The sequence below is a fragment of the Strix uralensis genome, chromosome 2 (assembly GCF_047716275.1).
Source record: "Strix uralensis isolate ZFMK-TIS-50842 chromosome 2, bStrUra1, whole genome shotgun sequence".
Taxonomy (NCBI): Eukaryota; Metazoa; Chordata; class Aves; order Strigiformes; family Strigidae; genus Strix; species Strix uralensis.
In genome coordinates this window covers 38,973,936-39,112,353 of record NC_133973.1, presented here as the reverse complement: position 1 = coordinate 39,112,353, position 138,418 = coordinate 38,973,936, and the positions used below count along the sequence as shown (strand labels likewise).

Here is a 138,418-nt window from a genome sequence, read left to right as displayed (position 1 = left end):
GGATAATGTCTGAACAGTTGTACTGTAAAGTCACCAAAGATGAGCAAAGCTAGAATTTCCTTGAGAAAATGGACATCAGATTTGCTCACAGCTGCAATATAAAGAGGGTGAGGGATGGTACCCTGAGCATACCCTGATACCACAAATCCATCCCACTAACTGCCACATTTGCTTGCCTGCTTGCAAATGCCTCATCTCTGTGATTTTCAAATGTCTGGCACAGAAGTGGGTTTACTCCGTAGCTCTTCTTTAAGACAGAGAAATATTATTCCCTCTCTACAGACACAGAAGCAAGGAGACACAGAGATGACATTGACTACCTAAGATCACACAAATGTTTCCATCACAAAACCACCAGACTAGGACATGTCTCTTTTTGTTTGGGAAAAGAGGAGGAGGATGCTGAAGAGCCTCCCATTGCACCTGGGATGCTGTGTGGTAGCTTGCAGGGCAGCTGTGCACCTCTGGTAACACCATTCAGCTGTGCACCAGCCGCTGGGCACCTGGGGAAGGGTGAGCCAAGGAGAGAGGAGACTGTGGTCTGAGTGCTAGGTCAAGATGTGGTGGAAGAGGGAGAAGAGTCAACAGAAACATGGAAGACAGCTGAAAAAAGAAAAGGTGGAAAGATACAGAAGGGATAAAATAAGGAAGAAAAGAAGTAGGAGGTGGGGGGCAGGTGAGGGAGCTTCATCCAAAACTTGACATCCAAAACCTACTGCTTCAGGCTGCGGTTGCAAGTAAGCTGGGGCTGCTCCTGCAGAACAAAAGCACAAGTCACTGAATTAGTCATTACTAGTAAACATCAAATAAGCATCTGTCACTTATAAATAAGTTAATAAAAGTTTTAAAAAGCAGGTTTCTTTTATGAGGAAGCTTTAAAATCCTTGCTTCTGTGAGGGGAGCTGGCAGGTCCATGCTCCCACGCCAGGCTCAGCTCAGACTCAGACCCTGCAGACACACATACGTGCTTCGCTTGATGGCGGGGAAGAGCCATTAACAGGGGAAAATTCACCAGCTTCAGTTCATGTTTTTGTAAGACTTTGGAAGGGAAGAGAGAAAGGGTAAGTGGGAATGACCTGGACTTGCCATTTTTACCATGTAAGGAAAAACCCCCCCATCCCCACCCTGCCCAGGAGGGCTGCTCAGCGGGGGCTGGCAGTGGCACTGCCTGACTGAGGTGGCACGGCCTGACTGAGGTGTTTCCAGCCCTGGTGCAAGCTACCATGACAGACCGGGAAAATGCAAACTAACTCCTCTGCTACATTTTCCAAAGCCATTAAACACACCACAATAGAGGTAATTTTCTTTTGAACACTTGGAAAAAATGCTCAGACTTTTTTTTTTCTTTTAAAACAGCCTTTTGTTTTTTCCTTTGGGTTGTTTTTGTTTTTTCCTCCATTGCATTTTTGTCTGGTTGACACTGTGGAGATTTTCTTTTATATTTCCAGTGCACCATGCCCCTGTTTCAACGGGTCATTCCCATCCACCTCCAAAAACTCTGGGTTTCCAGGTAGGCACCTCTTGGGGTTATCCAGAACTCTCCATCTCAGGCAACGAGGAGCACCCCTTGCCTCAGGGAGGGGTGGTGCTGAGCAGCCCAGTATTTGGGGGCTCCCGGAGGTCTCTGAGAAGGAGAGAGCAGAGAGGGAGAAGCTCTCCAGGCTCTGCCTGGGGCACCGGGACCAAACCAGAGAACCCATTGGCCTGCTGGCTGCCTTGCAGGGGCTGGTTAGGCCAGGTTTGGCAACCATCAGAGCACTTCACCGTGGCAAAGGTCAAGTCAAACATTTCCTATTTAGGTAATAAATCAGCAGCTGCATTATTTCTTAGCTATTGCATCATTATTATTTCATGCCTTGCTCTGCTCTGCAGGAAGCCATTTAACAGGCAATAAAACAGTCCCTGGGGAGTGTGGGGGTAAGTCAGCTCCACCCAGGCTCTCTCACAATATTCCCCAAAGGCAGGGCCTGGGGACAAGTCACCTCCCTCCTCCAGGGTCACCCCAAAATCACCATGTTCTTAATCCCAAGGGAAAGGCAGGAACAACCCACTTCTTAACCCCATTTATCTGCCTGTACAAAGCGAGGGTTTCACTATCTGTCTTTACATGAAATGTCAGGATTACTGCAGAAAGGGCCTTTATGCTGAGAGTTGACACCCTCCCCATAGCCTCCCAGAGCTCAGCCAGGTGTTGAAATAGTTTTTATACACCTAAATCTAAGGTGAGCCTGCTTGGGCACAGCCTGAGAAATGCCAGCTACTTTGGGGAGCAGACTGTCTGCTGCTAAGGCTGTGCTGGAGGAAGGACTTTGTGGAAGCTCTGCTTCGTACACCAGAGCAAGCAGCTGGAGAGTGAGGGGCAGGCTCTCGACTGGGTGTCCTCCTAGACACCTCCCAGGAAAGTGTGTGACAGCTCCTCAGCTTGCTCCAGAGGAGGAAAACAAGCCTCTCAGAGATGTTTTGAGGATAAGGTCCCAAACAATTTCTTAAATTTCTGTAATGGATTTGTTTAAAGATCTTTGTAACAAACTTCTCTCTTTCCTCCCGGTGCGAGGGCGATTTCTGATAAATTTTCCAGCTTTAAAGCACATCATGTCTAGATGCCCATTTTCACACATGCTGCTCATCAGCGTGGCTTGATTTCAGCCTCGGTGATGAAGGGAGCAAGGAGGTTCAAGGGTCTTTGGTGAGCAAAAGCCAGAAAAGGGCTCTGGCATGAGGTCCAGGTAGCAGGTTGCAAAGCTCAGTAGCACCGCGCTGGCTGAAGCCAGGGGCACCTGGTGTGATGTGTTGGTCCCACCAGTGCCAGGATGCTGTGGTCAGTCCCTCCTTGCTCTCCTGCCACCCCCTTGCCCCTGCCCTTTCATGCCTGCACTGCTTGGCTGCATGGCAGCATAGGGAACTGACCCAGCTGAAAAGCAATCCCATTTTTCAGTAGTTGTGGTTTCCAGCACGATCAGCTTCTTGAAATAGCTCACCATGGGCTTTCTTGACAGCTGAAGGTAGGGCTCTGGGAGTGACAGGCAGGGGTCTGTGGGGCCACAGCAGCCCTGCACTGGATCCACCTTTGTTGCCACATAGCTGCATCCTCAGCTGCTTTGAACCATATGCATTGAACTAGCAGAGCACTTGGAAAATTCACCACACACCTGAAAACCTCACCTCTACCTGCCCATGCCATGCCTGCCCCTCTGAGGAACATACAGACTGTTGCAGCCAGGGCTGCTGAACCTGCTGCTTGCTCAGAAGCTGCAAGAGCCTGAATTGTGCAAGTGGGGTAAAAAAGCCAAAGCCTCAAGAATTATTCAATCCCAGGCAATAACATAGGTGACCTCTAAAAGTGGGCCTTTAGGTTATTTTGGCATGTTTGCTCTTACTGACAAGGGCACTTGTTCTTTTGTAGTACTAATTTAACAAAAGTTGTTTAAATATTAAACACAAAACTTAACCTTTACTAGCATTAGTAATATTTTTTTGCGCTCAGGCAGGCTTGTTGGCTCCTACAGCACAGCTTAATATCCCCAGCTGCAGGAGCCCAGGCTGAAGATAACCGAGTGGGTTAGTGCTGTATCATCACCCTCAGCACCTGTGACCCAGCCATGAAACACTGGAAGCTGGGTACTGGTGAAGGGGAGTGTTGAATTCCTCTCCAGCTTCCCTGCAGTTAAGGTATTGCTGAAAGTAGATTTAATTGCCTTTGTCTTAGCAGGCGCAGCTAACAAGCATTATGAATAACACCATGGCTTTCCAGCCCTCCTGAAGCCATCCACCGGACCTGACTCATAATTCAGCTCAATTCAAGAGGCTTCCAATGTTGTGTATTACCCTTGTGTTCATTTTTCACACATCTTCACTTATTATTCAAGCTAGCCTTTGGAATAAAAGGGGGGGGCAAGGGGGTGTGGAGATGATGGCAGCTTTTATTATTTCCTTAAAATTCCTCTTATGTGGCCTGCAACAATCTTCTGTTGTGTCTGAAACTAACCTTACTTACCAGAGGAAAACAGGAAAAAAAATCCACCATGTTTCTACGACACAGCTAACCAATCTGCTCCCTGGAGGCGGCTTGGCTTTGGGCAGCCACAGTCCGTGGCTGGGACAGGAACGTGAGGACTCCAGCTCCCTTCATCCACAGCAGCACTCCTGGGGAACAAATAGGGTGAGCAGACCTCAAAGGCAGAACGTGGCCTTTTGTAGGAGTTTAACTCCCTGTTAGGAAGTTGAGTTACATCCAGAAGTACTGAAGTACTCCCCAGAGTGACACCTACCTCCTATGTCTTTTCCTCCTTTCATTTCTTTTCCGCTCACTGCCTGGTCCTGTCACAGCTCCCGTGTCCTGCCAGTTTCACTGCCTCCCCCAAACTTAGATGATGAGCAATGCGATGGCTCAGTCTCTACGCCATGACAGCAGCATTCACACCCGCAAAGGAGGCAGCAAGAACAGCATTTGTCACCCGACTGTCAGCTCTTCAGGCTGTCGGCTGGCTCATGGAAAGACTTGACTGCCATGGTGACCTCCTGCACATTCATGAGATGCTCCTTTTCTCAGGAGACACTCCTTTTTTTGGGACATGTGAGAGCCGTGTGTCTCCTGTCAGCCACATGGATCCCCCGGAGGCTGGCAAGCCCCCACGGACTCCCCAGATCACATTGCTAGCATGTGGGGCGGGTGGGACTGGGTGGTGGGAGAGAGCACATGGCAGCCCCCACTGCTGCAGAGGGACCTGCTGGAGGCTCTGCTAGATTTTCCCAGGAGGAGGTACTACTCTTCCGAAGTCTGTCCTTACTTTGCACACACTCCAGTGCTTCTCCTAAGCAAATTGCAAAGAAGGACAAGAAGAATATGAAAGGGCCACTGCTCATGACACGAGAGAGCCCCAGCTGGTGCAGTGCCCATCTTTGAGGACAACAGAGCTATGAAGAGGACAGGACCTTCAGCACTTTCTCCTAAAACATTCAAATTGCCTTTTCAGCCCCCTCCCCTGGTTCCCTGTCTCTGTTCCCCAGAGCCAACAGCTGCCAGGGCAAATAGGGCCGTGCTCCCTTTCCTTCCACACTCACTCCAGCCGTCAGCTGGAGAAGCCAGCCAGGCTGGTGTCACGGATGAAAGTATTGACACGGTAATGATTTAGTAAGAAATCTAGATTTATTGATAACTAACAGAAATTTATTATTACAAAATAATTCAGAAATGCTGAAAGAAAGAAAAGCGACTTATTCACAGATTCTATAATGACAAGATTCACACTAACTTACTTAACGGTACTTTAATTTATACATATATACATGCGCATACACAAAACGGGCAAACACACACACAGAAACAAGGGTACATACCCATACCCACACCCACACCCACACACCCCAATAAACAGAGAAAGAACAGGTGAAAGAGAAGCTAGCTCAAAGAAAAATTTCCCTCTCGAGTTTAGAGCAAATACAATGCCTTGGCATTCCTCAACGGGCGATAATTGAGACTCCAGTGGGTGGACTTCGCCCTGGCCTTCCATCTGGAGCAGAAGACACCTTAAGGGTTTGGTACCTGAGAGGCATCACAGCTCAGGGGAGTTGCTGGTCACAGGCCCTCTGCGATCCAGAGGAGCTCAGAGGGTCTCCCTCGTGGTCGCAGTTTATAGGGTCCAAGATAATTGACTTTTGTCAGATACCTTCTGGTGCCTTCCAGCAGTTGTACAAGAACTTGATGAATGTACAACTCTGTTATTGTTCCCATTTGACCACATCCCAGGCACAGGTGTGCCAGGCCATTAGGAGATGATAGGCCGTTATAGCTGTTTCCAAGCAATCGGGAGGGGCAGGAGCCAGGCTCGTTAAGGGGGCGCCTTAACGTTATCAGTCCTTATCTCCACAGATTGGTGTATAGCTCAGGGGATGTGGGTGGAACTACACCTAGCACCAAGCAGCCCAACAAGGAGGGGCAGGGAGGGGTGAGAATTGCACCACCACAGCTGGCTGAACACACATCTTCTCCAAAGGCTGTGGTGACAGGCTGCTGCCATAAATCAGGCACAGGCTAGAGCGTGGGCTGGTAGTGAAGGGCACTGTCACCGTGCTGTCAGGCAGTCCCGACAGCAGCACCTGCAGAGGCAGCACCTGCTTTGGAGAGGAAGCGTTTCAGGAGGACCCTGGGGTTAGGAATTTTCTGGCTGGGTTAGGCTGGTGATAGTATCCCCGAAGAACACATAGGAAGCAACTTCCTAATACATATGTATGAGAAGTGAGAAGTATAAGAAACAAACAGGATGAACTGGAAGCATTGGTCAGCTCCCAGAGCGACGATATTGGTGATAGTGAGACTTGGTGGAACGAATCCCACGATTGGAGTGCTGGGATGGAGGGCTACAGGCTGTTTAGGAGGGATAGGCAGGGCAGGTGAGGTGAAGGTGTTGCACTGTATATAAGGGAGAGGTTTGATTGGTACAGCCATTACAATTAGTGATGATGTGGTTGAGAGCCTCTGGATGAGGATTAGGAGGATGGAAAACAAAGGAGGTGTTGTAGTGGGTGTCTACTACTGATTGCCCAGCCAGGATGTAAGCACTGATGAGTTATTCTACAGACAATTAGGAGAAACTCCTGGATCGGTAGTCCTTGTCATTATGGAAGATTTCAACTTCCCAGATAGCAACTGGGAATATCATACCTCTGGGAGGAGCAGGTCTTGGAAATTCTTGAATTTTATAGGAGATAACTTCTTGTGACAGGTACGCCATGACCCAACCAGGAAAGATGCCCTCCTAGACTTGCTGTTTGTGGGTAGAGAAGGACCCGTGGGGGATATGATGGTAGGTGGTTGTCTTGGCCACAGTGATCATGAAATAGTTGACTTCAAAATTTTCAGTGTAATGAGAAAAAAGGACAGCAGCGTTGCTACCCCAGACTTCAGGGGAGAAAACTTATTCAGGGATATTTAAGGAGCTATTTAGCAGAGTACCCTGGGAATCTGCTTTTGACGGCTTAGGAGTCCATGAGTGCTGGTCAGTCTTCAAGAATCACTTTATAGAAGCACAGGAGCAGGCAATTCCACTGTGTCATAAGTCAAGCAAGTGGGGCAGAAGACCAGCTTGGCTGAACAGGCAACCCCTCATGGAGCACAAGAGGAAGAAGAAATTGTATGATCTCTGAAAGCAAGGTCAGGCTTCACAGGAAGATTACAGAGATGTGGTTCATATATGCAGGGAGAAGACATGAAAGGCCAAAGCTCAATTAGAGTCGAAACTGGCCAGTGTTGTTTCAGATAGTAAGAAGGGCTTTTCTAAGTACATTAATAGCAAGAGGGGGTCTAAAGAAAACATTGGACTGATACTTGTAGAAGATGGTCATTTGACTAATAGGGATGAAGTAAAAGTAGAGGCATTCAGTGTATCTTTTGCCTCAGTCTTTAATAATATTGACAGACCTTGGGCTGAGTCAGAGGACCACGAATGCGAGAACAGTGACTTTCCATTTGTGGACACTGAAGTTCTAAGGGACCAGCTGTATCAGCTGAATGTGCACAAGTCCATGAGGCCTGATGGGATTCATCCCAGAGTACTGAAGGAGCTGGCAGGACCCCTCTCAATCATCTACCAAAGTTCTTGGGAGTCTGGGGTGGTCCTTGCTGACTGGAAGCTGGCCAATGTTATTACCTACAAAATGGGCGTGAGGGAAGACCCAGGGAACTACAGACCTGTTAGTCTAACCTCAGTTCCTGGAAAAATTGTGGAGAAGATCATACTGGGTACTACTGAAAGGCATTTAAAGAACAATGCAATCATCAGAGACAGTCAATATGGGTTCACAAAGGGAAAGTCCTGTTTAACTAATTTGATATCCTTCTATGATAAGGTCACTTGCCTAGTGGGTGAAGGGAAGGCAGTGGATGCAGTTTTTCTGGGTTTTAGTAAGGTTTTTATACTGTCCTGATACTGATCTTTCTGGACAAGTTGTCCAACTGTGGGATGAGCAGGTTCTGTGCTGTGTGAAGAACTGGCTGAAGGGCAGGGATCAAAGGGTTGTAGTGAATGGGGCTACATCTGGCTGGCAACCAGTTCCTCAGGGTTCAATTCTAGGGCCAGTTCTTTTCAATACCTTTATCAACAATCTGGATGAAGAGGTTGAATGCAGCATTATCAAGTTTGATGATGATACCAAACTGGGAGGTGCTGCTGACTCTCTTGAGGGACAAGAAGCCTTGCAGAGGGATCTAGATAGATTTGAGCATTGGGCAGTGATTAATGGGATGAAATATAACAAGTCCTATACCTAGGACAGAGCAACACTGGGCACAACTATAAAGTGGGAGAGGAGTAGCTGGAGGGCAGTCCTGCATCAAAGGATCTGCAGGAGCTGGTCAACAGCAGGCTCAGTAGGAGCCAGCAGTGTGCCCTGGCAGACATGAGGGCAAACTGCATCCTGGGGTGCATCAAACACAGTGTAACCAGCTGGTCAAAAGAGGTGATTATCCCACTGTATTCAGCGCTGGTGAGGCCTCACCTGGAGTACTGTGTGCAGTTCTGGGCCCCACAGTTCAACTTGGTCAGCCCTGAAGTGGTCAGGCAGTTGGACCAGATGACTGTTGTAGGTCCCTTCCAACTGAAATAGTCTAGTCTAGTCTCCTATTTTGTTCTGTCCTGTGATGATGGATGTACTCAGATCATTAGCAGGGGGACACTTTGATCATCCAAGAGCACACCTACACCTCGAATTCGCATTCACAAAGTGTCTGGATTAGCCATGTAAATATCATTGAATAAATCAAGGCTCACAACACATGATCAGGAAGGCATGTAGCTGCCATCATCTCTCTCCTCTTGGCCTGCTGTTCAACAGACCATTCAGGAGACCTAACTCAGTAGCAGCCGGCAGGCTGGTCCCCCTTCTGACACTGGCCTGAGATTTACTCCCCATTCTTACCACATAATTTACAAACAGTGAAACCTCAGTAACTGCAAACAGAGTCTATTTAAATATCTCAAATCCCCAGAGGAATCCAGCATGTTTTGCCTAACCTTATTCCTTGGTAAGGTTTTGAAATGTCCTGGCACAAGCAGGATTAAATACTTTCCTTCAGGGTTTTAGGCATACTTGACAATAATTATCTGAAATTACCCAGAGTTGCAGGAACTGGGGGGCAACTGACAGTTAATAGCCCATTAAGGCACTGCATCAGGGAGTGAGATTTCCTTGTGCGGGATTCCCAGGAGGAAAGCTCCAGCCAGGTGGCTACAGAGGCCACTGCCCCCTGCCACAGCTCCTGGAGATGGAAGGCAAGCAGAGGAGAGGTAACACGCAGCAGGTCGGGCACAAGGCTCAGCTCTGGGTAACTCACAGGAGGCATTTGTGAGAGGGGGCAAATGCCAGCATGCAAATGCCACAGTTATCACCTCTGGTAAAGCTGGGCTCTCCCATTTAACTGGGGAAAGAGAAACATCACCAAAGGAAAACCAAACCAAACCAAACCAAACCAAACCAAACCATTTAGGAAAGGAAATGTATTTTATTGAGAAAGAAAATTACATTTCACTTACACACCATGAAAATACTGAGTTGTGTGTTATTTTCATAAGAAGAGGTTAAGACTTTCACAAGAAAACCACATTCCTTATTACAGCGTTACTCCACGAGATGAGGCTCTGGTGGCATCTGCACTGGGCGTTTTCACTAAACAGTAGAGCAGGACTAAATGTGCTTTGGGAAAAAACCCTAAATATTGGCCTCTTCCAGATGCTACTCCCTGTTGAAGACATGGCACTCATTTTGTCAATATTGAATTATTTCTGAATTAGAGACAAATCTCAAATTTTCTCTGCTCACTTAGATCTTAGGCAAACTCATGGCTGCCCCCCCCCTCCACTTTTAACAATCTTGATTTGTATTTCCCATTCAGCCAGCTAAAAGCATATTAAAATGGCACACAGGCTGTCACACTCCCATCTTCCAGAAAGAAAACAATACTGAAAGGGAGACATTGCACTAACAATCACTAACAGCAAATGACAAGATCACTGGATGGTGGTAAATTCTCCCGCATTTCCTTCCATCGTCACATCTCCAGTTTTCTTCCCTAGCAAGGGAATTCACATATCGTGCATACTGCACATGTGAATATATGTGCTCTACTAAATGTAGGCCACGGGGCAGGAGTACTCATCCGATGGTGGTATCCCAACACCATGTGTCACAGGCATATCACAAGAAGCGTGCTGTGCTCCAAGCCAGCTGTGACAGGCTGTATCACATTGCTTGGCAAGGCATCTTCTGAAAATCCCTTGTGAACTAGAGACCTTTGGTATGGTAAAATTTAAAAATCTGTAGGCAAAAATAAATACTAATGCCACTTAAATTCCCAGATAACTTCCCTTATTTATTTATTTATTTACTTACTTATTTATGTGATTTCTTCCTTACTTAGAGGGGACAGGAAGGGAAAGAGCCAGATCTGGACAATTCCGACACCATGCAAGTGCTGTGAAAGCGGAGTTGAAACTTTCTCCAACTGGATCTTCCTACTATGTTCCCTAGTGAGGCAACTGCTTTATTCTATCCTATTTTCTACTCTGATAGGCACAAACATCACATAGATCATTAAGAACAGTCACATAAATCTTTTAGTACTATAATGTTTTTGTGATACAGGGGATGGGCTGGATTAGTAGCAAACTCGGATTACTAAATCTGCAGCTCTTCTTTCAAGTACTTAGCTGACAAAGGCTTATTTTCTTTACCACTAACAGTGCAGCTTTGCAGTTAGGTTCTGCTTACCCAGCATCTCACTGCCAGGAAAAGAGGCAACCCCATCCTCAACCATTTTGTCCAGCTGCATCTTCCCAACGCCTCCCTAGCAGCAGCACAACTGCCTGCCTGTTCCCAGGATGAGATGGTTAAGGCAACTAAAGAGGATGAAAACATGAGGGGTTTTGTCTGGATAAATTTCCCATTGGTTTTAGATCCTTCACTTCACTTATTATGGGGACAGGCAAGTACCAGGGCCAGCACAAGTGATGGGGGAGGAAGGTTAGGGCACAGTTTTATGGTGTCGCTGAGCTGGATAAGTTAGATCTATCATAGCAGCTGATAATTCTCTACCTTTCTTTTCCAAAGAACAAGAGCCTAGACTAAATCATCTCCATAATTCACTTTTAGAGTCTCTTGTTCTCCCTGGCCTACAGATGAAGTCTAGGGAAATTGCATGGCTAAACCAGGTTCCTAAAACAGGAATACCCCTGCTGCCTTACACCACAGCCAGGAAAGCAGCGTGCTGTTCATCATGCACTTTAAAGCTCTTACAGAGTTGTGCTAAACCAAAGCTTTGGCTTGGAACAACTCCTCCGCGTTTCCCCCAAGGGAGGGTGCAGGCAAAACAGTCACTCTGCCACCACAATGGGTATATTGCACCCACAGATCCCCAGGGGAGGAAAAGCCAGGCACAGTGAAGCATGCAAAACATAGCTGTTCCCTTCCGGAGCCTCTCTCCTCAACAATGCATTATTAATCTCGGTGATATTTTTCTTGCTAACTCAGCAAAGCAGAAGTACTTCTCTTTTAACAATACCCAGAACTCAGAAACTCTTGATAGAAAAACTTCTGATAAATTCCCCTCTACTTTTTGCAGTAGTGATTTATTCAGAAGCGTGGTGAGGATGCTGCCATGTTTCTTAAAAGAGACATAATAAATGATGTTCAGTTTTTCCAGATCACCAACTGCTGTGGTAGGAGCACAACATTCAGCAGAGGACCATAGTCCACAAACTGATTTATGTTGCACTTTATAGAAAACCCCAAAATGACAATCAAAAAAATAAATATATATATATATGGATGGTTGTGCTTTAGCCCTTGTCACCATAAGAAACAGACACTCAAGTAAGCATAGCAAGATGGAGAAATGATTTTCAAATATGCTAACAGCTTGCCTGTTGACTGAATGGGATTTTGTTGGTAACCCAACTCTTCTGAAAGCTAATATATTTATGAATTTAAATTCAGACCACCCTACTAAAATTCTTCACATTATTACAACTGACAAACTACACAGAAAAAAGATCTTTACTTTCTCCCATTTAGCCTATTCATCTATCTGTTGCATGCATCCAGCACAAGCTTATGAAGTTAGGTCGGCCAGGTTCATAAAACATGAATGTGCTAGTTTCGTTCCAGTCTCTTGGCTTGTCTGTTTATATGTTGCTGTTAAGCACCTGTAAGATTCCCCAGTCTTAATTAATTGAATCAACAAATCCCTCACTTATTTTTAACCTGCCCTAGATGTATTTCCTATTTCATTCCAATGCAAAATCTAAACTTCAGGCTTATGCCATAACTTACCTGATTTTATAATGGATAAGGTAGCAATATTTAGGGTTTTCTTTTTAAACAATGGTATCTACCATCCTATTGCCTCTCTCTACAATCAAGCGTACAAGCCTTACTGCAGAACGAATACAACTCGTGACCACCAACCAGAAAAATACACAAACACTACAAAAGCCTACAATGTCATTAGAAATTAAATAGCTTGCTATTACACAGAACTTCATTGTTTTTCTGGCATAAAAGTCAGTGAATTACTACATACGCCTGAAGGACAATCATTGAGATGTGTAAACATATAACAAGTCCACCTAATCAGTACAAAGCACCACACAAAGTTTAAGTACATAGAAAGTTTGCTCATAAATATTTCTTTGTTAACAATTCAGCACTAAAAAAATATTACTTAGAAAGGCATCTTTTATTAAGTTATTCAGTTTGTCCAGGGCTGGTGGGGTTGTACTATCCCTACTATATTACAGCCACCTGACTCTCTTTCCAAACCATTTTACTTTTCTGGAAGAAAAGGCTATGTGTGGCTGGGACCCAAAGCTTCAGCACAATCTATAAAAATATAATTCTTTAAGACCTTCTGCTCACATCCTGAAGGCCTACACAGCCAGCCCCCAAATTCTGTTTCCCATCCCCACCACATTGCAAATAAAGCTTCAACATACACACACACAGAGTACATATATTACACTCTTCTACACACAGATTTTTCTAAATAGCAATGCAACCACAAGGGCAATAGGTAAGGAGTACATGTGATTTCAGTGGTAACATATGGCACAGCCTTCTCATATTGCTGGTTTTCTCTATCTGAATAATGTGCTGCCTTATTCACTGCTCTGCAAATTGTGGTTTTATTACTATTATCTGCACTGTGGAGGCACTGAGTCAGGAATGCTTGCTTATTTAGGACCATACTTAGGAGCATCCCATCTGCCTCGAGGTCCATTGCTGCTGGAGCAGTAAAAGCACCAAACTGGTGGCTGGTGGCACTGGTTCGGTGGCACTGGTCACCTGGTCCTGGTTTCCTGGTGAAGCAGACGGGAGCATTCCTAGGCTGCTGAAAGCCAAATTGCGTTCTTCCCTTTTGGAAAATGTGAGAACTAGCTCGGGCTCTCCTGAAAAAGTGTGCTGACAATATCAGCTCCCTTGCATTCTGCATTCAACGCCCTTTGCCAGGAGCTTAGGGCACACTCCTCCAATTTCTGATTGAACCTCATGGATTTACCTTAAATCTGCTCCTGCATGCATGTATAAAGTCACTGCTTTACTTGTTTATTTAAAAGAGAAGAGCTATTTTTGGGGCTGCGATTGAACATCTCAAAGCTTAGTTTCCATGGTTGACATGTCTTTAACGGACGTGTTTTAGAAAGCTACAAAACTGTTCAGCAGTAGGCTCTCATTTACCAGAAGCCAATGCGTTTCATGAAGAACAGCTCTCCGAATAATCATATCCTGTGATTCTAAGAGGAGTTGAATGACTAGTCAATGAGGCAATAAGGCTGCAATGGGATATAAAAAAGGGGTTGTGTTTCCATTTATGAAGAAATAGTTTGGTTTCAGCGTGACCAAAATTTCTAACTTGTCTCAGCTTCTAAATGTACTCTTTAAATGGGCAAGGACCTTTACTCAGGACAGGTGGTTTTCTGTAGCATAAATATAAGCTAAACTTCTCCCATGGGCGTAACCATAATGATGTAGCACCTTCTCCAATAACCAGTGCTCCCATTAAACTGGATACCTGCTCCCTCCCTCTCGCAAAACACTGCCGTAAGCAGAGACGCTGTAGAGCACCAACAGAAGCACTTGTTCTGACATGCAGGAACAATTGTTTCCTACTGTATAGTCTTGTATGCTCTAACCTACACAGCAAGATAAAAATTCTGTGAAGGAAAGTGCAGCTAGATGGTGTACAAGAAAGAGACCCCAAAATGAGCTGTGGTTCTTATTCCAAGCCCTTCTTCCCACTGTGTATGCAGAAATAAAGAGCACAAGACAGAGAGGTCCTACGCATGCAAGTAAGAGGCATACAAGAGAAGTGGTGCAGAATGCCAGCAGTTGTCTTCCCATGAAACTTCTTAAAAAAAAAAAGACAAGGATGTTACTCACTTCCACACACCTACTATCTTACAAGGAGATGACTACAGTGCACAAATGTGCGCTCATCTATTTAACTACCCTTTCTCTATACTAGGATATAACTAAGGAAACCTTTAATTACATCCACTTTATTCAGCAAGACTATCAAACTGTTCCTGTTCTGTTTAATTCTGAAATGATTAACATATTCAAAAATAGGATCTAACAATATGTATGTGCACAGTATATTAAATGTAGATATTTTTATTACAATCTTCCTTGCCACATATTTTAAAATAAAATAAATCAATACAATCACCATAACAGTCTCAGACAACAAATGAACACCATCCAATCAAGACACAGTTTAAGATACTCAAAAAGGCAGTATAAGTAGCTGGAAACCTTGGTCCTCCGATTCTTTTGTATAACACATTGATTATAGATTTCTCCCGCTTATGATAATAATCAGCAAACAAACAGTAACATTAACAATTCATACTGCAGATTTCTTAAACGTTTATATTGAGCGTGAACAGCATTGGTTTTAGCACAATGTCTTTATGCATGTCTCCCAAAGAGGTACGTGAGAATTTTAAGCATGTAGAGAGACTAATCCAAGCTCAGAATAGAGTAGAACATTTGTAAACAACTTTTAGTCTCTCCTGCACGATGGCTCCGCAAATGAGTGCGCTTGCAGTAATCAAAATGGCTGACCACGTACACTGCAAAGATCATTCTAGAAAAAAGGGATTCAATACAAATTACTTCCAGTAAGCAGAAAGAAAGAATAGTGGGGAAGTTGACCGGACACAAACACAAAGCATTTACCGCTTCCATGAGTACACGTACTTAAACATTAGAAGTGTCCTCTGCTGCTAACTCCACACGTACACTCGGGAGTATGCGTGGCAGTGAAGTTAGCAGTCCCCAGCTGGACTGGGGGGTTACAGACACCTTTCATGCTGTTAGGATGGTCATGGAAGATTATCCATTAGTTATTGACTCTACTCTCTGAGCTAAAGTGCTTGTTCTTCTGTAATCATTTGGGACCTAAACTAGTTTAGACTAACCATTTTTCTTTACCTAAGGATCTGCAAGTGGATCAGGCAACCCTGATAAGTCTCCTCCAAGCCCTTAAATAAATAGTGGGCAACTGTCTAATACTGAGACACTTTCCAACTGCACCAGAAAGATAGTAGGAACTCAGAAATAGATATAGATATTATATGCAGGAGCAGAGGAGGAGATAAAAGATTGAACAGGACTGTGCTGAGTCTTTAATTTTATTCTGCAAACATTATGAAAAAGCACTGTGTAACTCTGAACAAATAAAAATGCATCCAAGTATTAAGTATGTATACCCTGACATTTAAAAATACCTGTTAGCCTGCTGTGACTACAAAATGTTAGCTACAGAATATATTTACAGATTATTTCTGATGTTTGTTCCTAGCAAGAGATGTTAAGCCCAATTCTTCACTGAAGACATAAACCTGACCTAATTTGTATCAGGCCAGTGGGAGTTTAAAACCGATATCACAGGAGCAGCTCCCAGGGCTTCAGCAGAAGCTAGCAGCCCATTGCTACAAAATCCAGAAAAATATGAACTTTTGCAAATTGAGCACATTAGTTTTTTGGGTTTTGTTTTTTTTTAATGTGGATATGTCACAGATTCTAAGGAATGTGTGAATTACTGAACTAATCTATTCTTTGAAGCAGTGAGAAAACATCACACCTGACAGGTATAAGCTGCTCCAAACATACCACTTTCTCTTTTACTGCAAGATCACAGTTGATTATGGTTTACAGATAAAACCTTGTTTGCAAGGTAGCTTTAAGTTTCATAAATTCCATGCTTCTTTATTTCAGAAAAAAACAGCCCTTGCCTTTCTCTCGTTCCCTTATGAAAGTCTATTTTTTTAAGTGGCAAAAAATTTGTGCTGTCTCACACTTACTAAAAGGGCTTTTCTGTAGTACATGCTTACAAGTAGGGCTTCTTCAACAGCAAATTTTGACAGTGTATACTTATTGCTGCTTAAAAAAAATTTAAAGGCCAATTTTGAGCTTCCTCTCCAGTTCTTCACATCGGGGGATCAACAGAACCACCTCAATTTTGCACTGCACTAGTGCAGGGATCGCCACCCTTAATTTGGCCCCAGGCAGCTCCCAAGCCAGGCCATGTCATGTGACTGGCGATGAAGCTAATGCTGGTGCAGAGGGTGCGGGGTAAGCCACAGCCCTGGCTAGAGGACACAGCGCACCAGGAGCCACCTCCCGACCCAGCTGAGATCTGTGCTGGAGCCATGGGACTGTAGACATCACATATCATTTACTGCATGTGAACTGCTCCTGGGATTCATCTAATTCTTGCCAATCTGAGGGACACAGTAGAGGTCTCAAAGCTTGTCCATCTGAAGATTTTTGTATATGACCCACAGGAGCTGCAAAACTGGATACAGCTGGGTGAGGGTGTCAAGCATAATGTCACAAAGTTGACCATGGTATCTACAGGCAGGGAAGTTCAGTATGTTGATTCAATCTTCCCAAGAGGATGGTAGGGATTATAAAATTCACGTGGAAGTTTAAAAGATAAACTCATGTTTGGACTATGGCACGCAATACTTATTTAATCAATGCCAACTGTCTCAAAAAAGGCAACTGTATTCCTGGCACAACTGCCCAAGCAAAAAGCAGCTTATCTAAAAAGGGGGCAAATTATTAATACTGAGCTATTTCCTAGCTAGAAGTTTCTGTTTTAGGAAGAAAAAAAAATATTTGCATCAATCTGTAGATTTCTTTCTTGCAAAGAAAGGCAATTCATTGTACTTCACAGAATCACAGAATGGTCGAGGTTAGAAGGGACCTCTGGAGATTATCTAGTCCAACCCCACTGGGCAAGCAGGGTCAAGTACAGCAGGCTGCTCAGGACCATGTTCAGTCAGGTTTTGAATATCTCCAAGGATGGAGACCCCAGAACCTGTCTGGGCAACCCATGCCAGTGTTTGATCACCCTCACAGTGACTTATATTTTTTTAATGTTTAAATGGAATTTCATGTATCTCAGTTTGTGCCTATTGCCTGTTATCTCTTCATTGGGCACCACTGAGAAGAGCCTGGCTCCTTGTTCTTCACTGCTTCCCATCAGATATTTATACACACTGTTAAGATAGTTCATGTCTTTTTACATGTTGGATATCAGCCATGAGCTCATCTCTGTTACTGACTGCTAATTTTAGCAACTGTTCACATCACCAAAATTATTATTGCTAGAAATTTATTTCATGGCAGTGGTTACTAAAAACTGTGGCAGTAGAGTCACGTTTTGTAGGTCATTTCTGTGTATTTTTTCCCCCTTAAAATTCAAGTCATATGATTTTTTTTTTCCATTTTTAACGTCAAATACATGAGAGGAAATTAAATTAGTATTAGTTGTTGAGAGTGAAAGTCTGAAGTTTGCCTCACATTTACCGCAAAACGTGTTCATCTCTTAAATTTGATCTGCTTCGGAGATACTGAAAATGAGGGATTCCACAAACATACTAATTATGAAATCTTACTCTATGAAAAAAAGTCTATTCAGCTAAAAATTCACTTTAAGGATAAATTTCTCTTCTACTAGGTGAAACCAATTAACTTTTATAATGGAAGAAAATCCACAAAACTGGTGGGATAAGTGAAGACTTAGGTGGCCAAAGCACTCTCCAAACCAGCTCTTCTGGGGGCTCCCAATTTATGCAAGTGACACTATCAGTTAGGCAGGTGTGATAAGAAACATGCAGGAAAGGTATCTGGGAGATATCCAAGAGTGAGTTTCCTGAGCATACTCAGGTAATAATGAAAAACTCAGCCCTTTCCTCTAATGCAAACTGGCTTCATGCACTGCAAGCAGAAATGCAATTTTAACCTCCCTATGCCGTCTGAGACAAGTGAAGCTCATCAACTGAATTTGGATTTAACAACACACTAGACCTCATCTTGGGAAAGGCAAGAACCTCAGTCCCATACAGAAATCATACAGAAGTATGAGTGGTCACTCACTACCTGTCAGCATATCTGTCCTACTGGTATAATATGTGGCTGTGATGTATAGGATACCGAAATTATTAAGGATCCCATTTTGAAGCCTCATGAAGCAGAATTTTGAAAAAAGATGCATTAATAATAATGCATTTCTGTTACCTCTAATCAGCATAGGCTGCAGGGACTTACATTATGAACAAATTAATTTTGTGTGCTTCACTGCATTTGGTAAACATATGTAACTTACTAAACCTTACTAAACTAAAAATATTACTTTTACCACATTGTTTCATTGATAAGCCTGCCAATAGTGCTCACTAGTGTTAAGTGGAAGTACCCCATGTGGTTTGTAAATACCTCCACCCATGAAGTACAAACTAGGGTGGCCAGCTTTTAGGGTAAGAGCTGCTTTCTCTTTTGTCCTTACAGAATATTTGTCCTTAGTTAAAAACTAAACAAAGAATCAAACCCGGCCTTGGAGGTAGAACTATAAACTTCTAATCAGTGCTACTGAATAAAGATATTATTTTATTAATGAAGATGTTTCTGAAGCAGCTTTTGGAAGAAAATCATGTGGGTACCCACAGACATTAGAAATAAGCAGTCAGTACCTGCAAAAACTGAAACTGTGCAGCTGTTCATAGACAAGAAACAGGAGCAGTTATCAGTAACATGAATGACACCTCAAGGTCACTTAAACACCAAACATCTTCAAAGTACTCCTACACACAACCAGAACTTTGTGTGTAGTTTTAACCCTGCTTAGTTTCATACAGCTGAGATACTGAATACCAGAGTAGGTAACCAGATATCTCCAGGAAAAGGGAGTATGGAGCGAACTCCATTGGCACTAGATGCCATCTTGAAATATATTTTCCAGTCAGTCAAGCATTCCATTAGCAAATTCACATCTTTGGCAAGGCAGGAACATTGTACTCTCTTGCCCTGGGTAATTACACAGACCAAGTGAATTTGACAGCCATTTTGATACCTGGTAATATGCTTCAATGCACACTAACTGTTTTGTTTTTAAAACTGAGTAAGGCCAGCACATATGTTTGAGAGTGGATATCTGCCTATGCTGGGCACTATTTCATGAAAGTCAGGTTTCTGTCACAGATCTAAGGCAAATATTACAATTTACAGGAAAGAAATGAGGACATCAATACATTGTGCGTTATTGGAGACGTACAGCCTTTATAACACAGTGGCTTTCACTATGATCTCTGGGTTTTCTATGTCCTTTTTGCTTTGGACCATTCTCAGTTCCAGCTGGGCTGAGTTTGGTTTGTTTCCTTCTCCAGCTTGTGCTAAAAAAATGACATCAGAATGTCATTAAAAACAGCAGTATAAAAAGAAACAAGTTACATTGTTCTGTCACCCCACTGTTTTTTCTACCCTCCTCCTCCCACCAGTCTCCCTTACTAGCCCCTGCTAAGGCTTCCAAGGTGAAAGATCCAGGTCAGCAGTGTGATTTCTTATCACACCTGTTCTGCACCTCTCTTCAGGAAAGAAACACAGCTCTACTGTTATTAGAAAGTGACACAGACATGCTCCGAGAACCCACAGATTCCATCTGGACCTCCTTAGGAATTGAAAGATGTGGGAACTCCAAGGGGAGAGAAGTTGAAAAAAATTGCTCTTCACATGGCCAACACAGTCAACAGACAGTTTATTATTAGTTGATAAACCCCTCTCAGTACTAAAAACATGCATTCAAAGGGAAAGTGAGTGAGCTACACTTGAAACAGAAGCTCTCTTGCAAGTCAAACTCAGCATTTCCTCAAGTTCTTCCACCACTCTTTCAGCATGACTGCAGTCCCACTACAAGCTGAACAGTGACATCTTCAGTTGGGTGTTGTCAAAAATAGGCTTGGAGGACACAGTAAGGAACATGCACTGACAAGACTACCAAAGCTCTCATTCCGTAAATTCTCTAGCTGCTTCTGCACCAAGGGCTGCCTGTAGTCAGGAAACCCAGAAAGCTCTTTGAATGTTTCTTCTGATGCAAATCCAGACAGAACAGGGGAACAAGGTTTGAATGAATTACCTTTTGCACTCTTAATGGTCCTTTGCAGAACATGCTGCATGGCTGACACAGTCTTTTCACATGCCACCTGTATTAACATAATATATTCAGATTTTAGTAAAATTTCAGCTGACTAGTTTAATATTATTTCAAAACCGCTGCTATTAAGAGAAAAACATGACTGACAAGATGCAAACAAGATGACAACTATGTAATGTAGAGTTTGGGAAAAAAAATTTTAGACTCTCTTAATTCTCCCAAAACCGGTATCAGACACCATACACCCATATCAAGGACTGTATGTGCTTAAAGGAAAGAAACAGAAAAATAGATCCAATAAATGATTTTCAGTGCTTATTATGAAGTGAGGGTAAAAAAATATAATTACAAGCATGCATGCAGTCTCACTCTCACTAGAGAGAACATTATCTTATTTGGCAAAATTACAAAATCCATGTAACTGAAATGTGATCATCCAAAGTTGTACAAGCTAAAATGTTTTGGCAAAAGGGGAATTCTGCTTTTTTATCTCTGAGGCAAGGGAAAAAAAACAGAACAGAAGAGTCTTTAAATAATGTCATAGATTAAAAGTAACTAAAAAAAGAAACATAATCTACACTTGCAGAGAGACGAATAACTTCTCCCACACCTTCAAATTGTTTGGATGCTTATGTGTCCATGCCAAAAGCATAGCGGCAAACAAGTCTCCCGTTCCAACAAAGACAGCATCCACTTTAGGAGACTCCACTCGAATTCTTTGTGTCATCTTGGTACCATCTGCTTTAGCTACAACACAGATAGACAGTTAAGTAACAAATGCAGCAATGAATACAACAGCATTTACTATAATTTAAAAGTGAACACTAGATTTGAATTCCTTTCTTGTTTGGAACGTAAAGATACGAAGGTGTAGTGTAAACTTTGTACCAGCTCTTTTAAAAGGTGCAGCCTTTCAAAACTTTGCCAAGTTGGGATAGCATTTACAATTTATATACTGTACGTACTTCACTTTAGAGGGAGCAGGTTGCTAGCACCTTCGTTTTCATGAAGGATTGATAACCACCTATTTCCATTTAGACAGCAGCAGCAGCTTGCTCAGGAAACTGCATCTTTATGGAGACTGCTGAATCCTAGATGGGGCATCCCAAACCATAACCCAGGGTATCTCTGGGTTGTATGGAGGCACAAGAGCAGCTGTAAACATCAGCAGAGCATATCTGATCCATGTACCATATTGTAATCACCACTGGAATGACCAGACTTATTCCAGACCTGGCATGTACTGAGTGCTAAGACCCAACTGATTCTTAGTGGAATCTGTTTTAAATATCAGACTTTTTCAGTCTCTCAGCACTCCAGAATGTGATGCGCACATTTAGATCCCTTAGATGAACAAGAAAATGAGTTCATATACCATCCCACATAACTATGCGCTTCTTATCCTGCAACAGTCCAAACACACAGTGAATCCTGGTGACGGTATAGAAGGGGATATAAAGAAGCAGCAGAAGGACATTTTACAACCTATCAGGGGAGGAACAATCTGCTAACAGGACAGCATAACTTTTAAAAAAAGCATTCAAAACATTCAGAGTTCCTGCTTTATACCACTATTGCATGTCAGGACCACTACTAGGGGCTTTAACGGCCCTGATCCACCTCACCTAGGACATCATCCACCCGTGCACCTTCTGTCCACTTGCCCAAGAGCTGCATGGAAGCTCAGGCCCGGGCACAAGCATCCTTGCCTGAGCTATGTTGTCAGTGTACCTGTGTACAGCCCTGCCGTCCTGACTTACTGACTGGATCCTCCAGATAAATCTTGGATCTCTCTGTCTCACCTTTCTCCGATGATCACTGGACTGTCAGTGGGACCTGTCCTCCATCACCACCCCTGTTCTGCTCACCTTACTCAGATACTGTGCCCTGTTGGGGAGGGCACTGCTCTGCCTGTGCTATGATCACACTCACCTCCCAGCTTGTCTCCCCTCATGGAGCAGCCCCATTCTTACCACTCTCTGATATTACTGTAGGAGAAGTTCACTTAAGAGTCTAAGCTCCTTCCATGCACTACAGATGGCTCGGATGAAACTACTTCTAAAAGTAACTGAAAGCACAGGACAGGTTAAAAGAAAGCACAGTTTAACGAAAGAGTTCATGACTTACTTTTTCTGTGGCTTCCCAGAGCAATTAAGTAGTCATTTCCTAGAGGTGCCTGTAGATCTGAGCTTGTGATCACCACAGTCTCTGGTCCCATGGCATGGAGCATGTCCATTACCTTTCCATGTGCAAAAAGGCAGGAATCAGTGACTGCAATGTGTGTTGATTAAACCTTGCATCATTCACAGTACTGAGGATTTTTGACAAACACCTTATTTTGCCATCTTTTGTAAAGAGAAAAAACAGTTTCCGCTCAAAGAATTCACTTGAATTAGGGGAATTAATTTGAAATAGGGGAATCAAAACATCCGTATTTAAACGTACACACTTGTTAAAATATACAAACATCTCTGGCTGTATTATCTTTGGATGCTCCTCTGAAAAGAATACTCTGTTTCAGCTGTGATCAGAATTTTTGTCTGCATCATGTTTTCAGAACATATTATGAAAAGAACAAGAGAACAAATATACAGGCACATGCACCTGAGCTGGCACCTTGAAACACTTGCTAGAAAGCCAAAAAATCTAGGTTGTGAGGTCTCATTTAGCTAGTACTTTAAGAGTTAGCAAAAATGAAGAGGTAAAGAGCTAAATCAGAGGTACAAGTGTGTCTCTCCCCATCATCTTTTCTCATTCTGTTTCAAACCCCACATTACACCTGTAAATTATGTACTTTTGCAGGTGTATTTCCACTCTGTGGGTTCCTCACAAACTCATTAATATTCTACTTCTGACATCACAACTGGTTGCTACAGAAGTGATTTTGATTTCACAGAAGAAAGAATGTTTTCAATAATGAATTTAGCATTAAAAAAAAGATAAAATATTAATTCTTCCAGAAAAGTTTAACTAAAAATCCTCTCAGGCTAGCTATGACTCATGAGCAGCTGAATGATAAGGATTTATTTCTGCTATTTTTTAATTGTCTACTGCTTTTATTTCTTGTCTAAGCCTCCAAGTTTCTTCAACTGTCAGAATTCTTTGCACAGATATTGGCTGTGTCTGTGATTTCTTATCTCAGTTTAAAACTGAGTTTTAAAGAAGCAGTAAATCTACCAGCATACGCTGACATAATCAACCTGTGAAGTAATATTAAACTCAATTTCACTTCTCAGACACAATTCACCAAGACCTAATCACCAGTATTTCTAGTTGTAGGACAGCCCTTTCTACACTAATATTACATCATATTTATCTATGTTAGAAGACTATACTGTTGTCACTAGTCTTGCTAAAGAAATGAATGAAAGCATGTCACTGTGGAAATCGATGCCAGAATTCCGACTGTCTCCCAAGGGGACAAATTCCAGCATGGATTATTACTCAGACGGATAGACCTATACATGACATGTAGCCAGGGACACAGACAGATTAAAATATAATAACCTGCAAGCAACTATTTTTAAAATGTTTCCCTTCCTAAATATAATTCCATCTCTATAGAAGAGGTTTTTTTTAAAACCCATCACAAATAAGAGCTATCACACGAATCAGACAGACTATCAGAAAACTAACTTGTAAAATTGTTCAGCACATGCAACTTGTGTTTGCAGCTGAAATATGCAAACCTAAAACTAATGGCTGCTCAGCTAATAGTGTCATTCTCAAGACTGTGGTTCAAGACTGGTGAGGATGAGAGTAGAAGAACTGAGTTGTAGTTAGCAGCTAGTGGCATGAAGTACAGTTCATCACCCTTGTCCAGCACAGTGGGGTAATGTAAAACTGGGGTGTGGGGGGAAATTAAAAGAGCTGAGATCTTTGGAGCTGCTTCCTGCTGTGAAGAAATGGTAATCAACCCATGTTGCATGACGTTGCTGGACGGAAAAAACAACAAACACTTGGGCTGACAGACCCCAGCTACTCTCCAGGGTGCCACTACAGCTGCTGTTTGTTTAAAGATTTTGGGTTCCTTTGAAGTTCAAAGCCAAACTGGAAGAAATAACATCAGTCCATTATCAAAGCACTTGACTAGTCAACAAAACAAATTGCTCAGCCCTTCTCAAGACACCAGTAAAACCATATTCCTATTTTGTCCTTCATCACCAAGCCCTGCAGTTTTTTATTTTCTTCAGGTTGTGTAAAAGGGTAAATCTTTATCCCTCAATGCAGTATATTTGTGGACCATCTATCATCTCTGTATGGTGATGACAGCAGCTATCAATGCTGTGGATTTGTCTGTCTTTCACCAGGAAGTACCCGAAGGCCATCACTCCCAGTCTGGTTTCTCATCTATGCAATCTGTCCTTTTGCAACCAAGGTCTCATCCCCTTTGAATCAATTTAAGGAAGAGAAACAGAGCACCAGCAAACGCTGTCAGGAAGAGATTCAGAGTGTATTCAAGCAATGTTTGCAAGAGTTTGCTAGCAAGCTCTCTTCCTTGAAAACAGTCTGTGGGAGAACGAGAAACGGCTATCCTAACACTCAGCATAGCTGCTGCACGACTCATATGTGGACAGCAGAGGGAGCGACTCATGCAGGTTTCTAATGCCCAGGGTCACCCAGGGTTTTCAGCCCAAACAAGTGCATTTCCACAGCGCTGACAGCGTGTGGTTACGTGTGTGCTGCTGCTACCCTTCTTACACTGCAGGAAACCAAGCTCACAGAGATCTACTCATTACCACTGTAATGCCTTTATCTGTAGTTCTTTCGGGAAGTTTCTTCAGAAGTCTGACATTAGAACAGAAAGTGTTTTGTGTCTGGAGTGAACAAGCTTTAATGATTAATGGAGAGAAAGGATAGAGGCCAAAGTGACTTCAAGGTTAAAGGCAAACGGCAAACTGCAGAACTGCAGGCAGAAATACAGAAAGAGATCTTCCACATCTTACCCCTTGCCTACTTACCTCTAAAGCTTCTTTTTCTGTGTGAATCTTCCTGCCTGTAAGTAACCTGAGAATGAAACAGAAATCTTAAAAGAGCACAAGTTCTCCATGCAATGACTGCTTTGTTTATACTTTGAAAGGAGGAAAGCTCGGACTGCACCATACAGGCCTAAACGGTTTGTAGCTACATGGTCTGCCATACCAGACTGCTGACTTTAAAAGTTACACAGATACACAGTGCTTCTGAAGCACACTCACACCAGTCCTAACCTGCCTCCTGTAAAGATCTCTGTATCATAAAATTCTCTCACAAGTCTCTATCTCCCACGTAGCTGCTCCCTCCCCTTAGGGGTACAGCCTGCGATGTATCACAACAGGTAATGTCCTGACCAAAGAGTCACAGCTATGTAGACAGGATGGGCAGGAGGCATTTAAATTCTTAACTCCTATGAGATGTTTCCATGGTGGTATTTCTGAATTTAATTTTGGGGGGTTGAGTCAAACTATTTCAGTTTTGCTATTCTGACATATAATAAAAATTTTCCTAGGAATGGGTAAGGACAGGGAAGGGAAGAGAGGTATTTTTTCAACCTGTCCTAGATACAGGCCTCTGGAGATAAGAAGATATAATCCTGAAAATGAGAGACTGGAGAAAAGAAGAGAAATCTCTTCCTCACGTAACTCCCATATTTTTTATTGGTTTCAATATGGAACAGTTGGAGGTTTGCTGAAAAACACCACTTGAAAGTAACAGCTAAAAACCAAAACCCAACACACACATAATATGGCAATGTACTGAGACAAATATAAGAATGGGTATCAGTCTCCCCTGCTTTTATCCCCAAGTTTATTTGGCTATAAAAGGAAATAAGTACTTACTCAGCTTCAAACTGGTTAGGAGTAATTATATCAGCAACAGGTACAACTTTGTCCCTGTAGACTGGGAGGAGATCCTTGGGCACATACTACAGGAGAAGAAACAGTATCAAATGTTGTCAACAGCATCTGAGCTGTGGGACTGCAACTCTCCTTCCCTCAACCACCATTCATGCTGTCACCAAGTAACCTGACAGCCCCCAGTGTACTGCTCTGCAGCAGAAACTGAAGTGGCAGTGCACCCTCCAGCTGCTGCCAGTACACCCAACAGCCCTTCCTTCACTGGAGGCGTCAGGAAGCACCACCAAGCAGACAGGCCTAAACTGGCAGCATTAAAAGGAAGTGGTGCCTGGATGACAAACTTTGGGGTTCCCTCTCACCAAGGTGACTCAGCAGCATGAGGAAATACAGTGTCCCAACATGGAGAAGACATTCTCATGTCCTTACCTCCAAAATGAACTACTTTGTTCTTGTACTGACAGTACAGAGACCCTTTGCTACGGCAGTGTCATATTGTAGTGCCCACATTGATTGTGTTGCATTGTGGGGCTTAGGAACAAGCAACATCTGTGCTATGCATTATTTCACCCCCTTCTTTCAGTGCAGTACTTCTAGAGTGTGCTGTACATCAGTATGTGTGAACAGGAATCAGATTTGTAATTTGTTCAGTACAACTTAATTTATAAAGTACTTCTGATAAAGACATTAAAAATATTTTGCTTGTGTTGCACCCAGGTCTAGCAAAACACCAGCATACTTTGCTGCCTGCAGAATCAGTTCTTCAAGTAATAAGGGCCAATGCTTCCCTTTCTGCCTGTCTATTCCGTCTCTACCCCATCTTCATTAGCTAAATACGGCCCATCAGCAAAGGGAGATTGGTTGTCTAAGCAGGTGACATACACTAAGACATAACAGGAGCCCACCAGCCTGTATGTTCTTCAGACTCAAAGCTGAAAAGCATCAGCTGTTTTGGCACACACTGGAACTCAGCCAGGAGTGCAGGTTAGATGGGTACAGGGGTCACCTCACCTTCTCCAGTCCTGCTGTAACTCAGCTTAACAAAATCTTTAATAAGAGTTCATTGTTTACCAGTGTCGATATTCTTTGGCAGATCCCCATTTACTAAATCAGGATTAACACCCCCTTTTGTCCATGTTTTATCTTCTCAGTCTCATATGCTATGCAAGGGCAGTGTGCATATATACATGTGCCAATGTGTCACTGTCTCCCATTCCAACTGTATCAACCACAGGTACAACCCCACCACAGCGTTGACCACTAGGTGCTACCAGAACACCCGTCATACTGATACTGAGCTTACTCATGCAGCCACCGTGCAGAGGTGATGTCACAGGGACCCTGCCTTTAGACAGAAATGCAAGACTAGGTCACATCTAAACCAAAGCATTTTAAATAATGACTTCATTACTTCTTATGACAGGAATGAGTTGGTGGGTTTCATGTTAAATATTCTCCTCTTCCTCCATCTACCTTATCTTCCACCCAGAAGACATAAGATAGGCCCATGGTTTATGCCCTCTCCCAAGAGCTAAAGCTTTGCAAGGTGACTCTAGATCTGCTAGATCTCTGCCTCGTTAGAAAACGCCAAGGACAATAAATATTGCAATAGACATAAAATGAAAGAACAGAACACAAAAGCAATGGCAAATTTATTATTAAGTGCCACTTCATGTGATACTCTATGAGCAGGTAAACTGTAATAAGGTACAAGGACAAAGAGGAATACATAGTGCATGACTAGCTAGGGCAGAAGAACACATAAAATATATTATTGCTGTTGTCTTCCCACATTGTATTTTTACTGAAATTATTTTTTAGTTTTGATCAAAAAGGAATGTTTCTTTGTCAGTATGCAGTCTTGCATTGGCACACAGACCTTTCTGTCACTGATCCAATGCCTAACAGCTGTTGGATCTCACACGAAATAAGTTATCTTCATTTAGGTTCAAGTGGTATGTCAATTCACACAATCACTGACAATGCCAGCCAGGCTACCAGCCAAAACAGAGCTCTTCACAGAAGATGAGGGAACTCCAGCAAGACAAGGAGGGGGAGCAGGGGAATATTTTCCTGCGGACAGGGTCTGTATTCCACCTGTTGTCTCAGCAGAGAGTTAGAAATAATCCCAGGGCTATGCAGCCATCATTCTTCCAGATACTAAACGTACTCAAATACAGGAAATTAAAGTACAAACTTGATGCTGGGATCCAAAGCAATGCTTAGGTAAAGTAGCTTAGTTCTGGTGTTTAAATAAAAATTAATAAATCTTTATACATGTTTATACAGCAAATATTCACTACACAGAGAGTTCAAACAGGTAAATACTAACCATAGAACCTTCTCCATTCCATTTGTCACCCATCACTGGATCACATACTGTAACAGAATAAATCTAGCTTTAGAAATGGGGTACAGTTATAGAGACCCTGTTGGGAGGGAAAAGTTTTAGGTAACAGTAGTGGCTATGTAACAGCACTGAGCACCTAATAGCTTATATACTCACAGCTCTTGCAGCACACTCAACCTGAAATTTATAACTGGTGGCTGCCAATTCTGAAACACCTTAAACAATTGCCAGAGGGTTGTAGTCACCCTCTCCTACCTGCTTCCACGTTGTTATGTCTGAAGGTGATGAGGATGAGAGGGTCTGACTGCTGGGAGTAAAGGGGCTTTTGTTATGGAAAATGCAGAGAGCCCTCCCCTTCACTCCCCAACCCAAAACTCTGGAATAGTAGTATGGTGGGGAAGAAACACAGGAGAAGCTAATAGCTGTGAAAAGAGTCCTATTTTTAATTTAGCATAAAAAGATATATGCCAAACGTACACATCGAAATGCTGTGTGTACACATTAAAAAAATTATGTGTATTATAATGAAACAAGAGGAATATCCATGCCAAAGTACACAAACTCATACTTGGTGTAATAATATTAACACACATTTGGCACAGGTTCTGAATCATCAGCAGTATTGCCAACATATTCCAAGTGCCCTCAGCTAGTTTCAAAGCGACGATGGAAACAGCCTAGCCTTGTACTTTAAAAAGGAACGTTGCTCATTGTATTAGAAGAGCTTTTAGCAAGACAAAAAAGAAATACAAATCCAAAGGTATCAAATCAAAGTCCAATCACTATTTAAGGAAGTTTCTATGAGTAAAAAAAGGGTAATTTGATTTACATTTTAAAAGTATTTTCCTTACATTATAATGTATTTATTAAATATAAAGGATCTTAGAAGACTAGCTGTGTTCTCACCATCTGACCACTTCCTTCCTGTTCTGTACAGCTAGATGTTTCTTTCTGCTCCTACTCCAAGAGTTCTTAGCTTTCACCTACTAGTACAAGGCTCTGGAGATCCTGACAATGCAACAGTGTTAATAAAAGCTAAAAAGCAACAAAACCTGAGCTCATGACGACATCTCTGCTCTATTTTTCTAAATGAGAACTGTGCTTTGTTAATTTTAAGTCCGATATCACGCTCTGCAGTATTACACCTTGCAAATCCTGTGAACCATTCCAGATGTTTCCTGACCACACAGTTTACTGAACCTGAAGATGACAGGCTCAAACCATCATTCACAGTTTTTTATCCCACTAAATCCCCACTGATTTTGCCCTGTCACTCTAAATGTTTTGCTGAATTCAAGCCTACACTGGTTATGTTCAAAAGTCCTGAAACACTCCAAGTCAGGAAAGAAAGAAGAGAATCTTTTCTCACAGATTTAAGCCTGACATAGCACATTAATGACAGCAGTTGCTAGAGTCTGTTGCTCTTTCAGTGCTCCTAGGTAATCTTAGCAGAGGGCACCAGAGTTAAAAAAGCCTTGGAGTTTAAGCTAAATTGTGAAGCTTGTAAGGCACAGTAAGACACTTCTGGGATGTAATACAAAACCATGGCAGGGCAACATGGAGAGTCTATCATGCTTTTGACCGACCTGGAAATCAAGGAGAGGCTTCTGCTATCAGCACTTCCAGCCTATGTCTCTCAACTACGAACAGCAGCAGCCAGCTGGGATTTTACAAAGCTTTCTTTGATACAGAGAATCAGTCCTCAAGGTACATTCTCCTTTGCATAGCATAAGACAAGAAACATACTGAAAGGCATAACATCAGAAAAGTAAAAAACCAACTCCCTCAACACTTAAGAAATGCTGAAATGAAACTACACTGGAGCCTCAGCTGGTTCAGGCCAGATCAGAGCACAAAGTGGTTGTGAAATGCTGGGTAACATCAGAATTGCATTTTTATTCTGAAACGTGAAAATGAAGGGCGTATACAGTGATAAAGCAGAAAGAATTATAATACACATCCTTACCATACACTAGGTTAGAATTCTGTTGCTTCAACTCCTGAACAATATCCACCACCATTGCAAGAAATGATGTGTCTCTTGTATACCCTTTGGGAAAAAAAAAAAGCCACTTTTGATGTCTTATTTTCATGAACACCTTTTTTTTTTTTTTTGATAGGAAGGCAACATACTTCTCGTTCTTTGGAACAATGCATTTTTAGAAAAGGCATTTTAGTATTTCATTCAGGAATAATAGGTGGAAGACGTATTCAGACAGTGCTTGCACAACAACAAATATAACCTTAAAAATCCATTTACTAAGTATGTTATACATGAAGGGCTCATACAACTTCAAAATGTTTGAACACAGATATAAAAAAAAAAAATCAGGCTGAAAGGAAAAAACATTCCTTTTCTTCAAAAGAGCAGTTTGAATCAGTACTATTATTCATGTAGTAAATCAGAAATTTTAAATTCCATATACTTTTCTTGTACTCTGGTTTGAAGCAGGTTTTTTTGTTATCATTAATGTTGGTGCTGATATAGTCCAACACATTACTGCAATGGAAAATTAATCTTGAATATTTTAAAGCAATGGCCAATATGCCAACAAAATTCCTATTTTTAGGCTTAGCAGTGAAATAAGCTGGAAATAAGTTTTATTATCTCTCAAGGTCCTAATCACAATGTTAACACCACAATATTCTTATTCAATTGTTAATTTCTTTATTTTATCAAAGAATATGTTCCTTTATATATTTATTCTATGTATTAACTTTATTTACAACATTTATTAATTAATAATTTGATTTTCAATTATTTTAGTTAATTTAATAGTATTATTTTTAGCAAGGTAGCTTCTTCAAACCTTCAGCTTGGAAATGACCACTCTACTAAAATGTTTAAAAATACATTTTGGAGATTTTTTTTTTAAACTCACGAAATTGATCAATTCTTAAATGTTGCAGAAAAATGGAAAAAGCTTCCAAGATTTTTGGCCAAAAAATGCTTTGTCTTATGTCTATGAAATGCTGCTAATCAGTCAAAAAAGTCAAATATTTTTGTTTAAAATGACCTGTGAAGGTAGACTGGCTGAAAAAAAAAATACAGAGTATGATTAACTTTATTGACAGAGGTATTTCAAAAAAACTTACACTGAACTGGAGTTTATCTTTTACCTTGAGTGTTTACTGTAAATGAAAAAAGTATACGGAGATCTACAAGTAACTACCATTCACAAAAGTTAACGGTTATTTTGTATAATCAGCCTAAAGATAATCACTTCCACCTCAGCCAAGATATCTACAGTCATCAAACATACAATTACAGTCAAATCCCATCTGCTGACAAATCAATTTGTTTTCAGTGTTTGAATCTATCCAGGTTGTTGGAGGTACAAAGTAAAGTTGTGCACTATAGCGGATCGCTGTTTCTGTTTGAAGATAAAAATCCGTCTTTTGGCCCTGAATGAAAAAACCTGAATTTTAGGTTCAGCCACAACACAACTGAACACTGAAACACTGAGAGTATTATTAGATCTTAAGAAACTAGTGACGTTTCTACCCATGCCTTCTTTTTGTCCATACTGAAAATGGCTACACTGAAACATATTTTTAAACAAACATGACCACACTGTCCCATCTACCCACAAATCCTATTTTAAAATTCGTATTAATAGATATTGCTTTTTTTTCTCCAAAATTTCTTTTTGCTGAAGATTTCTATTTTTCCTTCTACCATTTTTAATGTCTTACGTCCATTTTGCCAGTACAAGACAGTGATGGGAAAGGAGTTGGGGTCTCTTCCAAGAGTCAAAAGTAAATAAAAAAGGAACATTTCAGCTAAAAGACTACTCAAATATTATTTACAAATTTGCATACTAACATCTCCTAAAAACTCCTACAATACAGCGTGTTTTTCCTGGAAATGTCCTCTCTGTGAGTTCTTTCAAAGAAAGAAAGGGTGTTTGTCTATTTCTCAATCACAAAGAATCCATTTATGCTGAAATTAATTTCTTAACCTTAGTTCGGTCTATTTTCTATTTAGTCTCCTTTACGTTGGAGATATTCCCTGAAAAAGAACTGACAGCAACTCTTCAGACATGCCGCACCCTTCAAGCCAGAATGACTGCTTTGGGGTTATAATCCATACCCTTAAAGTCTCCAGTTTTCCCTGTGTATAAAGCACTTTCCTACATGTGGAAACCATGAAATCAGTCAAATCTGGCGATATATCTCTGTTTACCTTTAAAAAATGACTGCTCACTGCTATAAAAAATTGATAATGAAATCTAAACCAGATGCATAGCTCTTACAGAGGTGAAACCCAACTGGTAATCTACATTTGAGAAGCAGGAATTGGATGAGAAGTCGCTTTTAACAAAAATTGCACATAGCATCTATCCTTTCTATAAAGCACTATAAAGCATTCTACAAGAAGTTCTCTTTGCTTATATTTATAAACACTTTGCACCTAGTGGCAAGCAAAGGAAAACACTGCACAGTCATTATGTCCTGCAGAACTGTATCACTCAGAGGACCTACATAGTAACAAAGAGAGTGAAAAATCAAGAGAGATGACAGAGTCAAAACCAAAATCCAACCCTGCTTATACTTTGCTCTGTATCCCAAGCACTATCCCTTAAAGATCAATTAGGAGAAACAATGACTGATAACTGTATATCAAATCATGCTATAGTACTGCAGTGTCAGTAGTGGAAATTTAGGAGAAAGGGTTAAACTCATGTCTTCATAATAAATTTAAAAATAATACTCAGACATGCCTCATGTTTTTTTCAGTAGAGGCACTCCCAAACATTAATTAAGACTGTACAAGACTGGCCTATACAAGTCTGTAAACTATACAAGAGGATCAATTTACTCACCCAATTAAAACTTTCAGGCTGGAGAACACTGGCTGTTTCAAACTAAACAGCGTGAGCAGTTGAGACTATAATATACAGATGTTATTGCAGGAGGAATCAAAGGATGGAAAATGTTTGGTTTGCAATAAGGAAGGACATGGTTTTTACTTCTTTACATCTCATGGGAACTCCAAGGAACAAGTTCTTACCTGTGAGTACATAATCATACCGGTTGACCTTGTTCAGCTTAAGTCCTTCATACAGTTCATGAAGTTCATCTGAATTTAACACCTGACCCTTCCAGTGGGCATAACCTGCAAAGTAAATACCAGACAATTTTTCAAGAGCTAGATTTTTTTTATTCAGGATCACACAGATTATACACTTGGAGGGACTGTATCAGGTATAAGCACCAGAAAGCATTTCCACCTTCTCTTCTGCAAAACACTGTTGCCGAATTAAAGCTGCTGTCAGCAGAACAGTTAACATGCCCAACAACTTCTTAGCACCTCTGTTTCCCAAAGGAACTAGAGTGACTACACAGGAGTCTGAGACTGTCCATGTATCAGCAAATTGAGCAGAGCACACACAAGCTCCTGCAAGTTTTCCCATGGAGCCTATACAACCATCCCTTTCCTGTGCGGAGGGGGACAAACGTGTTTTAGACTTCACTGGAAGAGGGAGTCAGTATAATCTATTTTTGTTATTTTATACTATAAAAAAAAAGAAAAAGAGAAGGATTGACAGCTAGATGACAAGCTTAAACAGGCTTGCGGATCTGTCTAGACACAGGCATGCAGCACTGCTGCACCCATCAGATACAGCGTTCACTGAGACATGCATGTAACAAAGAGTGAGCATAGCAGAACATTGTCATGGATTCTCTTTAAACATACAACATCATCTGACAGATTTTCTTCCAAAAATAGCACAGTTTTAACGCTGAGGATCCTGGAGGAGGCAAATGAGTATCAGAAAGACACTATAAACAGACAAATAAAATCCATACACTCTTATCCTTGAATGATCTCTAAGAACTACAAGCCAATATTCTTATTCTGAGAGGCGGATGGAAGGTGAAGTTACTTGGGAGAAGTTGAACTGATTTCAGCAAACAGTGGACCAAGCTTCATGGCAGCCAATTCCAAGGGGGCAAAAAAAAAAATTTAAAATAATCTTCCTTGACAGACTCAAAACATTTGTTCAAAAATGTAAATGCACTTTGCACCTTTGACATCAAAGCCTGCCCATCTAGATGACAGCCATCACTCCCTTGTATGTAAGAATGGGGCTTCCTCCAGGATATTAGATGAAGCACACACAATTTAACTCTTCCAACCTCCATGAATTCAGAGTTTGTTAAAAAGCTTCTTTTTATTAACTGGAATTAGGAAAAGCAAAAAGTTAAATGAGGAATCTTCTTCCACACCACTCCCATGTCAAGACAATGGTATTTTGTTTGTTTTAACTCCTGCTCTTGGAGTTAGAAAATTCTGTGATAAAAGCTGTTGGTTTGATTATCACTCTAAACTGTGTTATTGGAGTAACTGCCAAAAGGTGCCTAGAGCCTAGGATAAGCACATTTTTCAGTTTTCCTTTTTATGAATGCAAATACACCCACAGTAGGGTGAGCAGATGGATCATTTTGTTCTCTTCAGCTCACAAAGGCCTAGCCTCTAAAACACAACTCGCTGCCAGCTGGCTGGGGGACTGACTCATATCAGGCACTACAATTCTCTCCCTAGCAAATGCTTTTTAAGAAGTGTCTGTGAAGAAACGGACAAAGTGAGGGATTCCCGCATGTTAGGGCTGTTCCATTGCAGAACATAGAGATATTCAAAATGGCAATGCCTAACACATGGGCATACGTCTAGCCCCAAATATACAAGAAACCCTCGACTACAAGCAGTCGGCTTATTTAACACATAGGCAGATGTTTGTTCTGTCACATCTGCAGCTTCAGAGAGAAATAATCTGCCCTCTTCTCTTCCCCAAATCTCTACTTCTATTAGCACTGTAAAGCCAGCCCATACAGCGACACAACTGAGTCCTTTTTATGCCATTGTGTCCATCAATGAAACAGTGCAGTTTTCATCCAGAATCAAGGTCAGGTGGCAAAAGAGCAGTCATTCACCTTACGCACTGCCATAAAAATAACTATGAGAGATTGTCCAAGCACTCTAGATACTCTCAGAAGCAATTCCTCCAGAGGGACCCTGCACATTCACTGTTTAACTGTGCGTTCACCTTTCTATGTCAAACAGTCAATGTGCAGGGTCTGTGTCACACTGACCCTCCAACTGAGGGAGGGAAGTAAGTACAGAAACAAAACGTTAGGTAGCAGCCCAGCTTAGCTCAGGAATTGATAAATTACCCACATGGGGCAGGGGCATTGTCTGAACTCTGTAGCAGTTACTTCCAAGCATATCTAGAGTATCCTTTTTTGCTACCTGTTAATACATGTAATATAACCTAAAGTCTAATCACACTGGAATAAATGCTGGAGGAAAAACAAAGCCCTAGGGAAGCTCTCGGGGAAGCCCCAGCTATTCAGGCAGAAGAAAAAGGGCAATGCTTTCACTGGATCTGCAGAGAACTGTGATTTCACTAGGAGTTGAATTATGTTCAAGTAAGAAGAAACAAACAAAATCAAAACTGGCAGCAAGATGGAAACCACCCTAAGCTCTCTCCCCAGGGTAACTTCGTGTAACATGATGAACACGGAGCAAATCCCATGACCCTGCATTTATCCTACTCTTCTGGTAGAATATACAACCAAAAAGCAGCTTCTGTAGAGGGACAGGAGAAAAAGCCAGTTACTCGTGTTCAAAAGGGGTTTCACTAACTGAAGGATGGACACCTTGGGGTCCCAGGAAGAGGGAGGGGAACTACTTTGAATGGTAAAAGACAAAAAATCCAGATAGATACTGTGTGGTCAAAACACCGCTGAATAGCCCTCATCCCAAAGCTGGTTAGCAGGGAGTGCCAACAAGCAAACTTAAACATGTGAGGTCCAATTGGCTTTAGGGAAAAGCATGAGTGGCATGGAGTTAAGGATGATAACAGGGAATCCCTGTCTTCCTTGGCTAGACCTAAGAACTCAGCTGGCAATGAGCACATTTGAAGGCCCAGAGCTGCCTTGCAAGACCTAAAAGAAAGTCAGCTTCTAGAAATGTTATCCCTATGCCTACACCACTAAATACGAATATCTGAAAAACAGCAAGAAAAAACTTAAAAACTTCTGTTTAACTGTCCACTTACTATAATTCCTACTCTGCAGTATTATTTCCACTGTGGCACTCAACAATACAGAAGTTCAAAGTCTCACTGTACGTGGCTGTTTGCACACATTATACAAGAACCACAGCCAAGAAAACTAAAGAATGAGTTTCAAGTTTGTACTTGGCAAACAACTGCATCCCATTTGGAGAGCTGGTTCAGCATAGCAGCTGTATCAAATTATTACTCTTTTATCTCGGATATTAAGATGAGATCTTGGCTTGTATCTTCCACAGAGGAAGAAAGGTGAGTCCTCCTTGTTTTGGTTACAAAACCACCAAATAATTCCACTCAGTGCTCGACTGAGAGAGCAGAGAACACACTGCAAATCATGATACAGCTCTCAAACTGCACTTTGCTCAGAATGACTGCATTAGTCTCCCATATTAGTAATAATTTTAAACACACAGATGAACATAAACATTTACACATCTTTATATCCCTTCTGCTTATCTGTGTTACGGCCTTTCATTGCAAATAAATTTTACATATTTGCTTTTAGCAGATAAGGGAATGAAAAACAGGTAAAATATGATGTCTCTTGTCACTTATCCCTCTAAAATGATAAAAGTATTCATCAGTCTCCAAGGAAATGTCTTGGTTCATGTGTATGAAAAAGAAACAAACCACAACAAGAGAGACAGCTAATACTGCACCCAAGATGAATTTACATTCTCTTCTTTCTTGCCTTCCTTCACTGGTACATTTTTTTTCTCCTTTGGAATGTATTTATAAGCCTCTTAATTACTTTCAAAAACAAGGAAAAAAAAAGAATAAAAATCCCAGGCATACCAGAAAAGAGAAAACAAAACCAAAACAAAAAACAAACTACCATTTAAGCATAGCAAGGCATGTAAGACTTCTTTGCTTTCCAACCCAGAACATTCTGTTCTGAGGTCTGAGTTCCTCCTGTGGTGCTCCCTGCAAAACTATTCCAGGTGGCTTCAGTAACCAAGTATTTTACATGGGAAAAAGGAAGAAAGATCTAGTGTTTAAGGCACATGATGGCAGGCAATCTGGTACCAGATGTGTCACAAAATTCTGGCAGACAACCTGGTCTAAACACATGACTTCTTAATCTTCAGCTACCAGGAGGCCTTCAACAAAACCAGAAATACAGTACCAAATTCTCCACTGGATTTTTTACAGCTGGTCAGTGTGGGAGTAAAATACTACCAGCGTTAGCCACAAGGGGAGATCTTTTTGTCCCACACTGCACAGGTGTGAATGACTGCATATGGGCAGTAGACTGTGAAGAATCACATCAACGAGACAATTATAATTTCTCATGTATCAGACCTACCAGACAACCCAGCTACCCACTACACACCCACTAAGTGGAAGTCAAAAGTGCTTTACTTAAAAATAAAAAGGAACAGGAAAAAAAAAACAGGCTATTTGTCCCAGAGCAGTTTCAGAGGTAGAAGTTGGATGGCAAAGTATGCTTACCATTAACCTACCATTTAAAAACAAAAATGCAAATCACAAAAGAATTAAAAATGCACCCCAAAAACTCGATACAAAAAAAAATAATCTAGATTTTTATTTTTGCACATCAGACAATTAAATGCTTCTGCAGTAAAACAGAATAAAAAGCACAGAGTCTTTGTAGGTTGCATGACAGCTTCTTTTATTTGTACATGGAGCATGATGCCATTCAAGGGTGAGTCACTCTAATCATAAAAGTTCTTCACCGAGCAACATGACAAACTGTTCTCCCCAGGGGACTGATTTAAAGCACATTTTCCAAATTTCAGCATTATCAGAGACTAAAAAACGCTGAATTTTCTGAGCAGGAGTCAGCAGAAATAGGCCTGTGGTATCTTACTAATTTAAAGACAGAGCAAAAAAACACAATAACAATTCACCAAAGAAAGTCTGTTAGTCATAAATTCTCTCTGCATTTTATCTTTGGCTGACAAGACCAGTTGTAAAGCTGGGGAAAGAAAGAACGCCATGTCCAAAACTTCACACACTTTGCTATCTGTGCCCCTCTGGTATGTGGCATTCTTTTAGAAACTGAAATTCACAGCTAGATTTTGAAACAGAAATTTGCCCTTCAGCTTTAATGATGACCATGGAAAGGGTCCTCCTAAGATCTTGTTCTTGTAGGAAACCCATTCATCCAGCACACAATTCCTGTGTATCGCGGCATTGCTCCAGACACAAACCACAGCTGAGCATGGCAGTTTGTGTTCATTAATCCCTGCAGTGGTACACTGATTTTCAGGTACTAGTGCAAGTTGGCGTGCAGGCACGTGTAAATGTTTAAGCTTGGAAAAGTCTTTGTGTGAGGACACCGCATGTTCCTACATGCCTCTCTCAAAGAGGAGGTGCAAAGCCACTAGGCTTAGAATTTATCCTTCAATTTAAGAAAGGGTAGAAAGGATTTAATGGAAAAACTGCAGTGCTAGAAAACTAGACCTGCCATAAGAGGGGATACGTGCCCTTCCTCTCTTTTCCATTCCTTCCTCTTTCAGCTAAGTGACCAACACTTCTAAATATAATCTTCTTTTACTCATGCTTGGCAAGTGCCAAACACTTACTGTATTGTGATTTTTTATGAAAGCTCTGCTTCCCAAAGTCATGTGCAGCAATTTTTTGGGATTTTTAATACACTAAGACAATCAAGATTACAGAAAAAAAAAAAAAAGTGACTCCTAAACAGCAGGAGACAAAATAAAAGTTCCAAATATTTTAAAGACTTGTGATCTTTGAGACATTTTTGGTTTTGGGATGTTCATTTAGGACTGGGGAGGGGGGGGGAAGGAAAGAATCACTAATTTGTTGTTCTTTCTACTATCTTCATTGTCTAACAAACCTTGAACAAAGCACTGGTAACCCTTGTCCAGCTGTGATACTATTTAAAAAAAAAAAAATCTTCCTTCTTTTCTGTTTTAAGAAACTGGTCATCCTATCGGTAATGCAGTTTTCCTACCTTCAGACACATTCAGTTTATGGTCCAATAAAACCTCTATTAAGCTCTTTTAACGCCCTATAAAGCTGATTTAATCTTGAAACTGAAAGCCAACAAATGACAGGTGCTCATCCATTTTGAGCGCCAAGCTATTTCATGTGAAAAAATTGCTTTGTTTCTGGAAGATTACAACAATTTTACCCAGCTAACAAAAACTAAACAACAAAAAATCCCAAACTCAAAAACTAAATACATTAAAGAAACATAAGTCACATCTAAGTATCTCTTAAAAACATGAGAGAACCTTTGTACTGTGCCAAAGGGTACAACAAAATAAGCAGCTTTTTGCCTGGGCCAGGAAAGACCCCCGCCCCTTGTTTAATTATTACCTCTTTCATGCTTTTCCTCAGCAAACAGAGATGGCTTTCTAACTACCTTTGAAACATTCTCTTCTTCTTCCCAGGGTGACACCAGATTCCTTGTATGATAGGAATATCTTTAACCTTTTGAGGCTTCCTGGTCTGCTCTCTGTTCCGAAAATTAGCAGTTTATTCATAGAGCTGTATCTGTGAGATATTAGGAAACTATCTCAGATTTTTTTTTTTTTTTCCTCCTTTGCCAGTAACAATTTTTGCTCTTTTACAGAATTTGTTCCTGGATTGTTTTTTTAAGACACCCTTAGAATTTCTTTATCTAGAGTAGATCACCCCTCAAACAACCTGCCACCGCCATGACAGCAGATGTGTGTCCCTTGATCCAAAAACACCAAGTCACTTGAGCTCCTTTATGGGTAAAAGGTTCTGCTAAACTACACAAAAATTTCAGCTTTCTTCTCAAAAATGAAGTCCTCTAGCACAGTGAGTGTTAGGAAGTCTGAAAGTATTATGTGAGTGCATCACATTCAGACTTAGAACCTGAGTAAAAATACACCCAAATGTATTAACACCCCACTCCCTCCTTCCAGAATGTAATTTTAGAATACTTGCTAGCCATCTGGGTGGGCACACAGAGGAAACTGTGTGTCTAGCTCAGTATTCTTCTGATGTTTGGGTTGGTAATATGCTTGAGTGTCAAATGGCCGTAACACACAGAAAACAGTACTGAAGATTCCCCTGTTCACAGGCCTGCCTGCATAGATGGCTGTATTTGTGTTATTTCACAGTCCGAGTTAATTAGATTACTGCCTAACAAAAGAAACTCACACTCTGAAGTAGCAGAACAGGACATTACCATGTTATATCATGCCCTAATCCCAAATCCAGACTTCTGTGACTTAAAATATAAACATTACATTTCTGTCCTATATTCTGAAAATGTGAGTGAAAACATAAGTCCGATGTCCTTCCACTGTCATGTGATGAGGTGAGCCACGTGTTCAGTAATGCTGAGTGACTGTGGAGTGGTATCTGAAGACACATGTAAAATTTTACCTGTGTGGTTTGAAAACTGGACAGAGTTCACAGTATCAACTTCAAATCCCAAAACCTGTAACAGAACACAGGAATATTTCTTTTACTAACACAGCTTTGTTCATACATCATCAGTATCACAAAACACAGAAAGGATTCTTGTTTCCCAGTGCATATTTGAAAGTCTTGAGCACTGTTTTAAAGTGAAAGCTCAGTAAACATACATGCAACATAAACAAACAATGCAGTGCTTTACTACAGCAGTGGACATGGAACAAAAGTGACACTGGCAACAGCACCAGAAAAACAGAGCTCTGGATCCTCAGGCTAGAGTTCATCTGGGGATAAGGACAGAGAGGCTGGTCCACCAGCAATCACTGAAGCCCTGAAGAAAGCTTTGGCTAGTCTTTCTTGGCAGGAAAAGCAGTCTAAATTTCAAGGTACTAAATTAATGCAAAATACAGAGGGAAGATGCTGTTAGTATTCCAGAAAGCAAATCTTTCTAAAAGGAGGACAGGAGAATCTTAAAAGGGATTAACATTATGAGCCATGCTTGAATGTCACTAGCAGTTTCTTTACAACTAAAAAAGAATAGAAAGAAATCACAGAGAACTAATTTGGGGCATGATTAGGCAATCAAAGGGAGAGAGCTCTTAAAAACAAAGTAAAAAAAGCCTAAAGCATGCTCCAAAAGCCACCTGCTACCTTGCATTACCAGCAATCCAAATATTGAAATATCCAAGAATGTGCTAGTGCAATCAACAAACACAGTCTTGTTGCCCAAAAAGAGATAAATGTTAGGAAAATAAGAGCATCGAATCAGGAGAAAACCAATGAGGATTTTTACCTTGACAATACCTGCTTGATACAGACAGGCATTGCTGTTCAAGCCATTTTTAGACATTTTTCTCCGCCACGAAAGAAATTTTAATGCAACAGTGACATAACAGTCTGACATTTAATATTTGTTTCCACATCCTACTTGCTCTGAGTAAGAATTCTACTCAAAAGACAAGCTGCTATATATGGCTCAGTGAGTCACACCAGGAGATAATAGTAATGATGCATCGCTGTTTATGATCCACTTTCAGGCAAATTGCTGGGGAGGGGGGCGTGAACAAAGGAAGCTTTTGCTAGTCACGTTTTTCCACCGAGACGCATGCAACTCCCTTTTTATCACGAAGGCAATCCCTTCATATATATTAAAAATATCTGGGTGTATGATGCCAGACATTGGATTTTCCCTGTGCATGTACTTTCTCTCACACACATGAAAGCCATTAAGCGATAAGGCCTTTATTTCAGACCCCGGGCCGTTACAAGATGGACGTATATGCTGCAACAGGTAGTTCCTTCTGCCTGCAGGTACTGCATTTCTGTCATTTCACAGCTCAGAGTCCACACAAGTATTCACAGAATAAGTTGCTTCTTTCAATATATAATAAAGGTTTCTGTTCATCCCTAACCAGAAAGCAAAGTAATCTTACATTAATGATAGACAGAATGCTGGGTTGTCTCAACCTAGTCAAGTTAAAATTAACCTCAGCTTCTACTCTCACCCCAGTTTCTTGTTTCACCTTGGTGGATTTTATTTTAAAGACCCAGGAATTAAAGGGGTGAGAACACAGCAATACTGTTATGACCTTGATGTTTGCACATGCTCTTCAAAGAAATAAATGAGAATACTTCCTCTAACCAGACTGTCATCCCATATTCCATTCCCCTCCCTGCAATGAACAGACCTAAGAAGTTCTTATTTCCCCTCAAACATCTTAGCAAAATTGTGAATTAATCCATTTCTGTCCAATATTTAGATCACGTCTCTCCAACAGTTTAACACCTGGCACTACAGAATACACTTACTGTGATTTATGAACGAATCAGGTTTACACTTAGTGCTTTAGAGAAGAAGAGCACACACAACTGCTTGTAGGGAGGGCTGTTCTACAACACAGATAAGCACTGTACCAGCTGATGGTCACCAGAAAGTGCAGTCCTCCTTTGCTGTCTCCACCAGTACTAGCTATCATTTGATTTCTCAACAAGCTTTTCTGTAGGATTAGGGATTTTTGGTTTGTTTTGGCCAGTTAATCTGCTTCAACCAGCAGAAGGGAAAATACAAGGGAAGCGACCTCTCGAAGACAACTAGATGTCAGGTTAGCTTAGCTGGACACTTGGTAAAAGAGAGTTAAAGAAAGTGCTTTTGAATAGTTGAGGAAAAGTCACCGACAGCTCAAATTCAGCATGGGAACTTGATATTCACACTTTTCTCACCAGTGCAAAACAGACTAAAAAGCCTTTAGAGGTCTCCATAACAATCACTTACTTGGTGTTAGTCTACTCTGTCACAATTACTAATTTGCCATAAAGTTTTGTTTTGAATAAACATACATGACTACTCTAACACACCTAATTATGCGATTCTCTATTTCTGATACAACCCTAAAAATAAGTCACAGTTTTCTTCAAAGAATTTCCCTCTACAAAGATTCTTATCAAAACAGAGTAATTAAAATACATAAAATGTCATTTAAAAAACAAAGTATAATTAGAAAATATAACTAGTTCTACCTTTGAAATGAGAGCTACAAATGTTGAGGTCTAGGCTTAGCATAAATTAATTATTAAACTAATTAAAAAGAATGATGAAGTTAAGTTCAACCAGTATGAATTGAAAAGTCTCGTGAAATTTAGTCATCAGAAAATAACCTGAAAACTGTGTATATTTAAGTGCTAAAAGCAGCTTTTGACAGCAATCATCTCTTCTATGGCTACAGAGAAAATTGTGTCTTAGAAAGAGCTACACAAACCAAAATTAACAATTTGATCATTTAAAGTGGATAAGGAAATATTATCTTCCTCCTTCAACCAACGATTAAAAAACCAGTACTAGTAACTATCATCCTTGCATATCTAAAGGTCCACACATATCAGAAACAGCTTCTGAGTCATTGTATGATGAATACTTTCCCTGACTACAAAGGGAGCTGTATTCAAAAGATGTCTTGTTAACTCTTTTTAATATATACAAATATCTTTAATTTCTTGGGCAGAGCTAACAAAAAGCACTGATTATGAGGTTTTTTTAATTTAACAGTTCTACCCAAACCAGAGGTTAAATATATCTTAAGTGAAAGTTAACCACCTAATTAGAAATTATTTTCCTATCTATGGACCTATAAAACTGAGATCAGAGAAAACATATTGAATCAGATAAATCATACAAAATAAAGTCTATCTCTCCTATTTGTAAACAAAAGTACCAAATATCACCCAAAATGATGCACTTAGCTGGATATCAACAACTTTTTCAATGTTATAAACCAGTAAGAATCAACCTTTCCTTTGGAATGATGAGAAAGTACAAATTCAACTCAAAACTAAACCCAATTATTTATATCAAGTTTTTTGCTTGTTAATATGAAACACATTCAAATTACTTATTTTAATTCATAGATTTAAAATCAATCCACTCCAGTTACTTATGTTTTTTCCACATACAGAAACAAACCTCTTCATGTTTCTTAAACAAATACATATATATGTGTGCCAGTCCAATTGTCACCTCAACACCTTTCCTTATTTCATGAGAAAAATGCTGTAATTCACCAAAGACTGCACATGAAATGGTAAAGTGAGATCTATAGGGTAGTTTTGTGCTGTTCAGTCACCAGTGAACAAATTCAAGCCAATAATGGTTTATCATAGTCCACTGAAGCGCGCAGTTGTCTCTACGCTTTGCTAAAAAATACAGCAGAAGCCACAAGTAGCACTTTGCCAGGTCCACCTGTGTGACAAATGCCTCTATTGAGATACTGACAGTTTCACCTTATATTCCCTGATGCACCTCTTTGCCTTTTCTTCCTGAATTCCTTTGCATATCAGCCTGCTACATTTGCAAGATGACCCAACTTTGGGTGTTGAGCCTGACATTTTTCTGTGTGTGTACACACTTACATGTTCCTTGCACCTCTGTGTAAATAAACTGAAGGAACTCATTCCCCTTGGATTTTGCCTATGTCAGAACTAACGCCTTCAGACAGTATTTGATTAGTGTGAGGACTGAGCTTACTAAGAAATGCACAATAATGCTTAATTTATTGCTTCTTTATACCAGCTTGTAAATAGTTTATACCTGCATTACTTCCCCTGCTTCCTATAGAAAAGAGTCCTGTGGTGTTACTCCTGCCTCTGATTTTGGAAATGTATTACAGCAGATACTCTGCAAGTGTCCGGGTCTCCAACTGCTAGGGACACACATCATCTACATTACCCTGTTTTGGATGATCTGGTCTTTTACAGGCCCTCCAGTAGAGAACAATTCCTGGTTTCCATGCTCTCCCTCTGCTGTCATTCTGTGTAAGTATCATTTGCCCACAGAACTGCAAATTCTGGGCAAATCTAAACCCATAGCCAGTTTGGGTGAGGACGATAAGTGCTCTTCAAAGGAAAAAGATAACTGCGTTCACCTTAAATGTTCTTTGTAAGACCCAAACTAAGGTTGCCTATATCAAATCACATCACATAGTGACATTTACTGTGATTGAAATATCAGAAAAATGAGCATTTCCAACGTATTTTTTAAGCATCTTCAAGCAAAGGAGGCAGAACCATTACATTACTAAAAATAAATCACAAAACATCAAAAATGGAGTAGTTTTGTATTTGGAAGGCATGGTTGGCAGATCTGAATGACACATTTCAGAAAAATATTTGGAAGATTAAATCGAAATACACTGGAGCAAAACGCATTTGAAGAAACAGCTAGCATGAAACACATACTTCAACATTATGCATGAGATCAAATCGGGCTTAGTTCTTCCTCACAAATAACTGAAGGAAAGGGACAAACCTTTCCTTCATCATGCAGTTCTTCCCACAGTGCAGAAAGCGCTATCCCAGCCTTGCAAAGAGAAGGTGCATCGCCCATGCAGGCGCCTAGTCTACAGAACTATCAGAAAGCACATCCTCAAACTAGCAAGGGAAAAAATCCACACACAAGAAAGAGACTTCAAAATACATGGACAATCTCTAAAGGTGTTGACTCTTTTTGGAAAACTGCTTAGTCTTCCTAAAAGCACGGAAGTAATTTAAGCTTATATCCAGTCACCAAGCCACAACTAAAAAGCAAAAAAATTGTTCTCCTTCAAGATTCAAATTTTACAAGTGATACCACTTTTTTTACTAGTAGAACAACCTAAAGACCTAGAGAGACAGACAATGTTTGAGTTATATACATTATATATATAGACAGAGAGAGCTAGATCTCAGTTCTGGTTCACCTCTAAAAATGCAACGTTTTGGACTTTGCTACTGTGTTAACACATGAGCTCTGTTTAAAATTTACAGTCTCTCTTCCACTCCCTTCCAGAAAACATTTCAATCGTACATACACTGAAAAATGCTATTTCTTTACCACAAAGAACTAGAACCTAAGATTGTTAGAAATGAAAGATTACAAACATATATTTCCTTCAAGAGGACAGCCCAAGTTGTGTCTGTTATGTAAAAGGGGAAGATTGTAAAACAAGAGAAAGAAAACTAGTCCACATTAAGGAAAATTGTGAGTGTAGCAACAGAGAAAATAACAGAAAGATTTTGAAGCAGATGCAGCATCTCAAATTCAGTTTTAATGATTGCTAAGCTTTATGTTTATGTTTGTGTAATCCACATTATGTACCAATGCTCTGGAGACAAATAAAAGTACTCATTTTTACCTCCTAATCCTATGTGGTATTTCATTCTTAACACCACTTGAGATGGAAAACTGTTAACTTCAAAGATTAGCTCTGCCCCAGAGTAAATATTAATACGAATTCTCATTTAATAATTTTATTTACTCTGAGAAATGCTTAGAGAAATGTGAAAAGCTATTACTGAACTGCTTATGTTTAAAATTTATATTGCAGCTTTACTATGTTTCTGCAGGGGAAAAAAGTAAATTTTCAAAAGTATTACACTCTTTATAGTACTCAAGAAGTTATTTTTCCTTGCTTGTATTCAGTTTGGGGAAAAAAATGGGTTTTTTTAAAAGAAGATAAATATCTTAAATCTAAGTGTGCAAGAAAAACTGTCACTTGAATTACATGAACTTCTGAACTGAACTACGTTTTATTGCTTTCATGGGTACTAAACATTAGAAACAAACAAGAAAAACTTCCAAGGCATTATATGTACATATTTAGAGAAAGGGAGGTTTAGAGGGGGCTGAGAGAGATGCTGTGGAATCACTGTTCTTGGAGATTTCCAAGACCCAAGAGGACAAAGCCCTGAGCTACCCCGGCTGAACTCAGTGCTGACCCAGCTTTGAGCAGGCAGCTTGACTAGAACCTCCCAAGGTCCCTTCCAGCCTGAGTCACTCCATCATTCCATGATACCGCTACATACAAAAAGCTCAGCTTTACCCGTTGTAGAACTCCCTGTGTAAAATCACACAAAATATTATCACCTGGTACCCATCCTAAAGTTCTGGCTATAAGGATAAAAACCAGTGGCATGGTATGTTCACACTACTAACTATGCCAGCTTAGTCAGTAAAGATATGTCCTTTGATGTTAAACCATCAGTGGACCGATTTAACTAGAATGTTTTAGTTTGTACTTAGACAACCTTAGAGAACAACGACCTAGTTCTGCAGGAATGAAATTCAATTAAAAATACCTCTCTATTCTGCAACATAGTCGGTACATATTTCCCTCTTTGGGCACTGGGTTTATACCTCCGGTGGTATTTCATTTTAAGGTTTGAAACTAAAATCACAAAGCAATACTGCAGTTCAAGTTGGAGGAAAAATCTAAAACAATGAGTAAAGGGGAAAGAAAAAAAAAAGAAGCAGTGTAAGAACAGGGAAAAAAAGGATTGTATAAAAACAGACTTTGTAAACTGCTTACATGTTTCTTCCATAGTATTTGTGTCCCCTGATACATGTTCACAGGTTGCTATCTGTATTTCATGAAACAAAGCCATCCAAACTCTCCAGTTCCTTCAAAGTTCTTAATTTTGTAAAATGTTAACTTTACCACACCAGAACACATCAAAAGCAATTTTCCCAAGTGAGCCCACAAACCAAACAGTTTGTAAACCACAAATCCAGGGAAAATATCAGAGGTTGAAGTTGCAAATCAAGCTCAGCCAGTCATTCATACAAATTATTTTATTGTGAACACAAGGTACTTCATTTCTTGTATGCATAATTAGAGCTTCACATCCAAAGCTGAACCACAAATGTGCCACAAGTGAAAATCTCACTAGATAATTTGTTTGTTCACATCTCTAAAAGTTGAGTTTATCTCCAAAGGAAACACAGTTTGACAAGAGCACTGGCTGAGAAGAAAGAAGGAACAAGATTCTGCTAACCAGAAGAAGAGAACCTTTGAGACTACACTTCTGAAAGGAGGATTTGACTTGCATGCATCTAGTTGTCCCCAAAATAAATGCAGCACAGTATTATAACACTTAACTTCCTTGCACTTCAACTCTTCCGTTTTGTAGTAAGATACTTGCTTTGTAAGTAAAGTTTATGGAAAGGATGAGTGTTTCAGTTAATACTCAAATGATGAACCATCCAAGCCAGGTATGTCCTGTCCTTTGTGCCAATGGATGGCAACAGACTGATGAGTTAGAACAAAGTAGTAGCAAATATTAAGAATAATGAGAAGGTTGGTTAACACACACCACACAAGTGAATCAAAACCACCCAGATAGAGCCTAAAAAGGCAACATGGTGAATTATGCACAGAATTCCAAATCAAGGATTCAGGTATGTAAACTCAACTGTATTACTGATTTGGTTTCCTTTACAGGGCAAGATCAACATGCAAGCACATTTTCAGAAGCAACCACTAATATCAGCTGTTTTCCTACTCGATAACTACATTGTGATGCCTAGGAATGATTCACAAAGTCATGAAACCCAGGCAGATCTCAGCACTTTTGCTTAGAAGTGACAGTCAGGCTTGTCTATACTGCAAGCTGGCTCCAACTCAGACCTACGCTCCACTAAAATCTCTTGACTGAGTTTAGAGCGATTGTCTCTGCAAAGAAAACAAGTCCTTGCAAAGAGCCTGAGAAGCGAGAAGTCGTGACAGATATTAGGATCTGGTTTTAAAACAGTTCTACAGAGCATATTACCCTCAAACCTTTCAGTGTATGCACTCATCCTCCTGGTAAAAAAAGCATTTAGTGCTACTGAAGGATTTCTCAGCTAGCAGCACTCTTCATTAAGATACAGAAGTTCCAAAGCACAAGAAGATCATCACAGTCTGATCTCCAGATCATTTTGCATTTCCAAACCCTTCCTAACCATTGTGCTGTCATTTAAAGAAGTAGAAGGAAAGCATCTAGAGAACACGGTCTATCGGTCTGCTATCTTAAACACAGCACTGCTACAGATTTCAGTGACAGAAGTTGTAAAAAATAAATGCTGTTTCAAATACTGCACATTCACCTCCTTAAAGCATTAAAAATAGAAGCCTTCCAAGAGCCCTGTGAAGTGGACAAGTGTTATGCTCATGCGGAACCCTATTATCAATAAACAGCAACTGGAACCATATTATCAGTAAACAGCAACAAAGGAAGGAGACCATCATTCCGCAAAGCATTGTGCTTAAACTAGTATCCCTTGAATTCAGATGTAAAAAGCTCATGTCCTGTTCCTCATACACACAGTAATACAGCTAGGAACAAGACATGGGTCCCTCCCAACCACAAAAGAAGAGCCTGGGGAATTTATGCTGCACAAAATCAGTGATACTGCATTATATGTGTGCTACCATGATCTCTACAGTACTTTATAATACGTGTGGTCTTGTACTTTGTTTTTCAGAACACAAACCATGCCACCTGCTGCAACAACTGCAACAGATACAAAACTCCTCTATTTCTCTCCATAAGTTAAGGGTTTTTTTATGGAAGCCATCCAATATACAGAAAACACAGTGTTTAATTTTCAAAAACTAATGGAAGCACATGACAAGCCAAGGGCTTCTACAGAAAGGAAAAGAAGTCCTCAGTTTCAAGAGCCAGTCACCTCTCCAAGTACTGGGGAAGTGCTTTGATTTATATCATTTAAAGCACACAGCAGCATTTTAAAAAACAAATGAATAGTTAAGAGCAAATCCTACATCTCAAATATACGCAAAATACAAATATACATATTTTTTTATTAAGCTTAAGAATATGTGTGGTTTATCGCAACAAACAACTATGACTATGAAGTTTAACTAACAAATACTTAATAATTGCCTAATTACAGTCTTACTCCTCTGCCTTCACAAATACAGTTAATAAAGGAAATTCAACAAGGTGAGTTGGCATAAAGCACTTGAATAAATGGACCTGAGCCAAAAAAGAAGTTAATAGCAGACAGTTATACTAACAGACCATGTTCGGTGCCCCATGCAAGGGGAAAGCATCTCAAAAGTATCAACCAGCAGACCCGCAGGAATCACTGTGTATGTACTGAAATCAAAACAGGTGGCCTGCTCAGGACAGCACAAGACACATCTGATTAACTTCAGAGGACCTTTATCTGAAAGTATATGACAGCAACACAAAACCAATCAAAGGCTTGAAGAGCCCACTATATGATCATATTTTCTTCTAGAGGACCTACCTCCTCACCCACATTTAGATCACATATGGCTTTATTGCTGTTAACAGGACACACATATGGTAGGCCCTACATCAACAGGAAAATTACTCCTGTAGCAATGTAACACTGACAGATGCATCAGACAGAGGAAAAGGTTTTATAGCATAAAGACATACATTAATAAAGGGGTTCCAAAGACTTAAACAGACACAATTTATGAGGAATTTTTAAGAAATTGTGTGGTAAGTCCCCAAACCACTGACTTTTAGCGGAGCATATGTATAATCCACAAACTGAATTAGCTAGTAATACCTGTATTTGTCTACAAAATCACTGTATCACATAAACCAAAACCCTTCCATCCCTTCCAATTTTTTTATATATGCTAAAAGTCATTAACAAAATTAACTTTAATGCCACAGTTAAAATTACCCTGTCAAACAAGGTAACTGAGTCTGGGGGAGGTTTTTTGCTAAGTAATGGTAGCCACACTTTCCAATAAGAAAGTCTCTGTATCAGGCCATGAAACACTCTACATGTCCATTGTATTACAAGTCATTTGCATATATGTGCTGATGTTTATGTACTACAGTTTGGAACTTCATCTTACACAGCCATCACTGTAATTTCAATGAACATCATTGCTCCACTGTAGTCCTCTGGACATAGAACAGAAACACATTTTAAAAAGCTGAATTTCTGTAATCAAATTAATTTGGAGGGGGAGAAAGAAAAAGGTTTTCCCAGTTGCAGCTTGCACTTCTCACTGTGTGCCAGCTCTTTCACTTAATTGCACCTCCTTCCATTTGATACTGAATCAAAAAACATACATTGTACTGGGTGTAGAAAATTAGAACACAAATTCAGTTTGAGAAAAGGAACTTGGGAAAAAGAAAAAGCATGTCCTGGCAATTAGTGAAGCAGGCATAATTGCTGGCGTGGGTTGATAAACCAAACTGAAACTGCTATTGACTAACCCAATCTCTTTTTTCTCTTTCTGAGCTTTTAAAAACCACTCCAAGTAGATAATGAGAACTCTACATATAATATAGCTGTATTTTAGTGCAGCATTTGACAAGGCACTGCAAAGAAAAATCATTAAGACATTGGAGATATTGTGCCAGGATAAAAATACAAGAGCAAATAAACTAGCTTAGGAATAAGGATGCTGGGGATATGGTTGGTGATTCATTAATTTGGAGTCAGGTACCAAATAGGCCACCTCAAATTCTGAGGTTAGAAATAGACAATTACAAACAGACAGTAAAAAAATACAGTAGATGACCTTTAGAAAAAATAATTTATTTCACCAGTGACAAAGACAGACACAGGAAACACAGGAAAGGCTATAACAGATATAAAAGAATGGTAGTTGGATAGTATCTGATACTTGTTAAAAATGAAATAACTTTATACTCTTTAAAAAGAACTACAAAATACGCTATATGAAGACTATACAAACAATACACACACACACACAAAAAAAAAAAGAATATATGAACAAACTGCCTGGTTAGAAATGTTCACCCTCACACTAAAAAAAAAAAATTCCCTGAAAAAACACAAACCAGCATGCCTTTCCCTACCCGAACATACCTTTCACCTCAACTTCTTGGACTCTCAAGTCAAACTCCACACATCTCTCAAACTCTTTTCTGTTTTCTTTCCTTCCCATCTTAGCTTTCCAGTTACAAAAGAATATACATGACAGGAAGCTAAGTGTGGAGGAGTCTGGGATATTTTATATATACTGCAGCTACATTTATTTGATGCTTCATTGTTGCACTGTGGCTACAAGTTCACAGGCCCAACAACCACCAGCAGGAAAACACCCCACATCAGGAAAAACAAGACAAGATGATCACCTCGGGTAAGCTAATGCCAGTTTCTTGAGTGACACTCCCTTTTCACCTCTATCAACTGCATACCAGTTTTCAGGATTTACAAGCTGACTTCAGCACTGGACACCACAGAGGACATACTAAAGACTGGAGCAGAAAACAAATGTCCCTCTTCTCTGCCAGAGCAGACTGCAATTTTTGTCAAAGTCATCAGGCAAAATTGGTACCTACTGCAAATTTGCAGACGGGCTGATCTAGCTGTAACATTGTGACCCTCTGAAGAGAGAAGACTAGAACAGCCTGAAACTACAGTGAATTTGTTCTCAAATAGTGTATTTCTTGATTTTTCTGAAAGGGTCGCAATATAAGTACATATCTGAAACATAATCAGGCCAAATTCAAGATAAGTATAATAGGGCCTTAAAGACGCTCCTCCAAATAAGACTTGGAGACACAGCAATGCTTCAGAGCAAATACTACCAGGTCACTCAGTTTTACTTTCCACCCTGACAGACTGATTGGTATGCATTGCTAACTATTCAATCCAAGATACTAAGATGACATAAAATACATGTCTTGATCAAAATTGCCTCTAAGCCGTTTTGTTCAGCACTAAGAAATTCCTTGTTCTACATCATCAGCATTTTTTCACAGGCTGCTCAAACAAACAGCCTCTTGTGCCTGCAAGACACATATGCTCGTCACCATTACTCCATACATTACACCAGTTCAGTTCAGGATCGATCCAACTGCAGAGTCGAAAGATTTGTGCTATAGCTGCTCTATTAACCTTCCTATGGGCAGGAGGTCATTCCTGCCATCTGGGGTGGGATGGATCTGCAAGCCACTGATTTATAAGGGCTAAGGTAAATGAAAGACAGGGAAATAACAGCTTCTGTTTCTCCCTTTGTTCTTCCCACTAAAGGACAAACATAAGAAAAAGGAGAATTAGGTGATGCTGTGGATGTCTGACTGCCTTCCACTCGAGATACATTCTCCCCACATCCTGAGACTGTGTACTGTTAGGTAACAGTGACTTTAGATACTGATTTCAGATTGAGAAATTGCAGTTCACATATTCTTTGAAAGTTATAAAATCTGCAGGTTCACTACAAATTTCAGATTCATCATCTTCATGCTGCTTTTCTACACTTGGATTAATTTGACAAAAGCATCATACTTACCACTGCAAACTCCTGCCAACTGGAATCATGCAGTGCTACACAAGGAAGTGTACGCACACTGATTAGGAGAGGCAGACATACACAGCAGCAATAGGCCCAATAGGCATGGACTTAACCTTATTTATTTTAGTGAATTAAATGGGGGAGAACCCTACAATACGTTCTTTTCCTCTGATTTTTATTTTTAGTCCTGCTGTTCATATTTTGGATAGCTAGCTCTCTAACCACCAGTCCACTAGCAAGGCATGGCAAGCCCACTTATGTACATCTAAGGTGGAGCAATCCTACAAGAAAGAGTTTTGTTTTATCCAGAACACATGCTTTATTTGGCTTTCTTAGGGAGACTATGAATGAATCCCACTCTCCTACAAAGCTTTAGATGTTAAACTGCAAGATAACAGATGTTTGTAAAAATGGAACAGAAACAACTCCCTGAAAGAGGGGCCACGTTATGTAAAGATCACACCAAGGCCACCACAGGGAAAGAATGAAGCTTCCAGAGAACAGTTAAATGTCTCACTAATTCCTTCAGAACAAGCAGATGTTTTCGATAAGAGTGTACTTTGAGGAATGTTTCCCTCAGCAGATGCCAGGTGCAGAAGCCTGGGGCTTGCTCCTGCTCTGGCACCTCAGTTATGCCAAAAGAGCTGTCTGTGGGGCTGCACAGGGAACTGGATCTGGAAACTGACTCACAAGATAAATAAACATTTTCGTCTCTTCCCTCTTTCTCAAGTTATTTATAACCTGGATGGCTTCTCTGAGCAGTTCACCACATGGCCTGACAAAATGACTTTCCTTGAAGAAGTGGACAGCAAAATAGTGCAGGCGGAAGAACCAGCTGGTGGTGGTAAAGAAAGAGCAGGAGTTTCTCAATCTGGCTTTGCTACTGAAACACGCAGATTGTGAATCTATACCCTAGAGGATAGGTGACAATATAAAACCTCTCAAGTTTAAACACTAAGTTGCCATATATTTGTTTGGTTGTTGTATGAATGAGCAGAGGCACAATGTTACTTCCACTAACTATAGTGAGAACAGAAATGACCATCCCCAATATAAAGCTACCGACAATATTTGACTACAAAAGGAATGAGCTGTGACACAGATTGTACCTTGTGCTGGTCCACAGACAGCAACAATAAATAATTAATGTGCTGCAGGAAATACTATCCTTGCTGGCCTCAGTTTTAACCATTTTTTAAACATTATTTTCCATTTTTGTTAGCTGCTCAGAGTGTCTTGATGGTTTCCACAGATAATGTGGTGCCCAGCCCTATGAGACAGGGGCTGTACTCCGCCAAGAAAGTGATAGTAACCACACTGAAGAGATGGATGGAAGGATGGATGGAAAAAGAGCCTTCCTCCAGCCTAAACTTGTTCAGTAGTACTTATCACACAAAATAAATGCTGTAAAATACATGAAGATACACAGATTTTTTTAAAAAATACCTATATATTTTATTAGATTTAGGCCAAACTTTACTAAATACATCACCATAAACTCCAGCATATAATTCTGCAAAAACAGTATCAAATTTTGATAATTTAGCCAATACTTTTTTGTTATTATTTTCTTTTTCTTTCCTCTTCCAGAAGATGGGGACAGAATTACCATGTACAGGAGCTATGAACAAACACAGTAAAATTCAAGAAGAAGACAAATAATTCAGTCTTAACAATAAATCGAGAACTATTAAGGGGAGTATAAAAGAAAACACACTTGGCTTTATTGGCTAGCAATCTGCCAAGTGAATTAAGAGAAAAAAATGTTGCCTTATTCTGATATTGTGGGACAGACCAACTTCTTTGAGAGTTTCAAGTATGATGACCTAATGAATGTTATTCTTGAAGATTGCCATGGATTCCTCCCTTCAGCTTATTAATGTCACTGATAGCTGTGTCATGCTTGCTTGAGATTTCCACACAGATCCTCCTCCGAGAGGTAAAACATGACTGGACCCTGCAGTGGGGAGAAGGGGAACAGTTGTGATCAGACTGGAAAGATTCTGCTAGTCAGGAAAACTATTTACTTCTGCTTTTGGAAACCACTGCACCTACAGATCAGGAAGCAGCTCTCCAGCTTTTCCTTTGCCACAGGGGAGAGACTTACTATTTTCCAGTATGTGCTCTAGCACCTCCTCAATCCCACACATCCCTCTGACAAGAGGTGCTTTGTATTCCCAAGAGAGCAAAGTTAAATCACCATTTCTAGTCAGCCCAAACTAGTCCATATGCTTAAAACTTACATAGAATAACAGAAGGTGAAGTGAGATTTGCTTGTTTGTTTGGTTGTTTTTTTTTTTTAAATGAACCACATAAAGATTTTGGTATCACAGTTCTCTCTCCTTCTCTGGATAACTGTTCTGGATGTTAAGGGACCTGGAGCTCAGAGGTGTCACAGATAAATTAGCACCAGCAAATACAAGTCCTTAACAAAGACTTGAAAAAATTCAGATAGTTCAGCATAGTAATATTTTTTTGCTATGACAAGTTACCCCACTGCTGCCAAGCCACGAGATGATGAACTAGTCTGGCTTCTGTTGGGGCACATAATATCTATCAACACGGATTTTCTTGGCATGTTTCAAACATTATGTTCATCATTATTTTTTTTTTTCCCTCTGTTGATTACTATACAGCTGTACACTCTATCACACATAGTAATTTCAGAAGAATGGACATTTTATGTACCAGGACTAATGTCCAACTCCTCACATTAACCTTGCTTCACCAACTCAAGCCTGTTTTCCACACAACACAAGCAACTGAAGTGGAACTTCCACTTGCATCTTTTCAGCCTAAAGAGGCTAAAAATACCTGCCTGGCATGTGTTCAGTCAGCCATGGATTGCTGTATCCCTTATGTAAAATGACTAAACATGTTCTTCAAGGAAAGGTGACCATCATTTTTGGATATAAATAGAAAAAAATGAAAAGTAAGATACAGCACTTTGCTAAAAGGGAGATTTTAGAGAAGTATCAGTAGCTTTGTATGTCACCTATTTTTCCTGGATGTACCTTCGTACCATCCTCATATATACAATTAAAGTTTCTTTTTATTATTTCAAATTACATTTTTTATTTTTAATACATTTCAGTACATTTTAATATATATATATGAAATTAACTAACCTGAAGCTCATTTTTTTCAGAAATGTGACTGCTATTGACTCTGTTAACTGTCCTTGTTTATACATGAAAAAAATATTCTCTCAAGTGTTTCATTTGGAGCAGAAATAAGACATAACTACTGCAAGAATTCAAAACCAAAAAAATCTAAAACTTAAAAGAACCTAAGGTCATTTCCTAACAAAAAAATGCCTTAAGCAAGTAAACACTTGCTACTGAGTCTCTGAGTACATAATATTCTCCACACAAACAGTGCAAATGTACCTTTAGGCAAGGTTTTCCAGTCCTTTAATAAGATTTGCAATTTCTTGACAACTCAATTTTTTTTTTTCCCAAAGAAAGTGGGTGAATCAGGTAAGGCAGTTTTGCTTGCTCTGAAGTCAAATACTTGCACATACTTGTAGACACCAAATGGGATCCTCCTTAATCTCTCCACTTTGCTGTGTTGTGTTAGATGAAAAGATTACAGTTTATGTTAAAAAAAACCCCTACTATTTCTTCACTACAGCACACATTCCAGTGTAACTATTATGTCAAATATCAGCCTATGCCTCTGTATAGTTCCAATTTTTGCAATGTACTATGAAAAAGTTAGCAAATTGTAATAATAATCACTGTAAATATTTATCATCATCTTTTTAAAAAGTTTAAAATGCCAACTGGTCAACTGGCCCCATACACATACCGCAAAATAAATTTTAATGCATCTTAAAATTTTTTTTCAGCTTTTCAACTGTAATATACAATCAGCCTGTGGGAACATCCCTCAGCATTTCTGTATTTTCATGACTGTATTTTCAGGACAAAAGGTTATTTAACAAGTTGCCACAATTACATGACTTGTAGGAATAGTTATGGATACTACGACTCAACCTCAGATGATGATGGTTCAGACAGCCCCACACTGTTAGAGTCTCTGCTCATTCCTGTCATTTAGAGTCCATAGCACATCAGCAGTCCTAGCTGCACTTCTTTTAGGCAGGTTGAAATTACTCTAATTTTTCAAATTGATTATTTTGTATTAGTAGTTGAAAAGATTTCTGTATAAAGTTTGTAAAGAAATCTAGGATCTCTCAGTTTACAGTTCTACACAAACATAAACTACTACTGTTCAGTAGAAGCGACACCCCAGTATCTTTCCCAGTTCTTTGCCTCAGTCCAGTCTGTCTTCAAGCAATGCTAAGAGCTGGAAGAGTGACACACACACCATCTTTTTGTCTTTTGAGGAATATTCCACTTTCTTGTCCTCTCTCAGTCCTGTCCCACTCTCCTCCCCTTCCAGCTTACTATCCAGGTCAGAAGTCTATCCCCTACAATCTTCTCAGAAGTTCAAAGTTCTCACGGTACATCTGAGCTCCTAGAGAGCCAGAGTGATCCTTTCTTCTTAGGTGGTTAATCTGGATGAGCACTTCTAGAAAGTTCTGGTAAAGCCTTTCCCTAGAAATTCAGATTGCCAGGTAGGGAAGTACCTTGTTAGGACCTTTTGGATTACAGGCCTTTTTCACGACTTCACCTTGCTTCACCAGACTTTTGCAACGACATATACTGACATCCACATAATAAGAAAATGTTGTTTACATAGCTATGAATAAGCCTTCCCAGAGGGGTCGCGAGTTTGTTTTTTTTAAATTCATCTGCCCTTTGTTTACCTTTCTTACAAGAACAAAAACAGAGGCAAGGAAGAAAACCAGGCTTCCACAAGCTTCATTTGAAGTATGAACCTAGAGCCACAATTCTTGTCTCAGATATGTAATTTAAGACAATGTTTGGATATTACAAAGAGCAAATAAATACAAAGACAAAAGAATGCATTTTTTGTTTAAGGGTCAGGCTTTTTCAGCCTTTGATCTGTAACAAAAGTAAGGGCTAGCCAGTAGGAACATTTCTTACTGTTATTCTGTAAAGCCTTTTGACTGATTCATCCTTCTTCTGACTTGTATAATTAACACAAAAGAAGTAGACTTTGAAAAAAGTAACATCTTAAATGAGAGATACTCTTTATCTTCCTCTCTTTCTGTACAATACTTAATCCATTTGATTACATTATTCAACAAAAGAAAGAAAAAAAAGCCTTAAACTTTTTTGCTAGGGCAGCAGATAATAATTAAAGATAGGTTGATACTGGTTTTGATACTCAGCATATGAAAGCAAAGTATACCCTTGGCCGAACAGTGCAGTTCAAGACTATCCTTAAATACCAAAGAAATCACCATCTGTGCTAACCAAAGTTGTTTTCCCATCTTTTTTACAATTAAGAAGGAGCTAAAAATGTAGACTTACTGTTTCTTTTGCAGAAGAGAATCACTGAGGACTAGTCTCAGGATGAGAATCATCTGCCCTTCTAATACCTGAGCAGACAACTATTTCCATTTGGCAAGGGGGGTTGGGGGGGAGAAGAAAAATCACTGAACAGATTTCAAAATGCTATCTTCTCCTCTATTGTAGAAGCTGTTTATGGTGGTGTCCTACAATTCAGAACAGACCACTTTATTCTCCAGACACAAATAATTAATAGTATTTGTCCATGCTTTTAGCTCCATCTTCAAGGCAACCAGATATAAAAGGAAATCAAGAATTAAATACTTAAAACAGAGACAAGATTTTCTCAAATTCTATGAGTGTTAGGTGGCCAAAAAAAAAAAACCCACTACATAATCATGTTCTATTAGCATTAGCAAACAAGGTAAGAACAAAAAGTACAAAACTCTCTGGATCTCATTGTTACCTATACATAAGCAAAGATAACAGTTTCTGGCTTGCAGACAGGAGTATAATCTAGTCCAGTGGCAACCAAATGCTAATGTCCAGTGCCCAGGTCAAACTGGGTGCGACTTGCTCCTGTCCCTTCCTTGTACTTTCAAACCTATTTCTTGGAAACTCAGAGAGGCCCAAAGGACTGAACATACAAACCAAAATACTCATTTCACAAGAGCTGATACTATGATGGGCATAGTATATGAATCTTAAATTCGCCTGCCTACCAAAATTTTCCTGATGTTCAGAATTAAGTACCTCTGCTGACCAGAGATGAGCTTGCCCTTGTGTATGCACTCTGTGGTTTGAGGAGGACTGTAACTCCCTGCTTGCCAGTACTGCACCCTTTACTTACTGCCACATTCCACCTACCTAGAAGGTGGGGCGGGAAAGTTAAAATGTTATTTAAAATTAACAAGCAAGAGATCCCTCTAAGGAAGAAAACACATAAAAGTAATCTTGAATGGCATGGTGAAAACATACATTTTTATTTTATATCATAAAAGCTATGACAACATTTAGTCAAGTAGGAGAAATGTTCCTTGGTGTTTTAAAAGTTTATGTGACTGAGAGTGGCAACTCCCTAAGTTAATATACACCCTACTGCTCTTCCTCTCTCAAAAGGCTGGACAATTCTAAACCACTTCCTGATACCAAAAGCTGCTCAGGTTACACAATTGTGAAATAACTTAGGACTATTTTAAAAATAATTCAGAACCACCTTCAGAATTAAAGAGATAGTAAAGTAAGTAAAGCAAGTAAAACCTATTTAAACTCTTGACAAGGCAGAATTCAAAGCACAGTTGAGGACAGTTCACTTCCCAGCATTTAGCTACCTGGAAAATCCAGGTGTACGTTCCCTCTAAGACCTATTAGTTAATCTAGAATCTCAAACTCCTTCAACAAATGTATTTTATCCTGAAGTGGTATAAAGGGTTCTAGCATTTCTCACTCAGCTACATTACTTCCATTACTGTAACTGCTCTAATATACGAAGTTTCTTTTGCTGTGTTTGCTATATAGAAAGCGTTTACCACATACTTCACAGACAAAGTGCTTCCACACACCTACTTTTAAAATACTTTTTAAATACTTTAACTTCTAGGGTAACGGAAGCCTAGGGTAACAGACAAAGCAAAACCAACTGGTTAAAAAAAGACACTAGAGAGTTCTCTGTTGTGCACACTGCTATGCTGGCTATTGCTAATAAATAATAATGTCACAGACTTCCACCAAAGATCAACTGATTCAAATATGACTGATGTTTTTGCTGAAGTCTGCAAACAGCAGGTGAAACCACGTCTGGTTTTCTATTTGGATGCTGCTGTCCAAATGCAGATTCCTGAACTGTTCTGTCAGGATTTCATCCCATCAGACCTCACATGCACACACACAAGCCTGTCTACAAACATCTTGCCCTGCAGACTCAATATTGATGAGCTCAGGAGGAAGCCTCATTTAACCATTACTGGTTCAGAAGACCAAAATAAAAAACAGAATCGGAAATAACATAAAGCATGCCAGATTTGCACCCATCCTCAAGACTAGTATCAGGTTTCATTTTTATCTATATATAAAAACAATAAAGAGACTCAGGTTTGTAATTCCTTTCCTTGTTCCAAGAAGACATAAAGAAGGAAAGTTTCACTTGGTGGCAACTTGCTACATCTGATATTCTAGCAAAACCAGAGTTTAAATAACTTTCCAGCAAGCACAGCCTATGTAGGATTTTCAAGTGCAGCCTGTAGTGATAGGAGTTCAGTTGTTCCCCAACTAACTTCTTTCCCCCCACCTCAGCAACTTCTTGTTACGAGGAACATTATAGAATGTGAGTATGATAGCTTCTTAAACAGAACCCAGATACAAGATCAACAGGACTTTTTAACTACAGAGGTATTTTATAGCGTCATAGTCAAGGAACTAAAGACACAGGAACCAATTTATCAAGTCATACAAGACACCCATACAGAGGCTCATATGCCCCAGAAAGGCTGAGTTACAAAAGAGTAAAGAGAACCTTTCACACAAAATTGTAATGAAGACAACAGTTTAAGAGACTGGAGATTTCTGGAGTAAGTACTACTGTGTGCCCTTCGGGGGCACAATTTAGAGATCATTCTGTTAGGAAAGGAGGGACAGCTGGCCTGCAGATCATGACAGCCTTTCCAGCATGGGTCTCCACATACACAGATTTTTCCACAAGACATAGATTTCTTATGTACATCACCCTTCACCATATACTAATTTTCAAGAGACTTGGTTACATTATAATTGGATGGTGATAAGGGGCTGTGATGTTAGCTTGTTGCCCGCCTGGTCTCGAGTGCATCATTTATCAGAGTATACCATCTCTCCTGTCTAGTCAAGTGAGATTACACCATCGTTTGTTAAGGATGAACCAAGACAACCAATGTCACAACACACTATGTTCTGGCAATGAGATTCTTCGACAGCAAGCTTTGTACAGCCACATGTGTGTCAAGGAACACAGGGCTCTTGATGGTAAGGCCACAGATTATCCCCTTACAATACAGACACTTCACAAGAGAGAACAGCGAGATGTACAAAGGCTGGCTCCAAAGCACACCAATGTTTTCCCAATGTCAGCTAAACCTTAACAAGCAACTCTGAAGTCAGCACATGACAGCCACGAAGGCCAAGATCCAATTATACCCTCAAGCCCCAGGCCCTGTAAGCTAGCTTCTCCGGCCCAGCCTTCTACAGCCTTATACCCTACTTACAGCTTCCCCCACATCCTCAGAAACCGAGGGGTGGGGCGTTTACCCAGTCCCAGCCGGAGGACTGGAGGGGCTTAGCTTTGCACCAGCACAAGCCCAAGGCCACCGGTGCGCCCAGCCCAGCCCAGCGCGCCCTCCCCACCGCGGGACGGCCACGGCCACGCCGTGTACGCGGGTCCACAGCGGCGGTGCTACGCTCGAGCAGGAGCGCCCGCCCGATGCCGGAGCACATGCCTCGGCGACAGCCGCAGCCGCCCGCAGAGCACCCGAACACGAAGCCGAGCAAACCCACCCAGAAGCACTCCCAGCTCCCCCCCTCCTTTTTTTCCAAGCCCGCTCGCCGTACCACAGCCTCAAGCTGGCAGCGAGACTCAATAACGCTGGCGGGAGCCGCGGGCCGGGCCGTGCAGCGCGGAGCCGGCGGGAGGCGCAGCCGCACCGGCCGCGGGGTGCGCGGAGACTCGGGACGGTCCCTGTCCCCCGGCTCCCCCCGGCCCCATCGCCAGCCCCGCGCTCCGGCCCTTGAGAGGCTGCTCCGGGCCGTCCCCTGACCTTACCCCCACTTGGCAGGAGGCGCCGGCCGGAGCCCGCCGGGCAGCCCTGTCCGCCACAGCACCTGCCCGCCCGGCGCCCCTCGCCGCCCCGCAGAGGAGGAGCGGCGGGGCGAGCGGCGGCGGAGGGCCCGCCCGCGCCTGCTCACCTGCAGGGGAAAGGTGGCCGCCTTATTGCCCACGTAGCCGCGGACGACGTGGCTCTGGATGGAGAGCACCCGGCACTCGCGCTCCGGCTCCATGGCTGCGCCGCCCGCCCGCGCCGGGCCGAGGTGGCGGTGCTGGCGGCAGGAGCTGGAGGGGCGGGGGGGGCGGAGCGCGGAAGGCGTCACGCGCTCGCCCTCCCCTCCTGTCACACACGCCCCCCGCGGGAGCGCGCGGGCCCGCTGCCGCCCGTCAGGCGATCGGCGCGGACACCTAATGGCCGCCTCCGCCCGCGCAGCCCAGGGGGCAGGCGGCGGCAGCCGGCGCGGCGGGGGGGGCCGGGGGGGGGCGCGCGCCCACCGGCGGCACCTAACGGTTCCCCACCGCCGCCGCCCCCCCGGGCGCTCTCACTGTGGGTCTCGCCGCCGCGCTTCCGCCCCGCCGTCACGCCGCACGCGCCGCTCCCGCCGGGGGCCGTTGCTGTCACCGGCGTCACCCCGCGCGCGCCCGGCGAACCCCTCGTGCCGCCGACCGGGCCGGGCTGCCACGTCCCGCCCCATCCCGGCGGCGGGCGGGGTGCCGCCGCCGCCCCTCGCCCACCCCCTTCGCAGCGGGAAGGCCGTGCCCCTCACCCCGCTACCGCTACGACCGCCGGCACCCACTGAGGTCCTGCCCCGGCTCCCCACACCCCTCCCCGGCACCGGTCCCGCGGGTGCCACGGCCGCCCTGTAGGTGCCTGTGCTGCCGCGCCACGGGCCCCGCGTCCCGTCCCAAACACCGCGCGGGGCACCCGCAGCCCCCACGCATGTGGAGCCGCCTTGGGCCGGCCCCGCACGTCACACCGGCCACCGCCGCTGCCTCTCTGCTGACCGAGCACCGCCCTCGCCTCAGGTGTTGAAGTGAGTGCGATTGTGTGTTATTGACACAAGGAAAAAAACCCCTCCGGAGGGCTGCCAGAGAGCAAAAGAAGATGTGTTGGCTGGCAAGTGCTACAATACATCAAGACTCTGCTGAGAGAGGACTTCATAACGTGCTGGGGAATTTCACCCTCCTCTGGCCATTTGTCATTATTGACCGTCACAGGTTCAGCCAAAGATCCCTTCACAACAAAAAATCACGCCCCATGCTTCTTGTTCTCCTTAGTGGATAGCTTTAAATTGACTCTCGAAATAGCATGATTACTTCCCAGCACCACGAAAACATATTTTCCTCATTGTAGGTAATCTGTTGGAAAATGAGGGAACATACTGTTCTCTTTTCTGTCGTCACTCCAGAAGCAAAACTTAGGGCTTGTTCTAGGCTGGCCTTGCTACTAACACTTTCTCCATCACCTATAAATGTAGGTATTTTCTTGAACTGTAGAAATTGGTGCATCTCCTTGGAGTATAGATAGGGGCAGAACAATGAATGATCTGCACCATGTATCCTGGGAATGATCTCGGAGGTGATCTCAGGGGGAGGGTGGCAGGGTAAGCCAGAAGAATTAGAGCAGAGGTGTATATTGGGATGTGATCTTCCTCAGTTTCTGGTCACCCATCTCCATTCTTCACCTCCAGACTTCTTGCCTGCTTTCCTCCACTGAGTCACTCGCCACATCCCTCAACCTGCAGGGTCTCAAGTCCTAATTTTCTTCTTCTCACCATCTTAGTATTCTTAGATCCAAAGCTGCTTGCCACATCCGTTACTTCTTTCATATTCCTCAATCTCTGACTTCTTGCACCAGTCTTCCCTCTTATTTTTCCTCTGACTTGAGCTATTGTTTCCCTCCCCAATAACTCCATCATCTATCCCCAGCAATTCCTTCCTTCCTTCCTTCCTTCCTTCCTTCCTTCCTTCCTTCCTTCCTTCCTTCCTTCCTTCCTTCCTTCCTTCCTTCCTTCCTTCCTTCCTTCCTTCCTTCCTTCCTTCCTTCCTTCCTTCCTTCCCACCTGCCTCTCTTTTACTTTCTCTCTTTCTCCCTTTTTCTCTTTCTTTCTTCCTTCCTCTCTTTCTTCCTTCCTCTCTTTCTTCTTTCCATATTTCTCAAGTTCATATCCTTGACTATCTAGTCTCAGTTTCCAGTGATCACTCTTAACCTAGTGTCATTTTGTCTCACCTTCCTCTCCTGCTTCAAACTCCTCAACCCTTTCCCACTCGCACTCTCCCCACTGACACACGTCTTGCTCTGGTCCAAATCAGCGAACCTGACTGAGGTTGCCATTTTCTGAACTCGTAAGGGAGCAAGGCTCCCTGCTCTCACTTGCAGTGCTAAGACCAGACAGGATACAGTCTGGACTGGCAGCTGCAGGTCAAATCTACTTTAAAGAAGACAAAACTTTAGAGAATTTAAAGCACTAGCAAATCTTAATAAAGCATAGACAATGACTTTTTTTTTCCCCCTCACAAAGGCTAACAGGACTGGGTTACACTTGGGGCTGCTTTTCATAAGTTGAACGAAATGCACATTCTTGACATGGAAGCATTGTCTCCCCCCAAATAAGAAATGCAGGGTTCCAAGGCGTAAGATGTCATCATCTTTTAAAAGAGAGGTTGCCAAAATACAGGGGGAGATATTCTGTATCTTCTGCAAGACTGATTTCCAGATATGACTTGGTTTGTTCTAGCTAATATTCTTTCCCCTCTGTCCTCTCTCACCCCAAAATGAACCTGAGACAGAAATTTTCTCTGAAACACTCAAGCCTTAGCAAACCTATAAACTCATAAAAGTAAGGTTTCACATGGAAAAGGCTAGGCAATCAAAGAGAAGTTTCCAGCCCTGTTTATGTTTGACACTCATCGTAATAAACGAGTACAGCACGCACACACTATAAAGAAAAACGTATACATGCAGTAAGGCATATACCACATACAAGTGCCACTCCTGTGATGCACATCTAAAGGGCACAGTCTCTTCTGTATTATGTACCTGTAGGAGATACACACTGCAAGCAGTTAACATGAAACCTACTTACAACTTGTTCATTCAGCCTGAAGTCCAACCACTGTTTTTCATTTAATGGCAGTCGCTGCATGTGTCCTGTGCTTTTCAAGGGAGTGGCTACTGCGTATTATTTGGAACAGAAGGCATCTGTGCCTCCATTTAGCTGTTCCTAAAGCTTCCACAAACACAATGCAACAAATTCTGAAGTGTTTTTCCATGTCTCTTGGTACACTGAAGAATAACGTTTCTTTGGCCTTACTCTAGCTTGGAGAGCAATTGTTGGAATACGAATGTTCTCCTTTTTCCTCCTTTTCCTCCCTTCCCCAGCAATGCTTAATGCTCCACTTTGACCTTGTAAGCATATGATACGTACATACTGGCATATGTTTCTTTTGGGAATGACTCAAGAAGATCTATCTTGTGGGTTCCACAGCATTGTCAGGTGAGACCGGGCCTCTATTGAGACAGTTGTGCAGTGACATTAATGGTTTGTCCCTGTACTGCCTACGCCAACTGTATTTTTCCCTTCCTGATAATGATATACTGTCCGAAGAAGATGCCAGGAAGTGTTCTGGCATTTACAGCTGTTCTTTCTAAAAACTGCCCAAGCACGTCTGAAGTTCTCATCGGAGCAAGTTCCTCCCCCGAGAAGGAAAGCACACCTCATATGTTTATTAATGCCTGTCCTTAAGTTTTGTACAGCAGCTACTCCTGCACCTACCAGACCACAGAGGTAAAGCAAGGAATAGGTTCAAGGAAGTCTCACATTGCAGAGGACAGCTGATACAAGACTGCTTGTACAGCTGAGCGAGGAAACTACAGCATGGGTAGCAATGCTGATGCCCTTTGCAGGAAGGCAGGGAGGGTGCAAATGCAGAGCTCTGCTTTCCTCAGCGGCTGCTGGCAGTGAAAGAGTATTTGTTACAGGGGAACACATGCTGTTTCTCCAAGCAAGTGGAGAAATCCATTCTATGAGGATTGCTACCTTCTTCCTAATATTCTGAAAGGTCCAACAAAGGCAAGTACTCTAGCAGTCTATGCTTACCCCAGAGGAACATCTGAAGCCTCCCTTTATACTCTAAGCTGTAAAAATTGAAGTCTTTTTCATGGATTAAGGAGTAGAACAACCAAAAGTAAGCAAAGGGGTGACTCAATGGTATCAACCCTCAATATTTTTCAAAATATGGAGGAACCTGTATGTCTGTACACTAAAAAAGTTGCCACAAGCAGAACAAAGACCAGAAAACAATTCTCCTTCCCTTCCAGAAAGCAGCTCATCTAAATGTGAGCACCCAGTTTCTGAGTGGTGTCTTTTTGCAGACTTTGCCCTATTTATTCTTTAAGTCAGGCCCCTTCCTCGTAAAAAAGAATGTGTGTCAGACAAAAGAGTGAAGCTAGACTTCAACTCCATAGTCATTATACATTCTTCTATGTTATCCTTCTTAAGCCTATTCTGTTTGAAAAAAAAAATTAACTACCAGGTAGTCCTCCAAATCTGGGGGTCACTAGGACTATTCAAAGAGCAAATTACCATTCAATGTGTGACAAGGGGCTTCATTAGGAAAAAAGAAAAAGGCAGCCCAGATTAGACCAGATGTAGGCAACAGAGAAGCTGTCCTACAGCTGCTGCTGTAGTACTACTGGGATGATACATTCTCAAGCTCCTGACCTTGTCACTGGACTGTGCATGGAGTATATGGTTTATTTTTTGAGGTAACCTCAAACCAGTTCATGGTCAGAGCAGAATACTTTTTGGAAATCATGAAGTTTGAGTAGAAGATTATCATAATTTTATCAAGAGAGAGGATAGTCAGAAAGACCACAGTTTATCAACAACTGGCAACACTTCTTCCACAAATATTCCTTGTTCCTCCTATGCTCTCCTTCTACAACTCCCCTAAATCCTTCTCACATCTCCCTCATGCCTCTGCTCAGCCTGTCTGTGCACCAGAAAGCAATACACCTCGTGACAGACCTGAGGCAATAATACACATGACAAGTTGGCCAGCCAGCAATCCAGGAAGATACACATCTTTACCTACCTTCTCTTTGCTCCTGGGTGGACAGGCTGCTGCCTTCCTAGATCTGTGTTGTTACCCTTTGGAATTCCAGCTCACTATGCATGAAGAAATAGTGAGGTTACAGGGAATAACAAGCTTAATGTGGGTCAACAATGTCACAATATTTCAATAAAGGTATTTACCTTTTGGACTGTATAAACAACAATATAGTCTGCAAGACATATGAAGTAATCCTTGCAACATATTCAGCACTGGTAGGGTTTCTGGTGGAGTAGTGCCAAATTTTTGGAATGACATTTCATGAAAAAACAAAGCAAGAGGCCATAAGAACGATCCAAGGCTCAGGACACACGGCCTAGGAGGAAATGGTTTCTTTAGCTTAATGAAAACCCAACTCTAATAGCAGCCTATGAATACATATAACACAGAGCTATGAAGGAGCAGAAGGGAATGAACCAATGTCCATAATGGTGAGCTTACTCCATTATGCAAAGGATTATGAAAAGCACAAGAATAGGTTGCTTTGGTAGATTAATGAGTTTTTATCTTCAGTTCATTTTTCGTAACTAGTGGAAGAAATATTTTTATAAATAGTGATAGCTATATTTAAATTTGCACTGGAATGGGGGGACAGACTATGTTAACTACCAGGGTCTCCTGAAGTCTAGATTTTCTACATAAGCACAACAGAAAAGATATGGGGCTGCCAAGAATACAACACACACAGCTTGATAAAAGATGCATAGACAAAGGGTTTTAAATCAGATTTTGTAAATGGTGTATGGATTCTCTAAATCATCATAGGCAGTGACAGAAAATAAAAGTCAAGGTTATGTAAAAGTCATATCGGTAGCCTTTCATTTTCTCACTAAGTCTTCAAGGGAGCAGAATTGGACCAGCACAGAGTAGTAATTGTGCACTTCCCGGTCAGACCATCTGTATTTAAGATACTGATCTTTGCTGGTCAGTTGACTGTTTGCTAAAACAGATTATAAAGTACCAATTTATGTTTGTAATAGTAATAATAAAGTATTAGCAGCATTTGATGTAGGAGGGGAGTGTTATTCTTGTTTCAGACCAAATTTTCACTTGGCCTGTATCAAAATGATTAACTTTGTCTGGAATAGTCAATAAAGGCAGAGAAGGAGCCATTTTCTCAGCAAAAGAAAGCAGATTACTGAAAACTGATCTTGCCATCAAAGCTGTTCTGTGTGGGGGAATTAGAAAGGCCATTCTAAACCCTTTGACAAGCAGGGGGGGCTGCTGTCTCTAGTACAAAAAGAGCACCCGTCAGTGCTGTTTCTCCAAAGCCTAGCATGAAATAGAACTGCAAACTAGCAAGGTTGACGTGCTCTCAGCTTTGGTGAAAAAACAGCCTGCAGAAAAATTGTTGGACTTAAATCCATATTGACTTCACTAGTGATTATAATGCAGAGAACAGTACTCATAGATGCCTGAACTTCTTTAAACAGAATTGAGAGGACAGTCCTTATAACAGGCAGTAAATAATCAAAGTGGTACATGTAATTCTGTACTCCAGATCCAATTATGCAAAGTGCTGGGTGCTCCTTTCTCTTATGGCCTTTGAAACTTGCAGAACAAGGACCTATACAATCTTTTCCAGTCCCCTGGGTACGCTGGCATTGCAACCATTTAAAAAAAAAAGTCATTTTATATATTAAGAGTTGACATGATCGGAAGTGTAACACTGGGCTATCCATTCTCTTACACCTCTGACTCAAACCTGTTCTCTATCACTGACTGGCTGGAGCTCCATATATTCTGGGCATTTTTGCAAAATGGGGCCTCAGGGAGGAGGTCATGCAACATATCAGCCTCCAAATGTCAGGCCCAGTCTTGCAATCCTTATGTCAATTGTTTTACTGAAGTGAATGGAACTGCTCCTATGAAAAACACGCAAGGGGCTGGTGTCAAGCTGAGAGAGAGGCCAGCAATAATAAAGTTATTTTTAAAATGCTGTATCACTGTGACAAGTTGTCACAGCTGAACAGCACTGTATAGCCTGACATTCTCGGTCCTCATTTTCTGCAGAAACCTAAAAATATTCCTCTTTTTTAAACGGTGCAAGACCCCTCTACTGTGAAATTCTAAGCTAAAACACCCCTTATATTGGTACAATTCCCAGTAACTGTACACAAATATTTTGGTTTCAGTGTCCATTTAGCAAAATGGTTGAAGTTAATGAAAAGTAAGCAGAAGGCCTCCTTTGGTTGGCAAAGAGAGCTACAGTGCCTAGGATCAACTTGCAGTTTTGTCCTGAACGCTCACGCTTAACGCCCTCATGATACAGTCCTATTGTGCTTAGTATATACTACCTAATGTTGGCCAAAAGTAATTCATTATTATCAGGAGTTTAATCCCAGCTACCCCTTTTGTCCTCAAACAACCATTCACCCTCATTAAAGAGAGCAGAGTAAGTGCACATACCTCTTGGCCGACCAATGTATTTCTAGCAGCAGACTGAAACCTGGCTCTGACAAGCAAAGAGGTAGCAGATGCAAGCAGTTATGAAGTACAGTACAACATAGCATGCAGTCATGAGAGCAGCTTTAGAGAAACGCATACAAATGCATTTTGCTTTTGCTTCATTTTTAAGGTGTTTGGGGGGAAAGAGGGAAGAAATCAGTGTTACTTCATTGCTTTTAATATGTTGATTTCACAGACACTTCTGTACCTAGTTTTTAATATATAACCTTGAAAACTGTTTGATACAGATTTTGGATCAGAAATGCCACACTATGTATATTTGCTTTATAAGACATGGTAACAGCTGGAAAAGAACAAGGCCTGTCCTGGCTGTGGGAATAAACCTCTCAGTCATGAACTGCATCCCTCAGCAGTTTGTCCTCTGTGTGTCTTGCATCACACGCTGTCGTCTTGCAGTCATGAGTCACTTGCTTCAGCTCCCACTGCTCAGGGATATCAGCTTGGCAAAGCTACACAGCTTATTCCCCGGGGAAATGTGCACACAAAGCAGTGGGAAGTCAGGCCGCTGCTGTGCTGGAAACAGAACAGATTTGCATTTGAGTTCAAGCTGCAGGGAGTACACGCTAAGTTGACTAATACCGCATCTATTTCTAGTCCCGTTACCTGGGTAATGGTAATTTTGTTTTGTTCTTTTCCTTCAGTGGTTACAAAAAGATTTTCTACCTTAAATTAACCTTTAAAAATCTGAATGAAATAAAGTAAATTCAGAAACAAACTACATAATCTTTCCAGTTAGTGTCATTTCACTAATGAGCAAAATAGTGATAATAAAGGACAGATTTCAGGAGTCTGAGAAATGTTTATTCCGTTCCAGGCTGGAAATTCCTTTCTAATTTGTTCTTGCCTTTGTCTGTGTTATTAGGGGACAATTCTCCCCACTATTGTAGCTTTAACCGTTGTGACTAGTAGCAATCACTAAGAAGGTCTCCTGTTTTTTCCTTCTTTGTACAAAAATATAATGGTAGGATGAAATTAGCAGACATTAGTGGGACCAGGATTTCATACCAAACTTTGAAACTTCCATCAGGAGTTTCAGTGATCCTAGGTTAGCTAGATTTAGGATTTACTAGTACATTATTGGTTTAGCACCTATAGGTATCTAAAAAAAAAAAAAAAAGAAAAGCCTAACTCCCCCACCACTCTTCCAGAACTGCAATTCTGGCAGTTCTGGAGCCAGAAGTAACAAAAATTCAGAGGAACATTAATCATTAGCTTCCATTCTTGAAACATGAATAATGAACAATTCTTTTCTAGAACCCAGCTTAAGATCCTCTCAGCAAATAGCAGCAATTCAAACTCTAAAAACTCTACCAAAAGTAGAAGGCATAAAATGAGAATCTAAAACTACAGACCATTAGCATAACATGAGCAGTGCAATTGTGTGCAAGCCACAGAATCTGGAGTTGGGCTTCTGGAAAGGGAGGGCGAGAAAACAGAACACTGTTTTGGACTCATTTCAGTCTCTCATCTAAGTGAAAGCAAGATGCTTTCATACGAGGCTATTTCATATGAGGACCTTTCATCTTCCTAAATTTGGTATTCTGGGATTGAAGGAGAGAAGAGAGAAATTTTTACATAAAAATTACCAACACAACATAGTGAAAAACATCCAGCAAGACACCAGGAGGTTTGATAGCAAAGATTTTTCTCCAGGACAACTAACAACCTCTATAATTAAATAAGTTACACTGATACAGAAAAGATATGAAGATTACATCAGATAAATGGGCAAAAACTAGAAGTTGCCATCTGGTCCTGGCAGATACGTGAGCTGCCTATCATTATCAGCAGCAATGGTAGGTTTCTTGGCCAGTTAACATCATTGTCCACAGTTGGTTAGAAATAATCAGCAAAAACGTCTGTATCATATGCAAGCCCTAAACATGCCAGTGGTCAACTGCAAAATCCTGTTACTGGCATTACAATGCAGTGCAATACTTCCTACTCTTGGCAAGCAACCGTGTTGGAGTTCAGGCCCTCAATGGCCAGTTTTGCAGCTTGTGAACATCAAACAGCGATTTCTTCCCCTCTTGCCACAAAGGGCTCCTGAGTGGATTTCTAAGGAAGAAACGCTGGGCACCCTCTGCTCTCTGTCAGTCTATTTGAAGGCACTGCAGACCCCATGAATGATTCCTGTTCTTCCTTTCAAAGGGATTAATGGCAGGGAAAGACTTGAAGGCTTTCTTTTCAGAAACAAAATTACTCCGTGGCAATACTCTGCAGAGACAAGTACACATTATTGGATTATACAAGTGTTTACAGTTTCAGCCTTCATTTTATAGCAGATGTCTCCCAGATGTTTAACACAGTGGTAAAGTCTATGAAAACATGGGTCAAGACTGGTATGAGATCAGCTTCCTAATCTGTGTGTGGAATTCACTTCCCTGGAGACCCTAACTCTTGGCACTTTAACGCTTTTCACTAATCTGTCTCAGAGAGGTAGGATTTAATCAGGGATTCTCTCCACATCCCCACTACTTTGTAAAGAGCAAAATTTCCTCACAGGGAACTATTTTAGTATTGTATTATCCTCCTCTGAGCAAGATCACAGAGAAGGGGCCAGGTTGGAGCCCAAACAAGACTTCATTAAACTAAAGCTTTCAACAACAGGAGGAAATTCTAAGAAATTGCACACCCAGAAATCTTTTTGGACTTTGGGGAGAAAGTCTGGCTTTTTTGTCATTAAGATCTTGAACTCCAGTTTCAGTCTTTTTCCCTTAGGTTTTAATTCTTTGTCTTTCTGACTTTGTATGCATATTTTTGTGCTGAGTATTACATTCACCATCATGTCAGCCCTGTTAGTCTCCAGGGAAGGTGGACCACAGAAACAGTGACAGCAGCTTTTCAGCAACAAACGTTGCAGGAATGCAAACAGGACATAGTTTCCAAGACTTCAGAACTTGTACCCACAGTCAAAACCACACAGTGAGCAGAATTCAAACCTCCCAGGGCTTTACTTTAATTATGCAAGACAAACATCTGAAAGAAAAATGTAAATAAGGAACAGTTTAGCCTAGGAACTGCACCCAGTTACACGTTCTGTGTGAAGCCTTGTAAAATGCTTGTGCTGAAGACACTGGAGATTTATTTTTTTAAAACAACTGTGAAATTGGCTACTATCTGCTCATGTTGAATCCAAAACATTGTGATATTTCAGAAGAATGGCATGCAAATCCTAAAGGAATGATGATACTAATAAGTGCTCTTCTCTGTTTAACTCCCCAAAAGGAGTCAACACACAGCTGATTGTGGGAAGGATTTTAAGCCTATGCTTAAAACGTTAAGAAACACTCAAAAGACTTCTTACGTATGAAAATCTCACAAATGCCCCTTTTAACATTTCTGTATTTCTTTCTGGTGTGAGGCCAATATCAGAAAGACAATATGGAGGTGCTAAAACCTGAAGCCTACCTCTCAGAAATAAGGAACATAAGCAGCTCTACAAAACAGTCAACCATTATCATTTTGAAAGTCAATTCCTGTAAAATAATGTATATTCCAAGATGAAATTAATGTAATCGTGGTTCTAAAAACAGATTTTGGGGGTTTCTTAAATCCTCTTTAAAAAGGCTTCCTAAAGAACTGAAGATTTTTTCCTCTTCTGTGTCTAATAAAAAGACATGTCAATAAAGTGGCTATATTAAGGAATCCACTGTACAAAATGGTGTTAAAAGTATTTTGACCACCTCTTGGATTTTATTTACAGTAATTAACTGTATTATTTGCAGCATGTTTCAATATCTTAGCAAATTATTTTTTTTATTTTTTTTCCTTCTCAAACTGGTCTGTGCTTTTACACATTTAAAATGTTTGAGTTTGGGTCCTACAGCAGAGAATACACGCTCATTGTAATTTCAGGGATAAGAGTCAAAAAAAATTCTTTCAACTTAGAACCACAGAACCATAGAATAGTTTGGGTCAGAAGAGATGTTTAAAGGTCATCTAGTCCAACCCCCCTGCGATGAGCAGGGACATAGTCAACTAGATCAGGTTGCTCAGAGCCCTGTCCAACCTGGCCTTGAATGTTTCCAGGGATGGGGCATCTACCACCTGTCTGGGAAACTGGTCCCAGTGTTTCACCACTCTCACAGTAAAGAACTTCTTCCTTATATCTAGTCTAAATTTACTCTCTTTTAGCTTAAAATCATTACCCCTTGTCCTATTGTGATGGGCCCTACTAAAAAGTCTGTCCCAATCTTTCTTATAAGCCCCCTTCAAGTGCTGAAATGCTGCTGTAAGGTCTCCCTGGAGCCTTCTCCAGGCTGAACAACCCCAATTCTCTCAGCCTGTCCTCACAGGGGAGGTGCTCCAGCCCCCTGATCATCTTCATGGTCTCCTCTGGACCTGCTCAAGCAGGTCCATGTCCTTCTTATGTAGGGGGCCCCAGAGCTGGACACAGGACTCCAGGTGGGGTCTCACGAGGGCAGAGTAGAGGGGGAGAATCCCCTCCCTCGACCTGCTGGCCACACTGCTCTTGATGCAGCCCAGGATGCGGTTGTTTTTCTGGACTGTGAGTGCATATTGCTGGGTCCAGCTTTTCATCCCCCAGTACCCCCAAGTCCTTCTCTGCAGGGCTGCTCTCAATCCACTCATCCCCCAGCCTGTATTGATACTGGTTGTTGCCCCGACCCATGTGCAGGACCTTGCACTTGGCCTTGTTGAACTCCATGAGGTTCACATGGGCCCACTTCTTGAGCTTGTCCAGGTCCCTCTGGATGGCATCCCATCCCTCAGGCCTGTCAACCGCACCACGCAGCTTGGTGTCAGCTTGCCGAGGGTGCAATTGATCCCACTGTCTATGTTATTGATGAAGATATTAAACAGTACTGGACGCCCAAAGGACACCACTTGTCACCGGTCTCCATCTGGACATTGTGCTGTTGACTGCTACCCTCTGGATGCAACCCTCTGACCAGTTCCTCATTCACCCAACCATCCATCCATCAAATCCATATCTCTCCAATTTAGAGAGAAGGATGTTGTGGGGGACCGTGTCAAAGGCCTTACAGAAGTCCAGATGACATCCGTAGCTCTTCCCTTTTCCACTGACGCAGTCACTCAATCATAGAAGGCCACTAGGTTGGTCAGGCAGGACTTGCCCTTGGTGAAGCCATGCTGGCTGTCTTGAATCACATCCCTGTCCTCCATGTGCCTTAGCATAGCTTCTAGGAGGATCTGTTCCATGATATTCCCAGGCACAGAGGTGAGGCTGACAGGTCAATAATTCCCTAGGGTCCCCCTTTCTACTCTTTTTAAAAAGGGGTGCAATGTTTCCCTTTTTCCAGTCACCGGGGACTTCAGCTGACTGCCATGACTTTTCAAATATCATGGAGAGTGGCTTGGCAACTGCATCAGCCAGTTTTCTCAGGACTCTGGGATGCATTTATGGGACTTACGTATATTCAGGTTCCTTGGGCGGTCACAAACCAGATCTTCTCTTACAGCGGGAGGGACTTTGCTCCTCCAGTCTCCATCTTGTGGTCCCTCCACTTGAGACATGTGGGAAGAGAGGTTGCCAGTGAAGACTGGGGCAAAAATAGTTGTTGCGTACCTCAGCCTTCTCCTCGTCCATTGTTACCAGTTTGCCAGTCTTGCTCACAGGTGGAGTATGCTTTCTTTGACCTTCCTTTTCTGGCTGACATAGCTGCAGAAGCCCTTCTCCTACCCGAGTGAGAATTTATATAATGTTGGATGCAGCCATTACAGATGCCTGACTGCAGCAGACTGGTCAAATATGCTGAAGTTATTTTAGAAGATCACAGAATTATCATGTTAATAATTGTACCTGTCCAAAATATCATATGACAACTGCTGCAGTGTTATGTTAAAGTAACAAAATCCATACACTTTTTTTAAAAAAAAAAACCTTTTTTCCCAGAAAGAGTTGTTTCTATGGTTCAACTTTTAGTTCTGCAACAGATTGTATTAATCTTGAAAGAGATGATTTCTCCATGATATGCATGGTGGAAATAAAAAGTAAAATAGGCTTATGTTACCTTGCAGACTATTGTGCAGACAGACATTTTCTGCTTTCTTGAAAACACGAGCCAGTATGGATCACTGAAATGCCAATCCAGGTCCAACCTGCTTGCATGGATCCCATGAAAATCCATGAGGGGCACTGAATCTTACAGTGATCCCTTGGAGTGTGTTCAGGGCAGGCACTACAAGTTTTGCTGTACAGCACTCCACAAGAGTAAGATCCTACGCAGTGAAGGTGGCATAAGGTAACGCAGTAAGTCAGATCTTGGCCCCACGCTAAACTAGAAATGGGAATTTCCACCTGACATCATGTATAATAAAAGCACATACAGCTTTAATTTAGTATGCTATCACTCTGGTCTTCAACACTGTCAACACATACTACCACCTGGAAACTTAGATGTGTGAATTTTTTTAAACATCTAACAAGAACTTCACTTTTACAGGACTTTGTTCTGAAGGAAATTTGTTTTCATTTTACCTGAGGATTTATGTTTTAATTTTACTAGTGCCACCGCTGTGGATAGGTCACTTTTCTTTGCCTGAATAAAATTTTTTTGCATTTCTGAAAATTCTGTGCCTGTCATGAAAACATGATTAATTTTTTTTATTGATCCTGCGCAGTTGCAGGGCATGTCAGTACGCAAGATGGAGACGCAGTACTCTCTGTGGGATTCCTGTATGTACGTAACTCCACATGGTGTGCTGCTGCTAACAAATAAGCAAACAGCTTTCAGAGTGTCCATCTCTCACCCACCTTGGCATCTGCACAATTACATCTTTGAACTACATATCTTGCCACATTATCAATTCAATAACCAATTTTAATTGTCAAGAAATGACAGTGTGTGATCTACTTGTTTCTCCTAAGCAATGTTTAAGCTGCTGATACCTACTTTATGGTCCAGTTACAAAGGTCAGAAGCTCAAGGTGTACAGACAGGTGTATTCTATTACAACACTACTCACTTCTGACATGTGTATGAGTCTTCATCAGTTTTGGTTATTTATACAATTAAAATAAAATGAGAGCAAGCATGTGCACGCATGCAAGAACAACTTCCTTTGTACTTTCAAGTAATGTTACCCTCCCACCTCCCATCCCCCAAATTTACAGATTTACCCAAAATACAATATACACAAAAAAGATGGTTTATTGGGCTAAACTAAATGATGTAATGCTTAGACACTGTATTTGTATTAACAATGCTGTTGCAGAGGTACATGAAATGACACATGGATTTTTTTTTTCTGCCTGTAATTAAGTCTAAGCACAGGAAATAAATGACAAAAAGGGCATTCGATGCTTTCCAAGTCACATAGCTTTGATAAGACTATAAAAGATCTTGCATACCTAATAATTTAAATATAATTTCAACTTTTTGCCTTGCTGAATTCCTTTTGTGCTTTTGAGTTCTCATTAAGCTATAAAGAATTATAAACTATTAAGAGTTGAAAAGTATAAAGTTGATCAGATTCATAACAAGAAAGTAGAGACAATCATTACAAAATACTGTCCTTTAAAAGGTAAGCCACATGAACTTACTTTGACTCAGCATGATTGGCAGCTGTAGAGCTGGAATAACACTATGAAAAAAACCTATGAAGCAACATCAAACAGGTCAGATAAGCTTTTCTTTTCTCTTCCTATCAATACATCTCTCCTTACAGTACCAACGTGTCTGTGCAGTGGATATCCCAGGTGTTACATTTGTTTCTTCTTCTTTTTTTTTTTTGTCTTCAGTGTTCATTGGAATTGTCACTATCCAAATATTTTGGGTCATGTATTCAATTTAACCCAACAATGACAATTAAACTGCATTGTCAGTGTTGGGTTTTGTTTGTAAAGTTGTACCCAATGAAATTCCAGACACCACTGAAGACAATACACACTACATACGTATATTTACAAAACATTCCATCAGTTTCATGGCACAGATGGATTATGCATGAATCCCAACAAGCAATCACATCACTAAAATTTTAGATAAAAAACTGACTGCCATTTCTGCCCTCTCCATTTAGCACTGCGGGCAACAAAATATTTGGACAAGCAACAGGTTCAGTGGCTCCACAACCAATAGGAAAAAGAACTAGACAACCATTTCAATACATTTCCATAATAAGTTATATGTATTAAAAACAAAACCAAACCCCAATGCGTCCTGATCTTGGATTTTTCTGTGCACGCCAGATCCACCTACTGATTGTTTGCATCTATATCCTTGGAGGAATGTGGCATCTTCAGCCTAATGCATTAACAATCATGCACATACAAATGCTTTTATGCACATTTCACACAAGACTTCTCACCCACAGTACAAGATAAACAGTACAACATATTGAACACTTTGTTAAATCCCACTTACCATTGTCTTGTCAAAAAATGCATTATGCTAATATACAATGAGATTTTTTTAAAAAATAAAAGAACGATTGCTCAAACAGCAAGTATTATTAATTTTATCAGATGTATTCTCCAGATTTCTTTACCAATCAGTCAAACCAATACAAACTAAATAAAACCAAATTAAATGAGAAAAAACAAGAGCTAAATGACTTTCTGGCAGTACCACAAACCATAGACTGTCACAAACTTAGTGCAAGAACTGGCACGGATTAGAATTGGGCAACTGAGACCAACCAGCAAGCTACAAGTACACAAGTATACTGAAGACATTCTAGATGAGCTATGAAAGAGCAGTTTCAATCCAGTCGCTTACAGGGAGTGATCAGGCAGAGGACAGTCAGCAAAGACTGTAAAAAGTAGTATTGAAGTATGCAAATATATTATGTCACAAAATTTAACTTTGCTGGCTGAAGTAGCCAAATGTTTACCAGTTATCACAAGACAAGGTAATGAAGCAGGCCTACCCTCTTTCTTATAGGATCACAGAAGTAACTGGTAGGAAGTTTCATGAATAGCTTTGCTTTGGCACCAGGTTGTGCTTTAAAGCTGAGCTTTAATATAGAGGTCTGCTGCAAAGCCTTTGCCTCATTCACGTAAGTGAAACTTCCAAAGAATGATTTAATATCTTCCAACCGTATCAAAAAAGTTTTTATTTTCATTTGCTCTCCCCTTCCTCATAGTTCCCCCTCAGAATACATTAATGATCTCTTGCAGAAGTACACCTCATTCTTTACTAAAGAAGCAAAGAAAAAATGAAACATGCACAGTAGTAATAAAGTATCCAAGTAAAAACATAAGAAAATGCTGCAGAAAGCATTCTTCTGGTTCTACATCAAAATCAAATCAAGCTGTCTGGGCTGTAAAGTTTTACCCTGTATTGAGAGGCACCAAAGCTTTTACGGAGAGATGTGTGTCCTAACCAAAGATGCACTACACTGACCTAGCTCACTTTAGGACAATCAGAAGTTCATTCACCAAATGAGAATCAAGTTCTGATAAAGCGTGGTGATACCAGCTGCTAAAAAAGAAAACTAGGAGTCTTGTCAGACCTTCAGGAAAGACAGCAGTGGGGGTGAGGGGGAAGACCTGGAAATAGCAAAGATTTCTTCCATGTGAGAGCATTATTTCAGTTACAGTAAAAAGAAGCAGCCAGCTTACAATATGACAAGCGTAAGCCAGCTTTGGCACTTGTGTTACTGAAAATAATGTGGTGACTGTTCCCAACTCAGCAGGCAACCAGCTGTGAAGGTTTATTTGCAACAGTGACCACTTGACCACTTGAGCAGCTAGGCATTTCTTATGCCAGGGAAAGCTTGCTTGCTATCTGTAAAGCTACCCAAGTCCATCTGTAATTAAACAGAGACATGAGGTAATCATTATTTCCAGAAGACAACTTAACAGGATACCAAGGGTGACACAGGAAAAGGGATGGCGTAAAATTTTCAAATACATGAGCAACTAGTAGGTTTAAAATCTACGTTGTCTTTTTCCATTTTAAGCCCTGTCCATTGAAAGACAGTTTAATAGCATGAGGTGAAAGTTTCCTTAAACTGGCTCAAAAAAAAAAAATCACTGGAACAATCAAAACCTGAACATTCCTTAAGCAAATGAGCAAGTCTCTTGGGAATGACACAGGCAGAGACCACATGTTTTGTAGACCAAACCTGAGCAGAGATTGGATTTTGTTTCTTTTCTGTAAATAGACAAAAAAAGTATTTCAAGATACAGCTGGTGTCAAAATAGTGATGACCCAGGTCACAATCAGAATTTTGTATATACAATTTGTATTAACTTAAAAAAATAAAGAAGTTCAAAATACCTCCAGAGAACATTCTAGGTTAGCAAAATGTCCTGTACAAAAGTAGGCCACATCTGTTGGTTTAAAGGAAGTCCACAGTAGTTGGTCTCTTCTTAGCTGATACAGTAAATGGTTTGTTCATTTGAGGCTCTCCTGCTGGGGTACCTGTGGGTGACTTCAGCACCCCATGACGGGGTTTCTGTTCAGGATTGAAAGCAACACGGGAGGGTCCTTCGGGGCTCACTAATATACTTTTGTCAGTCTTTTTAAACTCTGTTGAAAAACAAGCAAACAAGTTAAAAGAAATACCACCCCATGGAATAATTGGGTATGTCAATCAATTGGGGAATTTTCCAGATTGGGAGGTCTGCCTTAGATCATCCTTAAGTCCGTCACTAAAGATCAGAATCATAGGATCATAGACTGGTTTGGGTTGGAAGAAACCTTCAAGATTTAGTCCCAACCCCCCTGCCATGGGCAGGGACACCTTCCACTAGACCAAGTTGCTTAAAGCCCCGTCCAACCTGGCCTTGAACACTGCCAGGGAGGGGGCAGCCACTGCTTCTCTAGGCAGCCTGTTCCTGTGTCTCACCTCCCTCACAGTAAAGAACTTCTTCCTCATGTCTAACCTAAATCTACCCTCTTTCAGTTGAAAGCCGTTACTGCTCGTCCTATCCCTACACTCCCTAATTACGAGTCCCTCCCCATCCTTCCTGTAGCCCCCTTTAAGTACTGGAAGGCCGCTATCAGGTCTCCCCAGAGCCTTCTCTTCTCCAGGTTGAACAACCCCAACTGTCTCAGCCTGTACTCATAGGGGAGGTGCTCCAGCTCCCTCATCATCTTTGTGGTCTCCTCTGGACCCACTCGAGCAGGTCCATGTCCTTCTTATGCTGGGGGCCCCAGAGCTGGACACAGTACTCCAGGTGGGGTCTCACAAGAGCAGAGAGGGAGAATCCCCTCCCTCGACCTGCTGGTCACACTTCTCTTGATGCAGCCCAGGATATGGTTTGCTTTCTGGGTGGCAAGTGCATACTGCTGGCTCATATTCAGAGTTTTCATGAGAAGCCTCAGACTTTGTGGAAAAATGGAGAGATGGTGGTGAAGCACATCTCTTAGCAGAGACCCTTTGAGAAGGGGGGTCTGTTGCAACCTACAGAGAGGCTGTGAACCATTCCCCACAGTTTCACAGACCACCAGAGACTCTCAGAAACAGGTGTTCTACCTGTCCTGAACACACTTTTGTTTAAAAGCTAGTGATTGGTAAGAACTGGCTCTGTTCTGACTGTTAAACAGCACTGTTCTAGAGACTCCTGGTTATCCCTTCTGCCGGCAGGTAAGCATTTTTGTTCTCTTTGTGCAGCTGTGTTACATTAACATAAACGCATATATCAAACCTCACTATTCTCCATTTGAACTTGGCCTATAGCACATCTCAGAGTAAAAAAAAAAAAAAATAAAACCGCTAAAAAAGCAGCTAAATGAATACAGGGAATAAACTTTTATGTTAGCATGACATTTATTTAACAGAGAAAACTCTGCTTACACATGGGACTCAGAAGGGAACTGACATTTATCTACTCATTATCAATAATAAATCAGAGGCAGACAAGAAAAAAAGTGAAACTTTGCTATTATACAGCCTGAGCTCATTAGCATATCAGCACCTTTGTCCTGGGAAACAGAAGCGAGTGTTGAAGACTGAAGTGCACATTTCCCTGAGAGGTGCCCTGCAGAACAGGTGGCTGAGGAAGGGGAGTTTGGCACTCTGCTACACTGTTTTCTATCTGTAAGGCTCCCTCCGCAAGTCAGTAATGCAGCACCCTGGAATCATGCAAGTCTAGCCGTTGGGCCGAATGTCCTAAACTTTACTATCTCCTCTGGACAGGAACTTGAGGATGGTTTATGAACTATGTACAAATATTGAGACAAAAAATGATCAGAACCATCCTGTTCCAGAGAGGTGAAGAGTGCAGGTGTGTATGAGAACAGCGTACAGCTTCCTCTTCCTCAGCTGCAAGAGAAAGTGTGGAGACACGCAGATGTATCAGACTCACCAGCAGTCATGTTTTTATTCAAGCCAAATGTGACTTTTTTGGAGCTGGATGACTGCAGCTTGTTCAGCTATAAAGCAAAATAGAGACATGAAATAAAATAAGATTTCTGAAGCAATGGTACAAGTTCTTTTACCTGCATCCTATCAAAACTGATGCAAAGCACTTACTTCCCATCATTTGATTTAGAACTCCCCCAGCCCTCTAGCACTGGCCCCTGCTAAGACAGCATTGTTTTTCTACCCAAAGCAAACATATTCCAGTTGTAGAAAAATCACATGCTCTCCCTAACATCATTATGTAACTCAACAACAAACAAGAAGATATTTGTGTATTAAATACACTGGCCCAACAGCACTCAGGCCTCAAAAGTGCAAAGAGGGCTTGCAAAGATATTATATGTTAAAAAGGTTTAGAGAAGAGGGCTTTTGAAGCCCTGTACTGCTGTCAGCCTCCACAAATGGGAAGAAATGGAGGCTCAAAGTCCCTTAGCAAGACTGAAAGTCGTTTATGCTTTTGCTTTCTTGCAAAATGAGCAGGTTCAGAATGGTGTCCTTTCAACAAGAAGGTATTTTTGAAAGCAGGGGGGAAGGAAGAAGAGATTTTAAAGATGCCTAGAACTCATTTTCTGAAACTCTGGAGCCGTGTGTGACTCTGTCTACAAGGAAATGCAACAGCATTTCCAGTTTTAATTGCCTATGTTAGGAGACTAACACAGAGTGGAAAAGGCAGCATGAGTGAGGTAACACCCTGTCTTGGGGCAGGTAGCTTGGGAAGAGAGCTGTGCCCAGACTCAGCTGCCATCTGTGAGATCACATTACCTGCATGGATGCCCTGGTGGAAGAGATGGTGTTTCTGGCTTTCCTGAAGAATACTGGCTTTGGTAAAGTTGATTTTTCAAATTTTACAAAATCACTTCCTGGTTTTGCTTTCTTTTTCTTTAATGATGATAGAGCAACACTGCTTTCCTATAAAGGAGGGAAAGGAAAAAATGCTCTCAGTACAAAAGTACTGTAGGTAACTATACCTAGTACAGTGATCGGTGCTCAGAGCTTACCACATGCAGCTTCTGTAAATATTGCCACAGCTGAGAGAAAGATCGCATAAGCTAATCATTATGGTTAACTCTCAGGAGTTAACTTTGCAGTTAGCATGACTGAAAACAGAAGTTTAAGCAGGCTCTGCACTGGAATAGGAAGGTCACTGCAAAGCAAAGAATAACTTGCAATACATTTGCCTGGCTTGTCAGAGTGCAAAGATGTTTTCTTCATGTGCATGAGGCTGCCTTACAATCCACCCAACTCTCCTGCACGCAAATGCTGACGGTTTTTTTCTTGCCCTTAAGCAAAATCTCTTCTGTGATACCTCTGGATACTAAGATATGCAACTAATAAACAAATCTGGCTTTAGGCTAAGATGGACACTTTGAAAAAAAAAAAAAAAGGTGGAGTATGAAGGCTGTCTATACTCTCAGAAATCCAATTACTGTGTATTGCTACTAGTTTGCTGCCTCAAATTCATACGGAGGATTAAATGAAGTGCATTAATGAAATGCACCGCTCCAGAGCTTTCCAACCTGTTGTCTGTGGGCCCCAGATATCTGTGGACTACTGTGAGAAGTTCAGCTATGCTTCACAGCAACTTACAGATGTGAAATTCCAAAAGCAGTTCACAGCCGTGCTGTGGAAAATGTCCAGGGGATATGGCCTCTTTCAAAGATTTGAAAATCACTTCTGCTTTAAATAAAGTAAAAAGCATGTGTCTTAATTTTCTGAATTCTGAAGACAATCGTGAAATAATGCTGCACTTCTCTGTTTTTTCCCCTTCTTCCCTTCCTCCTCCCTCTCAATACTTGAAGTTAATTTTTTTGGGGTGTGTGCTGTCTTTGAAATCAAGAATCAAAACATGCCCCTCATGGCTTCTGGGCAGAAGACCAGTATTACATAACTAAAACCAGGAAATAAAACCACATGTTATTTCTCAAGCAATGAAAACAAAATTAGCAAAGCCTAATTTCCTCCACATTTGTGCATTTTAGCTTTACCCTGCCCTCTTCTTTGTTATGCCAATACTCTTGTTCTCCTCCTGACTCAACTCCAAAATTTCTCTCCTCGTCTCCACCCCTCACTCCCACTCGCCACACACATATACACACAGCTACCTGGATTGGGCAAGAAACAGCAAATGCTGTAGTTTCTTCAGAATTACACATGGGAAGGGTGGCCCGCTAGCCCATGCACTGACTGGCCAACAGACAAGTGCTGGGGTCATGCTGCTGCCTTTCCCCCAGTGGCTACACTAATTTGTGCCAACAACTAATTTCCACGAAGCTCGCAGGAACTTCATCTTGAATGTGTCGCGGGTTTTTGAATCTGTTGGTCAGTTGCAACAAAGTTTTACAAACGGAGATGGGGGTGGCGTAATCATATTTTCTTAGAAACTAAGCTTTTATAGAGAAAGAAAGATGAGGTATGCAACATGGAATATTTAGGCAACAGGAGACAAAGCCAGTGGTTCCTACTTTTGAAGCCCTGAAGTGAGAAAAATGCAGTTTGCATACTGGGGAGAGAAATATTTTGGTTCTTCCCTCTCAGTACTTTAGCATCAAAAAATAGAAAATGTCAAAGCTATTTTAGTATGATTTAAGCAATGTTTCAAAATGCATTTTTTTCTCCCTTGAAGGACTGAGTGGTTATATCAAGTTCATATATGAGGCTGCACTACCTAACTATGATACAGGTTTAAACTTAAGTCAAACAGAGGTGAGCTGATAAGCTAGTAACACACACTGTTTAGCCAGAGGAAGATGGAGTGGTTTTGTATTCTGAATCTCATTTATGCTTTATGAATTTTCTTTCCACCAAAACTAGACTATCAACAAGACTTCCAAGAATATAACTGAACCCCTAAATGTGTTAGGGTGAATATATACACAGCAAATGAGCACTTTAAAGAATTCAGTGGCAGGAGACAGAAGAACCCCTGCACTGTCTCAGCCATGCTACCAAAAATATACAGTGCAATATGCTTCTTGACTGACTAATTGCTGAGCAAAATCAACCCTATTCTACATATTGCCAAGAAGAAAATGAGGGTGGGAGGTAGAGGAGGAAAAAAACTGAACTTGTTTCCAAACTGCAGGACATAAATTTTTGAAGACAACTACAATCAGACCTTTCTAGTGAAAAAACACAGTACTGTATAATAAACTGGACCATTCATAAATGTGATCATAGAGCCATTGAAGGTCACACTGTCATATTCTCTGTTCACTGTTTCCCCAAATACTTTTCCCATACAGCACTAACAATTTAAGATGAAGAAGTGAGCTAGCAGAAGAAGCCACTATTGGAATTGCTGCAGGCAATTTCACAAGGAGCTTATATTAATCAAAGTGTGTGTTGCTGCTGCTGAAAAAGGGATGTTCAATCTTCCCATTCTCATCCTGTTGCTAAAATACGCCCTTTATGAACATGCTGTAAGCTCAACCAGAGATCCAATGCAAAAAGAATAATTAACCCAGGGACCAAAAAAAATTTAAGAAGAAAAAAAAAAAAAAAAAAAAAAAGACAATTCCATACCCCAATGACCCAAGTTTCAGCTGGAACAGGCTTTAGTGTTGTTGCACAGGAGGGTGTAAGACTATGGCAGTGGGTGTGGATTTCTGGGGAATTGAGCTTTTTGGTGACAATGCATGATGACATGATCCATGCAGCCTGCCCATGAAAGCCCACATTCAGAAAGCTAAAGCCAAATTTGAAAACGAGCCTGGCAGCTCATGAAGAAGGCAGAGAAAATAATGAGGTATACGTACCCCCTTCCTGCTTTTCTTGCACGCAGTCTCCAGAACTCCACTGGCTTCGACAGAGTTTAGCACTTCTTTTACTTTTCTCTTCTTTTTCAAGGCTGCTTTCTGGCTGGACACTTTCATTCCTTCCAAAACAACTAGCTTTGTCTTTGTCTTCAATTTGACCTTCCTGGAGGACACAGATTCAGAGTCTGCATCTCCTGACAGGGTCCCCAGCAAGCTGTCCTTGTTGGATTTCATGTCATTTTGCTGCAAAAGGGTATCCCCATTCACAAAGACAGCCCTTGTTTTCTGTTTCTTTTTCACAACCTTAGGAGTTAACGGCGTGACGGATGGGCTGACATCCTCTGCCCCACTGGCATTAGCTGGTCCATTCTGACACACCGGTTCTACAGGAACGTTTTGCATTTTTGGATTCATTTTCTTCAACTGACTCTTTTTACTCTGTTCTCTGTTAGCCGGTATGTTCTGTGCAGAGATACTGTGATTTTCTCTAGTGTCAGTTGCTGCATTTGTGGTCTCATTTGCCTCATTTACTAGCAATTTCTTTTTCTTCCTTTCCTTGTTACTTTCTGGCACCTTTCCCTGGCTAAAAACATTAGATCCAGATGTTTCAGCTATTTCCTCCTCACAGTTTCCATCAGCTGTTCCAGAATCAGCACTTGGCCTGTCCCTCTTCCTTTTTTTCCTCTTCTTCTGGGGAACTGATGCCTCCTTCGCATTTGACATCTCTTGTTCATCCTCTATATCCACCCCAAAAAAGAATGCCGTATAACGCAGATGTGAAACACAAAGGTACTTACAACAACTGAATTCCATTCTATTCTTTTTTTTCATCTTAAAATAGCAGGAAAATGGTACACCTATCAGCCAGCACAACAGTCTTACTATTACAGCTGGTCAGGACATTGCACTCCTCTGACAAGTGCCCTAATTAATATTTTGCTGATCTTGCCTTGTCACAGCTAACATCTAAGACATTCCCAGTGGTATCCCTATTTTGTATAGCAATATTGCTAGGAAAAGTTGTTATTACCCACCTGTTAAGCCCATCAGAAGGGCAACTCGGGTTCAGTAGTTTAGTGAGGTATTTTTGGGTATGACTGGGCTTGTGCCACATCAATATAAGCTGTGATGCTGGAGATACTTACATGTGGTTCTCAGTAACTCTCTTCACCTTTCCAGACACACTCCCCAATTGCTATATTCTAACAGTCATCCTATTTTAAGACAACTGACATGTTTCTATTTTCCTACAGTAAATGGAACTGCTTAATTAAGTAATGCAAACAACTGCTTCCAGTTCTGCTTTTGATTGAAATTTTTGAGGAGATGGTTACCTCGAAATTGGTAACAAAATTCTCACCACTTTCAAAGAGACCTTAATTTCACATTTAACCTTCATCGCAACAGGATACAAATCAGCACATTTTGAACAACAGGTTTTCCTTCTTCAGAACAGCTTGTAGCTGATACTTTGTCAAATTACACGTGGCTGCAGACTGTCTCTCTTCCAAAGGTTGATCTTGCCTTACCTTTTACTTTTTCCAACTTGTTTTTCTCCCAAGGCTTGACAGCTTTTTTCTTTCGCCTTCCCCTGCTGAATTCATCATCATCTTCATCTGTAGAAACATCTTCGGGAAGATCCTGGGGGAAGATTCCTGTTGAGGAGGAAGAATAAGGTATCTGAAAACAAGTACTTCTATTTCTATGCACAATTATGCTATTCATATACAGCATAACTCCCACAGAAAGAAAATCAATTCCTTGTTCCCCACTTAACCCAAAAGAAAATCATACAAGTGACTCTTACTTAAGTAAAAAAAAAAAAAATCATCTTTCATTTAAGGACGAAGTACAGAGTTGCTCAAATTCTGAACAGGATTTGGTCACCTCACCAAAAACATGTAATGTCTCTTCATGTGATTTAAAAAAAAAACCCCAAAACAGTATTCTTGAAATTCACATTAAAATAAAAAAAGATTTGCAATACACATTGTATGGGAACATTATGTATCCTTAAACTGAAATAAATTACTGTCTCTGTATGCTGCTCAGTCCTTACCTTCTGCTAAGTCCTGGAACCTGGAGGTGGGGAGGAAGGGAAAGAAGGAAAAACAAAACAGTATTACTGGTTTAGTACCAATACTAACACTAACAGCATAGTGTCACTGTACTTTATTCTGGTTTTGTCAAAATAGGAACATATTTTGCACAGGAATTTACAAAGAGCTCATTTCAGAAGAGATCTGCCTCAGAAATCCAAAAACTCAAACCAAATCACTGAAAGTATTGAGAAAACAGCAATTTAACACTTCTCCCATATCTGTAACTTGCAACACATACAATCTAGTGTCACATCCTGCAGTAAAAATGCACCTAGCATAGATACACCTCAGCTAGCTGCAGTTGTCTAGTACCAATGAGGAACAGTAGCGCAGGCTTCAGGCACCTTATGCACGCTATCCTGGACTGCGAGACAGGCCTGTTCTCGTGCCATTGTCACCAGGACAAGTGAGGGTGGGGAGAAAGCAGAGTAAAAGTGGTTTAGGACAAGGTGGCACATGCAAGGTGTATTTCAACACAACTCACTTTTTGACCAGCTTGTACAGACGCTTTCTGTTACGGGAAGGTGTATTTTTCTTGCTCGCCACTTCAAAGAGTTTGTCAGCAACAGCCTTATAATCAAACTGTTGGAGCAAAGTATGATACAGCTTTTCTTAGTTAGCTTATTCATGCAAGATAACCCAATGCGACTCATGTTATCAACACTTCAAGTAGCTTACGCATCCTTTAAACAGCCACTTCCTTTAATCCCGAATTATTTTTTCTCTGTTTAAATTTACACCCCTTTCACACATGTATATACTGACTTTTACAGAGGGTTGCTTCATTAACAGAACAGTTGAACTCAGTATCACTTTCTCAAACATTTCTAACCTTAATTCTTACTTGAGAGAAGCCAACCAACTTCAAAACTCCTGCAAATATTTAGCTAAATATCAGATTTAAAGTGTGACATGTCCTAATTCTTGCTTAAAAGCCACAGATGCATGAAGCGTTATCTACCTGCATATGTGTTTGATGAGTGGATCTGTCAAAAACACTACACTGCACTGAAGTGGAATTTGGGAAACCACCCAAATTGCAACGTTACCCTCTCTCCTATGTATCTCATCATTCATTACTTTTGCTCTTATTGCCAATGAAACATATGCTAATTGCTTCACCACCCACAGTGACTTGGCTTTTACCATATATTTTTGAACTCCTGAAACAGGAAGGGAGGAGCAGAAAAAAGGTATGGGAGAGAGGGAAGAAGAATTCAGAATTTAGACATAGATTTATTTTCTTATAAACTGTTCACAGAGTACACATTACAGTAAAGCAAAAGGAGATTTAAATTTTGTAGCATGTTTATCCGATTAACACTCTTTACTTCTGTACCTCTTGAAAGGGATGGGAAAAAAGAAAACAGAGGGGGAGTATCAATAACAGAGCAAGCCACAAACCTGAAGAACAGGCCCGATACCGCCATCAGCATTTTCAGAAACATCCTCTGTTTTTTCAGAGCTCTGCACTGACTTTCTTGACAAACATCTGTCTGCTATTATAAAAAAAAAAAAAAAAAAGACTGAGTATTAATGTTTAGTTTGTAAAAAACAAGACAGTATACCTACTCTGATAGACAGATCAGGTGCTTTTCTTCAAGCAATCTTGTGAACCTGGACTGATTTAACTACTTTACGTCACCATTATGCAATACACAACTGTGGCATTATCTGAGCACCTTTTAAAAAAATCACCTCTGTGCCAGAGTGTGTCTGGATTGAAAACCTTCCATTTTAATTTTTTTTTTTTTTAATTTAAAACACCCACAGAATGCCCAAACCTCATCTTCTTAAAAAATGTTATGGACATCCAAGAGCCAAAAGCCTGACCGGGTTAAAATCTAGCACTGTTGCAGAAAGCTGATGTTGCCTGATTTTATAGAGACCACTGATTTTTGTGACATGTTCTTTTGTAGTCACTTTGTTTAAGCACATCTGAAGGGAAGACAGGAAAACACATTTATCCTTACACCACCTTAAACATGTGTTTGACTGGTTCAGAGCAAAAATGTATTTTTAAAAAACAGGTATTTAAATCCTAGCAAGTGCTACCAAGGCCATTTAGAAGTTCCTCCTCACCTTTGGTTTTATGCACCTCTTCATTTTCCTGTTTGTCTTCTGCAGACACATCCTCCTCATCATTGTTGCTACCCAGTTCTTTCATTAGGTCCTCAATGGCGTAGGGGGACTGATCCACAATGATCTCGAAGATACCAGTGGCTACGGCATGCAGCACACATTGACTGCATTGTAAGAGAGTAGGGATGAGAGTTGAAAGGCAGGAGCATACACATCCTTCCCTCACATTAAAAAAACAGAAATTTGAGGGACGCGGGGAAAATGGGTAAGAAAGGAGAAAGCGGAAGAGCATCTAGCTCTCCAGATGAGGAAAGTGAATCTGGTAATTCCTAGAAGTCCTTTAATTCAAACAGTGTCCGGCCAATGTTCCCTCTTAAATTTCACTGTGTTTATATGCTGCTCTATATTACACTGCAACAAAGAATCTAACCAGCTCAGCTGTTCTATGCAGGTTTAAAAAAAAACCAAACAACAACAAACCAACCAACAGAGGTTGATATACTTCTGATAAATCCATGAAATTATGTATAGCTTTGATAAACACGAGTTATCTTCAAATGACTGCACATAGTAAAATATCCATCTTTCTCTACGTTCTGAAGTTATACTATGACTCTTCTTCAATCCATTTACTACCATGTGGAGTGGTATATGCAGAATTTCTTAATTTTTAAAAGAATATTTATCTTTCCATTAAACTTACTCCTTTGATTTGGCAGCAATTTTGCAGAAAGGTTCAATGAACTTGAGATTCTGGTCTGCTGTGAGCTGTATGATTAGAAAGAAAAAATAACGAGTACAGTAAATATTGTATGTGTACACTCAAATTCCTTGAATATTTGGTGTAGAGGGATCTTTTTTAAGAAGTTAAGTCAAAGTCTTTCAGCATACTCTCTAATTCTAACTGATAGGAGTATCCAGTGACTTTCTGTTATCACTGCTAGCGCTAATTTCCAGGTATTTCCTGGAAGCATTATAAAAATGTTGACTTCTTGACAGACTTTAATCTACTGAGTACAGCTTATTTTAGATGTGGAAAAATGAGGCAGAAGAAACTCAAATAATTTTGTGCGCTTTCACAAAGAACGTTTGTAGCAAACATGAATAAGATCTGAGTTTCTCTTAACTGGACCGCTTGGATCAAAACACAGTACGCTGCAGTAGTACTGAAGATAAATCCTTCCCTAAATTCAATTTATGAGCATCAGCTGTGATTTCAAATAGTCTAGGGGACTGATTCCCCATGCTTCCTGTGAGTGGCTTAGTCACAGCTTTGTGACCGTGGAGCTGCGGAAATTATTTGGGCTCCGAGTGCAGGCACTTCTCTTGTGCAGACATCTTCTCTCTCACACTCCACAACCCAGAACCACAGAAACTGCAGGCAGGATTGTTTTCAATACTGACTGCAAAGGATACAAATGGAAAACTGCTAACAGCTTTGTCCATTGCAAGGAGGTGTATCAGATGCCAGAAACAAGAGGAGGTACATGAGCAGAAGCCTGAAATGAAGTGTGGGGCAGCAGGCAGCTCACACCAGTGCAGCAATAGGAGATAGACACTTTGGAAGAAGTTCAGCCACGACAGCTGCAGTAACAGGCTTTCAGATGCTGCAAAACTCTGCATCACTATAACATCAACCAAAATTAAGGGCAACTGAAACAGCACTATACAGCAGAGAAAGACAGGCGTCATCAGCAAAATGAACAACTGGATGTAGAGGGTAAATTGCTCAATGCACAGCCAACAAGGTTTGAAACCGACAAAAGCAAACATTAGACAATTCTGAAAGCTCACTTTCTTCCTCTATTTAGGTGTTTACAATCAGCCAAGAGCAGAATTTATGTCAGTTTTTGCAAAAGCAAAGCCTGGCAAACATGCTCACGCAAGGGAAAAGACGGTAAGTCCTTTCTGTTGAAAGAAACAAATGAGAATGGTCTAAGTTTTCCATCACTATTTCCAACCTCAATTTGGAGCGGTATACCAGTACTTAGGAACTTGACAGAAACTACTATATACTCACTGTCTACACTAAGACATGAATAAAAGCAAAAGCATAAATTGTAACAAGTCACTTTCTACCTGCTTGTTCAATGTTGTTATGTTACATTTAAAACTGTTAAAACATACATAGTCTAAAAATTACATTTCTTCTAATGCTACAGTTAACATTAATCAGGAAGAAAATGAGACCGTATTTTCTAACCTCCTTTGCACCAACTTTAGCCAATTCATCCAAATAGATATCAATGAAATGTAACTTTATCCCAGTGGGAGCATTGCTGTCTGGGTCCATAATTTCTTTCATTAGTAGCTGCAGGAATCGTTCAATTAGACTGGAAATAAATAAATAAAAAAGAACAAGATATTCATATTCAGTTGCTCATGTTCTATTTGCTTTGAAAACAAATTCTAGTCATTCACAGTTTTACCAGGTCTTTAAGACAGCTATCCAACACTCATAAGAAATAAAACCAGTGACCAATTTTCACATCTTAAAGAGAACGTCTAAAAAAAATCCATCCATAATCAGAACTCCTTACAGTCTAGATGATTTTGTAGCATCAAACAATCCACTCACAGCTTGCTACAGTGAAAATCAGTGTTTTAAAATTCACACCTTAATCCGGACTGAAATTTATTATGCCATGATTGATGGGTAGGAGGAGGGATTCTACCATTTGAGCAGGCATTTTGCAGACACAGCTGTCACATTCATCCATCCTTGATGGGCAACACTTTGTACTCTTCCATTTTATGAGACGATTTTTATTTTGGTGCACACCCAAGGATTAAATTTAATACTGATCCTTCTCAAACTCATTTCACACTGTGCAGACTTTGCCTTCCATGTTATCCACTGTCCCTTAGAGCAAAACAATTACACTGAAGAACAGACTCAGGGCTAAGGTAGGCATAAAAAAAATCATCATCCCAAAAGCTCAAGCCAGAAGTGACTGAGCTGTATACAAGTAGGACTGTGGCTCTGTTCTGATGTCTGGAGTACTAACAAATACTGTGGGGGTGATGTGGCTTAAAGAGACATGCTGTCATTGCTGCGTCTAAACAGCACTTGGGACTTCTCTTCTTTTTTTTTGAGGTGTATCCTTGCTACCTTTCAGGAAAGTGAAGCTTTGGATATGTCACGCTTTCTCCCCAGCGTTCTGTGGGACCTCCTGCAATTTTGCACAGAACAAACGTTTCCAGTTCTAAAGAGAATTTAAAGTATTCCAAAACCATAAAGATTATTTCAGTTTTACTTTAATACTCCTTTCTTCAAAAGCATTTTAAAAGAAAAGAGAAATGGAAGACATGCTAGGCAGCTTCTAGGCTCCACCTAGGAGGGAAAGGTAGTTCTTGAGCTCTCTCACTCTGCAAAGAAAGGAATCATGATTATCTATTTCCACACTGCCTCCTCTGGTGATGAAGGGCCTCCAGGTCATCCTTCCAGTGAAAATGGAATAAGGGAAGCCAAAGCCTTAAGAAACCTTGTCAGAGATCAGTTTGGGTAACTATGTCTCTGCCATGGGAATGTGTGCAAGGAAGAAGGGCTTTGGCTTTATCAAACCTCCTCTCATACTTTCTGTTCCTGCCAAAGAGCATTTTCATTTCTTCAACCTGTGGGCATTTACGCAATACAAAATTAAGGTAGAACAGAAGGGATGGGGTGTACTTTAGATTTGCATTCTTTTCTATTTCCACAAAAATATGCCTATATGCATTCCACATTTCAGAAGGCAAGAGAGAAAGGATAACCTTAACACTAGGTTATCAAGCACTTTTAATTAAAAGACTTCAAGCTTCTCATCAGTTTAAACACAGAGTAAGCTCAAAAGTGTCACAGGAGCTCTAAACAGAGCAAGATGACTGCAATTACTTGCTATTTGATAGAATATGGAAGAAATACAAACAAAACCACTGATGTATACAACAAACAGGAAGCCAGTTTACAGTTAAGGAGTTGTGTCTTACCAAAAGATAAGTCACCATGAATTAACACAGTAAAATAAAAATTAAAAAGTCACAGCCTATCTGAAAAATAACACAACCAAAAAAAAAATTCCTTTTCTGTATTTTATGGGATGCAAGTTCCCTGTCTAATCTCTCCACAGGTGACATGTCATAGATAGCTCTCCTGACTAAATCAGTCAGATCTAGCAAACTCCAGGAGAAATCTGGAACCCTCAGATTTCATGATTGATTGGAACAGCACACAACAAGCTCCTACGTTCAAGTTTTGCATAAGCATACAGAAATTACTTTCTCAAATCTCTTTCTGTGAACAGATACTGAATGGCTCAGGTGAACATAAGAGTTATTGAGGGCTATATGTATTTAACTTAATGAAGTGTAATACCTAACTTTGTTTTTAAACTACATATCGTAAGTGATTTGGAGAACAAATAAACCTTAGTGTTAAGACTTCATGACAGCGCCATCTATGGAGAAAAAGGATCTATTAAATGAAAATATATTTGATGAAGGTAAATTGTACTACTCCTTTATGATGCAACTACAGTCAGAAATCTGCTTACCTTTCATCCCATTCATTTCTTTTCAGCACTTCAAAGGATTGCCTCAAAATCATACGCATTAGCTGCAAAGTACAAAATTTGTTATATGTTGTTCATGAAAACAGATAAAGGAGTTACTATGACTGTAATATCAATAGACTTCTTAGTAAACCTCTTCATTGCACAAGGTAGAAAGCTTCCTCATATGAACATTTTGACAGACTTGTCTGTCATGTCAAGCAACAGGATGCTGTGAAGCTCAAAAGGCAATAAACTATTTCTATATCCTATGCTCAGAAAAATCCATGACCATTTGTACTATAGAGCTTTCTCTTGCTCCATCACCCCAATTTCTTCATTAAGTGCTGCCAAATTTAAAAAAACGCCACAGCTTAAACTGGAGACAACAATACGGGACAGATGATAACAATAATGATTTGAGTTACTTGAAACTTGCACTGAGACATCCACATGTAAAACAGCTACACTAAACTGGCTCAAAACACTTCACTTACTGAAATGCCTTATTTCTGCTAACATTGAGAAACAAAAAGCAGTGAATGTGCTGCAATTCACTTATTTCAAAGAAGATTAAGGTGATTTTGTTCTTTACAAAGGTAGGTCTTTTAAGATTCTTCTCTCACTGGTTTTACTAATTGTTTTAATATAGTGTTTTCTATAGAAAGAATTCCGATAGTTGAATGTACTACAGTGGATACTTTAGTAGTGGAAAGTTGGGGTTCTAGTGACAACTTAGAGTCATAAAAAAAGTCTTTAAGCAGTTTGATCTAAATAACTGATGTTGATGCAGTGTCCTCTGAGACAGTATTTATATTCTGTATATACATCAGTGAGAAACATTGCTATGTTATAAAGGATGGCAAACAAGAAAGCACTTGCAGCATGACATGAACTGTAATAGCTTTTACATTTGCAGTGGTGAGTGAAAGCCTTTAAAACAAGTATCTCCTGCAGTGTGCCAAGAAGATAGCCACTGTCTTCTCTTAGAATATACATAAATGCATTGCAGACAAAGCTGCCTTCCAGCACGCCACATCATCTTTTCGTGCAGAAAAGATCTACAAGTGTGTTAATATTACCATATAGTACTTATCAAGACGCAGATTGTCTATCCCATTCCATTCACGGTTCATAGTTTGCCAAAATGTCTGAATGAACAGGTGTCCTGTAAGAGTAAGAAAAAATGTCTGCATGTCTGGCACAACGGTTTATTTTGCTTACCTAAAAGAATTTCAAGAAATCTCTTCAACATGAGAAAGGGATGCCTCTCCTTAGGGATTTGCCTAGTGCCAGGGATAGAGCTATGGAAAGGCATGCTTGAGACGGGTACAAGGGCAAGTCAATTAAACTTCAAAACAACACAAGAAAAGGCACACAGCCACTTTTAAACACAAGTGTAACTACAGGAACAGCTTTGTATCTATTTTGTGTACATACACACAAGTTAGAGCAAAATACCCATTCTGCACTCATTTCTACCCATGCAAGTTTTGGCATTGACTGAGCACTCCATGTCAAGTGGATTTTGAACACTATGTGCTTAACAGCTCATGAAACAAGGTTGGGTTTGAGCCGGAAATACACAGAACAAGTAAGTCTATGCAGAATGGCAAAGTAAGGGGACAAGGTTGCTTTGCTACCCACCCTGCTAAGTCTCACCTTGGAGATACACACTGGAGATACAACTCTTCCCCTGCAATAACCAGAAAAAAACTGCATCTCATGCTTCCCTTAATGCAATCACACACACCAGTTGGACAAAAAGCAAAGAAAAGAAGAAAGCAGCACCCCTATCTGGCTGTCTCTATGCTGGCACTGTGATAGTGGCCTCAAAATCACCAAAGATGAAAGTACCTTACATAGCATTAGATAATGAAATAGTACTTACGAGCCTCTGTATTCTGAATCACATGGATAAGCTGTGAGATATTGCCTGCAAGTTCCTCCTAAAAGTAAATACATATAGTTAGCATAGCGCATTTCAGAGCTTGGTCTCCTCACTAAACACACAACCAAAAACCAGCAAGAAGTATGAATATCATGTAACATCCCTCAAAATGAAAAATATTCTCTTAACAGCTGCTTCAGTACTGCAGTTATCCTTTGGCTAGGATTAGGTCAGTTGTAAGAGAAGATTCAAGGGTATCAAGCCCTGTTCATTTCACCAGATCTCTGCACAAATGATCTTTTTGACAGCAGACAAAATTTAATTAGGAGGAAAAAAAATCCCTTGCAATTGAATTAACAAATTATGTAAAACTTTAAGGGGTACTGTTGTCATATAGCTTAATTGTAGGAGGAGCTCTCTGTGCTATGTGTGAGATAAACCTTATTTTTGCAAACATACAAGTGATCTGAAAATTGATTAAGTGAGGTTACTAAGACCTGGTACTCCAGAACTGCTATCTTTTGAAAGTAGGGAGACAAACCAATAGTAGTTGACAAAAGTCAGTGGTAGAGACAAAGTTGGTAGTAGAAGAAGTGCTACCGAACTAACAAAAGAAAAGGAAGTGTGAAACTTTCAAATGAATGTTGTAGTTGCAGTTAAGGGCAGCCTGCTGTTACTGCTTTAGCTCCACCAAATCAATGCACTTCATAACAGTATGTATTTCAGTTCTGGTTTTGGAAGGTAAACAGCTACACCTGCCATTCAGAGGGTGACTCCAAACACGATGCCATTTAGGCTTCTGTTCATGTGGTGAGGATCACCAAGTTAGTCACCTCTCCTGCACATGCCACATATGAGCAGCAGGGTAAGGGAAAAAAAAAGGGTCAACAAAACTCACTAAGGTAATTTTCACTATTCTAAATTAGTATGTCCCTATGGTATACTTTATACTCAAGTAAATATAAAACCAGTTACTGTACCTGTAGCAGAGGTTTATCCTGCATCCACATACAATAGAACAGGCCCTTCCATATTTTTAGCAGTTCTTCCTGGCTGAAGCCACCTATGGTACAGAAGAAGTCTGTATGAAAACGAAAACCCCCACATTTCCACAAAATGTTCTCAGGCAGTTCCCTCTGTTCCCTGCTTTCTTCTCTGTTTTTGTAATATTCTCTTGAGCAAACCTTGGTTCCTACTGTAAGCACACTAATTGGAAGGCAACTTGGCATAGTTCAGTGATTCCATGACAGTCAGCTTCTATCTTGTACCAAAGTAACGAAAATTTCAAAGAAATCACAGATGAGATGAAACTAATACTAAGATAATTCTGATAAATCCCTCTGGCATATTTTTAGTACCAAGTCCAAGAGATATTTTTAATGAGGGCATCATATCTAATTTTACAACAGAGGTGACGTGCAAATCCTCAAAAATAACTGACAAGGCTTTTTTTTGGTTTGCTTGTTTTGTTTTGTTTAATAAAGCCTCACTGTACCAATAGTTTTGTTCCCTACTAGGGGACTGTTTTGGTAGAATAAGCTTCTAGCAATCAAGAAATTTACTTCGATATTAAAATGCATACTCAAAGAGACTGAGCAACCATAGCGAAAATACTTTCCTTACAGTTAGTCTTGAGGTACAGTATCATCTGAATTTTAACATCAAATAACATTTTCACTACACATTCTAGTCAAAATCACACATTACAGAAGGAAAATAAAATTTTACTATCAGTAATAGTTGCTCAGGAGTGTTTTAAAAAATGGATCATTCATGACATCAAATATATTTCTATTTATATTTCTATGAATTAAAATTATAATGGCATACTCTTACACGGTAGCTACAATAACCTATTACAGCTATTTTCAAACTAAGGCCTATTAAGAACTCTCAAGTAATTTCCAGAAAAATCATGTTAAAAAGGTAATCATCTTCAGTAAGCTCAAATTTGGTCCAAAAAGATCACTGTCACTTTTGAAAAATTTTCAGGGGTCTGCCAATCAAAAAGCCTGAGACGCAGTACTAGGTGTAAGTTAAGCACCTCTTCCTGGGACCAAATCATTTGAAAGCAATTATCACTGCTGCACCATTTTCTGCTCGGACAAGAAGTTGTAAACATGTTAGTTAAATCATCTACAGTCATGCTTAGTTAAAAGGAAAGAAAGTAGAGCTGAGCAAAAGAAATAGGCAAAATGCTACATAGAAAGAAATATGTCTAGTAATATTAAGCATTAATCATGAATTTAACTTATATTTGTCAGTAATATTAAGATTAAATATGAAACAGTTTGATTTCACTGATTTAATATTCATTGAAGTATTAAAATTAAAAATATTTTGTAACAGAATTATGGGCTACATACATAGCAGTAAGAAGCAGGCTTAACCTCACATGCAGCACTAACCCTGGAGAGGCATCAGACACTAGGCTTATGTCCAGGGGATGTCAGCTGCCACCTATAAAGATGGCTCAGGAGTCCTTCCCTGTCTAGGGAACAGACTTCCATGGGGTTGCTTTTCATACATAGAGGGCTTTTTAGAAGTGTCATAGGCAGTCCTTCGTCTATTTGACAAAGGACCCCAATCAAAATGTTTTAGAGCAAGTTTCTTATCCTAGTCACTCAAAAAGAACTTCCAAGATTGGGTTTTCCACTTTACGTGCCCTGCCGTCACCATCCACAGCTGACAAATAATAATCATTCAAGCAAGGTTATTTTAAACCTGAATCTACTGTATTAGGAACCACAGCACACAAAACTGAAAGCCTTCTCTACCTTAAGGCTACCTTGAGAGAGATTTGGTTTCAGGGCTTGAATTGTAAATCTGTCCCTATGTACAGGGTGGGAGCTTGGATTAGTAATGTGACAGTCACTCACTGAAGACATGCTACTTTAATGCAAGCCTTGTTAGCATTTCTGTTTGGGAGTTACGCTGTTAGACGTTGCTATTGTTAAAATCGTTGCAATTTTTCCTATTCTAAATAATTTCCAAGGACTAGATCCACATGGGCACATTTCAGTGGAAATTATGTAAATCCTTTACAGATCTGGGCCCAAGTAAGTGCAGCTCTGTCAGACAGGGAACCACCCAGCAATCTTTCCTCTTTTACTAGAAGTTACTTTTATTTACTATTCTTTCACCAATTCATTTACCAATGTCTCTATAAATATATCCTCCTATTATCAGCCCAGTACAGCATGCTCTTCTTCTCTTGTCCAGAGAAGGGCAACGAAGCTGGTGAAGGGCCTGGAGCACATGTCATACGAGGAGCGGCTGAGGGAACTGGGGTTGTTTAGTCTGGAGAAGAGGAGGCTGAGGGGAGACCTCATCGCCCTCTACAACTACCTGAAAGGAGGTTGCAGAGAACTGGGGATGAGTCTCTTTAACCAAGTAATAAGTGATAGGACAAGAGTTAATGGCCTCAAGTTGCTCCAGGGAAGGTTTAGACTAGATATTAGGAAGCATTTCTTTACAGAACAGGTAGTCAGGTGTTGGAATGCGCTGCCCAGGGAGGTGGTAGAGTCCCCATCCCTGGAGGTGTTTAAGAGTCACATTGACATAGCGCTTAGGGATATGGTGTAGTTGGGAACTGTCAATGTTAGGCTAATGGTTGGACTAGATGGTCTTCAAGGTCTTTTCCAACCTAGACGATTCTGTGATTCTGTGATTCTTTCAAGGTAGCTAACAAGAAAAAAAAGGACCGTTCCCAATAATGTGCTCATGCAAGCTCATGTGCACACAGAACAACTTCAGTAGTTCTATGCCTTCTGTAGAGTTTAACTTCTTGTTGAAAATTAAGAGCTCTAGGTCCTTGAAGAAGTTCCCCCAGCATGACCTGTAATTCAGCCTTAGCACAGACCCTACTGAACAGTCCTGTCTACCTATGAAACACGTGACTGAGATGGACGTCAGGTGAACTCCATCACCTCTTTCAAAAGTTAGCATGGTCTAGCTGTTCAAGTTAGGGTATCTAACTGGGTTATCAAATGTGTGAGTCTCACCTCTCAGAATGCTGGATGGATATAAGACTGCTAATTAATAAATAACTTTAAAAAAAAGAAAAAAATCTCTCTCCTGAACATAACGCTTTCTCTCCAAGTCCCAAGAAGTTAACCTTTGTTTTAATATTACTAGCTTGAACAGTACGTAACAGTAACTAAATCTAAGAGCTCTGGAAATTAGTCACCCTTGTTTCCTACTCATTTGCATTTCATGGTGGGCTGACTTTAACATGCAAAAGGTTCACATCCCAACTAACAATTTCCTTGTGGTGTTTTCCTTGTATGTTAAGGTACTAGCTTAACCTGCAACCATTTCCCTCAGTTAGAGCACTCCTGTCCATCTGCAGGCTACCTCCACAAACTCAAAGGAATCTGCACTTTGCAATGAGATGCACAGAGCACTACTGAACACAGAGAGACCATGTCCAGCTCAGGAAGTCTTCACAGCTAAAAATAGCTGGAGGCTTAGAAAGTACTTGAGAGGAATACAAGGTACACTCACTTGATCTTACTAGTCCCCAGACAATCCCCACATCTATGGTAACTGTTGGAAATGGAATAATGGGATAATAAATGGAATAATGAGCCCTCTGGCCTGACCCTGTAAGGCTGTTCTTACGTGCTCTTCTCTCTGTCAAATGTGACTAATGGGTCAAATACTATTTGGAAAGGGAAGAGGGCAAAGAGAAGAAACAACATCTATTCACCAGTATTTTTTCAATGAATTAACTAAGGTTCAGCCAGCATTCCAGTTTCAGTTTAACTCTTGGGGTGCCAGGTCTAGGCTGGTTTCCTCAAAGCCAAAGGAGTGTGTATGCATAAACCTCCGTACCAGTTTCCCAGATGCTGCAGGAAGGTTTACGAGGTCAGACACAGTGCTCTGCAAATGCTTACGACCAGTTTCCCTCCTGTGTTGTGTCCAGCTTGCAACACAGCATGCTGGAAAAAACAGTCCAGAAGCATCACAGGATCTCTTTGGGCATCTCTGCACCATAATCACTCCAATGGAAAGGTTTACCGAACTGGATCCATGCATTCACACAATGCTATGACTGACCTCGTAAGCCTCCTATAACCTGTGTTCATGAGGAGAGGGTGCACCGGAGGCACCTTCACGTGCAGGCAGCTTCAGACTGGCATGGCTTCAGACTCATTGGCCAAAGCCTGTAAGTCTAACTAGACACAAGCTGTCTCCAGGCTCACCACTGAGGTGTCCATGCACTGCAGTCCTGATTCTAAGGCAGCAGTATCCCACTAGGATAATAAACTTTGTTGGAAAAAAGCTTTTGATACCATGAATGCCCAGGTAACACATAACCCAGATAATGTGGTAATGAATGGGTAATAGAGAATCGACTGCAATTATACAAGTGCTGAAACACTCCTGAGCTTTCCCTAACTCCCTCCAATGCTCTCGAATATAAGTCATGGAAACATGCAGCCACCACCTCACCAGACAGCACAGCAGAAAATAAAACTATACGCTCCATATTCTGGGCTGGGTTCAGTCTGGATCAGCTCAGTGCATTCACATCCTGTTGCCAGGAACGAGAGCGTGTGAGCTACACTGCTCCGACCCCGACTGTGTTAACGCTGCCAGCAAGACCCCGCCGGGCCAAGCAGATCCTCCCCGAGTCCTCCAGCCCCCGGAGCCGGCGCCATGCCCCGGCCTGTCTGCGGCCACCGCGGGGAAACTTCATGGGCGAGGACGCAAGGGCCCTCCGCTCCTCTAAGGGCTGCTGGCGGGGCGCTCGGCGTCTGCGGGGTCACCGAGGCAAATACTTCCGCTGGCGAAATATATGCTTAGAAGTAGAACATTAAAAACACACACCCTCCTCCCCCCCCCCCCCCCCCCCAAAAAAAAACCCCAACAAAAATCCCCCAAAGACCCCACACGTGGCGGCCCCGCGGTGACGGACGGGGCCGGGAACAGGCGGCGGGTCCCGGCTCTTCGCCGCACGTGCTTCCCCAGCGCCGCCGCTTCACCCGCACTGCTGACGGCACCAGCGCCAGCCCCGGCCCCCGCCCAGGCCCCTGTCCCGATCCCGGCTCCCCCTCCCCCGTGCCGGGCCCCGCCGGGCCGTACCGGCCGGCCGCTGGGTCCGGACGCTGATGTACCCCCGCAGCTTCTTCACGGCGCGGTCGCGGATACGCTTCTCGTTGGCGGCCAGCCGCTGCGCGAACTGGATCTCGGGCGGCTGCACGGCGGCGGGAGCCATGGCCTGTCCCCGGCTGCCTGTCCCCTCCCGTCCGGGCCCGTCCCGTCCGCGCCGCGCCGAGCCGGGCGCCGCCTGATGACGTCATCAACACCCCCGTCGCCCTCCTGGGCCGTCATCACAGGGCGGGCGCGGCGAGGGTGGGGGAGTGGAGGGGGGCGGCCCCGCCCCGCCCGGTAGCCGAGGGGCTGGAGGCGCTGCGGGCGCGTCACCGCAAAGCCATCACTTAGTTTGAGAACTTACCGGTACAAACGGGGCAGAGGGACGCAGGGGAAGCACCTGCCCGGGCCCCCCCACCCTGCCCAGGACCCCATGTCACTCCCCGGGGCCGCCAGCCCCTGCCCCCGCGACGCTGCAGCAGGGCTGGGCTCCAGCTCCCCACAGCCGCGCCCTGCCGTGGGCGCCGCCGAGACGGACTCACGGCACGACCCCAGGGCGGAGCCCCAGGGCCGGGGCGGCTCCGCGCCGGGGGCGGTAAAACGGCCCCTGGCTCCAGGCCCCGCCCATCCCGCCCGCGGGGGGGGAGGGGCTACCGCGAGGGGCGTGGCCAGTGACGCGGCGTGACGCCGGCGGCGCGCCGTTCCCGCGCTCCCGCCCTCTCTCTCACGAGGCTGCTGGTGCCCGTTGGCGGGATGCGGCGCTGCCCCGGCCTCGCTGGCGACGCGCAGGTAGCGCGCGCGGCCCGCCTGGGCCTGGGCCTGGGCCTGGCCGCGGGGCTGCCCCTGCCCGCCCCGGCGTCGGCGTTGTGGGAGGACCCCGCCGCGGGGGTCGGCTCCCAGGAGGAGGTGGTGGCGGGGGGGCCTGCGTGGCGGGCGGCGCTGCCCGCTGGGCCTCGCGGGGCCCTGAGGAGGCCGTGGCGGGGTCGGCGCGGCCGAACTCCGCGGGGGGACAGGGAGGGGCGGGCAGGGCTAGCGCTAGCGCTGGGGAGCTGGCCCAGCGAGGCACGCAGGAGTCCGGCCCCGGGCGTGCGCGGGCGGGCTCCTGCCCAAAGCGTTGGGTCGTAATTGCCTGTGGGTGAGGAGGAGGGAGCGTGGCGGCGGCTGCGTAGAAGGGTGGGTGCCAGAGACCCTGGGCTGGTGGAGAGTGGGGAAAGGGCTGGTTGTATTCTCTCCTGGGTGTTCATCGCCGGCCGGGATCTCCGCCCTGTGCAGCCCCCGCCAGGCCGGGAAGGGGCATTCAGAGATTGCGGGTCATGAGCTAAGGTACATAACTAAGGAACTCGACCGTTGTGCGAGAGATCTCTGAGGATGGAAGTCAAATTCCCTACATCCAGTCACCTGCCACTACTGTAAGGGGCTGGACAGAAAACGAGTGTTCTCCATTGTATTTGCTTTTAACATGTTACTGTAGTGGGGGGAGATGCTGAGAAGCTGCTTAAGCAAGAGAAAATAAAACTTGTCTGTTGGAACTGCAGTATTGCGAAGATCTGGGTTCACAGTGGGAACTATAAATGAGAATTTTCTCCTTATTGTGTATTCCATATCTCAATCCCAGTACTTTAACAGTGTATTTTATTTGAGTTTAGCTTCTGCTAATGAATAGAGTTATTTTTATGCCTGTACCAAATCGTGCTCCATAATTTTGGGTAATACTGAGTTCCTCGGTCCTTCCTGTTTGCTGACATGGGGATGGTACTCTTCTATAGAGTCCTGGTGTCATGTGTTTATTCCATACCTTCTTGAGACCTAAATGATTTGTATTTTTCTGAATCATGTAATGTGGTGGTGCTTGGCCATGCTAACTTTGCCATAAGCACTTCCTAAATGCAGCTTAGAGCACACAATTCAAGTTAAAAGTAAAATCTTTCTTCCATGCCTTTATTGCAGCTCTGATGACTCTGAACTGGGAAAGCTGGAACAGGCCTGTTCTGTCCCTACAACTGTCTGGGTTTGAAAGACAGTTGGGAAAGTAGTTGAGTAGGAAGCAAAACTGGAAAGAAACGTTTAACCTAAGGAAGTAGGGAAGCAGAAAGAGGGAATTGTAGGAAATGGTTGGAAAGGATAGACATGTCAGGGTAGCATTGTCTGTACCAGTGGTAATGACCTCCATTTGCTTTGTGTAGCTGGACTCGCAAAGACTGTGGGAATGGCATGTTTTGTACTTGTAGGAGATAGTTTCTTGTGGTTTTCTGTAGTGCCTTCCCTCTGAAATAAGATGAGATACATAAAGGACCTCATTTTCTACAGCATTCTCAGTGCAGTACAAACCAGTACTAAGACACGTTATAATTTTTGCTTTGTGAAAACAGATGATTAATGTTTTGGGCAAAGGATGTTAAATATTTTTAATGTCTGTGTGTATATGGTAGCTTTTTTAAGATATGGCAGCGTGCACATGTACATACATCAGAAATCGGAGTTTAGTAGGAAGTTTTTGGTACAGAAATTTGTCTAATTTTACAATCAATGCACATTCTCTTGGACTGTGGAATTAAAGTTATTTTGTTGCAATAGCTTGGCAGAAGAGGAAATTAGTAAACATTTTTTGTCTTAATTTAGGATTTAATGATTCATGTGGAATTAGGTTGCAAATAGTTGCAAATATATTTTGCTCCTCACAAAAGATGAATTCTTTTGGAAATACACATTTTCCTCTCAAAGAGCTGTTGTAATTTAGCAAGGTGACCGAGGACCTTGCAAATATTTGAGTTAATTAAAAAACTTTACGACAGTCTCAAAACAATAGCTTGGCATGTGCATAGCTGCTCACATTTTAAAATGTGAGTGTTAATTTTTATAGCATTCCGAGATACTTTGCACACATTTCAGGTAAAGAAACATGCAGAGAGGTAATATGATTTGCTCTAGGCCAGAGTGGCAAAAATTAGATTACAGTCAAGAAGTCCATCTCGGACTTTTGGGTTTAGTTATTACTGGATAGTTTTAAGAGGTTATGAATTTCTGAAATTACGTAATACAGAAATTATGTAGTCTGAGAGAAGGGATTCAAGCAGAAAAGCACTGCAAGACTGTAACAGTGTCGTTGGTTGGTTGGTTGGTTTATTTGTTTGTTTTATTTCAGAAGGCTGAGACCAAAGAGGAATTTGTTAAAGTTAGAAGGAGGGATTTGGAAAGGCTGACAACTGAGGTTATGCAACTGCGGGATTTCTTACCCAAAATAGTAAATGGGGATATCCTAGGGACGTTCCAGAAACTGGATGCTATTGAATCAAGTGAGTAGCACCATGTTACAAGCTCTTACAGGTTCTGCCAAAGCTGCTTAGAACAAACTGTCATGCCCCTACGAATAGTTACAGAGTTTGTGGAGGTATTCCAGATCAAACTATGGTGTTCAATGACTGCTTCAGTAAATTAAAGTGTTTGTAATGAAGAAAACTACAAACTGCATTAGAAATAATTACACGTGACAAATGAATCTTTAAAAATATTTTATTGTGGATAAAAATACACTTAGTTCAGGCAGTAATGGAAGCTATATCATGAAAACAGTGGGTCCTCTTTGAGAAGAGGCAAAAGCATTCTGTTTTTCAAAATGTCACCTTAGATGCACAGCAAAAAAATGTGGTAAGTAGCTGTCTGTAAAAAGTTAAATTTAAAGAAAGACATAATACCATTGTATTTAGCCTGTCTTGGTTTTTAGCTTGTATGCTTTTATTGCCGTAAATACTCATAATAAAAAAAAAAGTTGGAGACTCTGTTATAAAGGTCTTTTTACTGCTGTCCCCAAAGTCCAGTATTTCAGTGTTATGATTCTCTGTGCATTATTTTTTCAACAGTTGCACCACTCCTAGCATGCCATCAAGAGCAAATCTGAGCCAGCTTTATCCCTAGCCTGTAGCTCACATGAAGCAGTACAATTCAACTGTTCTAGGAACTGTCTTTGTCTGAAAAGACACGGGACAAGCACTGGGACAGATTATAGAAGTGTATCTCTTCTAGAATATCAAGTGATTAACTGAAAATTAATTTGCAACAGCTAGCTAAGAAAGACTAAGAGCCTCAAGGCCTGTCTCCAATACCAAGTGATACATTAGGGTTTATACCCTAATTCATCGAGGCAGCTGGACATTCCACTCTTAGGATTTGATGGCATGGAAGAATCTTTCCAATCAGAGATGAGAAGACTCTAACACCTGTCTTGTTGCCAGTCGAAACATCATGTGTCACAAGAAGTGACATAGGATCAGGAAATTTTTTCTTTATGCTATTGCAAGGCATCAGGGACTGTTTCCAGTTGCATAAGGTGTTCAAGATCCTCAACTAGTCAGATCCTTGTTTCATCTTTTATCAGCATTCAGTCTCAAGATTTCTCTCACTGATCCTTAAGCTGCTTGTTACCAGGCATGAAGGAGACACTGTCAGGGCCTACCAGCAGGATGTTTGTGGCATCAACATGGGGATTTTAAGACTTTCCTTCAAATGTTCTGCTGGCTGACCAGCAGCATTCTCTGGGTCCTTTGAAGGAGTACCTGAAGCTGAGTCAGCCTTTGAACTCTCTTGAGTATATCCCCGCAGTGGAGGTTTCGTTTGCAGTTAATGAGGTCATCTGAATATTTATTCAGGCTCTTGCCATTGTTTGCCCCTGCAGTGGGACAAGTCAAGTGATTTTTGCTACTCCAGTCTGCTCCTACCTCTGCAGCATACAATAAGTCAGACTTAAAGGAGGCTTTGGGGCATAGAGTTCACAGAAGGTTGGACATCGCAGGGACACAAGCAGTCTTCAGTCTCAGAATGGTGAATTCTCTGGTGCCGTTTGTTAAATACAGTCTCTTGATGTTGGCATATGAAGCTTACAGGGGTCCTGGCACCTACTAGAGATGTTTTTTCACATTGTTCTTGCAGAAGCCTAATGGGTGATTTGTACATCTCTCTAGACTTTTCATCAGCTATTGCAGTTTTCTGAGTATTGTAAACATGAAGTGGTTAGCAGGTTCTCATGCTCCTCAAGAAGTGCAGATTATAGTCAGAGACATTCAACACCTCTGACCCACTAGGTTGTGAGACTGGTGGAGTCTTGAACAACTCTAAGAAACCTTGAGATCTTTGCATGTTTCACTTGTGTATCTAGGTCAGTAGGATATCCATTTGCTATGGGAGCATCCCATAGGTGGTATCTGAGATCTGAGCTGGCAATGGTTAGTGCAGCCTCTACCTACTTTTTGGGCTGGTGTCAGGGTCTTCACTAAGGCTTTTGCCAGAGTAATTGTTCATTTAAAAAAGAAAGGTCAGTTTTGTTCTTACTACCCTCTTCAGGAAGTGTTTGGCTCCAGGAATCTTAGAAAAATAGCTCCAACAAATTTTCCATATTATTATGCATATGTTTAGTGGAACTTGGACCACTGGGGAAATGTTAAAAATTGCATTTAACATTGATCTAGAATTTGGATCACTAGAATTGGAATTCCATCACTTGTTGACATTTATGCTAATGGTACTCAGTTCTCCACCTCCCAGAGCTCTGAGGTTAGATCTCTGGTTCAGAAGATCTCCTGATGTGACCTATAGCATGGATGAGAATGAGTCCACCTCACGCCTGAAATATGGGCCTTCTTTTGTTGTGCCCAGTGCCTTGTTCTGCTTTTAAGTCCAGCATGGGAGCAAATGCTACTTCTTCCCAGAGTCTGATTTACCACTGTAGAGGTAAAGTTATGTATTTCCTGATCATATAAGGATTCCATTTCATATATTTTTGCTCATCCAAGTTGATAGTGAAAGCTGCTCCTTTACTTGGTGGAGGCAGACAGTCTGAGCCTCAAGATTTAAGTGTCAAGAGGGAAGGAACTTTCTTACCAGGGGCTGGGACTTGCAGCCAGTGAGAGAACCTGTCGGGCTTTCCTGTGTGCTGCTCAGTACCGCAGTGTGCAGCAGTGAGCAACGCAGATGCAGTCTTCAGTGCCAGCAAAATGTCTGCTGCTCATTCTGCTGCTGTGTGTCAAGAGGCTGTCACATGTCAGAACTGGTGCATGCAACCTTGAATTCTCTTTGGAGCAAAGAGCTAGGAGAGCTGACTGGGTGTAATAGGGGGAGTTTCCACAAATGAGGCACAGCTAGAAGTAGGTCTCTTTTCAGCAGTTTCCAATATTACCTTTTTTTTTGCCCCTTCACATAAAACGTGATACCTTAGAGGATGTTGACACATTCTGCTTTTATCTGGAGGACTTCAAAAAAAAAAAAAAAAAAAAAGCCACGTAGGATTGTGGTAACAGTTAATATTATTCCCCTTCTCCTGATTCAGTTTTGGTTCCAGGACCTCTGAAGTTTGTCAGTGAAGGATGTGGCATCATTGTGTGTGCTGGCTGCGCTGATTCAGGGTGGATCCATTCTCTCAAAGGCTGGAAGTGATTTTTCTCATTCAGGAGAGCTTGTTACTTTGCAGTGAGAGAGATTTTCATTGCGTGTATTTACCTGGCAAGGATGAACAGGTTCTTGGTCTGCTATTGATAAGCTGAGCATGCCCTACTCATGCTCGAGACATCTTTCTGTCAAGTACTTGGGACTCACACCCACATAGTAATAGGTGCACAGGACTGGATTGTCTGCTTGACAGAAGGAAAGTTTCCTGCCACTGACCAGAGTTATTCCTCAAAAACTCAATGAATCCGTTCCCTCTCTTCATTCTTTTTTTTTGGATTGCAGGTTGAAAGGAACTGAATGCTTAGAGAGCATGCCCTGGCACATGTATGTTTCCTAGAAGTGGACCCTTGTCTTGCCTCTTGGTTAAAGTCAGTGTTGATGGCTTAGAATCATGCATGGGCTGAGTGGGAGTATGTTCCACCTCTTTAGAAAAGCTGTTTGTGGCTAGATTATCTTTTTATACCTGCTACTCAAAGCAATGTATATATATTTGAGATGATAACATTTTGTCAGTTAGGACAAAAAAAAAGGAATTATTTCCAAATACTGCAGCATTACTAAATAAAATGCTAGAATCCAAGCTTTTTGGACAATAAGGACTTTTTTTTTAAAGGATGTTATCTTTTTATGATTGAATTTGGTATGTTCTTTGGTAAATACATTCAAAAATACTGACCACATATAAGGGGAGGTATTTGAAGTGTGTTAAGCGATAGACCATACTCTCATGATCAGTGATATGGCACTTGAAGTGGGGCGTAACTTGTTTTTCAAGCTAACCAAAATTGCAGTAGATGCTGTTTGGACATCGCTTTCTGGAATCACTTAAATGTGTTTCCTTTTTTCAGTATAAATATTAAGCATCCAGAACTGTGTTTTTTTAAAGTAAAATACAATACACAGCAATTATTAAAAATGTCCTTCAAAGTGAATTTTTCAAAACAGACATCATGATTGTGAAATATAATACTTTTAACTTGATTTCCATTTGCAAAAATAAAGCGTCTAAATTGGAATGTATTTGTGATAGACTAATTTTTTAAGGGAATTGTAAAATTTGCTTCTCACTGACATAATGTTTAAATAGTTTATAATGCCTTATAATACTTCGTAAACGTTAATTTAAAATGCTTGGAGTAGTTGCATTTCATTCTTACTGTTCATATAATTTGTATGATGTATATTGAAGCACTCACTTTTGACTGACCTTAGTGGTATTAGGTTTTCACTATACTCCCTGAATTTCCAAGACAGCAGATGTGAAAACCATCATGAAAACAAAGCAAGCAGAGAACTGAGTGAATTTTTTAAAATTCCTGAGAAGCTGGATCTCAGTGCCAGAATGGTGTCTTATCAGCACACAGTATTTAACAGCTAGATATGATTCTTTCAGTCTTTCCCTGGTTTAAATCAGAAACATGTTCGTTTAGTTTCTTATAAGAACTGTTGAAATGTGGCAAATTGCGATATACCAATTTAGCCACGAGGAGGTGATCTAACACAAGCAAATAGTTAAAGCACCTCATTAAAGTTGCACTGAGTAGATTCTTTCGTGCAAGCCCGTTGGTCATAACTTACTACTTCGTGTATCTAATTTATCCTGTCACAGACATGGAGAAAAAGGAGGAGGAGATTGAGCAGCTGAAAATGGATTGTGAACACTTCAGAGCCCGTCTGGAAACAGCCCAGGCTGATTGCATGAGAGAGAAGAAGGTAGATTGGCTGTCAGAATGTTGATATCTGTATGCTTGAGTTTTAGTAACAAAAGCAGTAATGATCAGTTTTTCATGTTCACGTCACAAAGTACATACTCAGCCTGAAAAACAATCTGGATTTCTATTCATATAGTGAGGTGGTGAGTAAATTACTTATAAGTTCATAGCTGATGTTTTTTTCCCCTTGATATTTCTAGAGCAGAAGGGTCAGTATTATAACTAGACAAAATATAATATGATGCAGTACCAAAAAGTATTCAATGTGTACAAGTAGCAGTACCAGCTGACAGTCAGTCTGCCACTTAGGTACATAACTCTTGCATAACTGCATAGACCTCTCTTAACTTCCATACTGTGCGAGGTGCAGTTGTATGGGGTTGCATTACGGGCTTCTTGGCAGGGTTCGCTTTGGTCAATGTAAAGTTAAAAATCATTAGCATTTTGTTAACATGTTGAAGTAAAACATTGGGTATTCGGGAAGATGGTGGTGTAGCTGGCATCAAAAGGTCCTTTGTATAATCAGTTCTTTTGGATTTATAACATATATTCAAAGAGGACAATAGAAGATAATGTAGGTAACGCAACGTACAAAATTAAACTGGCCTCTCTTTTGCTTGCTGTAAGCTGTGTGCTGTTAATATTCTTTCTCGATGCACCTATTGATCTAATTGCCATGTACAGCTGTGAGTCAAAGAACAATTACAAGGCTCCTTTTGCTTTCTCAATATTGTATTTAGTGATTATGAGAGGGGACATTCTTAACAATGAAAGAGTAGCAAAGACTGACTTCTTGGACTGTGGGTCTTCTGAGAAGCCATTGGGGTTCATATAGGATCACACAGACTTAATTTCTGAGATGTGTGAGACTCAGTTGTGATTATTTGCTGCAAAAGTTCATTTCCTTGGAGCTAATAGCTATCTTCAGTAGTTAACAGAAGCTCACTTTGTTGGGGTTCTGGAGTTAGCATCTGCCAGCCTTGGGATTGCACAAACACAGATGAATCTACAGAAATGATTTCATTTTTGAAAAGGAATAAATGAAGAGTTCAGCCAAGCAGTTTTAGGGCACATCTGTGTGGAGAAGTCATTCTGGAATGAAGTTTGTTATGAATGTAAAGTATGATGGGATAGTTGTCTACCTGGATATTCCTTACTTCAAAATAAGTATCTTCTGGGATAGCTCTTTCAGTTTGGCAATAGGTGCACAGCTAGTTTTGCTGTGTACCAATGTCTTTAGTTGTATAAGCATCCAGGATAAACCTCTGTAAGATTTAATGTTGCTGCTTTAGATATTAATGAAGTGGGTCCCATCCTTTATTCTTGTTAGCGTTACAAAATAAATGGCAGGTAGTTTAGGTTTGTGATTTCTTTTGGATGAAAGTTTTACTTAAAGCATGGCTATTTTACTAAGAGCGGTGTTGTCTTGGTGTTCCTGATCAAAGCTCTTCTCTTCTTATCTTTGCTGTTGTGCAGTATACACTGCTTGTCTAAATGACTTCTGTTATATGCCACAAAGGTGTATTTGAGTGGATTGTGCTTATGTACGTCATGAAATCTTTTAGCTCTTCAGGATAAAAGAAGATGGTGTATGTATACATGTGATTTTTGTTCCTGTTAATCACTTTGCATGGTGTTTTTAATTTGGTTGCTGTTCTGCTGTGGGCATCCTTGCATATATTTTCTTAATTATTTTCTTCACATTTATATTCTGGAGGAAAAGGAAACAATTCACTGAAACAAACATAAAATAAATGCATTTTCTAGTTGAGCAGTGTCCTTTTCTTAGGGGATCATAAATCAACATTTTGCATTCTAAAATTTCTGTGCACTGCTGTGTCACCGATTAAGGAATTGTTGTGCTTTCAGAACCTGAGCAAAACTTGAAGTGCACATGTTATTCTTGGCTATTGTCTTCTTTGTCTGTCTTTTCATAGTTATGTACTTAGCACTGCTGTATTTTTGTGCCTTGACCCTTTCCTGAAGGTGGTGGTGTTGCATAGCACAGTGATTGCTTTGTGATGTGAGCTCTCGGGAGTGTGGCTCCCAGCTAGGTTATTTGCTTTTGCAGGCTCCGTTTATTTTCCTGGCTCTTGAATGTACTATTTTGTTTTCCTTGCTTCATATCTTTGTTCTGATGTTGCTTTTGATCTATTAAAAATTCTGGCGTTTCTTGTTCTGGCTTTGCATCCTTGTTGGGGGATCTAGCTTTGGTATTAGTTTTATGTCTTACTATTCAGTATTAGCATCCAAATGCAAAATGCAAATAAAATGTATTAAAATATATCTTTTCCTTAGACAAGGTCAATGTGGAAAAGACAGACAGGAAGATGCCTGTGGACACTTTGTTGATACACATGGTGGCAAAAAAGCTGATAGTTCTGGCAGTGAGTTATGTAAAAGATAAAATTTGGCTAACTTGCTTAAAAATGATCGAAGTATTAAGAAATAAGAGACTTTTCCTGGGACTTCTATGCTTAGGGAACCAACAGCAAGTGTCAGCCTTTGCTATTAAACTATAAGGTGAAAGAGACTCCAGAGAGTAAGTATGCACAGAAATCTGCTTGATAAATTTAATTTGAACTTTATAAATCCTAGCCTGTGTGTTCCATTAGCAGCATGATAAAGCAATGCAAATCAGGCTGTCCGGTATGATACAGGATTCTAGGTAGGAAATTGATGACAGAGTACAAGCAGCTTTGTACTGGTTGATACCATGTTATGTAAATTTTCAGATTAGTTTATGTTTCTATTCTTTCCAAACCCTTAACAGAAAACATTGAGGTGAACTCCCAAAATTATGAATACTTAGTTTAAAATCTTAATGGGAATATATCATTGAAAGTTTTGTTCTGTTTACTTGCTTTCAAAATTGACTAGAAAAGATTCCTTCTCATTTCCCCATACTTCATCCTGATAGCTAAACACAGGGGAGGCTGGGCTGAGGGGGTTGCTTTCTGTGGTGAATCTGAAAGTCCCATGCCCATAAAATGGGCAGAACAAGATCCTTCTGTTCTTCTGACATCGTGTGATCTGTGATTCCCTCTCTTCTAATACTTGAGTTAGCATCATTTTTCTTGACTGGCCTTTATCTTTCCCTGCAGCACTGTCTAATACCACCCCACTCAGAGTTAGCAGGGAGCCCCCACGCACCCTGAGAGACCACAGACTGCGTTATCCCTGTCTTGATCTCACTGTCTGCACTAGCTCTAAGCTGAGAAGTAACCCCTGTGGCATTTGGTAGGAAGCCAGGGAGACCTAGAATCATACCTAATCTCATGATACTCTTCTGGCCAACTTGCCATGTGATTGGAAAAAAGTACTGCTGATTTGAAATTGTGTCCTGGTCATGTTGGATTGCTCTGTTCTCTCTTTATGCTTTGTAGCAAGGACCACTGAGCAGCTCACTTAAGTGATGGGTGCATGATAGTGCCTGGGCTTTCTTGGTATGAAAGGCCCTCCAAACTTCAAGCCTTAGGTCTGTTTTTCCAGGGACTCTGTCTCACTTTGCGACCGCTGATGAGGAATATGCCAAGAGAAGAAAAGTTGGAAGAGAACAGTATTTATGTTAGGTGTCCAGTAACTCTACAACACTGGCTAAGGCAGAAGTCTATTTTGAAAACCATAACCCTCCCTTCCTATAAGGTGTTTACGGTATCTTTTGTAAGGTGTCTGGAAAGGTTGACCTCTGATGTTGAAATCCCTTCTCTCTTGAGGAGACACGTAGCTGTTTGCTTAGGAGGAGTAGACTCTCCTATCAAACTTCTCTAGGTGCCACTCAGTCTCGGTGGGTCATTTGGTCTGACCTTGTGGACAGGCTTCTGGTTACTGTCAGCCTCCACAATGTGCTTACTACTTAGATACAGCTCAGCAGAGAAGGTATGTATCTGCAACTGCTCTGATTTTGCCACTGCAGGCACCCCCCCCGTTTCATTTCGTATATGGCCATGATGTTGTTTCTTGTTTTGTCCCTTAGCCTAGAAACTTGTTGTGGCTGATATGAAGTACAACCAAAATTTCCTTACGCTATTTCAGGAGAAACTAGACCTCCGCCAGCAGCTGAATGAGGCCAAGCAGCAGCTCCTGCAGCAAGCAGAGTATTGCACAGAAATGGGTGCAGCGGTGTGCACACTGTTGTGGGGTGTATCTAGCAATGAGGAAGCTGTTAAAACCATTCTAGGAGGAGTAAGTATGGCAGGTGAATACTTATTGGTGGTAATGCTGTTAGGTCTTTAAAACAAGGACCTTCCTCTGTTACACACTTTAAGGATATATTTCAGAAACTGATAGGACAGCAAAAATATTTTCTGAATTGTATATTCTTTGGGAACCATCCATTCTCATTTAAGAAGTGTTGGAACTATGAAGTGTTAGGAGGTAGGCTGGGAATAAATGCAGTAATTTGTGTTACCAAACAAGGATTATCTGTTTTCCACCACGCACTGTTAAACTGGAAGCAAGGCTGCAGCTAGCACAATGTAAATATCTTTGCAAGCTAACAGAAGAAGAAAATAATTCTTGGGCACACGCAGCAGTTCCCATGCCTGTAGAGAGCTTCATGGAACTGTTCTCATGGAAGGAAGACAGATCTATCAATTCTCAACTTCTTTGGATCTTTGTGCTGCCTTAATACTTGCATGACTCTTGGAAATTTGGAGAGCCTAGCTGCTAGTGAATCTTATTAGATCTTCAGTGTTAAATGTGAACACGTAGCTTATTTGAAAAAAAAAAAAAAACCCCAAACCACCGAAAACCAAATCAACAGTTAATGACAATAGTAATTTTACAACTAACACAGTTTCACTGCCAAGTGCAGCTGATGGAATTAGGAGGTATCAGAGGAACAGGCCTGACAAAAAATATGATTTGTCATATCTTACATATGCCAATGTAAGAAGGAATGGAATGGTATTTAATCTGAGTGAACTGATGCCACGGTTTCTTCTGGCTTGATTTTTCAGCAGCATGAACAGCTGAGTGAATAGGATTAGTTAATTGTAGTGATTGGTAAACTAGTGTGTTTATAAGAAGTTTTCCAGTTTGGGTGCACCAAAACGCAATTATAACTTTATGTTGGATATTAGAAAGCTGTACATGATACCTTTTGATGATAAATTCTGATGATTCAAGATCTAAGCAGCAGCAGTTACTAAGGAAAAAAAGTCTGTACAAACATTGTATAAAGCAGTTAAAAGAAAAAAGGCAGGTGGGTACTACAGAGCCCCCACATAGCAACAAAAATAGTATAAAATTACATGTCATATTTTCAGAACAGTTTAAAACTGTAAGAATTGACAATATTTAGTGACTAGCTGTTATTTGACTTGTGAAACAACATTGAAATAGTATGTTTCCCACAAAAACACTAGCAGTGATGAAAATGACTATTTCTACAAGGTGAGAGTAAAATTAGTAGAAGTCTTGTTGAAAGCAGTCTTAAGTATCAAAATTAAGTAGAATTAGGTAAAAACAAAACTGTTACCTGATGCTTTGTGTAAGGGTAAAAAGCCCAACTGTGAAGATGCAATACTTTTGTTTTTGTGTTTGTTTGAAATGCAAAATATTCATTCCCAGGAATTGTTACAGCCCATTGAACTGCTATACTTCTGGTGAAGGTCATAGCAACATTTTTGGGCATCATTTTCTTGTGATGGTGCACATAACATGGTAAGAAATGTGCCTGGGTTTGCAACAAGACCACTAGGAAAAACATAAACGGATTGTATGGCATTGCATCAACCACAGATTGCAACTTGGCAATGAGTCAGGTTATTGAAAGATAATGGAGATTTCTCATGCAAAGTTTTTGGTTTGAGTTATTTTAGACAAGTTGTACAGCTTGCAGCATCTTCCTCCCTCCCCTGAGAAGTTATTGTGAACTACAGAAATTTATAACAACATCAAGAATGCTTTGAAACCGTTGCTCATATTTAAGCATGTGGGGAGGGTGGCATTAATTCAAAATCATTTCATGCCTTAGAGAACAATGCTTCAGCTTTTTTCAGCCTTTGCACAGATACAGAAGTAGGTCTTCCATACCGTTCTGCAGTGCCTATTAACTGAAATGATGTTTGGGACCTGTATACCATTTGTGTCCATATGGGTTGGGAAAGTCAAAACTTGAGCAGCAAATTTGAAATGTAACACAAGCAGTTTTCAAGGCAGTGAGGGAGAGATGCCTGCTATTTCTACCCATGTGTAGCATTCCTAGAGAGAACCTGAAGAAACATCCAGAGAAGCAGCATGAGAGAGAGTGTTCAAGGATGCCTATCTGCATGTGCTAAAAAAGAAGTAAATTAATTCCCGTGAGATCATTTTAGATGTCTTTCAAAAAACTTCAACCAGATATCCACACGACAGGGCTCTCGCATGGAAATACAAACTGAAGGTTTGATTTCAGAACAACATCAAGGCGTGCTTCAACTTGAGAAATTTTGGATCCTACAAGGTGATCTGCTACTTCAGTTATCTGATGAACCGATGTTTTCATGCAGGAATTACTTGGACAGCAGAGGTTTCATTGCACCATTTGAGCTCAAGCACCTTAATGGCTGCTCTCAGAACTCTCCTTCTCTCAGTGTCTGTGGGTGAGACATTCTTCAGTCCCATGAAAATACTGTCAAGCTAATAAGAGACTGTGCAGAGTACATTATGCTTGCTATTTATAAACCTGATTGGTCTCTGCGGCTCCTCAGACCTCACTGCTAGTTAATTAATGGCTATTTGGGAAGAAGGTTAGGCAGAGGGGACACCAGCACACCTCAGGAGACTGGCAAACAGAAGATTTTGCTTGTTTTCTGTGCAACATACCAGCTACTTGGTTTGCTTAGTACTCTGTTCCTCTGTGAATACATATTTTCGTAATAGTTTATACTAGTCTGCTGTAGTAGGCTCTCTTCATTTTCTCGCATGCCCTCTGCTCCTTGAACTACAGTCACTGCTTATGTTAAAATTGCCATCTTTGAGGTGTGGTGTCCCTGTAAGTATAAAAAGTACATCCAGCACATGCGGAAGTGTACTTCTTATCGTTCTCTTTTCCCACGATCCCTTCATTCCTGTTATTCTGGGGCCACAATATCATTTGTGAAGATACTGAGTATTGGCTGCCCCTTTTAATGATGCGTTGCTGGAGTCACCCCACAGGAACTGTGTAACTTTGATGTGGTGAATGTGCAGCAGTGGAGGAATAAAGAAATGTTACCAGTAGCTTTGTACATACTGTGAAAGCAGTAGTTTTGACAAAATATTAAAATTTTGAGTCACTTTGCAAAATGAATAAAAGTTCAGGCATTTCTTGGGCTGTCCCACTGGGTCACTGCCAGGAATGACTAAAAGTTTCATCTGCTTCATGCAGCAACTGGCAAAATTATTAAAGACACTGGGCAACCTGGCATTATGGACTCCCTGTTACACTATTTTTGTTACAAAACCCAGCATCCTCTGTGTGAAATTCAGCAATGTTTTACAGGTCAGAATTATTAATAAACAGAAATAATTCTCTCAGTCCTTATTTGTAGTCTCTGTCTGCACCTCTGACCAGGCTCTTTGCCCTGCCCTGAGCTTTGTACTAGGTGGCTGCTTCCTCAACTGGATACCCCAGAGTGGAGGAGTGTTCCAGCTGAGGGGAAAAGACTGCATAACATAATTACAGGCTGTACTCCTGTTTATATGCTCTGATGTGATGATCGTCTTTCTCATGTGACATTGCTGACTTAAATTCAACCGGTGACCCAGGAGAGACCTCCATTTCTTTTTCTAAAGGACTTCTACCTAGCCTCTTCTGCAGTCTGTATTGAGCAGTTAATGAATCATGTTAGGATCCAATCAAATTCTGCTTCTTTTCTGGGTATTTCATAGGTTTTCTTAGAAAATTCATATCAAATCACTACATCAGGTTGTTCTCCTGTCTTCAGCTGGATAGGGTCTTGACAAAAGCTGCTGTAGTAGCCCAGTAAATGTGAAACACCTGGTCCAGCTATTGCAAAGCAAAGATAATATCCTCACTTTTGAAAATGAGCTTTAATTCTGCTGTTTGATATGTATTATTTTGTGTTTAGAAGGTAAATATACAGTGGTTTAGTTTTATAAATAAATGTAGCATTGGGTAGTTTCCCATTTTCTTCTGAGGTAATGGATTCAAATATTAGGACATCAAACATGTCAGTGCATACTTGCTATTTCCTGTTGTTTTTTAAAGTAACTGGATGTTTTAGTAATTTTGAAGATTGTCCAGTTTTACTATAGCATCTAATAATCATAGTCGCTGTGGTGTGTATAATCTTTTTTTCTCCTCCGCGCTTGCAGAGTAAAGCAGTAAAGTTTTTCACAATCACTGCACAGACCATGGAGAGCTTTGTGAAGTCATTAAGTGAAGACATGAAACAGCAGGATTTGGATTCTGATGAAAATCAGTTTGTATTAGCTTTGGCAGGGATTGTAACAAGTAAGTTAATGTTATCTTTCAGAGTAGCATTCCACACGTACTGGGAATTTCTATATTGCCTTATGTGCTGCAGTAAATACAGCTTTTCAAAGTCAGGTGTTTAGTTGGTGTTGGTATCTTGGGTGACTTCCTAGTTTTTTGAAGTTTTAGCGGATTTTGTCATTGACACTTCTGCGAGGCGTTGTGCTGTCTGTGACACAGTTAAGGGTTAGACCAGTAAGAGCCATTGAGTTCTGAAATTCCCTAACATGTCCATTCAATCTGAAGTAAAATACTAGTCTTGTATGCTCACCTTAGTTTGTAAGTATCAAGCCATTTACTTTCTGAATCACCAATAATGCTAATGTCAAGATGTATGAATCGCAGATGGTGCAAGTAGATCGGCCCTATCTTAAGGTATGTGCTCAGCATTTTGAAACTGCTTAAGAATTTTGTTGCCGTCAGATGGACCACACCTTCACTGTCCTGAATCCATAGTGCTAAGAGAAGCAAAAGGTACTAAACCTGACTTCCATACTAAATGTTTCTTTTTAGGGTCAGAAAATGAGTAGAAAGACACAGATCTATCTTAGTACAGCTGCCCTTGACTTGGAAGGCTGTGAGAAATGGGGTTGATATGTCATCTGCATTTTTGTGAAGCTGCAACTGTCAAAATGACACAATGCAACATAGATAAAACAGTGGGTAGTTATACAAAGAAGTGGCTCTTACATTAACAGCTTTTTTGCATGTGTGGTTTTAGGTGTTGTGGTGCCATTAAAGATTGTAATAAAAACCCTATGTGATGCATTATGCCACTGTACCAAGGTGGAATCCAGTTATGTCCAATTGCTTCATTAAATAAAAAAACCCACCAAAACAACAACCAAAACCAGAAAAAGCATAGCAGAAGTAAAGTCTGAACAAAGAAAATGTTTAAAGGCTGGAAGTTGGGAGGTGTTGGGGTTCTGCCTGAGGAGGAATCAGGACGGTGGAACAAAGTCTTTCTTCAGTAAAGCTGATATAAATTTTGCCAGTGAATTTAATATTACCAAGATTTGTCTCTTTGTCTCTGTAATTTGGGCTGCTGAAACTCAAATGTGATAAAGGACACAGTCAGATGAACAATGTAGAAGGTACCAGTTTAATCCTCCTAGTTACGCTGTAAGGCAGTATTACACTTGAAAGCAGCATTAAAAGAACACTGAGCAGCTGATCGTGAAGTGCCAAGTATTCAGAAGTTAGAAGATGCCAGAAGTTCTCAGTGCAGTCTTAACACAGCCCAGTGTGCACAAACACTGTGATAACAGTCTTTAATTATATGCTGTGTCCATAGTACCTCTGCTTATTCGGAGGTCAAAAAAGGCATTGTGATGTATGTGCATAGGAGAGAGAACTTGAGGCTGCATGAAAGTGGAAGAACTGTATCACACAGCAGATCACCAAACTTGCCCTGAATGGGATTCCAGGGAACCAGGTTCTGTCACTAGTTAGGTACACTGTGCTTCACACGTTTGGAGGCTTGGCCAGTTGCACAGTACAAAGAAGCTTGGGTTGCTGGAAGATTCCTGTTGCACATAAGGATGCCCTAAAGTGTGGGGCAAGTGTAAGGGAAAATACTAAAGGAAAGTTTTCTATGGAGCAGTAGTCTTTGGAAATACTCTTGCCTTTTGGTTTGCATGAATAATGCAGCACTTGCAGAGAGGTAGGAAAAGAGCTTTTGAGTAGATGTCCATGAGAGTTTTGGTTGTGTAATGTGCCAGGTATACTGGATTGAGTGATTGTAAAACAATCTACAATCGTGTTGTTTTAAAGTGGGACCTTACAATGCTCAGCTTTGCTTCAGTCCCATATTATTTGCGGATGAATCCAAGCTTTTGTTTCATAATTCACTGTGTTACTATTGGGATACTGGCCACTCTGAATAAGTATTTTAATTACCAAAAAGTAGAGTTACGAAGGCGTTTGACCAGTATAATTTGCTGCTTTGGTATTTGCTATGTAGATGAATATAGTTTGAAGTTTATATAGATGCCATAGTTCATTCTTCACAGCTGACATACCTTTTTAGTGGTCCTGATAATTGGCATAAACTTTTGTTTGAAACATGATTTTTATGGTGATGTTTTGTGTTCTCTCTCAGATGTGGCTGCGCTGGCATGTGGCCGTGAGTTCTTGGTTAGTTCAAGTCGTGAATTACTGGACACAATGATGCACCTCCTGGGAAGCATGAAGCCGGGACTCTGTACCAAATTTAAAGTGTATGATGACTTTTTTTTTTCCTCTTTCAAATGAAATGCATTATCTTGCAGTGTAGGTCACAGTGATGACAGTAGTTTACTCGCTCTCCCATTATTTCCTTTCCTCTAGGGGAAACATAATTTTTGGAAACTCTTTTCACAGCAGCATTCCTTGCAGATGTTCCAGGCTTGGCTAGAAGGCTAGCTTCATCCAAGTTTTGTGTCTCTTCAGAAGCCTCTTAAGCACAATAATATTGTAGAGATGAGCAAGGATACACTCTTCTACCTTAGGAGGGGCTCGTGAGTTGAGGATCAGATAAGGCAAGTGTGAGGTCAAGTTTTAAAACAGAGAGGATGTGGGAAATGTGGACTTAAATTTATTCCTTTCCAATATGAAGACTGTAAAATGCTACATCTGCTTAGTGAAAAAAGTGAGTTATGTGTCTGCTAAGAGCAAAAATTAAATTAATGCTACTTAGGAGCCAGAAGCACCATGCAATTATGTTTGTAAAAGGTAATGCCTATAAAGGGACCTTGTGATACAGCATTGTAAAGAAAAGGCCATGTTACACAGTTCAGGTGCTGGAAAAGTTGGAGAGATGAAACTATTGTCTTTGCCTTTTTCTGAGAGCTGTTACAAGCTGAGGATGTACGGCCTTGACCGAGCAAATTACTGTGGCTTAAGGAGTACTTGTTCATCCGCTAAGCTGTGGGCACTTGCCCTGTACATCTGGTTAATTTGTTCATAAAGGTGGCTTAAGCCAGTGTGGTGTTTTTCTTCATAAATGGGATACACACACAAAGAATTCATACCCAAGCCAGCTGTCACAGCTCAGCTGACAAACAGCAACCCTGTCAGCCACAGTAATTTGACTGCGTCCATGCAGGCATGAAATCAGGCTCAGTCCTAACTTTGGATAGGTTTTATCTTGCCTAACCTCAGCTATCAGAAAGCTAGATGTCAAGTATCTGCTAACTGTCTGGGCTCCTTCCCACAGTCAGTGGAAGGAGATGGTGCTGTCAGATGATCGCTCAGTCAGCCAGTGTTAGGGGGAATGAGTTGCCCTCTGAGGTGTTTGCCTTTCCCTGTTGAGTAGCGAGGGGGAAGCTGAGTGGCCTGTGCTGTAGGTAGTGGTTAGATATTCTGATGTCAGTCATTTACTGTTTCCCAAGTGTTGGGCTTGAAGGTCAGAACTCAAAACAGGGTAGTCAGCTCTTGCAACAGTGGTTTGGTTTGTTTTTTTTTCTAAAGCCCAACTAAAAGGTTTGTATGAGAATCTCAACTTAAGAAAGAAAAGATAATTTGTGCCTTCATATATATAGCAAAAAAAACCCATGAAAAGAGAACCTGTTTCAAAATCTGTACAGAAAAAAATTAACAAGAAAGGACTTTATTTGGAGAGCAGTAAGGAGAGGGAAGTGTTCCTAAACGCGTGCACGTGCACACACACACACAAACACACACTCTGAATTTCAATTGAATATATGTCTATGGGTCCAGATAAATTATTTCTGATCATTTCAGATTGTGTTAATGTAATTGGATTTGAGGGCCTTCCTTTTGAATTGATGTTTTGGATGGTATTTTAATTATATTTCAAAATCTGCCTGCTTTGCAGAAGAATTACACATGGTGATATAAACTTGGCTGCCATACAGCAATACTGATAAAATATACATAAAACAATCCCATGAAGTGGCTAGGGATTCAACAAGGGCCAGCCTCTTAGGCTAACAAATTGAGTGAAGCTTAAAAAAGAGGTTGCACAAGCTTTTTGATAAGTGAGAAACATTAAGCATATGTTACAATGGTTTGAATTCAGTGCAGTGATAATGTTTACTAATGTTCCACAGAACCAACAAATTTTTTTCTTACTCTGAACTTACCATTTGATTTAAAAAATGCTTTATTATGACATTAGAGGAAATGCCAGAAAGGAGATTTCTTCATGGTCTTGTCATGGAATGACGGTTCTTAATTTGCTCAAATGTTTTAGTGCAGAATGTTTTCCCTGTGTTTGTCTTTCATGTCCGTGATCAGGTTCCTTTTTGTCTATGAGATCCCTATGTGTCTTGTCACTGTTCTTGAAACCCTCTTTCCTGTGCTTTTTTGGGATTTTACACTCTTCCAGCCCAGCAAAGGGTTTTGGGGGTTGGTTTGTTTTTAAATTGTCCTCTGTATGTAAAGTTTTTTAGCTGCTTGTTAATCTTAAGCAATCTAAGCAGATGTGTCAGAACTCCTTTTCTCCCTACTGTAAGGAACATAAGGCACTACAAAGTGAAAGGCAGTTGTGAGATAAGGATATGATAGTTAACATAAATGGTAGTGAAATTTCAAAGTTTACATATAGACAGACTCTGGAGTCATCATAAATAATGTTTATACACACACTGATACACATATACATACAGACAGACACATTTTTAAAACTACCTCATAGATGAAAATATCTGTACATTATTTTGGAAATGCAGTATGTTTTTGTCAGAATATCACCATGGTATTAGTTGGAATGACATCACCAATTTAAAATTTAATCAGTTAAAGGAAAAATTTGACTTGTTATTTTCAAGAATATGTTTGTCCTTTGCTCAGTTTTGAGGTTTTACAATTCTTTTCTAGCTTTTATTTTCAAAAATATTTTTCTTTACTGTGTGACAAATTAGGAGAAACTGTGAGTCTAATTCTACACACAGTAGTGTCAGACAAAGTAAGCTGATAGAGAGGAATTCTCTTTCCTCTTCTAGTAGTCCTGTGTTTTACTTGTGCCAGTATATAAGTAAAACATTTACAGGGAAAAACTGTCATTTATTTCAGCACTGCTACAATATCCACTGTAGTCCATGCGTATGTAATAAATATATCCAAGGCCTCTACATGAGTGCTGGGACTGAAATCTCATGGGTGTCTTTGCCTTTCTGAAATAGCAGTGGTTTGAAAGACTTTAGGTTTTCTTCTCATTGGTATAGGGATTTTTCAACATTTGTAATTGTTGATATTTACACAATTGTTCACGGCTATAATTGTTAGGAATATTCAACTCTGTTTATGTAGCAGTTGAAAGTAGCTGGTAAAAATATGTACTTTAGTACATATAAGTACATTTTATGTACTAATCCTATGTATTAAGCAGACAAGAAGGGGCTTTAGCTGTGCTTTATTTCTAGATTTTCAAGAAAACATTGACAGATATAGTAGTACAAGATGTGAATTAAATTTGGCTTGCCTAAATAGGAAGACTATGAAGTGCATAATTAAAGCCCTCCACATTAAAAAAAACCCCAGAAAGTCTTGTTTATCCATTATTTATGTGTGTCAGGTTTACTTCAATAAGCATTTTTGCAATAATCATCACCAAAAATACTTACTAGAATGTGCAAGTACTAGAGGTGAAGGTGGTATAAAGGGCCTGGAAATGCTTCTACGTTGTGCTTAGGTGAATGTGTTTAATTAGTAATAATATGTGACTATATTGGCTTGTGGGGTGGGTTATGTCTTCTGACACTCCAAAACCACAGCACTTCCTTGGATCACCACCACCAGCCCCTTTTGTCTGCACAAAACAAACGAGTGATATAAAATCTTTTTGCATCACTTTATTTCTAACTGCAAATGTCCAACAGATTATGGTTGAAAGACATTGTCAAGAAATGTTAACACTTTCCATTATAAGATACTGTTCTATTGATCATTTTCATTCTGGTTGATTATAGGTAATTATGGCTGTGCTCCGTTGTCAGGGCTTGGGTTCTGGAAGCCAAGTAAGAGCTGCAGAGAATGTATGAAAAGAAGCGTATGGTCTTTACAAAGCTGCAATTTCAATTCCACAGCACCCCTCACTGCTTGTCAGTGGCCACTGATGCAGTAGATTTAATAATCTACTATTTCTTATTCCTACTGCTTACAAGCCTGGGTGATCAAACGCACAGTGGTACAGCACATAATATGTTATACCTATTACAACTCAGTTCAGCCTGCAATGGGTTACTTTCTTTCCTGCTTTCTGAAGGTATGCATGGAGAGTGTCTGAAAGTCTGCTGGTGGCATAGTAGCTTAAGCCATGAGAACTCATTTGAGAATAGGATGTGAGGTGTGAAGTCCATTTGGAATAACGTTATTTCTCTTTTGTTTGGAAATGGTGTCAGTGCAATGACATGCAGGTTCATTGCAGTCATGAGAGATAGCATCAGCCAGGCTGGTCCCAGAGCGGAGGAGAACATTCCCCCTCGTTCCTGTTTCTCTGTAATTGTTTTGTATGTAACCTGGCACCCAGCTGTGAGTGGGTATAACGACATGTTCCATAAATGTTACAGGAGCCCTGCTTATTCATCTTCCCTTTCATTGTCCAGAAGATTGACTTGCACGTTACCATCTTTGAAAAGAAGTAATAGCGTCCATCATAGCACATCATAAAGTGCACTAATGCCTTGTCCTCCCAGCTACTCCACAGCTGTAAAGATGATCTGCATAAAAGGCAGGACAGGGGAATATCACTGTGAAAGAATCTGTAAGACAACTTCTGACTCCAGAGTACAGCTCTTTTTTCAGGAACATCAGGGGCCTTTTGGCTCCGAGTTCATAGTACAGCAGTGATCTGATTCTGAAAGAGGCTGAGCATTAGTTTGTCTTGTTAATGTCAGTGGTGATTTTTTTCTGGATGCATTCTGCTTTTGAGTGTCTGGTCCCATTCCTACTGGAAGTTAGAGGGAAACTGAAATAATTTGCATTAAGCCCACTGAGACTGCTTAGCTGAAAAAGAAGGGTTTATCCACCAACACCATAAAAAGCTGGTATCAGCAATATGGAAGACAGCATGACAACATCGGCATCAAATGTTTGAAGGCAGAACTTAGTTCAGTGGAAACTGTAGAAGATTTAATCCCTACGAAATGCCCTGCATTAAGTACTAGTAGTTGTTCTGGATAACTTTGTAAAGGGAGACTCATTTTGAGCTCCAAGTTGCCATACTTGTCTGACAGTCGAAAGCAACTAAAAGTAATTTTCGACCCAGGCATTTTATCTGCATAAAGAGCAGGGCTGCTGTTTCTGCATGCAGCTTCCTGTACCTTACAGCATTACTTCAGCTCTGTTGTGGCTAAGGCTGAGGGGGTACCTGTAGTCAAACCCACTTTCCCTGATGGGTATTAGATTTTGCAAGTTACTGATCATACTGAAGCTTTTCATGTTTGCAGTAACTTCAGTGTGAGCTGCTGCGGGAGAAGCCAGTGGGACCGGCAGGCTAGAGTAGGCCTTTAAAATGCAGAGCTCCAGTTTACCTCATTTTCTCTCTGTAGAAATGTTAAGACTTTGGTTTAATTTATAACCTGTTATGTATGCAGCCCCAAAATGACTAATGAACTTCCTATTTTAGGAGGCTGAGAAATTAGGAAATCCTGGTTTTGGAAGCTTTTGAAAACATGGCTGAAATGCACATATACTTACTATGTGTATTTTTAATTTGTCATTTACACACAGACATGCAAGGGACAGTCTTGGTTTCAGTTTGTCAGGGATGTCATCTTAGGCTGTTTTCAATGCTAAATTGAGGAAATGTTTTCTAGCTGCCAGGCTGTAGACAGGTTATGGGTTCTGTCCTCTTTCAACATCAGTGACCATAATAAAAGACCAAAAGAAATCACCTTCTGGGAAAAAAAAAAATATATATATATGGCTTTGAGTGGGCCCAAATGTTATTTTGAAATAGTTTGGAAGAGGTGCGGGTGAGAGTACCATTTGGCCTGTGTTACCCTGGTGTTGATCTGCACTAGGACAAGAACACAGTTCACAGCCAGATTGAATACCAGTGTTACTGACTTTTAAAAAAAAAAAAAAAAAATAATTCCACTTGTACATTGAACATAATCAATCTGGATTTCTGAAGGCAGGGTAAATAGGAAAGTCCATGATGACATTTTAAGGGGCAAGCAGTTGGTTTTTTCACAGCAGGGTCTCATTCGATGGCCCAGATCATATGGGTCTGCCTGACTGCGAGGGGCTGGAGAGCAGGCAGAGCAAGCTGGTTCTCTGCCTTGCACCATAACAGAGTCTAGCTTAGGAGGGAGTGTGCAAAGCTGAGCTGGGGCTACTAATACCTTCTTTTTCCCCTCCTGGCCTGTCCCGTTATTCCAAATGCTTCAGTAGGCATAATAACTTCCCCTGCCAGCAGAGAGAGACTACACTGACATTTGCTGTACACTGGCTATATGTTGCATCTGTTCCCATTGGCAGGAGGAACAGGGGGATGCTTGAAGGAGGATGGCAGAAGCTCTGTGTCTGTGTTGCAGCTCACTGGAGGGTTGGTTGCACAACTGATGGAGCAGGGACTTCCTTTGATGTTTTGAGTACTCAGTATATAGTCTTGCTTTCTGTGTTTCCTAGTGGTCCTTTCATTTGTCAAGGCAAACAGCTTGAGATGATCATCTGCCCAGTGGGGATTGTCACCACGAAAACTCTATTGTATAGATTGTGTGGTTGTGTAAAGCCAAGTCCTGGTTTTGCACATTTCACATGGTGAATTTCATGGAGTTTGATGAGACTTTCTTACTCTCACATGGGATATTTTTCCATGTGTTTGAAATAGATGATTTAACAGTAGAAAAAAAGGTATTGCACAGCATTGCTTATACACAGTTTGAGACTTGTCTCTTTTATCAAAATATAAATTATTAGAGTAGGCTTCTGCATCAGCACATGCTTGGCATAAATAGCAAAAGATGCCAAGACATGCAGAGAAATCAAAGGTCATCAAATCTTTTTTTCTTTCAATTCTAGGCTAATGTTAATGTCACTTTACAATGTGAGTATCAACTTGAAAGGCTTGAAGTACATCAGTGAAAGTCCAGGTTTTATTCCTTTGCTTTGGTGGCTATTGAATGGTAAGTTGCTCTAAGAACCTTGTAAATTGTGACTTCGGGGATTGTAGATTGGCAATAGGTGTTGCAAATAACAGAACAGAAATTTATATCTAACCTGATTATGTATAGCTTTTGTCAGATTAAAAGTAAGCAAAAAGGGCAAATACCTAGAGGGAGAAGATATGCATTTCCCACAACATTTTTGGAACTGTATATAATATTCCATTAATATAAAATTTACAGATAGTAGAATTAAAAATAGGGAATGGAAAAATCTGATGAAGTGGATTAAAAAAAGCCACCTGTATTTTCACGTACCAACTTTAAAATACAACCTGAGGGGAAACTATGCATCAGATCACTACCATTTAACAAAAGAAAATGTAACTGTGTTCTGACACATTTTGGGGAAGGAAACCAACCTCTGCAACTACACTCACCGTGACAAGAGTGACCCTTTCTACAGCTGAAGCTCTAATAGGATTTGGGCTTGCGGGGCTTGAGTATTATTCCCAGCTTTGCCTTTGGCCAGTGCAGGACTTCAGGGACGTCAAGGACTTCTGTTGCCACTGTCAGGTACACGAGTGACATCAAGGCTCTGCTCTTCCGGAGGCCTCAAATCCCTGCGTAGGAGCCAGCAGAGATTGACGTTGCCAGTGTGCGTTGGTCTTGGCTGGCAGCTGTGTGCACAGCTTGTAAGGGACAGTGAGGACAGCAACAAGGACAGAACCATGACACTGTCCTGCCTATGAACTGCTTCTGGAGTTGCTCTGTCTTGGCTTTCTCAAGTTTTTGTGGCTTGTCCATGAGAAGATTTTGGTGTGCAGTTCATAGGAATGGGGACATTAGTAACCTCAGCACACCGTGGTGCTATGCAAAACCCTGTTGTAATACAACTAGTAAATACTAACAGCAGCTAAGTGAGGGACATTCCATCTGCTTTTTCAAGGAATTAATTTCATATTGAAGTTTTGGAAAAGCTTTGATTTGGCCTGGCAAACTGGAAGCTACTTGTACTGCTTACAGTTCCCTCAACTATTTTACAGAAAATGTAGGTACTTGTGCTTTTCACCAAATAATTTACTACATTGCAATGCCATAGGCTCACTCTTCTGAGGTCTCAGAAAAATAAGTAATCCTTGTAAGACTGTTGGAAAACACCCGTTTTATATTTTTTTTTAATATAGTTTGAGAAAAATTATACTGTCAGAGAACTCTGAATACATGGTCCTTTGTTCTGCTGTGCTTAGAAATTTAACATATGTTAGTCCAGATTTTCCTTTTACTTTATGCTTGGCTAGTATATACATAAGCTGTTGTTCTAGAAACAAAAAACAAAAAAACACCCTCAAAAACCCTGTCTGAGCTCCCAAATGTGCCCCTCTAAATGTTGTGACCAAACAAAGAAGCTAGTTGTTTGATGCAGTCTGTTGTTTGAAGAAGGCTCCTAGGTCACATAAAAGGATGAAATGTGGCACAGTTATAATTCATTTGCAGCTGCTAAAGGAAATAAGAAATCGAAAGGCTACTCTGCATTTTGAAAGTGTTAATTGTGTACGGCTGGGTTGTAGAAGGAAGGACGGGCATGGCTAATTCCTTTACTTTTTGATAATAAAGTTCTCCAGTTACAGCAAAGGAGGCAGATTCTCAGATAAACCACATCTGCTGGTTCAGACTTCTGACTTCAGAGGAAGTCTGCTTATTGTCAAGGGGGATGGCTGACTAGTTTGTATATCAGATGAGAGGGTCAGATCCAAGACCCGATCTTGTTCCCATCATTTTGTATGACATAGCTGTAGTTTTCTCTAAATTTAATCTATTTCTAAGTGTTTCAACTTGCAAAACTCAGTAGCGTCCTCCCACACTTGCTCCTCTCCTGTTTCCGTGGCCAGCATCTTCAGCTTCTGCTAGCCGTGATTCAGCTTATAAACACCTGGAGCTGCTACAGCATAAGGTCTTACAGTTTTTTCCATGCAAGAGAGTAGAGCACTACACTCTGCTGGCAGGGTATCCTGTATATGCTGCCTTCCTCCAGGAAGCTTTTTCAAAGAGTGTTTTGATTAAGGCTTATGAGATGATTCAGCTTTCCTCAGTTCTGTAAGCTTTTATCAGCATTCCCACTAAGAGGGGCCCCAGAAATCATTCTCTGACTTTTCATTTTTTACATTTTCAGAGAATCATCCTGTTTGCTTTTCCAACGTCAATCTACAAGTGTCTGTGACCTCAGACTATATACATCAAGGCCATTTTTCTCCCACTGGCTTGTACACAGCTGATAAATCCCTCAAATTCCTCCTCTGAATTCTCAGTCTCTGCCCAGTCTTCTTGTCCCCTGAAGAATGTCCTCCCGTTAAGTGAGTAGAGCAAATCATTAACTTGATTTTCTTTATTCTCCTTTGTTGTATCTGAAGCAAGGAGGGGTTTGATTCAGGTTGTCTAGCAGGCTTTTTGATGAGACAGAAATATGCCTTGACATTGAATACATGGATGGTAAGAGAAAGTAGGAAAAATCTAATAAAGATTTCTAGTGGAGTGAGAATGTTAACAGCAAACTGGGTTTGTCTGTCCTACTGCCTTTTGAAAATTTGGATGAGCCGGTATGACTTCACACTCGCTAACAAGAATTCTTAATAGCTCTTTCTGCTGGAGACTATACTGATACTAGGAGAAAAACAAATGTTTGAGACACTTTTTGAAGGTAATGGAGATCTCTGTAGTTTTAGCACTTTATGAGGTGGGCTATTTTTTTCTTTTTTTTCTGCCTTTTTAAACACTGTCTAAAAGATGGGCACCCTTTAACAAACAACACTGATCACTGAAGAACATACTCTGATAGCTTATGTAGCTGTTGTATTCTTGCGTGGGTATCAGCTATGCCTACCTATACCTTCCCAGCCTGGTGTCAGCATAAAACATGTGAATGATGAGTCAGAGTTCTGGCTATGGAGCAGCTTGTGGGATCAGTAGAGTTCTCTTCTTGTGGAGCACCATTTGTTTGCAGAGCAGCTGTTCCCATCTTGGAGAAAATAGGCAGCTTTAGTTTTCTCCATCAGCTGCTGTCCCTTTGTTGATGTCTTAGCTAAGGGTTTTGCATAGCTTTCAGATTCAAAGAAGCTCTGTCCTCAGCAATAGAAAAAGAAGTTACATAATTTTGGGTAGACATCCACCTGAGATTTGTCAATAATTTTTCTGGTGCTTTACATCTATAGATGCAATAAGACTTTCATTCTGTAATTCCCAAATAGGTAGACTGGGACTTTTCTCTGCCAAGGATCTTTTGAAGAATAAGAAGACGCAGTCAGCTCAGGTGTTAATAACGACTAGATTTATGTTTTTAATTTTTGAGCATACAGAACATTTACCAACAAATAGGTGCTGGGGCAAATGGGTCTAGGCTCTTCTCTGGTTTTGGTTTTTGGTTTTTTTACTATCCTGTATCTTTATTTTAGTTTTTTCCACTTTTCTTTGAATGCAGTTAAAAAAATTGCTCTCCTTGGATACATGAGAAAGGTGGAATTCAGAGAGACTGTCAGTGACATTCTCATCTATAGCTGGAAAATTGCTCCAGGTACTTCATTAAACAAAAGACAACAAGAGAAGTATGACTAATTTTAGATCTTGCCCTTCAGTTTCCTCCACCACAGTTCCACATGGAAATCTAACCTTGTTTATCCAAATTCTTTGCAAATGACGGTCTCTATTATAAATGTCTGTATGAAGCACATTCTCGTTTTGCTAGTGCTGCCTGCAACCTTCAATATTTGCTTTTCATGACTAACCCGGAAGGTTTTTAATGCCTTGCTTTTCTGTTTGAATTGGTTATGGCTGTGAGAGTATTTGAAAATTCAGGTTATTTGCATGGCAGCATGTTATTTAAAAGACATCTGGACAAACAGAACCCCCCTATTTATAAACTGATGTCTGTGTTAAAAGAAATTTTGATTCATAAATCAAAACCTCAGTTAGCAGACTTCCAAGTGCACAACAGTGTCATACTCTTCAGACTATGAAACTAGTCTTAAAAAGAGGCTTGCCCTTCTAGCCCTGTAAGACCACATCCATTTTCTTAAATGAAAAGATGTCAGCTCTGACGCAGAAAGTCCCTGAACCACAGTTATCTGAGAGGCTGGAAGAGTGGCCGGAGGAAGTGTCACTGAATGCTTGCCCTTTTCCATACTCTTCTCTAAGCAGCTGCTGCAAATGATACTCGCCGAGGTGGAGCTCCGGCTGGGCGTGGTGTGACTGTCCTTGCCATCAGAGCAGGAGTTTCTTGACTAGGTCCTTGCCCTGCCTAGCAGCAGACTCATGCAAACTGATGTTCTCCTGAGGAGCACAGTGTTTCTCCTTTTGTGACCATGTGTAAGAAACCTTAACTCTGGTAAATGCATCTGTCGCTATAAACCATTGGTTTGTTCTTACATTGTTACTCTCATTCAGTAGCTACTGTGGGAATCCTCAGAAGTCCAAGCTAGGATTGATGGGAGCTGGACAACATATCTAACAGCTCACACACAAATCTGCCAGCTGCAGAGCGATGTCTGTGCAAGCTCCTTTTCACTCGCGGCCCCTAAGCAGCAGTCAGGCAAGTTGGGACCGAGTTGCTGCTTTCATCTGGACCCTGGGAGTCTTTCTCAAGGATTTCCCTGATAAAAGTGTGACAGGCATGTGTCTGTAGGAGAGTGGGGAATTATCCTTAACTCAACTCCATGTCTGACAGTGAGGGCAGTCACCCAGCCAGGGAGGAGACTGAAGCAAACCAAGTTGTTATGCAGGAGCTGGAGCAAGTATGTTGCAGAGAGAAAGTGCACTTGCGTCCGTAGGAACTGCAGCAGCAAAGCTCAGTCTTTTTTCTGCCATGGAGTTCTCCCTGATCCTTTCCCACATACCATCTTTATTGCAACACTTCTTGTCTCCTCAGACCTATCAGCATTACGAAAATGTGCTGCTGCAGATACTGGCTCAGCTCCGCCAGCACTGGCAATGCAAAGAGATGGGGCAAGCGGTGGCCCTGGCTCTCTCCGTTAGACATGCTATGAACGTCAGTAGTCTGACAGGTTCATAAAAAGGAAAGGGGGAGTGGCAGGTCGCCTCTTCCTGTTAGAATCAGACAGTAATTGAATTGAATGACATTTACGACCATGGTAAGAAGCTTTTGAAATATTGCTCTTGTACGTAGACATAGCTGTAAACAGCTTGCCGGTCATAAATCTTGCATTCAGGTGGCCAGGGAATGGTATGGGTAAATAGAGTTCACACAGCTCGGAGCCAGTTGTAGATAAGCTGTTTAGCATTGATGTAATGCAATTACTTAAACCCTGCTATAGGGAACAGTTCATCTGAGAGCATGGTGCTAATGACAGATGTGACTAAAATCTGTCCACGTTATCAGTTGCTTTTGTCAGTAACTGAAAGCCAGTGACATCAAATGGTAGTGCTGGCAGCTAGCAGAACGTCAGCAAACTCCAGCAGTTTCAACACCTTGTTAAAATTGCATCAGCATTTTATGATGGTGGTAGGCTTACGCTATGCTTCTGATCCCCAGCTGAGGCAAGCAGCTTGATTTCTTGCCTTACTCCCCAGAAATAATGATTGTAGTTTTGAAATTTTAGTTGAAGAGAAGTATGTGCTAGTTGTTGGGAGGATATGATGCACTGGTTTGATTACAACTAAAGGATTTTTTTGATCTTGTACAAACAAAGTGTTACTCGGCTAGTGTAGAAATGACTAAATCTGGAAGCTATTGCAATAACTATAATGCTGAATAATGAAGATTCCTTACATTTCTTCTGAGTATTCTTTAGAGAGGGTTTTTAGAAAAAATCCCTAATGATATTGGAGAGACAAGAGAAAGACCTCTAGGGTATTTTTTTTAAATCCACTTAGAAACATGATTATCCGTAATAAGTAGTATTCTCAAACCCGTGTGTAATCCTAAGGGAGTGTATTTTAAGGCATATGCATTTATTTAACTCAAAGTGTCTCAAAATGCATGCAAAACAATGGCAATCAGAGGTTAAATGTGTATTAAGTCATCTTCTGGTGCAGGATCATTTCCTTCCTTTGCTGTATGCCTGAATGCCTAATCTGTTCTTCATTTGAGTGACTCAAGCTGTTGAGCTTCCCTGGCTGCTGCTGGAGATTCTTCCTAGAACCTCCTTGCTCTTACTGGAAAATGTTCTTGCTCGTCAAGCTGGAAGTAATTTTCTGATCTCCTACAGATCCTAATTTTGTTAGCTCCCCTGATAATGCTTCATCCCTGATCGATTCTTTACTTTCTACAGCCTTTAAACACTTGCAGGTGATAGTAACATAGATGCCTGTAACAGTATTAATAACAAAGCACTTTTCATCCAGGGATTTAAAATGTCTTACATATATGAAGCTTCCCAGCAGTACTACAAGCCATTAAAAGTATTAATGGCTTTATTTCATGGAGGAATAATGTCACACGGAGGAAGATGCAGTAATGAACTGCATAGATTTCACTCCCAAAAGCTTTTTTCTTCTTATGTATTTGGGCTATGGTTTGTTGCTGCTATTTTCAGTGAATAAACATAGAATAATCAGAGAAGGGGGGCAGGTGATATGTGCAGAGTTTGAACATTATATCTGGAAAAAAAAAAAGGAATTAACCTCTGGCAGGCATGAAGACAGAAATGGAAGGAATGGGAGGATGAATTCAAGGTTTTTAGTCATATTTTTATTCGGTCAGAATAAATCTGAAAACTAAAACTTCCACCCAGGTTTTTTCAAAAGGATTCACTGAAGTATTGCTGCCCGAGAAGTTGGACATAAAGTCTTGCTGTCTGTGAGGCTGAGTTGCAGCATTTCTCCATGAGTTATGACTGCTCATCACTCAGAAAATTGCATGTGCAGATACTGCTGGAGATGATGATGGAAAGAGACTCCTTAGAGCCTTTAGCCTGGGTGACAGCAATAGGAGTGGCTGTGCTGTGGGTATGGCCACTTCTGCACGGTGTGCAGCACTATTCAGTGTTTCTTTTTAAAATGCTGATTTGAATGTCTAAAGTTTTCCAGTATGCCCAGTAGCTAAGATTCTTGTTGCACATAAAAAGTATGTTATTGTTTGGTTTTGGACAATTCCTGTGTCCTCAGATTATACTCCACTCTGCTAGTTTTCTGGGAGAAAGTAGAATTCCTTTCCTAAGAGGTTTACACTTTAAATAGGGACAAAGGTATGGTAGAAAAGACCTGCATATCTCGTTTATGATGGAAAATGGAGGAAGAGAGAGAGAGTGCCTGGCTTGTGGGGGTAGATCAGATGTCACAATCTTTAATATTGTACTTCAGCCATGTGCTAGGGGGAATTACTTGGAAATTCCCATTTTGACAGTCAGTTTTGTGCTTAAAGCTGTAGTCTTCTTCACTGTCCATCACAGTCTGTTTTCTCCCCCAGGTACTTACAACATATCCCCTTATGCTTTAATGAATAATTCTCCTTAGTCCTTTTTCAGGTCACTGGTGTTAGGTATTAAATAAGCCAGGAAAGGAGAGAACTTGCCTCAGCCCTCCAAATGCTTCCTTCAAACTCATTACAGTGTGGTTTATCACTGCACTGCATTTATGCTCCTTCAGTGAGATTTTAGTCTCTCTGGTGATTTTGAGCACAAAGTGATCTGAATTAATTTTTCTCAACATTTCTGCACAACGCTTTATCAAAAGCTTGCTGAAGACTAGGTATGCCAATGAAAAACACATAAAAAATGCATGGCACATGAAACAAATAACTACTTCAGCCATAAAAATACCTTACACGTTTTCATTTGGAAGATGCAGAATAAGAGAAGTGCAAAAATGGGGCTTTCTACTAGATGCTTTTTATAAAGCTATAAACAACTAAATGCAAATGGACTGTTGTGAACATTTAAAATATAATGCTCCTAATGTTCCAGTAATTAAAAATGCATCCTGTGTTCTTAACAGTAGAGTTGTTATATGTCTTCCTAGCTTAAGTCAGTCAAAGGTCTTTGCTACATTTCTCTGATGCATTCCTAAGCAGCATAGCTTAGCTTCAGTACCCATTTCAATTTTGTGTAGACTGAATTAAACACTTGGAAGGTTGATGCGTGGTTACCAGAAAGTTTTATAAAGATTAATATTTTACTGAGCTTTGAAGAAATCTGAAGGCTTATATAAAAAGAAATTAAAGAAAAGCTTGGTGATTTACTGCAGATTTGATTAGTTGGTCTGTTTGTTTTTTAAATCTGAATACTCATGGGATATAGCTTATTCTGCTCTTAAATCGGATTGCATCCAACAGTACGTCTTGGATACTGACTGGATAAATTCAAGTTGATAAAATCCCTGATTTGTAATGTTTTCAACATTTGAAAAGTGAGAGAAGGGTTCCTGGTTATCTCCCCCTTCCAAACACTGCTGAGCACAAGCTGCTGAGGAGGGCAAAGGCGTTGTTTTCAGGTTCCTTCTAGAGCCAGCCAGCCAGCACCAAATGGCAGCTGTGAATTATGAAACTTCAGTTATGCCCTGTCTGCCTGGTGGGTCGTGAGGGATGGTGCTGTGGAACTTTAATGATACTTTTTTTGAGCTCACTTCTAACAAGCATTGGATTTTTTCCTCCCCTACTTCTAGACCCAGATACAGAAGTTTGTCTTCATGCTCTGAGGCTCCTCCAGTCTGTGATTCTGGAGCCAGAAGTATTAGCCAAGTCAGCCTCTGAGATGCGTGATACTTTGCCATTTCAGCGTATCATTGCACTGTCAAAGAGCCGCAATGCAGATCTGCAAGCACTTGCAAAAGAACTACTTGAAGATCTTAAAATACTTGAGTATGAAGCATAGAAGAGCTCTAGGACACCAACTGCTTACGTCTTTCCTATATTTTCATGCTGCAAGCATTGTTGGAGATGGACTTGAGTGAAAAAACCTCTGCCTAAGTTCCTCTGACAAAATCCTTTTTGGAAATTAGGTAACCTGACTAAAATAGTACTTGGGAAAAGTGTTGGGTTTTAGCTGCCCAAATATAGTCTTAGATAATCTGGTAGAGATGGGGCAGACTTAATTTCTTTGAATAGGATTTTGTTGATAATGGGTTTCCAAAATGATCCAGGTTATGTTGTCTATTTGCCATATATAGGGAGTAAAGTGGTCATTCATTGATAATATATTGCAGTGGTAAATAATCCTTTTGGTCCATCCTTAAGAATTACTGTGCTGTGAGGAAAACTTTGTTGCTTTTCATAACTCTTCTCTGTCAGAATGCATCCCAAGTTCCAGCCTTATTGTTGTTCTTTCTCACCTCTCTTTTTCTATTCTAATAAAAGAAAACTTAAATTCTGTACTGTGTAATGGATTCTGCTTTCAAAATTTGCTTTCACATTCACTCGAACTGCAAGTCGACCTGGTTTGTGGCTGACAGGCATACTAGAAGCTGAACCTTTGTTTTTTCAAAAGCCCTGAAAAAAGGGAATGAATTACTGTTGTCCTTGATACCTTGATACCTAGTTGTGCGCTGAAGAGGCTAAAATGAAGAGGCTTCTCTGTCATGAGCATTGCA

At 40.9% G+C, this 138,418-nt stretch overlaps 3 protein-coding genes across 5 annotated transcripts; 1 reads left to right on the top strand and 2 right to left on the bottom strand.

Moving 5' to 3' along the window:
• Positions 1–9,476: 9,476 nt before the first annotated feature.
• Positions 9,477–63,183, bottom strand: PDXK (pyridoxal kinase). 3 transcript variants are annotated; one of them, XM_074858446.1, is made up of 11 exons: positions 63,020–63,181; positions 41,104–41,158; positions 33,687–33,791; positions 30,639–30,722; positions 28,655–28,701; positions 26,308–26,393; positions 25,450–25,495; positions 22,616–22,727; positions 21,099–21,235; positions 20,471–20,537; positions 9,477–19,730 (listed from the first exon to the last, which is right to left on the bottom strand). In XM_074858446.1, the coding sequence occupies exons 1-11, from the start codon at positions 63,110–63,112 to the stop codon at positions 19,618–19,620; spliced, it is 945 nt and encodes a 314-aa protein (XP_074714547.1). In that variant the 5' UTR covers positions 63,113–63,181; the 3' UTR covers positions 9,477–19,617. The 3 variants fall into 3 exon arrangements, with proteins under 3 accessions (XP_074714547.1, XP_074714548.1, XP_074714549.1); XM_074858447.1 differs by lacking the exon at positions 9,477–19,730 and adding an exon at positions 20,076–20,251 and having other exon boundaries at positions 63,020–63,183; XM_074858448.1 differs by lacking the exon at positions 9,477–19,730 and adding an exon at positions 20,076–20,382 and having other exon boundaries at positions 63,020–63,182.
• A 14,397-nt stretch (positions 63,184–77,580) lies between these two features.
• On the bottom strand, positions 77,581–103,433 carry RRP1B (ribosomal RNA processing 1B). The gene is made up of 16 exons (XM_074858445.1): positions 103,212–103,433; positions 98,102–98,184; positions 97,122–97,179; positions 96,313–96,398; positions 95,234–95,295; positions 92,905–93,034; positions 91,405–91,469; positions 90,702–90,865; positions 90,024–90,118; positions 89,104–89,201; positions 88,577–88,596; positions 88,047–88,172; positions 86,518–87,254; positions 83,525–83,671; positions 82,707–82,773; positions 77,581–80,925 (listed from the first exon to the last, which is right to left on the bottom strand). Exons 1-16 carry the CDS (start codon positions 103,342–103,344, stop codon positions 80,735–80,737), a joined length of 2,262 nt encoding a protein of 753 aa, XP_074714546.1. The 5' UTR covers positions 103,345–103,433; the 3' UTR covers positions 77,581–80,734.
• Positions 103,434–103,973: 540 nt separating this feature from the next.
• Positions 103,974–138,198, top strand: HSF2BP (heat shock transcription factor 2 binding protein). Its single transcript, XM_074860768.1, has 8 exons — positions 103,974–104,009; positions 106,366–106,513; positions 111,265–111,368; positions 115,403–115,552; positions 119,672–119,810; positions 121,933–122,050; positions 128,802–128,905; positions 137,495–138,198. Exons 1-8 carry the CDS (start codon positions 103,974–103,976, stop codon positions 137,701–137,703), a joined length of 1,008 nt encoding a protein of 335 aa, XP_074716869.1. The 3' UTR covers positions 137,704–138,198.
• The last annotated feature ends 220 nt before the right edge of the window (positions 138,199–138,418 follow it).

Coding starts and splice junctions, on each gene's coding strand:
- PDXK (XM_074858446.1), bottom strand. CDS start 63,112: ATGGAGCCGGAGCGCGAGTGCCGGGTGCTCTCCATCCAGAGCCACGTC. Junction 41,159..63,019: donor CGGCCACCTTTCCCCTGCAG/GTGAGCAGGCGC, acceptor GTTCTGTTACAG/GTTTTGGGATTTGAAGTTGA. Junction 19,731..20,470: donor GACCATTAAGAGTGCAAAAG/GTAATTCATTCA, acceptor TCATTTTTTTAG/CACAAGCTGGAGAAGGAAAC.
- RRP1B (XM_074858445.1), bottom strand. CDS start 103,344: ATGGCTCCCGCCGCCGTGCAGCCGCCCGAGATCCAGTTCGCGCAGCGG. Junction 97,180..98,101: donor AGGATAAACCTCTGCTACAG/GTACAGTAACTG, acceptor ATTTACTTTTAG/GAGGAACTTGCAGGCAATAT. Junction 88,173..88,576: donor GTTCCAGGACTTAGCAGAAG/GTAAGGACTGAG, acceptor CCTCCTCAACAG/GAATCTTCCCCCAGGATCTT.
- HSF2BP (XM_074860768.1), top strand. CDS start 103,974: ATGCGGCGCTGCCCCGGCCTCGCTGGCGACGCGCAG. Junction 104,010..106,365: donor GCCTCGCTGGCGACGCGCAG/GTAGCGCGCGCG, acceptor TTATTTCAGAAG/GCTGAGACCAAAGAGGAATT. Junction 128,906..137,494: donor GCTTTGGTGGCTATTGAATG/GTAAGTTGCTCT, acceptor CCCTACTTCTAG/ACCCAGATACAGAAGTTTGT.